The 144,179-nt window shown below is 37.1% G+C and overlaps 2 protein-coding genes across 2 annotated transcripts; one reads left to right on the top strand and one right to left on the bottom strand.

The window, feature by feature from the left end:
• The first annotated feature begins 36,569 nt into the window (after positions 1-36,569).
• Positions 36,570-127,373, top strand: beta-PheRS (phenylalanine--tRNA ligase beta subunit). The gene is made up of 12 exons (XM_081747270.1): positions 36,570-36,727; positions 44,635-44,690; positions 48,767-48,921; positions 51,090-51,162; positions 74,229-74,495; positions 81,851-82,030; positions 87,089-87,264; positions 103,928-104,135; positions 111,914-111,994; positions 115,870-116,080; positions 123,118-123,279; positions 127,157-127,373. The coding sequence occupies exons 1-12, from the start codon at positions 36,670-36,672 to the stop codon at positions 127,306-127,308; spliced, it is 1,779 nt and encodes a 592-aa protein (XP_081603396.1). The 5' UTR covers positions 36,570-36,669; the 3' UTR covers positions 127,309-127,373.
• Positions 127,374-133,224: 5,851 nt separating this feature from the next.
• LOC145676469 (uncharacterized) lies at positions 133,225-133,593 on the bottom strand. The gene has a single exon (XM_081747271.1). The coding sequence runs from the start codon at positions 133,591-133,593 to the stop codon at positions 133,225-133,227; it is 369 nt and encodes a 122-aa protein (XP_081603397.1).
• Positions 133,594-144,179: the final 10,586 nt, after the last annotated feature.

Here is a 144,179-nt window from a genome sequence, read left to right as displayed (position 1 = left end):
CAACGCATTTTCAAAAGCGGGATTAAATAAAATGGACCACTGATATGAGAATTACGAGTCGATACTGTAGGTATAAGGCTACACGGTAATATTTGTCATTTATTTTAGCAGGTGATATTTGTTGAAGCATAAGTTTGCTGAGTTAGTATCACTGGTACTTTCAAGGCCAGATGAGTGGATGGAAGAGTAGTGGGGAGGGTGGTGGAATACGAAGTGCTCCGCAGCGATCTGCGCATCTTGGTTTGAAACTTGTCGAGTTATAGTAGTCTTCGCTTAGGTGGGATTTCACTCCCAGACTCCCAATTTGTTCGGAATACGGCTTCGCACAATATAACAAATGCTTCTACGTGGTACTGTGGCACAATATTTCGCGTTCTCCCTTCTGTGTCTTTCATATAGAATTGGGTTGAGCTAAAACGCTGTCACGAAATTCAAACACCTCACAAACATCTTAGTGAACCCTCACCTCTGTTTTTGCTCTTCTACGTTAAGTGGCAAAAAATGCTCAAATCCATGTTTCATTATTTTAAATGAATAATCAAACTAGCAACTTTCATATATCTAGCCGTAAGTGATCCTGAGATATAGGCATCTTATAATAATAATAATAATAATAATAATAATAATAAGAAGAAGAAGAAGAAGAAGAAGAAGAGGAAGAATACAAAAACGTTGAAATACTTATTAAATTGTTTTAAGTGAGAAGTCCATATACCAAATTCCATGTTTCTAACCTTCAAAGATTCTTAGATATCTTATAATAATTGCCATCCCCGCCCTCTTTTCTTTCCACCTCTTTCCCCATTTTACTAAAGTATCAAAAAATCTTGAAATGTGTGTCAAATTACTTTAAACTTAAGGGATGTGGAGAGATAACCATCTTATTAAAATAATTTCCACCCCTTTCCCCCTTCCTTTCTTTGAATTTATCAAAAATCCTTCCTTTGTGGTACCCTAGATCACAAATCCTATCTACTGTCCGGAATTCAAGTTTCTAGCTTAAGCGGTTTGGTCTGTGCAAAGATCAGGACAACTTCTGTTATATATGATTACAATAACAGCTTGTAGCTTGTATTATTTCCCAAGAAAAGATGAAATGCCATTAAAAGTCACAATGAATGTTTCCGTGTTGAACCTCAAAAGTCACAGTTCTTTGTTGTTGTAGCATCTAGCGAGAGTACCTTTGATCTTTGATGCATGAGGTTCTGTGTTTTGATACCCGGTGAGTGAACATCGAACGCACTACAGTGGTTCAGATCCAACTTTAAACTCTAGTGCTCGTTCTGTAAAGCATTAGTTTTGACGAACGACGTAAATACATATCAATCAATCAACAAACCTGAAAGTCTTATCTCAGATTCAGAGAGCTTTACAGTAAGGAGCGTTGAATATTCTATATTTCTCTTTATTCAAGGTAAAGGTAATTGAAGTTTCAGGTTTTGAATTCCATCCCCACATCTTTTTTTTCTAGGACAATTTTAAAATATAATTTATATATTTTAGTTCACAGAGTGAGCCGTCTTTCCTTCTTCCTACAGCTGTTCGTTCAACGTATGAATCATTCTCTCTCGTTTGCGGCTTATGGTAACCGTCCCAAGGAACTAGGGACAGAAGTATTCACAATTCAAATATGTCTGTATTAAGTACCATTAAGTACCACAAATTTTGATTAGACTCTACTAGGCTTGTTACACAGATTGGATCGGCCGGGAAAAAACAATATTTGTATTTCCGAACGATACATGCTGAAAGTAGAAGACCATTGGGGGGGCGGTCACCCCTCCGCCCCCCACGTGGATCCGCCAGTGGCCACAACCGGAACCTTCTAAACCAGAACTTGTTGCACCCATAAGGTCTGCTGACCGTCCCACTCCACCTGCAAACTCTTTACTTCATCCTGTTACTGTTGAAGATCTGCTCCGATTCCTCACGATTAGTCTACAGAATATTCATCCGTTTCTTCGCACTCACATTCTCAACCAAATCATCCATACAGCTAAAATTCTGTTTAACCTTCAGCTCCATGCAACCTATTCTGGGCCAACCGTTCATTTTCAAATCCAACCTATCGAAGTTTACGTTTAATATGGCAGCTTCCATTTGCAATATTTTTTGTATTTTCGTAATGGCGTATAGCTTCTTATTTATGAACATACGCTCACTATTGACACATCAAGTACTATTCACGCAGTTATTACAGGAGGAACACATCTCAGCCTTCGCACTTAACGAAACTTATCTGGCTCCTTATCTACAGTGTTACATTCCAAAATATAACTTACTACGTCATGATGCTCCGTACGGACCACGTCTATACGGCGGTACAGCTATCGGCATTAGCACCCGTCTACCATACCGCACTGTTACCATGCCTCAAACTTTCAATCTGCCTGAATACAATGTAACTACTCTCTACCTACGGGGTCGCACAGTCACATTTGCCACAATCTATGTTCGGCCAGGAAAGATTCTCAACTATGACTTATTTCGCTTCATTGATACACAATCCCGGCATTATATTATCATGGCAGACTTAAATTTCCATAGTAGAACACAGCGCGACAAACAGCAATTTCTTGATTTTATAAAACTTCCACTACAGGAGAACTTCAAATCTTGCCACAACCTACGAGGCCAGCTAGCAACACAACGCCTGACGTAGTAATAACCTCATCTTCTCTTTCCCCTCTTATTAACATTACTGTACTAGATTCAATCGGCAGCGATCATGTTCCTGTTAAACTAGAACTGCAATGTACAGTGAAGTCGTCAAATCACTTACCAGCTAGAAAAATGTATCTATATCATAAGGCTAATTGGGATCAATACCGATCCACAATAGACGACGCCATTAGCACACTCACTTACTCACTATACCTACCTCGCAGCATAGTCTTGATCATGTCATCACTGACCTTACTACAGCAATTCAAGGAGCAGCGGAACATGCCATTCCGTCTACTCATTAGGGATGCGCTCGAGTCGAGACATGTCTCGAATCTCGACTCGACTCGACTCGAATTCGAGTCGAGATTCGAGTCGAGACACACTTTGTAAAATTCGAGACGAGTCGAGACAAACGTATTTCTCGACTCGAATTTTCGAGTCGAGACACGAGTCGAGTCGAGACGGCTCTTAAAAATCTCGACTCGACTCGAATGTCTCGAAAATCTTTCTATAATTTTTAATATTATTTTGAAGAAAGTATTCACTCAGAAACAGCCTTCAAACCAATTCCAGCTTTTATTCCTTCAGAAAGGTACAGAACGCATAAAATTAATAGTTAATCTTTAAAGATCAAGATTTAATTTTCAGCTCAATTCAGTTAATTAGAACTAATAGTTAATGTCGTTGTATTTGGTTGTACTGCAAATATAATGATAATAATAATAATAATTGATTATCTAGTTTGTATAAAACTATTATCCTTAGTCTAAATCTAGTTTGTATAAAACTATTGCGATAAAGTGAACTTCATAAATTCTCTGAATGAGCAGTTGGTAGTCTATAGTAATTTAGCATAGTTATAATTATTGTGTTTTCGTTCCCATGAACGCAATAGGGTTACGTAACTTCTGGATTATTCGCTTGCAAAACTATTCTGAGGCTTTAATATGTTGCAGCATATCACGAGCTACGGATAATATATAATGTAACATTTGTTCCACATCACATATTATGATACGAGACTATTTTACATAGTATATCTTATCTAATATAAATAAAATAAAGAGTTTGTTTGTGTGTTTGTCTGTCTGTCTGTGTGCGACCTGGGGACCAGACGAGTGGACCGAGAGTTCCCAAAATTTGGTCACGGGTACCTTAGTCCAGGCCCCAGATCAAGACGAAGCGTTTTTTTTTTTAAATTTCGAACCAGGAGGGTCTCGGGGGGGACGTTTACTGGGACCGACCTGGGACCAGACAAGTTGACCGAGAGTTACCAAATTTTGGTCACGGATACCTTGGTCCAGGTCCCAGTCTAAGGCGAAGCGTTTTTGTCAAAATTGGAACCAGGAGGTCTCAGGGGGGCGTTTAGCGAGACATGTAGTAAAAGTAATCCAAATTGATCGACATTAGTGTCAAATCCATAGTTTTCACGGTCGCTGAGATTAATGGTGACACTTCCATCAGCGATGACTTGCAAATTCAGCTACTACTGTATGCGGGCCGGGTGTCAGCGGGTGAGGAATACCGAGACATGTATAAACAGCCCATATTGATTGATACTAGTGTCAAATCCATAGTTTTCGCGGTCACTGAAATGAATGGTGATACTTCCACAGGTGTTGACTTTCAAATACAGCCCCCATGCGAAGAATGGGTATATTAAGCTAGTATTACAATAAATGGACTGCTTGGATGCCAAGAACTAGTACAGATAAGTACCATTCACTTCTATGAATAGGTATTTTTTAAAAGGATTTTTGTAAACACTAAGTTATAAAACAATGAACTACATACAGTAGTTATGGTTTTGGATCCCAACATAAAAGAAATATGGATTGTTCATGAGATATTGAACTTCAACTTTCACTCCTGGAAAATTTCAATTTTGGAGTTAGGCCACTTGGCATCAAAGAAGTTCACTGTAAGATAAATACATTCCGCACATTAGTAACATAGTTGTTCAGGGGCCTTCGATTTCCATCCTCTCAAATGAAAGCTGAACGATTGCTTGATACATGCTGACTATATAGGAGAAATAGTGTATTAAGTTTTCGAGCTTTGGTGCGTATCCGTATTTACACTCTGATATAACTTCACACTCAAATCGAGCTAATTGTTTAATGCATTTCGAAAGCTTTTGTTTTTATGCAGCTCATTAAGGAAAATCTATTTCATAATCGTAACATTTATGTACTAAGAAACTATGAACGTAAAGTGGACTCGACCTAGCCCCGTGGCCGCTGTGACTCAGTGGCACAGCTCTCACCCTTGGTGTGTGAGGACTCTGATTCTGTGTGTGTGTGTGTGAACTCCGCGGCTAGTGTACGCGTCTTTGCCGTGGAAGACTCGGGTTCAATTCCCGACGCGAGCTCATGTAATTCGGATTCCACGTTAATCAGTAGGTCTACATTTCATATATCCTCGCTGCTGAAAGAGACGGTAAAGTCAAAATCAACTCAACAATATATATGTGTGTGTGCTTATGTGAATTTCCTCGTGGCTGTATGGTTAACACATACGCCTTGATTGCGGGAGACTCTGGTTCGATTTACGGTGGAAGCTCATGAAGTTTTTACCGGTATCCCACTTTAAACTGTAGATCCATGCCTCATATAACCATAGATATAATATATATGCCTTTGATACACTTATTTTCCGACTTGGAAGCCATCGAAAATTTCCGGACACAGAGTCCCGTAGACCGAAAATGAGAAACATGGGTACAGAGTAAAACAGCCATAGTAAAAGCTTTTTAGGCTAACTTAATCCTTACATATAATGCAACTAGCTTGGCCAAGTTATAATGGAGGAAATGCTATCATTGCAACACTCTGTGAATAGAAAATGTTCGTCAGGTATTACTATCCCCCCCTCTCCTGCAGAATGAAAACCCTGACTAAAACTCAATATATATATATATATATATATATATATATATATATATATATATATATATATATATATATATATATATATATATATATAAAACTATTTTGTGTAATGTAACAAACAGTGGCGGATAGTATTCATGTTTCCTTGCAGAGGTCCTTACGAAGGTTCGCTTCCATCTTCCTCTCCCCAAGAACTAAGATAAATTAAAAAATTGCTATTACTTGTTAATCTTGTACAGCGGGGGACACTTCTAAATGGTACAGCCATATGGAGATTTACGGCTAAGGTGTACCATTTAGAAGTGTCTCCCGCTGTACAAAGGATGCAATTAAAGTCCCAGTGTAACACCCCTTCACATTTAGATTTTTCCCCTGGAAGAAAACCAGTTATTATTGTTTCTTGATTTCTCAGTCTCACCTACATAAACATACGAATAGAATTACAGGATAGGACATGTTTAGAGTGCTTGCACGTGACATCTAACTATATTTCTCATCAAATGTGTCACAGATGAAAATTTCCGTTTGTACTGCCTCTATTTTCTGGTACATATGTTTCATTTATGTTATGTTGCTAAAATTCGTTAGGAAACAAGTACAGACTGCGCCTGTGTGCCTGACAAAACGTAAATGTACTGGATAATTATTTCTTCACTTTCTTCCAAAAAAAAAAAGTAACCCATCACATGTCGGCTAACAAAAGGAGGTAGCGGACCAAAGATAGCCGTTGTTTACCTAAGGTCGTTACACAGCAGGGGTTTCATTCAGTCAGAGGGAAAAGAAAAAATAATTTAAGGTTTCTACATTTGTTTTGAACTGCAATATACTTCTTCCTTTTATTTTAAGAACCATTTCCTTCTCACTTGTCTGCATCAGAAAAAAATGCAAAAAAATCACTAGAATGTGCCTATTTACCCAAGTACGTACTAGATCACAAGTTCAATAGTAAAATCACTAAATCTAGTATTATACGAATTCATAAATGTGGTATCCCTGGGTTGGAGCGAAAGTAATGGTTGGAGTAAAAACTAGTCCGTATTTCTACTGCGTTCTGTTGTTGAATTCACAGAAATGTTCAAAAATAAATTCAAGAAGTAAAACACGATCCTACAAAAGACTGTTTACTTGCTCACTGGTTTTAGTATTGTGAACTGAAACTCAAGTGCGCAGTCATGTTGAATACTTCTGTCCCTTTCTACTTTACAACTTGAGGTGGGATGAGGGTCAGGATAGATCTAGTGATATACCGCTAAAGGAAGTGCTTCAGTACAAAGTCGGAAGCGGTATGTATTGTTTATACTACTTACAACGTTACCCCCACATAAAATATAAATTCGCCCTTTCTCCCTTCCCTTTTTCGAATACAATGAACCGACTCTTTTGCTGAAGAAAGATGCTAAAAGAAAATTGAAACATCTGTGTCTAAACTTTCTTTGAAGCGCAGTCTTTTGTATTTGTAAGGTTTTGCGAGTGTTTTCGAGATAGCCAAATCTTTTACCATGGACTTTTGCTGCGAACTGACCGTGAGTAAACACCCGATCTCGCTGTGCTCAATTTCTCTCGCACACGTGAAATGGGTTTGTTGTTTCCAAAACAAATAGGAAGTTACCTTGTGCTTTTGCATTTCTGCACGCACACAGGTACCATTGTTGTTTTAATGATCAGAAGAAATATCAAAACCATCCGATATATATGATACGACACAGCTAACAGAGGGAGGCAAAGATAAAAGTAGGCCTATACCAAGTTTTCCGCGTGGTACCATTATGGAGAATAAATATTTGATAAAGTTACGTAGATGCGCTTAAACCTATTCCATCTGTCCTTATAATATTTCTGGTCTCATCAATTTCTCAGGAGAATACGTACAACATATGTCCAAATTCCATATATACTCTTTCTAAACTAATGAGTAAACTCATTAAGAACACCAACTGATATCAATAAACAGGATATTAAACAATACTTTATACTTCTATCATTTGGTACACATCTCTATGAAGCACAGCTTGTTTCTTTTCGAAATAGCTCCTTCGTGTCACAGCTGTGGTTAGTTTTGTTTTGTGTTAGGATGAAAGAGAGAAATGCAACATTTGCTTCGCGGTGAAGTTATATATATTATTAAGATGAGCGGTGATAAGCGAGGTTTAACAAAGAGTGCCTTTCGTATGCACAATTTAACGGGTAGTTGCAGTCCGTGTTGAGAATCGAACCAAAGCTATGTAAGACATGTTAATATTGAGCTCTTTTGTGGTAAAAGTGAACTTCAGAAACACACAAAAGACTTGAAACATCAAGCTAATGTAAAGCAATTGAAAAATAGCCTACCTATCGCTGCATCTTTTCTGTGGCTAGGAACATGCAGTGTGTAGCAACAAGAATCGTGTTAAGGACTTCTTTTTCGAGTCAACATTGAAAGTTTGGCCTTGTTCCCACGGTCTACACATACTGAAGATCACAGTGAAATTTGACTTATAAAAGCAGTGATGATTTTTTTTTTTTTAGAAAAATAGTAAAAATTAGCAATCTATCTCGCGCTAGTACTATAACGACTAGCCCAAAATCAGCTTAGGTTCTGTTGGTTGTATGTAGGATTGTCTAAATCTTTGTGATGTTTGTGAATTATATTGTTTTCATTCTTAGTGGGCGAAAGTGAAAATAAAAATATAACACTAAGGAAAGTGAAAGAAAAGAAGGTACTTAATTTTACAACCTGAAACTTTAGTGAGCTAAAAGAGTAAACACTGATACATTTTTCATATTCATACTACGTCAAATGAGTTATCAAAATTATGTGACTTCCATATATAAAACGGGTATATTTTTTATATAAGGGGTTTCTCAGTCGCCATAAAGTTATACACACCGTCAACCAAGAATTGCCTCGTGAAAGTTTTCCGTATATATTCAGGAGAGATAAAAGGTTGTTGCGAAACGGACAAGAAAAGCATATCGATAAAACTAAAGGGAAAAGAGTCACTGACCAACAGATCTCTTTCAATGCAATATATATTCTGGCTGACAATATGAAAAGACACACCAACGTCATAGAACAGATTGACGGAGGTGAGTTGTCTTTTGTTGTTATTTGACTGATGCTTTGTGGTTCCGGAAGGAACGGAACAAGCCTCTCAAACTGTACATAAGGAAAACAAAGTAAAATGTTCATCTTACTAATGACCCTGAATTTGATCACTAAGCTGTGGGAAAGAATGTTTTTCTTTCCTTTCTTTCGGTTTTGATGTTTTGATGCTTTTAATGTCGCTTTCAACACCGAAGCTTAACCCATATGTGATCCCATTGGAATCGAATCCGTATGCTATACATATGAGAAGCTCTATGTTGACATCGAGTATATATTTAACAATATACCGAATTGTGAAGTCATAAGAAGTATATTCGAGTCGATTTAACTTATTTGAACTCGCATAAAATAATCTAATATTAGTATCTTTGTAGCAACTTGTGAGATATTTATTCAACCTTTAGATGTTTGTCAGTCTTACCCCCATTTTTTCAATATAGTTTAGAAATTGTATTTGTGTGATACTCAGGGAACACAAAATACTACTTAGTAAATAACCAGTGGTTTTGAAATAGTCTTTGTTACTACTTAGTTTATCATCTAAACAAATTAGATGAAGCACTATGGCTCAGTGGTAGAGCGCTTACCTCTGGTGCGTGGGGCTGTGGTTCGATTCCCGGCAAAGTAGTTTTGTAGTGGACAACATCGTGCTCGTGGGTTTTCTCAGGGTACTCCCGTTTCCTCCCACAATTTCATTCCAACAATTCTTCCATCATCATTCACTTACTTTAATCATTATCTCCCTTAGCCTAACAGGTATAATCCTGGGAGGTTAAACTCAAAGATTTCATTTCATTTTTTTAAAAACCAATTAAATCATAATTAAATTGAAGGTTTATTCTTTTAGGATATTGACACCCATGGCCGTAATCAGGCTTGAAGATTTGGTCGGACAGACATAGTTTAGGGTCAGGCTCTTAAGTATTCTTTTAATAAACAATGCTGAACAAACTAGACAATCGTGTTTTAGGATTGTAGAAAATGACCGTGAATAATGTTCAAACACAATTATTATTATATTTATTTCTCTGACTATTGGATCTTTACATTAAAGTGTTAAACAAAAGAGAATAATTGTTTATATAATAGTATTCAAGAGTTTTCTCGTCATGATTAGTTTTGTAAACAATTCAATTACACTTATTTGGTGTTTATTTCTAAATAATAAATCCTAATACAATTTCATAAAGTTGTAATTCTTCTTTAGTTTGTATCACTTTACACAATGACAAATCCAAAAGGTGTGTTGTATCGGTGCAGTACCAGTTTTTCACGTTTTTCAAAATGTTCCAAAACCCAAAGAATAATCTTTAATTTCTGATATTTTAGTCGTCACAAATTACAATTTTATAATGTAGTCAATGTTTATAATTACTGGGCAGTTGGGCGTTTAAACTAATGACATCATAATAAAGTCAAAACCATAATTTCAGGAATTGATTCTGAGTTTAACGTCCCGTTCAGCAGCGAGGCTGTGAGACGTGGACCTACTGATTAACGTGGAATCCGAACCACATGAACTCCCACCGGGAATCAAGCCCAGGTTTCCCACGCCAAAGGCAAGTATGCTAACCGTTAGCCACGAAGGAGCTCCACCATAATTTTAGTGAGCGATAAGAAATATCTCGCCAGTGCTTTTACAATAAATAAAATTTTATAAGTATTAAAGAATAGTGGTAAGAGATTTTATAATAGCTCTTTTATTTATGAGATATGAGTTTTTTGAAAAAAAAAAAAACAACTAAAGAATAGGTTGGGGGAACCACAAAAGACTCGTAAAATAAACTTTCTTATAAATACATACGCACCTTACTCACCTTTTATAATTGCTATGCTTACGTTCTCCATAAAAACAGAAATTCTCTTTTAGTGATACTTTACACAAGATCATGAAGTGGGTTCAAATTTAATTAAAGGCAAAATACAATACAATAATCCACAAATATTGCCTCAAGTGAGTTTAAAGATTTCTAAACACTAGTGCGAAACCGGGCTCTGCCGTTGCGATCGATTTATAGGTCTTGAGACGAAAGTAAGAAGGGACTTACGCGCACACAGTAAGTAAAAACAATTAATATGCCTGTAACTTTCCCCCAAATGGGTGTATCTTAAAACTAACCTCACCATTATTTTTCTAATTAAATTCTAGCCCGAAATTATGTATCATATTACCCTATTCCCATTTTGAAAACTTGACCTTAATTCAAAATGGCGGATTTCAAGATGGCTGCCATCAAGGTCATATCTACCATACGACTTCCCCCCAGGACTTATACAGGGTGCGGCACGTATAACCGGCCCGTAAAGTGAACACATAAAATGAAATGTAATGTATTGAATATGATTAACTACAACACATAAATGAAATGTAATGTATTGAATATGACTACTCACCTTCACAGCTGCCTTCACAGCAGGTGCTGCAAGTGTCCTCCGCCCACTTCAACACACATGTGAGCACGATTGAGGAGATTCATATATACCCTTGTCAGTTCTTGTGTTGGAATGCTATTGGTGACATCCTGGATCCTGGTCTTGAGTTCTTCAATTGTGTGTGGATTTGTTTCGTATACTCTTCCCTTTAACAGTCCCCATAAGTAAAAGTCACTCGTGGACAAATTTGGTGACCGAGGAGGCCACAAGCCTTTGCTGATTGTCCTCTCTGGTGTAAACATCTCATGCACAAGGGACAATGATGCAGCTTATCCCGTACGCTTTTGACTTCAGTCCCCTTAAAACACGTCTGCAACTTCTCTCACTCGCGTGAACCTGTTGACTCAATCTCCTGGTTGACTTTCGAGGACTTCTTGTCATTATCTCCTCCACCTGCATCTTTAATTCAGGTGTGCAGACAGATGGTCATCTGTTCCTGGGAGCATTTTGAACCGATCCTGTACGCCGCCATTTTTCAATCAATTCCTGATTGGTGCTTTTTGCTTTTCACAGAACGTCCTGGAAATTTCTCCCGAAACAAATTCTTTGTTTTCACAATAGATCCAGTGAGAATGAACCCTTCAACAATGGCAACACGCTCGGGTATCGAATACGGCATTATCACACACTGACACTCACGCGGCTTAACACAACGAGGCCTTTTTCTCAACTGGTTTCGACAAGTTTCACTGGCTGCGGCTGCACGTGACTGCTGCAGGTCACGTAAGTCGACCCGACCTCGACACGCCATCTCTTGGTAGGAAGGTAGATTATTTAAGTGTTGCCAAAAACACAATATACCAGAATATTACGACGGGCCGGTTTTACGTGCCGCACCCTGTATGTATCCACATGGTTTTTCTTCACTTTTCTTCATTAACGCTCCGTTTACAAAGGGTAGTAAGGGACTTCTGTAGTAATCTCTAACAACCACATCACAACTCTTAAAAGTTATTTTTTAAAAAATAGAAAACATGCACCATGGCAAAAAATTGTCATCACAAGTAATGATGCATACATGCCTTCTATCAGCAAAAAAAGTTTCATTGAAATTGGAGCCGGACATTTGAGTGATGTCATTTGTGGGATGTGATTGAACGTGACGTCAGAACACATCGCTCCCCTTCCCGGAATTTACGGGAATTAGGTGACCTGAGTGAGCACATGTGGTGCCAGCTCTCTCCAGCGACCTATCAAGGATCATTGCGTGTATGCCAAGACGTGTCGCCGTTTTTATCCATGCCAAAAGTCGATATACTGACAATTAGGTAGGTAGTCATGATGGTCTGGCTGATGTGTGCGTATATTTTAACTCGTATATTTTGTCTCGACTCGAATTTCGAGACGTCTCGACTCGAATTCGAGTCGAGTCGAGACAGAGACTGTCGAGTCGAGACACGAGTCGAGACAGAAACATATTTTCGAGTCGAGACACGAGTCGAGACAACATTTTCTCGAGACGAGTCGAGACAGGCTTAAATCTCGACTCGACTCGACTCGAATGCATCCCTACTACTCATGTACAACCGCATAAACCTATTTTGCCACCAAGATATCTTGGACTAATTTCTGCTTCACGTCGAGCTTATCGTGAATATAGAACCAGCGGCAACTTGGAGGCACTGCGCTTACACCGCCAATATCTCCGAATAACACACAACTACATTGTAGCATACAAGAAAAGACAGTGGATTTTAACGTGTAATACTCTTACTGCAGAAACTTATCCCAGCAAATATTGGCGTAAATTCAACCAACTTACTGGCAAAACGTCTCGTACACCCTATCCACTTATTCACAACCATCAAGCTATTAATAATGACATCGACAAGGCTAATATTTTTGCTACATTTTTCCAAGAAGTCTTCACTCCTCTTTCTGGAGGGCACACACCGCACCGCCTTCAAACTTCGATCAACCGTCACGCCGATCCGACCGCTCCTCATCTACAGCCTTCTGACCACCATACTCTGGAACCTAATAATCCACTTACTCAGGCTACAGACCCAGGTGATATCAGGGCTATTTTAGCAACCAAACGCAGTACGGCACCTGGATTCGACTCCATCACATATGCTCTCATCAAACAAGCACCTCCTTCTTTCATTCTGATTCTAAGCCATATTTATACTTTTATCCTGCGCACTGGCTTCTTTCCACTCGATTGGAAGTATTCTAAAGTTCTTTTATTTCCTAAGCCTAAGAAACCACCATCAGAAGTACAGTCGTATCGCCCGATCCATTTAACAAGTTGTCTCTGCAAATTATTAGAACGTATACTCGTTCGTCGGCTCCACGACCACCTCCTCATGCACAATCTTCTGCCGATCCATCAAGCTGGGTTCCGACCGCGCTTCAGTACACTCGATCAGCTCTTAAGACTCGTCACTGCTATTTATAACCAATACAACAAGGGATTTCCTTCTTGTTTAGTTACGTTTGATTTGGAAAAGGCATTTGATAAGGTCTGGCATCCTGGCTTGATATACAAATTACACAACTATATGCTGCCCATATCTTACATACGATTAATCAATACTTTCTTAACAGGACGTCTTGCATATATTTCTATTAACAACGCTTTATCACACCCCATATTCTTACATTCTGTCGTACCTCAAGGTTCTTCTCTGTCTCCTTTGTTATATCTACTGTACGTTGCTGATCTCAGACTGACTCCTCACGTCCAAGTCTACCAATTCGCCGATGACACAGCATTTCTCACAACAGCTCGCACTATCCACCGTATTAATAGACTCATGCAGCCAGCTATCGACACATTTGTCCGTTGGTGTCAGGTCTGGAGACTCAGTATTAACTCAGCGAAAACACAATCTGTAGTCTTTCTACCACCACGTAGACGATCCAGAGTGTTTCGCAATCTGAATTTATTAAATATTCACGTGGACAACACGCCAGTTCCTTTCACATCATCTCTTACTTACCTTGGGGTGATATTTGACTCAAAGCTTACGTGGACTCCACATCTTAAGAAAATTGTTACTCAAGCTAAGAACAGATTAAATCTACTTAAACGTTTAGTTGGCACCAGCTGGGGTTTACGACCACCTACTGTCCTCCACACTTACAAAGCATTTATGAGGAGTACTTTAACCTATGGCCATACAGCTTGGGCCGCAGCTCCCGACAAATTTTATAAACAATTGTCTATAATGGAGCGGCATGCTTTTAGATTGGCCTATCGAATTCCCTTAACAAGCCCAACCAGACTTCTTTACGAGCTCATAGACTTTCCACCACTGCTCACCCATCTAGAACAGCTTCGCATTCGTTACATCACGAAACGCTTTGATTTACGACACCCCATGCTTCAGGATATACTACGATATGACCGAGACAATGATGTACCGCCACGATACGTCGACACTCCGCTCCAACACTATCTTACACTGTATCACTTGCAAATGGATCCTGCCAATCGAGACCCAGAAGTATTTGCTATATATCATCCACGCCATGTGTCATCTTCCATCTATCCATCATATGCACAGCAATAACCAATTAACATGGGCCTCCTCTGTCTACATCAGTTCCTGAATAGCCCCAGGAACAGAAGATAACAGCATCCGTTCACTAACAGAACCTAGTGTTGTGGCGTCCAGTGCATTCATCCTCATTTTCATCATCATTTGTAAATATTATTTCTTTGAATTGTAATTTCTGTTACTGTTTTTCTCATTTGTTATTATATTCACGCACTTAGCCTTTATGCACTGACAGTTTATTTTCTTGTTTCATATTTCTAATAGCCTCCATGCACATATTACCCTTATGTTGTTATTATTATTAGGATTTTGTGTCACCTGTTTCAATTTATCTCTATTGTATATATATGTTAATTACTTAAAATAATGAATGAATAAAGGAAAACCCCTTAGACCAACCACAATTTCTGTAGCCTCAACATTCCTAATACAACACTTCCCCGAAGAAAGGGCGCAACCCTTTAACCGGGTAGACGACAAAAAAAGCGCTTTTAACATACTTTTCCAGAGGTTTTGCCTCTGAAGCGCCACCTACCTAGAACGGTGACGAATTTTGTAAAAACCTTCCTACTCCTGATCCTGGACTTTTCTCCGCGTTTTTACAGGACACTGTTTATCAGACTTATCTCAGCCAAGGGTGTACAGTGTCACTGCATTAATAGGGGAACTGTCTTACCTGGACTACTATCCAAACGGGTAGTCCAACCTTGCTATCATTACATTACATTACATCTCATCATATCCACATTATCGTATTGTCTCTGTCTCCTGGGCATTAGCCCACCGGATAGATCTCCATATGGCGGACTCTTTCACGAAACCTGGCAAACGAACAAATGGCCGACATCAAAATTTACCTTCTGTTGTTGATGGACCATCCGTTTGTTCCACGAAGGTGGGGCCACGGAAGGGGCCATCAAAATCACAACAAAGCACTTCAGGCTCTCGCCAACGGAGAGACTCTCAAACTTCCGGCACATCCGTTGCATCTTCTGCTTCAGTTCGATCCAGGTCGCCTCAATCCAAGAGTAGCTATGCCGCCAGAGTACAAGACTCACCTCCAAAGAAAAAGCATCACACGGAATACTCTGATAATGACACCATGGATACAGTAAACTCACCAGCAGCTTCTACTCTTCCACCTGCTCCATCAACTTTTTCCATCCTTCTTCGTAACTATGATACCAAGTTCTCAAATGAGAAATTTGTTGCTCTTCAGCTCAGGAAATACCTTCCACGTGCTTCCATCAAGGAAATCGTGCACACAAAAAACGGCTACATCCTTAAAACATCTTATCCTGATCTCTACAATACGATTCGGAACAAGGTTCCTATCGATACCTTCGGGCCACAAGCCGAAATCACACATCTCAACACTTCGACACGAAAGCAGCCCCCTCCACCTCGGAGGCCGTCCCAACTTTCAGTTGTCATCCGCGGAGTCGACCCGTCTTACACGGACGAGGAAGTTCACGATGAACTAAAACTGGATGGTTTCACCATTTCCAAAGTGCTTAGAATCCGCAATGACCGGGGGCCAACCTTCATGGTTCGCATTCTTACCCCCCATCAAGAGACAATAGACGACCTGCTAGCTCATGGAGCTTACATATACAACCGGAAACATAGAGTCGAACCATCACGATCAATGGCACCTTTACCAGTACGTTGCGAACGTTGTCAGGCATTTAACACCCATAGTACAGCTGAGTGTAAAAATGACTTCAAATGTGGCTACTGTGCAGGACCACATTCTACACGCACGCCTATGTACTAATTTGCATCAGCCGGCAAAATGCTCTACATGTCCTGACAACCACCCCACATATAGTTATAAATGTAAAGCGAAACCGGAACCAACGCCGCAACATCCAGAATTGGTTGTCCCATTACGTGTAACGTCCATTACTCCCCCCACCACGCCTACAGTAGATACTCCAGTTACCGTAAATCAACTTCTCACCTTTCTCACCCTTGCACTACAGAATATCCACCCTTTCATCCGTCAACACATTTTACAGCAAATCACACTTGCAGCCAAGGCAACATTTCACATTCACTTCACCGCAACATATTCTGGAACTTCAGTGCATTTTCATGCATCTCCAACAACTCCAACCAGTTAAATTTCATTTCATCATGGCACTTAACTTTCTATATTTGAACATCAGATCCTTTTCAAAGAACAAACTACTGTTTGAAACTCTGTTACTCGAGGAACATATCACAGTTTTTCTCCTCAATGAAACATTTCTAACCAAATCAACTCCATGTCGCCTACCGGGATATACAATTCTCCGCGCTGACAATCTCCTGCCTGCACAGCGAGCTAATGGGGGTGTAGCGGTTGGATTTTCTCCTCATTTGCCTTATCGCCAGTTCTACTGCGCTCTTACTCCGTTACCCGAATACATCATTACCACTGTGTATTTCAAATCTATAATCATTACTGTTGCAACTATCTACATCCGGCCTGGTCATCCCCTTCCACTACAATTTGTACAGCACATTTCAAACACCTATCGCCATTACATCATCATGGCAGATTTCAATATGCATAGTCGCTCCGATCTCGATCGTACCAATTTTGCAGCTTTTATCACCACACACACTACTGGAACTATTCATCAGTTGCCCAAACCTACTCGCCCAGAGTCAAATACCACACCTGACATCGTTATAACATCTAGCAATCTCCTAACCCATAGCATAGCAGCATTGCAGTACTTGATACACTAGGTAGTGATCACGCTCCTGTTAAACTCACCCTAAACTTCCATTCTTCTGCATCATCTCGCTCGCAACTGCCTTCCCGTACCTGTTTTCGATTTGATAAAGCAAACTGGATCAGCTATCGCTCTTACCTCGCTCAACGCACCAAACACCTGTCATCCCCCACTACAGAAGACGATCTATACACCACAGTCGATACACTTACTCAAACCATACAGGAAGCTAGCACTCTCTTCATTCCCACTAGCAAAAATATCCCATATCAACCTCGACTGCCCCCACATTATCTGACTATGATCTCACGCTCTCGTCAACTCTATCGAGATTACATTCACACCAGAAATCCTGAAGCCTTACTCCATCATCAGCGATTGCAAAGAACTGTGCGTAACTACATCCAGGCATATAAACTTCGCTGTTGGGTTAAAACCTGCAATACCCTGTCTACCACCAGTCATCCTACCAAATTCTGGAAAAAGTTTAACGCTTTGTGCGGCAAGTTCACAAAAACACCATACCCAATTCTGATCGGCAATTCTGCTGCTCAAACAGATACGGAGAAGGCAAATGCTTTCGCAGACCATCTGCAGAACATCTTCACCCCACCGCCCCCTGGAACTACACCCCATGTTGCAGACAGTGCTGACACCTCTGCATTCTTGCAACCCAACACCATGCATGAACTCAGTGTAAACCAAGCTATTACTTCATCTATCACTGTTGAAGAGGTCACAGATACTATCAAATGTAAACGAAACACAGCGCCTGGCTTTGATAATATTACCTATCGCCAGATCAGAGAGTGTCCACCTACATTACTCATCCTCATTGCCAACCTCTTTACCTTCGTACTGCGTACAGGTTACTTTCCTCTACCATGGAAAACATCTAAAACTCTTATGTTTCCAAAGCCACATAAACCTCCTCATGAGATCTTCTCTTACAGACCAATCCAGCTCACAAGCACATTTAGCAAAATTCTCGAACGCATTCTCGTTAAACGGCTTCATACTTACCTCAACACCAGAAATATTATTCCTCTCACTCAAGCAGGCTCCCGTCCTTGTTTCTCCATAAACGATCAACTCTTACGTCTCACAAGCCTTATCACTACGCATTATAATAGAGTGAAACCATCATGTTTAGTCTTATTCGATCTCGAGAAAGCTTTCGATAAAGTGTGGCATCTCGGTCTTATTTATAAACTGATCAGGCTCCAACTTCCTCCAACATACATACGACTTATCTTCAACTTCCTCTCAGGTCGTATCACCTATGTTGCCATTAACGAACATTTGTCTCATCCTATCTTCTTACTGTCAGGAGTTCCACAGGGTTCTGCCCTCTCCCCGCTGTTATACATTCTGTTTGTTGCTGACATGCCACGTCTCCCAGAACAAGTCTATTCTTTCCAGTACGCAGATGATACTGCTTTTCTCGCTCTAGGAACATCCATCCAGCATATCAATAAGATGTTACAAACAGCCATCTCTGACTTCTGCCTTTGGTGCCGCCACTGGAAACTCACCATCAATGCTACAAAAACGCAGGCTATCATCTTCATTCCACCAAAGAAAACAAGCAAAGTCCGCAGAAACCGACGTTGCCTATCTCTCCACGTAGACCAGGTTCCTCTGCAAGCTACAAAAGCAGTCACATACTTAGGCATCACGTTTGAAACACACCTCACCTGGATGCAACACCTTAAAACAATTTCAACAAAAGCTTACAATCGTCTCAACCTGCTTAAACGTCTCGCAGGAACCACCTGGGGTCTCAAATCACACACAGTCTTGAACACCTACAAAGTCTTTCTTCGCCCTACTCTCACCTATGGCTTCACAGCTTGGATTGCCGCATCAGAAAAATTCTACCACAAACTTCTTATTCTCGAACGCCATGCCTTCCGAATTGCTTATCGCATCACATTACCTAGCCCAACACGAGAATTATATCAGCGCATTACTTTTCCCGCCCTGCAGTACCATCTCGAATCCCTTCGACTCTCATACATACGCCGCCGATTTCAAATCCAACATCCACTACTTTTCGACACAATGCACTATTTAGCACTACATCCTACACCTACCCGTTATCTTCACACTCTATTATCTCTTTTGTTTACTTTATACCATTACACTCTTCCTCCTGATGATCCCTCACTCTTGCTTCTGAACGATTACGTCACTCATGCTCATTTACCTCTCATTTTTCCATCATTTCATGCACAGTAATATTCTCATACTAACTTGGGTTCATCATGTCTCTCATTATAGCCTAGAGTCCCCCTAGGCAAGAAGATAACTGCATTCGTCCGCTAACATTTTCCTATGTGTTGTCCTGTGATTGCACCTCATCTCATACCTCATCATCATCAATTATATAACTATAATATCACATTACTATCACTTATCTGTTAATCTCCTTATCGTGTTTATTGTATATTATTAGTGGTCCTCATTTAATATTTTGTAAATCATTGTTCATCTACTTTCATACCAGCTATGTATGTATGTTATATGTTAAATATATGTATTTATGTTTATCTCTCCACCTAATGTTAAGGAACGCAAAACTCCTTATGACCATTACTGCTATGAAATAAATAATAAAGCACTTAGACCAACCACCGCCCTAAAAACCAACAATCCTTTCAAATCACTTCCCTAAAAGAGGGCGTAACCCTCTCAGAGGTAGCTAGCTAGCCTTAGCTAGCAATGTAAAAAAAAGCACTTTTAATTACACACACTCACTCAGAGTTCCGAATCGACCATCGATTCACTGGTCTGAGTTCGATTGCTAACGCTCTACGAGCATTCTCTAGTACTTTTTGCTCATTTAAAGAGGATTGTTCTGTTACAGACAATCGACATCCCCTTGCAGTCCGTATTGCTGACTCAAGAGGGAGCCCGTGGCAATAATCATATTCGTCTTCTCATCTATTTTGTGAAGGGCCAGTGCTTGCACTGACCAACATCTCCGCGAGGACGTATGGCTGCCTCAAGTGAGAGCCACAGTGGGCTTCCTCTCAGTACCAGGATCCAGAAGGTTCCACCCGATCGAGGACGCTTTTGAACCTCATTTCATAGTCACTTTCATCCTCTTCGCCGCAGTCTTTTGCGCCCACCTGGATGGCGTCAGATGGCCATCCGGGACTACCACAGCAGCCTCCTGGGCCGTCCCTGAACCCCACGTCGATGGGCAAGGGGCATGACCGACAGCATATCTCTGCTTCTCAGAACAAAAGTAGTGGTAGATCCCGATCACGCACACCGGACAAACATCACACTTCTTCAACTCAGCCACCGCCTAAACGTCATCACACTGTTAGTGAATCAGGGCAGTCTGTTTCATCCATGAACCTCGACGACGCTAATGAATTTCCGACGTTACTGGATTCTTCCAAACCTCGTCTTCATTCATTCTTACTTACCAACTTCGATCCCAAATTTGAGAATACCAAGCTGGCTTTTCAACAACTCATAAAATATCTACCACGCGCCTCTGTCGCTCAAATTGTTCATACACGCAATGGGATAATCTTCAAGTCGTACGATTCATCATTCTTAACCACTGTACGAAACAAATGCAGTTTCGAAATTTTTGGCAAGCATGCTGAAATGAAGCGACTAGAAGCAAAGGCGTTTAAACAGGCGCCACCTCCACGAAGACTCCCGGCTCTTTCAGTTGTCATTAGGGGGGTGGATCCTTCCCTGACAGACAATGAGATTCAGGAAGAACTCACTCAAGAGGGTCACTCTATACTTAAGTGTATACGCATTAAAAACGACTATGGGGTACGAGTTCTCACTAATTCCGAAACCACCATCGATGACTTGCTAACTTATGGCGCCTTCATTTATAAAAGGAAGCATCGCGTCGAGCCATCAAAATCACCTCCGCCTTTACCATTGCGATGCGAGCGCGTCAAGCGTACAATTCCCACCCGACTTCAAAATGTACGCAACCTAGCAAATGTGGATACTGTAGTGGTGCCCACGATACCAAGGCATGCACCAACTTAGCTAAGCCACCTAAATGATCTACATGTCCACAGCAGCATCCGACGTATACTTATCGATTCAAAGCAAAACATACAGCTGAGCCTCTAATCCCGGAACTAACGGTTCCTTTGCGACCTGTTTTACCGCCAACTCAGCAGGCTCTACCACCACCGGCTACCGACGAACCTATTACTCTCCACCAATTACTATCATTTTTCACTATCGCTATGCAAAACATCCATCCTTTTCTTCGCCAACACATTTTCGAAGTGGTCAACCACTCTGCTCGCCTGATCTTTAAATGTCCCTTTCAAGCCACCTACTCTGGTCCACACGTGTATTTTCATGTCACTCCATTCCGCAGAAACTTCCAGCCCTTCTACTTCACCGTAATCATGGGTATTTCGCTCTTATTTGTTAATATTCGATCCGTCGCTACTCAGTATACCCTTTTCGAACAGCTTCACTCAGAAGAATCTATTCAAGCCTTTCTCATTAACGAAACTCACCTCACACCAGCTATGTCTTTTAAAATACCTAGATATACATTACTACGTTGTGATTCTACGGTGCAGCACGCCGAGTAAATGGGGGAGTGGTCGTTGGCTTTCATCCTTCCATTAGTCATCGCCAGTATCACCCTGCCTTACATAACCTACCAAAGCACCCTCTATTTTGACTCCCTTTATGTCACTATAGCCACCATACATGTGCGCCCTGGACACCCAATCCCCCTCCCCTTTTTCAGTATATCTCTAATAACTTTAAATATTATATCAGCATGGCAGATATTAATATTCATAGCCGTTCAGATAACCAGAAACAACGTTTCCTTAACTTCATCACCAGTCATACCACAGGCCATATCTTTGACATACCAAAACCTACCCGGCCTATCACTGAAACCACACCAGACGTAGTGATTTCATCTGTCAACCTTTCACAACGATGTACTCTCGAGGTACTAGATTCCATTGGTAGCGATCATCTACCCATCAAACTTCACATTGATCAGCCACAGCCTCATATTCCTCGAACCATACCAGAATCTAGGCGTGACCCACGGTTTGACCAAGCAAAATGGGAACATTATCGTTCAACAATCACTGCCGATTTAGCCAATCTTGAGCCGCCTACCACAGAAGATGATCTGTATAATTGCATTTCTGATATCACCAACTCTATCCGTCATGCGTCCGAACTTCATATGCCAACTACTGAAATCTTTCGGTACCAACCACGCCTACCACCAAGTTATTTAACTCTTATACACCGCTCCCGCGCATTTTCCTGAGAGTTTCAGCCCACTGGGAACTTGGAAGCTCTGCAACATCATCGCAAACTCCAGCGCACAGTCCGAAACTATTTTAAGGTATATAAACTACGGACCTGGGTAAAGACGTACTTGGCAGAAACTTCGCACCCAACTAAGTACTGGAAACGCTTTAATCTGCTGACGGGCAAGCTTACCAGGACGCCTTATCCATTGCTTATTAATGGATTATCCATTATGCTCCACTACAAACAGATAAAGATAAAGCCAACGCTTTTGCCGACCACCTGCAAACTACATTTACTCCCTTTTCACCAGACTTTCCCCGGAGGCATCCCACGGACATCTTGAACCTATCAGCACCTTACTTACAACCGAGTGAAACTCATAGTCTTCCCGACAATAATCTACTCACCGCTCCTATCTCTACTGACATTATCTCGTCTGTCGTGAATCGCAAGCGTAATACATCTCCTTTGTTTGGATCGGATAACTTATCGCCAAATCATAGAAGCACCTTACTGTCTTCTTCTTCTTCTTTCTTATATCTATACATTTATACTTTGTACCGGCTACTTCCCCTCAGACTGGAAAACATCCTCTACTTTAATGTTTCTAAAACCTAACAAACCTCCAGATTCTGTTGCATCTTACCCACCAATACAGCTAACCTCCGTATTTAGCAAAATTCTCGAGCGCATCATCGTCGCCAGAGTTCATCTCCATCTCTCTACCCATCATTTGCTTCCTGTGCATCAGGCTGGATTTAGACCTAATTTTGATCTAATAATGATCAACTGCTCAGACTCTTAAATCTCATTACATATCATTATAATACTGCTCGATCATCTTGTCTCATCCTTTTCGATCTCGAAAAAGCTTTTGATAAAGTTTGGCATTTAGCTCTTCTGTTCAAACTACACCGCTTCCGACTTCCGCTTTCTTATCTCCGATTCATATTTCACTTTCTTTCTAACCGCTTCTCTTATGTAACCATCAATAGCTCTTTCTCTCATCCGATTTTTATTCACTCTGGTGTACCCCAAGGCTCTGCTCTCTCACCCCTACTATATCTTCTGTTTGTAGCTGACATGCCGGCAATTCCTCTCAATGTGCACACTTTCCAATATGCTGATGACACTGCTTTTCTCTGTACAACCCGAACCATTCAACAGATTAATTCTTCTCTCAGCATAGCGATTGACTCCTTCTTTCGATGGTGCAATAAGTGGCGACTCAACATCAATTCCACTAAGACGCAGGCAATTGTCTTTATTCCACCTCGCAAGCGCTCTCGAGTACAGAAAAATCCGAATCTCCTCAACATCAGTGTCAACGGTACACGAATTCAACGCACTAAACAGGTCACTTACCTCGGTCTCACTATCGACCATCATCTAACTTGGCGGCCACATCTGAAAGAAATCACTCGCAAGGCCTATAATCGTTTAAATCTTCTTAAACGCCTTATTAGTATACATGGAGATTACAGCTTTCTACAGTACTCAATACCTACAAGGTATTTTTGCGCCCTGTCTTAACATATGAACATCCCGCCTGGGTTAGTGCATTACCTTACTTCTACAACAAATTAAAAGTGCTCGAACGACATGCCTTTCGTCTAGCATACCGAATCAAGCTACCGAGTCCAATGCAGGAGTTGTATGACCGCATAACGTTTCCTACCCTACTTCATCACATGGCTCAGATTCATTACTACTCGCTTTCAGCAACGGCATCCTCTACTTGTGGACACGATGCATATCGATCGCAACTACGATCTGGGATATAATTTCGTCACCTGTCCTTTATCTCTGCTCTTCTCCCTTTATTTCAAAACTCTTCCACCTGACCACCCCGACCATTTTGTCGCTTCTGCCTATTCTTCCGACCATCTTCCCCATCATGTTTCACCCACATATACTGCACTGTAAATCCATTATACTAACAGGGCTTCACATGTCTTCGTCACTGTCCAGAGTAGCCCCTGGACAAGAAGATAACCAGCATTCGTCTTTTTAACAAATTGTTTGTGTTTGTCCTGTGAAGTACACCTCACCATCATCTTTTTTTCCTGCTCTAATGATTATGATCACAAGATCATAATGTCCAAATGGATACCGCAATTATGAAATAAAGATGTAATATAATAAAGTGCAACCTGTATAAAAGATATTCCAGATTTCCTCTTCATCCCATAGACCGGCTCCAATCTCCTTTCTGCACCAGTACTTTCACCTCTCACCCCGGATAGAGGGCGTAACCCTCGCAAGGGAGCTAACCTTTGCCTAGCAAAGAAAACGCTTTTAATATACTCTCTCAACAGCTTGACGTACCATACGTCACGAGCTGCATTTTGTACCAAGCCTAGCCTAGCTGGGAAGTGTTAACATGCCATCGAGGACATTGAATAGCATACACTCTCATTAGCATTGACAGTACTTTTCAGTGCTGGAGGGTGAAACCCATTATCATCATTGATCATCTCACATCATTCGGACATCTGTCTTGGATGGTTGTTATTCTCTTCTCATTCTGCTTACATCTAACACGTTGTACTGGCTTCGACCATACCACAGTCTTCAAGATCCGTGGGTGTGTCCCCTCTGAACTCGATGGAGTGCAAGGGACCAAACCCAGAACGGGTGCCAATTCTCAAAAGCGATCAGGTGATACACTACAGTCACAAAGTAAGAAGAAAGAAACTCGAACACGATCTTCTTGCAGTCAAGCATCGGATAGTGACATAGATGATCAAAATATGGACATTACTTCAAACCAACCTCCACCAATTTTCAATTTTCTTCTCACCAATGCTGATACCAAATACTCCAATCCAAAACGTATCCTAATCCAACTGATGAAATACTATCCAAGAGCCCATTATCTGAAATAGTCTTCACTCGAAACGGTATCATCATCAAATCTCCAGACCAAAACTTCGCTCCTACAATCCGAAATAAAGCAGGCTTTCACATTTTTGGCGAAAAGCCAACATTCAAGCTCTCCCATGAACCAGAAAAAAGCAACCACCACCACCTAGACGTCAGCCCATGTTTTCAGTAGTAATAAAAGGCGTTCCACCGGCCTATTCTGACGAAGAAATGCTTGATGAATTACGGCTCGAATGTTATGAAATACATAAATGCATTCGTATCAAGTGTCAGTCAGGCCCCACCTATCTTGTTCGAGTCCTCACAGCATCCAAAGAAACAGTAGACGATCTGCTTCAAAATGGTGTCTGTATCTATCGCAGACGGCACAGAGTAGAACCATCCCGCACTTCACCGCCACTTCCTATCCGCTGCGAACGGTGCCAAACATATGCCTCACACCTAACAAAAAACTTTCCTAATTCACCCCGCTGTGGACATTGGAATGAAGACCACACAACCAACAACTGCCCCAACCTTTAAAAAAAACACCTCTATGTAATACCTGCCATCAACAGCATCCAACCTACAGCTACAAATGCCACCAAAAACCTGCTACACCAACTGACAAACCTGAATTCTCAGTCCCAATCCGCACTACCGATTCCTCTACAACTCCTACCAACTCCTTAAGAGAACCTGCCAGAGTAGATGACTTGCTTCGCTTCACGACGCTCATTCTACAAAATATCCATCCCTTCTTACGCCCTCATATTCTTATGCAGGTCGACCAAATCGCTCAACAATTGTTTGGCCTACAACTTTCTGGCATTTATACAGGTCCACATGCTCACTTTTCCATAACATCTACCAAAACAGATCCAGAATGGTCATCTCTGTAAATACGAAACCCATCCAAAACAACTTTTTTTAATGTTATCAATCACACCATGGCAGTCACCTTCCTCTTCCTTAACATTCGATCTCTTGTCACTCACAAAACAGTTTTTGAACAACTTCTCCTAGAGGAAAAAGTACAGGCTTTTACCCTAAATGAAACTTATCTCAAAGCTACTGATTCTATCCGCATTCCTCAGTTTCAATTACAACGTCATGACTGTCCTAGACCTTATCAACGAGCTAATGGTGGCACAGCAATTGGAACCTATCATACTATTCCTGTGTGTCCTCATACTTTTCCAAAACCACACGATCTCCCAGAGTATTTCATAGTCACACTGTATCTTCGCACAAAAATCATTTCTCTTTGCACCATATATGTCAGACCAGGCCACCCTATTCCCTACGATTTTTTTCAATACATCGACAATACGTTCAGACATTATATAATCATGGCGGACATCAATATTCATAGTCGTCCAGACAGAGAAAAAACATTTTCAAAACTATATTTCTAATATTCTAGCCGTCGACTATCATCATCTCCCATCGCCATCACGCCCAATAAGCAATACCTCACCCAACATAGTTATCAGTACTCCTTCTCTTACTATTCACAATCTCACAAGGAAGGGTCACGCAGTGGCTCCGCTGAGATCCGAACGAGACAATTGTGTTTGCATTTGATATGTTATAATTAGACGAATCCCAAAGTTATACGTGCCACCTGGCGGAATGTCGTGAGTTACAACATATTTTGTAATATAAAAGCTACAAAGCTGGCAGAATAGTTTGAACCGAGTCATTTGTTCGGAAACAGGTGGGTAAATGGAAAACTCGGACAATACGTATTCCATCATTTTCAACGACAAACATTTTTGGGCTAAAAACTTTGTCCCAGGGTCCCCCGCAGGGTCCCAGACGGGGTCCAACTCAAAATTTTCAAATGGCAAGGGGGGTTAAGTGGCAAATCATTTGAAAGCTGTTGTAAAATGAAAGAAAATGCAGCAAGTCTCCTCTCTCTACGACAACCCTGTGCAAAATGGCGACGGGTCAAAATGTAAACAAAAACTTAATTGAAAAGTCCATGGATATCCCTATACATCGGAAACGGCGAGACAAATATGAAAATAGGAAAGGGGGTTGTGGCATTATTTTCAAAGTACAACAATTTGAGTTAAAGCGTCTTGTCCCAGGGTGCCAACAGGGTCACAGGTGGGGTCCAACTAAAAAGTTTTAAATGGCAAAAGAGGTTAAGAAGCTCATCGTTTGCAAGATCTTCTTAAATGAAAGTAGATGGATCAAGTCTTGACTTTCTACGACAACCCTGTGCAAAATTACGGCTGGTCAAAATGTAAACAAAAGCTTAATTGAAAAACTATGGCCACCTTGAATCCAAGATGGCCGCTTAAAACCTATGTCATTCATAGTAGAAATCTAAATCTCTATTTTTCTCTATTATGTATTTAGAAATAATAGGAAGACTAAAGAACAATTGAATTTCGATTCACTTCAACTATTATTTCATTCGGTAACAACAGATATATATTTTGTTCTTAATGCACGTTCGTCACGGTTCTCTGGACATTATTTACTTGAATATAACGAATATGCGATGAACACACACCTCTGATTTCCAACTCATACTGGTAAACAAAAGTTGAATACCTTCGGGTATTTTTATAATTTTTCTCATACGTAGTTCATACAGAAAGAACTTGGTGCACCAGTAGGTTGGGGGCTCTATTGTAACGTATTCGTGATGGTTACATTTGTATGTCATTCGTTGGTTTGATCGCAATACTTCAAGCAATACCAAATATACAAAAAAAAAAAAAATCATTTGCAAGATTGGCGAGTAGTACCAAACATGTGTAAGTCATTTCAGTACATCGAGCTGCGTCAAACTTTGTTGGTTTGGTCACAGTATTCCAAGAAATAACATATTTATATACAAACTCATTTTTCACGCTGGCAGCCACATTGGATTACAGATTATACTCTTTGATATTTTGTGGATATCTACTATTAACCATAAACGTTCGCTTCTTCAACACCAGTGGTGTGAGCTGGATATGAGTTCGATACATAGTGCAGCATTTTGAACTCAGGATGTTGTATTTTTGAACATTTTGCATATTTTAGTCACTTACTAATCAACATTAATGCCAAATTTGTTTTCGTAGCTTAAGCAGTTTGGTACGCTTATCCTTTCGATATAGGTTTGAAGCGGCCCTCTTGGATTCAAGGTGGCAATAGATTTTCAATTAAGATTTTGTTTACATTTTGACCCACCGCAATTTTGGACAGGGTTGTCGTAGAAAGTCGAGATGCGCTCCGTCTTCTTTCACTTAACAACAGCTTTCAAACGATGTCCTACCTCTCTTGCCATTTGAAACTTTTTAGTTGGACCCCACCTGGGACCATGTGGGGACCCTGGGACAAGACGTTTTCACTTTAATCGTTGTACTTTGAAAATAATACCACACATCCTTTCCTGTTTTCACATTTGTCTTACCGTTTCCGATTTATAGGGGTGACCATGGACTTTTCAATTAAGTTTTCGTTTACACTTTGACACATCGCCATTTTGCACAGGGTTGTTGTAGAGAGTCGAGACTTGCTGCATTTTCTTTCATTTTACAACAGCTTTCAAATGATGTGTCACTTAACCCCCCTTGCCATTTGAAAATTTTGAGTTGGACCCCGTCTGGGACCCTGCGGGGGACCCTGGGACAAAGTTTTTAGCCCAAAAATGTTTGTCGTTGAAAATGATGGGATACGTGTTGGCCGAGTTTTCCACTTACTCAACCGTTTCGAACAAATGACTCGGTTCAAACTATTATGCCAGGTAAATTTTTTGTAGTTCTTACATTACAAAATATGTTGTAACTCACGATATTCCGCTCGGTGGCACGTATAACTTTGGGATTGGTCTAATTATAACATATCAAATGCAAACACAATTGTCTCGTTCGGATCTCAGCGGAGCCACTGCGTGACCCTTCCTTGTCAGAATTCTACCACCTTTTGGCAGCGATCATCCCCGATACTCCTTGATCTTATTATCACCACACACCCCAAAACACAACCCCCACCAATTCACTTCTTTGATTACACTCATGCGAACTGGGCTAATTTTCAACCGACCTCACAACTACATTACAAAACCTACAGGAGCCTACTAGTGAAGAAGAACTCTATAACCTTGTGGACCAACTCACAACATCTCTTGACACAGTCACCCAAAACACCATCCCTCTTGGTACACGTCATCCGCACAAACCTCCAATACCTCCACAATATCAGTCTATCGTTGCTGCTTCTAGAAGTTCTTTCCGTGACTTCCAACGTACACGTTATTCTATATCATTAGAACATCATTGTCGCTGGAATCGCATGCTCCACAATTGCTTAGATGCCTATAAACGAAAACGTTGGATCTCAGCCTGCAACAATCTATCCACTACCTTGCACCCTACCAAATTCTGGCAAAAATTTCATCATTTAATTGGCAAAAACCGTCTACTTCATACCCTATCATCTCACATAACAACCCTCTTCAAACCGATACTGACAAAGCAAATGCGTTCGCCTCTTACTTTCAAGACATTTTTACCCCAACCGTACAACTACTTCATCCAACTCTCACCCGCCGTGTGGAACATCTTGCAAACCCGCACGCTCCTCACCTCCAACCCAATCTTCACCACCAACTTACCGCTTCTCTTAACGATCTCATAACTCCTGAAGATATCTCTTCCGCCATCCAATCAAAACAAAACACGGCCCCCGGCTTTGATCATATTACCTATAAACTCATCAAATCATCTCCTCCCATCCTCTTTTCACTTCTCGCAACCATCTACAACTTCATTTTTCGCACCGGATTTTACCCTTCCCAATGGAAAATCTCCAAAACTCTCCTTTTCTTCAAACCAAACAAACCTCCTACTGGACTCTCATCACACAGACCAATCCAACTAACATCAGTCCTTAGCAAAATCTTTGAACGCATTCTAGTCAGCCGTCTGCATACTCATCTTTCCGACCATAATCTCATCCCTCTACATCAATCCGGCTATCGCCCACGTATTAGTATTTCTGACCAGCTTCTACGCCTCACCACTACTATAACAAATCATTATAATACCTCAAAACCATCTTGTCTGTTACTGTTCGATCTGGAGAAGGCTTTTGACAAAGTTTGGCATGCCGGCCTCATCGCAAAACTTCACTCTTTCAATCTTCTTATCTCATACATCCGATGTATACTTTCTTTCCTTTCCAATCGTATGACTTATATTAATATCAACCAATCCCTTTCATATCCGATATTTCTTCACTGTGATGTTCCTCAGGGATCTGTGCTTTCACCTCTTCTATATATTTTAGATGTCGCCGACATGCCCCCTCTCCCACCAAATGTCTCAGTATACCAATACGCAGATGATACCGCTATTCTTGCCACATCTAATACTGTTCAAAACATAAATAGAACATTCCAGCAGGCAATTGACGCCTTTACCTCCTCGTGTTCCAAATGGCGCCTCACCATCAAAACACAAGCTCTTATTTTTCTCCCACCTCGTTGCCGCTCACGAATCCATCGCAACCCTTCACTTCTACACATTCATGTAAACGGCACTTTCATCCGCCCATCATCACAAGTTACCTACCTTGGGATCATTGATTCTAAACTCAGTTGAAACCCCACCTACAAAAGATTCGATCACAGGCAACGAACCGCTTAAACCTCATCCGACGGTTAGTGGGCACAACCTGGGGCTTACATACCGACACCGTCATTACGACCTATAAAGTATTCCTCCGATTGCTCTCACACATGGCCATATCTGATGGATCTCTGTCCCTGATGAACTATATCATAGACTCGGGACCTTTTTCCTGATTGTGTCCTTTCTTCCTAATTATGTCCTGTATTTTATTAAATTTTGTTCCTGAATCGTACATCCTCCGTGTGAGGTTCACGTTTGACAATTTTACGTTTGTAGTACACATGATAGCGAGCTGGTGCATTTACCTATTTGATACGGTTTACGACAACACGAAGTTGTGTTGCATGCAGCGTTGCCAACATGTACGATAATTATCGAATCATACGATAATTTTGAGCCCTGTACGATGTACGATAGCTGGTGTACGATAATTGGTAAATATACGATAATTTAACAACTCCTGGTAAGAAGCAAAGATAATTCTGGAGGTATTGGAAATTCGAAAGAAATTCATTTATTGCGTAAAAAAAAAATACGAATTTTCGAACAAACGAGTATGTGACAAAAACTACTTAAAACATTACAAAGATGACCAACGCCTCGATAAGGTAAATGACGCAGGCAAATTGAAGTTAATCACGTAATAATTTAAAACTTGCATGTTACACTGTTAGCTACATTTTACGTTTATCGTACTTTAAAATCATAAAACCAATTCATCCCTTACACATGTTTATCATTACTAGATAATTGGTTAATCGAATCATTGCAGTTTAATTTACACTTTGAACACTGATACTGTATGAAATGGAACGTACTGTAAGATTGCTCCAAACCACTACTAATATTTGTACTGTAGACACGTAATTCCAACTGTAATCAAACAGTGGAACACGACCACGCATACAGGAAACCGATCAAGAAGGGTAATTACTAGCTACTTAATATAGATAAGTTTTCACAAGTAAACATATAAAGTATTGAAGAAAAATCAATTTTTTTTTCTTTGAAAGACTGCTAAAGAATTAAGCTTTAATCTTGTTTACTATGCAGTTTTTAAATAAAGTTTTAGCTGTAAACGTCCGTGTTACTTTAATCCCAATAATAATAATAATAATAATAATAATAATAATAATAATAATAATAATAATAATAATAATAATAATAATAATAATAATAATAAAAAGCTTGATATTGAGACTGAAAACAAGAGGTACGATAATTTTAGGATAAAAACGATAATTTTAAGTGTTAGGTACGATAATATCTTCTCACCAGGTTGGCAACGTTGGTTGCATGCACGGGTGTAGTGTATATACGAACCTTAGTGAAACAATTGAAAAACTAGCACAACCTCTCTATGATCTTCTCATCTCCATACATGAATAAAAAAAAAAAAAAAAGTTCAAATCTGGACATAGATCATAGTTATCCTTCCGATTTGTATATATAATTTAAAAAAAAAAAATTGTGTTTACTACTTGGTAATGGATAGTATTTTTAGGAAGAGTTTGGTAATAATTCAATGGAATTGTCAGAGTTATTTTACTAAACAATATGCTATAAGACACCTTATTCAAACGTATGAACCAGATATTTTGTTTATCCAAGAGACATGGGGAAAACCCAATATACCAATTCATATTAAAAATTATGTAGTATTAGAACATTTGAGATCAGATGGTTATGGAGGTTTGGCAACCATCATCCATAAGAATATTTCGTTTAAACAGGTAAATTCACAATTTGCTCATACTTATCAGAATGTTCAAATGCATGGTATCGAAATAGCGAACACAACATTTTTAAACTTATATGTACCACCTGATGTTATACCTAATAGTAAATTCTGGTCTGATATTTTTCAACATCAGAATAAGTTTGATTATATCTTAGGAGACACTAATACGCAATCTTCTCTAACCGGTAGTACAAAAATAAATAAAGCTGGAAAAAATTTTAATCAAGCATTACTAACTTCTCCGTACCTATTGTTAAACGATGGAACACCCACTAGAATAACCTTAGAGGGTGTGAGTGTTCCAGATATTTCTTTATGTAAAATTCCTTTATATATTCAAGCTTCATGGAAAGTACATTACGATTCATTTGGCAGTGATCATCTTCCTATAATCATTTATACGCATCCTATATCTGTAAAAAGACATGATCAATTTCTTCAGGATAAGATTCACTATTCTATGGTAAACAGAATTGAAACTAAATTAAACTGGTCAATTTATAATAACATGATATCTAGAAATTTAAATCAGGACAATATAAGAAAGGATAACTTGAATGATCTGAATAACGTAATAATAAAGTCGGTTGCAAATACAAAATCGGAATATCTTACAGACAGGGCTCAGGCTGTTCATAAAAAATATCATAAAAAACAAAATAGCAAACCTATTTGGTGGAATATTGAGGCACAAAAAGCAATCAACATGAGACAAAAAGCTTTTCGGAATTTCTATCAAAATAGAAGCAAGGAAGACTTCCTTCAGTACATAAAAATAAAAGCAAAAACCACTAGAATTCTAAATCAAATTAAAAGGAGTTGTTGGATAAATTTTTGTAATTCACTCACGTACCAAACACCTAAATCTACAATATGGAAATTTTTCAGAAATCAGTTCAATAGATTTAATAAACAACCGAATTCTAATACAATGCTCGAACAACAATGGATAGAAGACTTCCACAGAAATCTTACCCCAGATACGTCTCATACGGATAGATCATTTTTACAAGCATACTTCAATTTATCAACACCATCGGAACTTGAAGAATCTTTTACAAAATTAGAATTACAAATAGCATTAAATAAACAAAAAAAGAATTCTGCCCCGGGCATTGAAGGGATTCATTACTGGCATTATAAAAATTTAACAGAAGAAGGGAAACAAGTATTACTTAATGCATTTAACCTAATTTGGGATACTGGAAACATTCCTAAATTATGGAAAAAATCTTTAGTAATTCCTATCCTAAAATCTAACACACAATGTAACATAGCTAAAAACTATAGACCCATAGCATTATTACCATGCAGTCTTAAAATCTTTGAACAACTTATATTGAATAGACTACAGTGGTTTGTGGAACATAATCAACTTCTGCCAGAAAATATGTCGGGATTTAGAAAAAACAGCTCAACCTATGACGCAATAGCTCCATTAATCTTAGACATTTGGTGTTCCTTTCAACAACAAAAATTTCTAATAGCTATCAGTATTGATTTCAAGAAAGCCTACGACTCTGTTAACTTAGATATATTAATACAAAAACTAGTACGACTAAAAATACCAATAAAATTTACTAGAACGATTCATAACATCCTCTTTGATAGAAAAGTTCATATAAAAATTAATAAATTCATGACTAAGGCAAGAACTACGTCCTTAGGACTTTTACAAGGAAGCAAATTAAGCCCATTATTATTTAATTTATTTATAAGAGACCTAATATATCAATTAAAACAAATAACCAATGTACAAGCATATGCTGATGACGTAATAATTTGGGAAGCGTCTTCAACAGTTGATACGGCGGCAGAAAAATTGAACAAAGCATTGGAGATCCTTCAACAATGGAGCTTCCTAAATGGTTTAGATATCAACTGGTCCAAATCTTCATACATCATTTTTACGAAGAAAAAAATAAAAACAGTTCCAAAATTCAAAATTAAGGACTCTTATCTAAATTACACGAAGCAATTGAAATATTTAGGTCTCAATTTAGATCAACAATTAACATGGAAAGGTCATTTAAAATATTTATTCAATGAATCGCAACTTTATATGAATATAATGAAAAGCTTAAGTGCAAGAAAATGGGGCATAAATCCTGTGATTCTCAATAAAATAATAAATAACACCATAATGGCAAAAATATTATATGGAAGTATATTTTACTCTCAACAATCATCACAATTCTACGACAAAATTCAGCAATCACAATATGATACAGCGAAGATAATTTACTCACAACCGTCATATTGTCCAAAGAATGCACTTTTAGAAATTTCTAATAATATTCCTATTGAAATTCAAATATATAAACTTACTGCGAATTATCTACTTTCAAGAATGGGCAAAAACTCGACTCTATTATTCAAATACTTGGACAAATTAATAATAATAAATACAAAGAAAAACACGCCATATCAAAAAAGACTTCCTTGGATATTTCATGTATATATTGAATACAACCAATATAAGTCAAGTATCTCTAAAGTTCCTTCAATAACTCCATTTATATTTCAGTATAAAGTAAACTTAATTAAAATACCATCAATAATACCGAACTACATACAATTTCACTCAAAAGAGAAATTGCCAAACATACATAAAAACATTTGGAATTATTATAAAGATCAGTTGTCAGATGATTGTACATTCATCTTCACCGATGGATCAAAACAGCAAAATAACCCAGTTGGTGCTGCGGTTATCATTCCTAAGTACAAAATTGAAAAACAATACAAATTACCAAAAAGTACGTCAATATTTGAAGCAGAAGCGTTTGGAATCCGTCAAGCCTTCTTATTAATCAATAAGCTACAGATAAAGAATGCATGCATATGCACCGATGCTTTAAGTGTTATAACAGCCATAAATCATCCTAAATGGTCAACTTGTACATCATGGAATATCATGTTAATTAAATCTAGCTACTTCGCTCTAAAAAACAAGAATTTTCAAATCCATCTATTTTATACCAAGGGTCATGTAGGCATAAAATTTAATGAATTAGTGGATGAATTATCAAGAAAAGCGACTACAACTGGCATTAGATACAACATAAAACTTCCATTTCACAATTTCAAGTATATAGTTAAACAACAACAAAAAAGGAAACTAGACGTATGGAAAAACAAAATTAGACTTGGTCCTGGAAAACACTATTGGGAATTAATGGAGATCAACGATAAACCGTTATACAATATCATAGAAAAATGGACAAGATACAAAACGATACTACTCATCCGAATGTTTCTTCATACAATATTAACTCCTATAAAACTACATCAAATTAAAAAAAAAGAGAATAATCTATGCTGGTGTGAAAAAGATCATGGTTCGATCAATCATTTGATATTTCAGTGCGAACTATTTAATAAAAATAGAAATATTCTTTGTCAACAACTAGTAAAAACTATGCAAACGCTGCCAGTTAACATTAGTATGATTTTATATTCAAAAGATGTTGATATATTAAGCTATCTCATCCAATTCATGATTCAGAACAATCTAAACTTATAAAAAAAAAAAACAGATAAAATAACAATCAAGGAATTCATCAGATATCATCATACAACCCTGCGAACTTAGTCAAGAGAAAATGGATAAAAAAAAAAAAAAAAATCATTTAGTACTCAATTTTAAAATTAAACATCCTACTTAATACTAAATTTTATAATCTCAATTTCAGGATATAGGCAATCAAGGATGCAAGATCTGTGCCTTTAAGGAAAAAAAAAAAAAAAAAAACCTCGTTGGAGGTAGAAGGAAGGATATACGAACCTTGATTGTGGTGTAGTACAGCGCTTAAAGACATACAATGCCAACCATAAATGTGAAGCGAGATTTGCTTTTTCGGGCACTTGGAAGGGAATTCAGTGAGTATTTATTCCACTTGAGTATTAAAGTGTCGCGACCCATAGTTACGAACAATAGACCGTGCAGTTTTACTATACGAATAATAATTTCAGTAGTAGTAGTAGTAGTAGTAGTAGGAACGGGTTAGAATCACCGAAGGTGTTGGTTGGGTTCTATTCTTGACATGAAATGGGCAAGTTAAAGGCTTGCTATAGTTTTTCTGTACATTTTACGATCTGTGGATCCGTATAGTAAAACAGCACTCTATAGACTAAAGGAGACGATAAAATATCAGCGATAATGAAATGGATGGTTAAAAAGAAAGGTTCACTCGAGTAAATGTTTCGGAGTATGTTTAACAGAAGGGGGAACAAAAGCTCGTAAAAAACACAAAATTTACAGGAGAAATGGATGATGCAATTACTTGAGACTTAACGTAACCTAAGCTAACCTAAACTAACGTAATATTAGTAGAATAAGTGAAATCATATCTTTTTTTTTTTTTTTTTTTTTTTTTTTTTTTTTTTGGAAAACTATGCTGGACCTGTACCCTAACATAATATAGCATAAACTAACCAAACCTAACCTAAAGTAACCTAATGTGAACAAAAGTTACCAAAACTGGAGTATGTTTAGTACAAGGGGTCCAGAAGCACGTAAAAAACACAAAATTTACAGAAGAAATGAATGATGCAAGTACTTAGACGTAACATAACGTAACCAAATCTAACCTAAGCTAACCTGAATTAACCTAAACTTACCTAATATTATAGAAATAAACGAGATTCTATCATTTTTTGGAAAATAATGCGGAACATCTACACTAATTTAACATACACTAACCTAACCTAAACTATACTAAACTAACCTAAGCTAGCCCTAAACTAACATAACCTACTCTAAACTAACCGAATGTGAACAGAAATTACCAAAATTGTAACATTTTTTAGAGGAAAGAGCTGGACCCCTTCTGCTAAACATAGGCCCCAAAACTATAACACTTTTTAGATAATAGAGCGGGACCCCTTCTGCTAAACATAGGCCGACGGTTCTTCCTAATAGATAATTTATTGGTAAAATACGATGTGAAACATTTTTCGGGAAGGAATAAGAGTGTGAATATGAATAATTATTGTCAGTGCACAGCATATTGAAATTAATTCTCAAAGTATTAATTAATGATAGTGAAAGTATTGTATGTGCTCTTCCAGTATCCTTGTTTATGCGTATACGGAAGCAGCCTTTCCATACCGCTAGGGCCCCCCCTGCTGCGCTCCTCCCTTGGTCTGTGAAATAGCATTCGTGCTTTTTAGTAGACACCAAGCACAAGTTTGTTCGAGTTTTATACCATACGGTACTTCCACATTGTATTTATACTGAGCACTCCTCAAGTTAATCTGCAAGTAGTAATGGAGTTTTTTAATTAGTGAATGCTCTGCGGAAAGATTAACAAAACTCTAACCCAACCTAAAAATGCAAGAAATGTGTGAAATGTTTTTTTAGAACCATCTGGTAATGCCGTAAAATTCAATACTTTGCATGAAAAGATATGTTTATATGGAATACATTTCTGCAGGCGACCGAATTAAATACGAAGTAATATGGCTGTATTTTAGGTTTACAGTTGTAGAGTTCTTAGTGTAATAATAACAAGAGCTTTACAACGGCTATCATAAGTGGGTGCATATGGAAGATTAGATGCAGTTTTCCTTCAGCGGTATACGATATTTCTGCACAGATTACAGGACCTGTATTTTATGTTCACAAGTGGAACATTATTAGAATGAAACCATAACAGGTGTTGCTGGCAGTCGACTATCCTCATTTACGCTTCTATCCACCATTACTGACGCGCCTGGGAAGTTTCTAGAACACAGGTTCTCCCATATAAGTTAGTAGCTAGTTTTATTCATTTCTGTACCAAAGTTTAATGTTTAATTCACATAGAATTGCCGAGCGACCATCAGCTACTGAAGGTGGGTTAGAGCCCTGGAGTGCACGTGTTTTATGTCTTTATTACAGCTAAATTGGAAGAGGGATCTCTGTTCTAGAATCTCGCTGACGCGCCTACTACCTTCGGATGCACCCCCAAGCTGAGGTGCGGGATTGCTCTGACTCGTTCAATAGCATTCTTGCCTTTTTAGTGTCACTTAGTGCAGGTTGGCTTGTGTTTTTCCATTGTAGTTTTTATTCCACATATCCGGAAGCTGGTTCACTTGAGAATACTGTTCTGCCAAATAGAACATTTATAAGTAAAATACGATGTGAAACATTTTTCATGAAGAAGTAAGTGTGAATTACTATCTGTGCGCTGCATATTGACATGAATTTTAAGTGCAAGTGATTCATTGTAAGTGAAGTGTTCTCTTTCACTATCCTTGTTTATGCGTATACCCCCGTCGCTACGCGCCCGCTTCCTACGGAGGCACACCCTTCTATCGTTTGGCCCCCCTGCTGTGCTCCTGTCTTGATAAAAATCATTTTTGATGATTTTTTTTATTTAAATCGATTATTTGGTTTAAGTAAAATCTTTCTCCTCGTGTAATACAAGTCGCGAACTGAAGAAAAAGCATTACGATTTAGTATTAAATGCCAATTATGCCATTTAAGTGAAAGTATTGGGGTTGAATTTTGAATTAATCCCCAATCGTTAACCTATAACAACCCCAAACAATGTTTCTTAACAATTTTAAATTGTGGCTTTTTGGGGGGATAAATTAGTGACTTCAGTCAAGCATCATCCCCATTTATCTTAGGATCATGGTTCATACCTCATTCTTTTCAGAATAGAACAGCCTTTAAAACGGTAACATACACATTTTCCCTATCATTTCCCTGAAGCGGAAAATTTTGAGAGAAGTCGGCATTTTTTCTGACTTTTTTTCAAATTTTGATCCCCTCTGGACTCCCCTGTGTTAACGCACAGATCTCAAATTCAACTGGGAAAAACTAAGGGTGTACTAAATGTGTGTACACAATCTCAAGCTTCTATCTTGAATAGTAAGGGCGAGAAAAATATTTAACAATGAGCTAAGAACATCCTCACAATACCCCAGATGACCCGGATGTAATATAAAAATTTCTTCAGACATCCCCATTTATCCTAGAATCACGATTTGTACATTATTCTCTTCAGAATAAAACAGTGTTTCAAACGGTACCATTCCAATGTCTCCATCGTGTAGGCTATCTGGGGCTGGAAAATCACGAAAAACGGGATTTTCTGTTAGGAAATATCCCCTTTCTTACTTTTATTCCTCTGTACCGCCTCTCTCTAAAGGCAAAGATCTGAAACAAATCTGAAAAATACTAATGGGTCCAGTGAATGAGTGTCCAAAATTTCAAACTTCTAGATGCAAAAGTAAGCCCGCGAAAAATAATATCCCCAAATACCCCAGATTCCCGTATAAAACAGGATCTCAGGTAACAGTTTCCTCAGGCATCCCTATTTATCCTAAGATCATGGTTCGTATATCATTCTCTTCAGAATAGAACAACAGCCTTTCAAATGTTACCGTTCATATGTCTCCATCTTAGGCGGGAAAATCGCAAAAAAAGCTATTTTTTGTTAAAAGTATCCTTTTTTTTTAATATACATTTTTGCCCCTCTGGACCCCCCTTGTTTTCACGCAGAGATCTGAAATCATCTGAAAAATACTAAGGGTGCACAGAACGAGTGTGTAGAATTTCAGTCTTCTGAATACAAAATGTAGGCCCGCCAAAAAATAATAAAAATAGGCACAACAAAAAATATCTTTTTTAAATTTATGACATCATCACATCCTATGTCTCGACGCAGAGAGGCGTGAAATCATATGTAACGTGCTCTACAATGCCTTCAGTCCTGAAAAACTGAGTAAAGAGCTTTGTTAATACTTTTTTAATCGAATAATGAAGATTTTATCCTATCACCTAAAAATATGTTGTATTTAAAAGGTTAAGCGTTAAGGAAAAAGTATAGCAACGCTTATCAAAGTGACACTTTTTTCCACAAAAGTTACTGATATTTGGCAGGGGCATTGTAACCAGCTTGCGGCATGAAATACATAAATTTTGCCTAAAGTTATATTAAAAAAAAAAAAAAAAAATCCGAGAGGGGATAGGACACTTCTAAATACGCCCTATTATCTGGGAACAAATATATAGACGCGCACACAAAAGAATCTTCGTCTTAAATGTCGATGGTGATTTCCCCGTTGGAATAGTTAACGATTTACAATATAAACCCTATGTTACGAAGAGAAGAAAACAGGATTGCCCTGTTACCCGTTCAAAACGGGATTTTCCCTAATCATCCTATGTATGACACTTGTTTTCACACTATGCTGTACATACTGTACATTTGAGTCTCATTGTATTATGATTATCACCTTCCATAATCGAAATAACAGAACAGACACGGGACTTTTACTTATTTTCACTTTAAATTATTTTGGAATTTGATTTAAATCAACGATTTTTATTTAAAAAATCAAGTGATTTAAATCAATCCACCCTGGTTAGCAGTGATGGAGATCCTCTTTAACATACTCTGCTAAATGAAATACAAACTAACATAACCTGAAAATGTAAGAAATGTGTCAAAATTTGGTAGAATTATTGTCTGCTCGAGTAATGGCCGGAATCCATATTTATACACAAATCGTAAAAGAATTGTAAATTTTTAACAATTACTTCTAGTGGTCCCCTTGAATTTTTTCTATATCATGTAAAATATTTTCATGTCGCCCAGCGGAACCCTGTTAGGGGACAGTAAGAAGAAATTCAGTGCAAGAATTATAATTTTTCATAATTCTTTGTAATTGTGCGCCAAAGGTAAACCACTGCACAAAACACGTAGCATCCATTCACAATATTCAGATGTTATATTATGACTCTAAATATGTATCACTATAAATCTAAATTGTCACACAGTTATTATTTTAAAATAAACATTACTTTGTTTAGTGATTTATCTTCTAGTTCAACTTATAATAGCAAAGCAAATAGATTATGAACCAATTAGTTAACTCACAATGTGTGTTAGGTGACCATTAAAATAATAAAAAAAAAATGCTATCTAACCCAAGTCAAGGCAGATCAAAGCTGATAGCTGGATTACGACGGTGGGTATGCACATAAGCAAAGATAGTGGATATAGGTTGACAATGCCAGTTTTATGCTTTCGTACTTTCTACTAACATACCTCAAGGTTTGCACAACTCAGACACAGACATTGCGAAATTGTAAACTACGTTTTTCTTATTCAGTCCCATGAAAATTAAGCTTTAAAATAGGGATTAACTGCCACAGAGGGAGGCTACGAAATACGTAATTTACAGAGAAACGGTCAGAATCGGTCGAAATGTTAGTATGAGAGTTACAAAAATGATTGTACAGCCATCAGTGTAGGGTGATTATTTTCGAGAGTAACACTGATAAAACTTTGGCCCCATTTCATGAGAGTTTAAATTTGTAAAGTTCACGGAAGAAATGTGTTATATAATGTTTTCATGCTATGCTTAGTTGTGGTCATAGATATGCAGAACTGAAAATAAATAAGCTAATCTCCACCATCTTACTGTTGCAATACATATGAAATAAATTGAGTAGAACTGAACAAAAGTATTAGATACGTATAAAGAATGACAAAATGTATAGATCAACATACTAAATGTGTAGATCAATACCGTGACATAGTGATTATAACACACCTTATGAAAAGATTGTTACATTATGTTCAGTTTTACAGCACGATTAAACGATGTTATTTTTTACATCAAACAAGGTGGCAGTTTCTTGGCTTGAGGAAGAAAATGACGGATGTTATGTACCTTTTACCCCCTCACCTTGTGAATGAAATGAAAATCTGAACTTCGTGCCGCTGTTGTGCCAGGTATAACTAGTTGACGAAAACTTATTTTATTATATAATTGGTAATAATAATCTCCTCCTAGCAGATTGTAATTTCGTAAACCATATTCCTTTTTTACTACCTAATTGAGAATAATTTCCAATTTTCGGACCGGTTATTGATGAAGATTTAGTTATTAAGACGATTTGGGAATCTCGGAAATTGTATGAGTAGTCGTTTGGAAAATTGTGGGCTAGTTACTTGTTTACATTTGTTGGTTCACCCAAGTGGAGATAAATTCGTTTCACTGTTTCAGTGACTTATGCAGCTACATACATTATACGAGCAATGCTCCATACAAGGTTTTAGTCTGATAAATAGGATCACTTTTCTCATCTATACAAGTAGTCACAGAAATACATATATTGTCATAACTGAATTTAATGACAATAGGAGTCTGCCATCCAATATGGTAGCGTACAGTATACCTGTTTGGTGCCTTCTGTTTTCTCTTGTTCTTCTGTTTTATACTATGATCACTATCTAATAGAAATGGAAATTTCAGTTTACATGTTTTTGCTTGTGCGTAGTGTTCAGCATGTACACTACTCCAGAAAACTTAAGCAACTCGAAGGAAGTAGTAGAAAATAAAACGAGAAGATCACTGAACCAAGTATAAGTAATAGAAAGACGGTACAGATGCACAATCCAACATGAAGCACAAGAATTCAGTTAGGATGTACGGAGTGGCCAGAAAATTCAGAACCACAATGCCTAGACATGTAAAACTGGACTGTGCAAGGACATAGGCAGTTAATATGGCATGTGATCACCACGAACAGATACATAGGTACGATATCTGGCCTCCATGCTACAAATCAATGTTGATCAAGTCTTGCGGCAGATGACGCCATTCTTCGATTAGAGCTGTACACAGTTCAGGAAGAGTACGTGGTGGGGATTGCGCTGCGCTATTCACTGCCCAAGAGTATCCCACATGCTCGATGGGATTCAAGTCCGGAGAGTATACAGGCCATGCAATGCGCGTAGTCGTCGCTCTCCAGATACTCAGAAAACAGATAAGCATGGTGTGGGCGGGCATTGTCATCCATAAAGAGGAAGTCCGGACCAAATGCTCCGTGAAAATTGCGCACAAGTGTATGGAGAATTTCATTCCGATACCGGCGTGCCATCAAAGTGTCATGTTCTACAATATGGAAATCCGTTTTCCCGTTCAGCAATGGAGTTTCGATGATAGCGTGTTCCTGGCTCTCTCTACATTAATGTCCAGCCAGAATCAGACGACAGGCTGATTCGAGACTCATCGGAGAACATAATGTGTGCCCACTTGTATTCCCCCAATGCAACATGTTCCTGACACCGTGTAACGCAAACGTTTGTGCTCTCGTTTCAGTGGCACACACAGCACAGGCCTCCTGACATACAGTCCTGTATTGACCCGCCGAGTTTCACGACTAACATGTTGTCCCGTCGTTTGAAACAAATCATTTGCCAATTGAGAGCATGACGTTTGACAGTCACGTCTGGCAGCAGCTGTGAGAAGCCGGTCATCGTTGGTCGACTTCTTCCTCGGATGACCTCCTCCATCCGTCTACTGACTGTATGTCCATTTTGAAAGCGACTTCACAACCTTGACACGACACTTTTGGTCACGATTGAATTCGTGCGTCACATTGACTTGAGATCGGCCTAGTTCCAATCGCCCAATTGTTCGCCCGCAGTCAACTACTGAAATGCCGTCTGCCGGCCGTTGCAAGGTGTCTACGCTTGATATCCCACACTGGAGCCACCAACTGACTGCGTGCAGCCTCGGACACAAGTGGGCTGTTGTGTACGCTTCGTGGCAAAATCTGTTCACCGTGGTTGCGACGGTACTACGCACGCGCTATTGCGGGCCCTCTTCTTGCTTGTGCATCTCTTTGTAAGTGCATGACTCGTACCAGTGTTTAATGGGCCCCACACATCACTAATCCCACGTTTTCTCGGGTTGCTTAAGTTTTGTGGAGTAGTGTATTTTATGGGGTATTGAAAAGAAAGTATTATCAGTATTATTAATTTCTATTACTGTTTCAGCTGATGAAGAGTTTAACGATCTATGCTTCGAGTTTGGATTGGAGTTGGATGATGTTGTAAGTATAAATCACCTAAGCATTTCATTAAAAATTATATACTTTCACTAACTTCATTTCTTACACTCTTACCGAACTAATACCGCACTATCTCAATGAATATTATTGATTTCCTTATTTTCCATATTTCTATTGATATTAATAGTGTATAGTAACAATAAGATTATACACTCAGAATCCGTTATTTTCTTTCAACTATTATGATAATATTGTATAATGTATCTTATATAATGTACATTGTAAATAAGTCATACTTACGAATAATTCATACTTACAAATATGCAAGGTTATGAAGGTTTGCTGTAATACCTTGAAAGTATTATTAATTAGATAGTATAGCGGTGCCAAATTATCACTATCTGTCACTTTATAAGATTATACCTCTTTAATATTCAAATGCATCGCATCAAAATACGCTTTAATTTATTCGAATTAAAATGAAAGCTAAAGAATAGGATTTTGATATTTTATTACAAAACTGAAAATGATGATGAAAGATGAGTTACTAAAATGAGAGACCAAGTTTAATAATAATAATGAGAAATTTGTAATCTGCACATTGACCCGCCTGATTAGGCTAAATTAATGAAGGTTTAACTTCATGTAACTGATGTCTCAGATTAAATAAATTTAAATACAATTGAGCATGCGAAAGCAAGGCTAATGTGTGCGAAATAATTAGAAAACTTGAAATTCCTTTTCCTCAATTTCAGTTTCAAGAGAACATGAATAAGAATTGCCTACTTACATAAATGTTGGAGCAGACAACAGACTTGAAGCTGCCAGGCTTGTAATTTCACTATTACATTAGTCGCGCAAATGAAAGCTTAATAATCTTTCTGAGACGAGACGGGATCCTGGTATCGTATTCTTCGGGACGCATCTCCTCACACCTTGCTCTGTCACTTTCCGTGTCATCTATGCGGTTTGGATAGGCGAAGGACTTTGGCATCTGACGTCCTCGGTTCGTTCCCTGTCGCAGGCACTCTTGGGACTTTACTCCTCGAGACTGGACGGACATCAGTTGCTCATCACTTAACGAGAGGTCGTCTTCTAAATCCGTGCTACTCAACCGCGGGTACGCGAAGGTGCTTCTGAGGGTACATAATACTAAAATAACCATATTTTCAATATTTATTGAATGATCATAGTTGGAGAATTTATTGAATGTTTTGTGCTATTTCACAACTTCCATTTCCAACAACATATTTGTGTGATTTCTCTATATTAACATCAATAGAAACGAAGCACAGGAATTGCTTAAATCCAGAATCAGCTCTGATTCTCCCACTCTCGAAGATTCAACCAAGAATCGAGGAGTTGGCGTCCCGGAAACAAGCTCAGTCACCTCATTAACAGGTTATTTCTAAAGTAAGTTCATTTCGATTTATTTTCTTTTAAACAGCTTCAGGTCTACACGCTTGGATGACGAACTGTTTAGGGGTACGCTGAAAAAAAAAAAAAAAAAAAAAGTTGAATAGCACTGTTCTAAATGACGGTGTCATAGACTAGGAGAAGTATCCGACTACTGATCCCGTAGAAAAGAATGTTCTGCGATGAACTCTGAGGGTGAGCTACAGATTGAATGATAGATCTGTCCGAACTGCACCAAGTGATTCGACAGATCTAACCAAACAAGTCCACTTTCTAATCCTCAGTTTTTATTCCTTTCTGTTTCCGTATTTCTAATATCTGCTTCTTACTTTCACCGCTAAGAGCGTTCGTGCTTTCTTGAACATCCGTGAAATCTGATTGCTTTGCATATGTTCCAGTTTCAGTGAAATGTGATTTTCATAAAATTAAACATTTCTTTTTAAAACTGTAATTTCGCGTATTCTGACCTATTGCACGTTACAATTGTCATATGAGACTTGGGCTTGGTACCAACTCAGTTTTCACTTATTTTACCTTTTTTTAAAAAAATTCTATTCTTAAGATTTTAAAAGTTTTATAATTAAGTTCATATGCATTTTCTTCTTGTTTTGTCTTTATTCAGTCGAAACAATACCTTATGCAGTATTAAGTCTTATATAGTGAGATTTATACATATTTAGAGTGTATAAGAACAAGAAGCGCTGTTTTTTTTTTTTTTTTTTTTTTTTTTTTTTCGATATTTAGATTTTATTTGTTACTCAATATGATGAGTGTTGAAAAAGGACTGTGCATAAGGCACGAGAAGCATAACTTTTCGTCTAAAATTTCAAGTTAAGTTTGTTGTTGAAGTGCAATGAACACTAGTGCAGTTATTGTATATGCTGTGTAGCTTATTTAAGTGTTAATGATAACCAGCTGTTAGTAGGTTATAATAAAAAAACCAAATACAAGTGTTCGAGGTTTCCATTGTTACATTACAGTCCATTACCAGCTAAGTTACTCGCGAAAATTTAAGAATATAAACACATACACATAGTATATACCGTTTCTCATTTTTATGTTATCGGCCATTTTTATTTGTTAGCTTTCCTTAGTGATATGAGAAAATGAAAGTTTGGTTGTAGTGATAAGTCAGCTGCAAAAGAACGTGGAATTCAAGGACATTTAATACAGTTTGAAAATATTACATTTGAAAGCATGTAAAGAAGGAATGAGAGAACCTGTTCAAGGTGAAAATGATTGATAACACTTTCAATGAGAAAGATGAACATTTATTGAGTGAAATAGAATTCCTGTCATTAAAAACCTAGGAACAAAGAAAACGAGTATGTAATATGATTATAAGAATTTAAACAGTCATAAGCATTGTTGCCTAAATCGCACAGCTGAACAAGCATTTTCCCGTTTATTTCATTCCATTCCGATTTCCAGTAAAGTAAAGGCTTTTATTGTGGATACTTACAAAGAACCAGAAATATTTAGACTTATTTAAAGTCTGAATTGTATATTTGACCATACATAGTTACAACGTAGTTCATAGCATTACTTTTATAGTAAAATTTATACAAGTCAGTGAAGTCAAAAGAACAAAAACAGTTCTTAGCTTTATCTATTCAAGCTCTGCTCGTTTTGAGTTGCAGGAACTTTGATAGATATAAAAGGAAAAAAAAAAAAAAAGCTCGTTATAAACAGTGTTTTTGAGCTAGTATCTCGAATTTTGATGTTATAATATAAAGTGAAAATTGTGACAACGTAATGGAGTTCACTTTCGAAGTTCTACAAGCAAAAAGCGTGTTGAAAAACATGGAAAGAACCAGCCTATTCAAACGAACGATTTGTTCAAAATACAGATGTAATAGAACGAATAATTTGCATACTGGAACGAATCATGTGTGCGTAGGAAAACAGAAACCTTATCTGACACTTATGGACGATTAAAATTAATTACGAGAGGAAATCGGAAAATAAGTTTCTCGTCCTTCTCCCCCTCCCCCACACTAGAAGTTTAAAGCAATGGGCAAATATGACATCGCTTTAATGCGAAACCTATCCATATGTCATTTTGGTTACGCACCACCATGATCCTGCAGATAGCGCTATAGCAGTGCTAGCAGAAAATTCGAAAGAGCGACCCATTATATACTCGGCGAATATAATACAATCAATGCTCAACAGTATTGTTAGACATTGATAAAGGTGAAATGTGCTGTTCACATGAAGCAGCCTGGCCTTCTGACGTCGGATATTATTTTGGATGACAGTGCAAGATCACACTCGACAGAGGAACACAAAACCATCTTGTCGCTCTTGGTTAGAAGTGCCTTGTTCATCGTCCCTACCTTGCCTCTAGCGACGTTTATTTTTTTTTTTTTTTTTTCCAGCGCTGAAGAGGGATCTCAGCGGAAGGATTTTTGAAACCAGTGGCGAATTGAAGACAGCCATGAAGGCGTTTTTTTCGTATGCAGGACACACATTTTTTGCAAAAGAGGTTTTTAAAAATTTTATAAAGCTGTATAACATGCGCATTAACAACCATGATTCTTATATGGAAATAAAGATTTTATTCTGTTCTACTTTTAGTAAATTATTATTACTAGTTGTAAGTGTGACTAATCTCCTAATTTGTTACATTGGATGATAAAGCTTTTCAGTTAGCATTAAAATCATGTAAATAATATTTTACATTTTTTTCCTTCCTTCAGACTACAGAGAAACAGATGATTACGAAGGAACAAGGAAAGGAACAGTCAGAGGGTGCTTCAGATGAGGTGCTTTATCGAATCGAAATCCCTGCCAATAGATACGATCTTTTGTGTTTGGAAGGTCTTGTTTTGGGACTACTAGTGTTTCAACAAAAGTAAGTGTACAAAGTTGGTTAAAGAGTTTTATTTATGTCTTGTTTGTTGTGACTAAGTTCGTTAATCATATTAACGAAAATAACCCAGATCAATGCGTATACTTGATAAAACTAACATAACTTCAGAAATATTTTTCCCAGAGAATGTCGGGTGTGGTATCTCACATTGCCTTCTTCACGTCCGTTATTAATACAGTGGTTATGAAACTATGTTGAAAAAAAAAATGAATGGATGTTACAAATAAATTATATTACCAAGGCTTAAACAAATTAATAAATTTACTGAACGTGAAAAGTGTAATGCTAATGAGGTTCTTACGAAGTTTTATCCTTGTTCGAACGTGACTCTTTTACCTCATCTATTCTTGCAATTTTAATTATGTTTTATTCACTTTTTTCGGTATTGCATATGCTAGCTCCATCATAGAACGCATAAATCATGCGTGAGGAGTCCTTTGTGGTTATGCAGTGAGCATCACCATGTTCAGGACTTTTTGCGGGACCCTTCGACCACTTCATTATCGTTTACTTGAGTTTTTCAGCTCGTCTTTGCTAACAGTTCATACATGCAGATTGTTTAATGATCTAATTTTTATTTAACCGCTTTATATGGTGAGACAGAGTTTTCAATTTTGTTCTCTTTGCGTTTCATCAAAGAATCTTTTCGAATGATGATATATTGGAAGATTATTTTAAATTCGTGTTCCTTCTTCTGCATATATCTCTCAGTTTTCTGATACTTCGAGTAATTCGAAATTTAGTTCCGTGAAATTTCCTTTGTTTTGATGTTTGTTAATATTCCAATCGATTTATTGAAAAGTATTATTCACTTATTTATTTTTTAAATACCTGAATGTATTTAATTATGTACATAATTAATATATAATTGTAATGTTATTTGGGACTGATATACTGATCTATCAATAATTTTTTTTGTTCTCCGCTTCGTGGGTATCGATATTTTGCCAATACGGCATGTCGTTTGACTGAAGCATAATTGTGCAAGATGAAAATTTTAGAAACTCGACGAAAATTTTGATTACGCAATCTTGGTAAATAGCATTGGAAGCTTGTAGTTCCCAAAATACGTGTTCAACCCTTTACCTGGATGATAGTGAAAGTTATTTGGTGAATATAGTCCCAGAATAAAAATACATTTTCTATGCTTAGACGGTCTACATCTTAGATTTTCATCTCTTATTATACAAACCTAATGTTAAAGATAGCCGATTCGTATACTGTGTATGGTATAACTTTCATTTCCTCTGGAGCAATCATAATTTCTGGGCAATTATGAGTTCTATAAGGTAGATATTCGTTATTAGACATAGGTATTTGGAAATAGAAGATGGTCTGCTGTCCGATTCAGGGAGTATTTAAATTGTAAATAACTTCCAAATGCTGATCCTTCGTACATATGGATAAGATAAATTCCCTCAAATAATCACAGGATACTAATGTAATAGTCATTCTATCTGGTGTGTATATTACAGATGGGCTTTACGAGAAACTGCTAATATGTTCAAGGGATATTTCATTAATGTGTCTTTTGAAGGTCAAATCGAGTAAGTACTGAATTGGATTGGTTTAGTAGTGTAATACAAGAGCATTCCAGCAGAGAATTCCAGATTTTCTTCCAGAGAGTTGTATCAGGTTGCGGCAAAACAGTTTCCGTTTAGTGCTTTTATACTCTGGTAATGTTATATCAAGATTGCAGGGCGTATACGATGAGCTGGGACTGCGAGCTAACCACAAATCATTATTATATTTTTAAAAGTAAAAAGAAACAGTTTAGAATAATTCTTATAGATGCAGATAAAGCAAGTAAAAGCACGATACATATTACTTTTACTAAATACATAAATCATGAGGTTTTCTGATATAATTTGCGTATTTGTAACGAAGTGTTGCTAGCACTGGTAATTATTTTGATTAATCGGCAGTTTTTCTAAACTTCCTGCTTATTTTTTCTGCTGCATGCAATTGACCACTTCAAATATAACATCAGTAGGAAGAGAAAACATTACTAACTTTTCGGAAGAATTTTAGGGTACCGTACACTTAGCGAGTTTACTATTCTTTCAGTATTAGCAAGATGACAACATTTTTCGCAAATGTAAATGCTACGTTGTACTGTTATTATTAACTAGAACTTATTTACTTTTCAGAATAAGCGCTCCAAGATATAAGGCTGTTCCTGCGTCCGACGGCAACCAACAGAGATTATTAGTTAAGGAAGCAGTATGTATATACTTAATTTTCCTTTGTACGTTATATTGTTTTACTAGATATACAGTATCTACAACAGTTTCATAGATTGTGCTAAACAAAATTTAACCCTAGAAGTAGTACGTGTGTGAAATAACTCTCAAAGTAGACGAAAGTTATAACATTCCTGAAGGTTTCTTAGGTAAATATGATGTGTGTTTTCCTTTGTTTATTGTAGTTCCCGATATGGTACAGGGTAGAGCAGTGAATTGGTGAAAATAAAGTAAAGAAAAGTTGGAGTTCACTATAAAAGAGTGAAGGGATTTTGGTTTGCCGCCAACTATACATCCGACCATTCAGTAACATTGTAGCAGTGGATGGGTGAAGACCGCGCTTTCGCTATTAACCTTGGCGCTAGCTTAGCGCGCTTACCACAATCATTTCAACGTTGTATGTAACTGGCCTATTCTTTCTAACCATGCAATAAGTACATAGATAACCTACTTTAAAGAGAGTGGGCCGCGGTGGCTCAGTGGTAGAGCGTTCACCTCTGGTGCTTGGGGTCCCGGGTTCGATCCCAGCCTCCGCCAAGTGAACTTTGTGGTGGACAAACACCGTGTGCGTGGGTTTTCTCGGGGTTCTCCCGTTTCCTCCCACTTTCTTCATTCCACCACTTCATTCATTACTCATCATCACCGTCTCCTTTAGCCTAACCGGCATAACCGTGGGACGTAAAACTCAAAGATTTCATTTTTTTTAAAGAGAGTGTACCAACAGCTAAGAAAAGAGACAGGAATATGCTAGAAGTCGTTGCTGATCTATACGGCGACATGCTATCTCCCTTGGAATAAGTTCAGGTTTGCACGAAGGATACTATAGTACGATCATCACTATTACTCCTGCAAGATGCACATAATTTAGGCTCTGAGCAGTCAGGATTGTGAGACTCGCAGATGCTTTTATCAGGAAATTCTGAGCCGACAAATGAAGGCAATGACCTAGTGAATACCCTGAGAGTGAGTAATGAAGATCACTTTTGTAAACAGACAAAATTTTCGTTATTGGTGTATCGAGAACACCGAAAGAAAAGCCTCTTTATTCTAAAAGGTGGCGTATGGTGTGCATTGTCTTCATTAGGGGTAATATAACTCTTCTTTTCCCAAAAGAAACTGGTAAAGCAGTGGCTGTTAATTTGCACTGCAGTGACATGTGTTATATCGAAATACTACAGATTTTTTTTTTTTTAACACCTCAACGCAGCCATTTTCCTGATCTTGAAATTGCGTATTCCATCAGGACGGTACTACGAGCCCCACAAGAATCTCTGCACATGTGTTTGAGTGATTTGTTTTCAAACTATGTCATTTTCAGACCTGGGAAATCTCATATGCTTCCTGCTCCCCCGACTTAACCACTTGCGATATTTTCCTTTAGATATACTTGAAGACAAAATTTTTTGTTTGTTTGATTTTAGTTCAGCGTCCCTTTCAGCAGCGAGGATATATGAGACGTGGACCTACTGATTAACTTGGACTCCGAACCACATGAGCTCCCGCCGGGAATCGAACCCGCGTCTCCCACGTCCAAGGCGCGTATGCTAACCGCTTAGCCACGAGGAAGCTCTTGAAGACAAAATTATTTGAGACTAATCTACTAAATACAATCTCAATACTGAAACAGCGAATTAAAATAGATTGGCTGCATTTTTTTTTTTTTTTAATCGGAATAAAATGAAGATTCCGACTTCAATGTCTGCGCTCAATTCGAATCTATCTCAAAGACCTTATTTTTGAAAACTAGGTTATTCAGTGGTCAAATGGAATCCACCTCAAAGACCTTCGATGGACGTAAAACTAAATGACTGTCAATTTAGTTTTCATTTCAACTCGGAAAATAAATAATGTGTCAGTTATTTTCAAGACTTTGAAATATTTCTGTTCCATTGCCGCACCTTAATATGTATATATAAATTTTCAATTCAAATTTACCTTAAGTAATCTACGTTAATGTTGGGTTAAATAACAAGCTAGAGTGTAGGAAATAGTATAATAATATTGTTAGCTTAAACTCTTTATTGAAATTTCCTGAATGAGCCTTTTATTTCATCCTCTGATCAGACATGCTGTGACGGTTATTAAATCACAAGCAGTCTCAGTAATTAAACAAACTAGTTATTCCGCCCCAACCTTCGGCCCTCTGTACATTAACAGAAATAAAGTATCGTCAAATAGCTATACATCAAAATAGGTATAGGGAGTCCAATATACAATGCAACCTGGAGTTTCGGATAGTAAAACTTTTGAACCTGAAGCGATACACAAATAATGGGTATACCAAAATAAAGCTTTGTTCATGCATATATTTCTAAAGTAGCAAGCAACGATTGAAGTACACTAGGAACCACACAGTGTTGCCAGATGTAGCCAAAGGTCTAAATCAATTTTTTTGCAAAACATGTAAATTGAGTCATAACTTATACGTATGGATGTTCTGTTGGTAATTTTCAGTTTGTTTAGTTGAGTAGCTTGGAAACTATCGAGCAGAAAAAAGAATTTTTCATTTCCATCGATAACTAATCGGGTGAGGCCTTTGTAAGGAGGAACTAGGAAAATCGTAGTTTTCATAAATTAACACTCTGAATTGGCAACTTTGCTTATCTTTCAGTGCATCAAAAGGTGTGTTAAGGATCTGTCTACATTATGCAATTCCTGAAAACAATAAAAAAGAAACTTTGAAATTATCATGATAAAACTTTTACTTACATGCACCCGGCAACACTGCTACTACTACGCAATGAGTTATCAGCTCTACAGCAGATGCTGGAAGTGTTCCCTGTTTTGATTCAAACACTGGTTCACGCGTTTCACCATATTGACAGCAACTTTACGAAGAGTAGAACTATTAACATTCTCAATAGCAGTGCGAATGTTGGTTTCCAGGTCTTGTATAGTTCGAGAATTGTTCCTGTATACCTTTTTGCTTTAAGTAGCCCCATAGAAATGAACAGCAATAATTTCAAAGTTTCTTTTTTATTGTTTTCAGGAATTGCATAATGTAGACAGATCCTTAACACACCTTTTGATGCACTGAAAGATAAGCAAAGTTGCCAATTCAGAGTGTTAATTTATGAAAACTACGATTTTCCTAGTTCCTCCTTACAAAGGCCTCACCCGATTAGTTATCGATGGAAATGAAAAATTCTTTTTTCTGCTCGATAGTTTCCAAGCTACTCAACTAAACAAACTGAAAATTAACGACAGGAACATCCATACGTATGAGTTATAACTCAATTTACATGTTTTGCAAAAAAATTGATTTACACCTTCGGCTACATCTGGCAACACTGTGTGGTTCCTAGTGTACTTTAATCGTTGCTTCCCAGTTTTAAAATATATACATGAACAAAGCTTTATTTTGGTATAACCATTATTTGTGTATCGCTTCAGGTTCAAAAGTTTTACTTTCCGAAACTCCGGGTTGCATTGTATATTGGACACCCTTTATTGTTGTAGCGTCCATACACAAAATGAGTGATTGCAATTACAAAACCATATGTATACTAAATATATGGAGTTAAATTGTGTGGGTAAACATGCGGTTACAACAGACATTCATGTTCAGAAGTTACTTTCCTTGTCCTACTTTGATGCAAATGAATTTCATTTTGCAGTGTGAAACCACGGTAGACTTCTAAACTCTGCATATTCAACACTCAAACTTGAAGTAGTACGTCTGTAACTGCTGGTTGCAATAGGGCATTAGAACCAAAGATAGTACCTGTTCCACGGACGCTGAATCCATATCAAAAAGCCATTACTCGCTATCGTACTGTTTTTGTTCTATGGCAAGAAATGTTGAAACCGGAAATAGTTAATCCGAACCACTTCTGGTTTGAATAGAGGGTTAACGGAAGAGATGGAACTTATTATTGGGGCGCTGAATTGATTGCAAGAAACCACTTCTCGATATATCTTAACCGTTCTGATATCTGGAAATCAGTATTGAAACCAAAGTAATAGGAAATCTCAACCACTGTCGATTTTGGTAAAGTATTGCAGGTGGTGATGGTGGTATTCTCTTGAGACGCTGAATCGATTGAAAAAAAAAAAAAAAAAAAAAAAAAAACTGCTGCTCGATATCTCTTACCGTTTTGCCCTGTGGAGATCAGTATCAAAACCAAGAGTTGTAAATTTGAACCACTTCCTATTTCGGTAGAACATTGCAGTTTTTGATGATACGTTCTCTTGAGACGCTGAATCGATTGCGGGAAACCACTTGTCGCTGTCTATGACAATTGTAGTTCTGTGGCGACAAACGTTGAAATCAAAGATGATTGATTTCTACCACTTACTGTTTGAATAGAGGATTAACCTACTTATTCTTGGTACGCTGAATTGATTACAGAAAACCGTACCTCGATATCTCTCACCGTTTTTGATCTGATAGCTGCTGATAGACGGAGGACATAGCCATGCTATAAAACTTCCGACACTTATGCATAGCATTATTTGCAAGTCTTTGATTAAATTGAAACAAGATTTTAAAGTGCAATTTAAATTGTTACAGTGGTTCTAAATTGGCAGATTTCTGCAAAATTTGATACCCGATAGCACAGGTAGCGACATCTATTAGCAAAACTTTATTATTAGGATGAGCGTGACGCACAGTTAGACGTTCGCCGTTTATTGTTGTGATGAAACTTCCCTAGTAAACTCAATACATTATAAAAAATTTACTTGAACTAATATTTACTTATACAACGACCCTTGAAACTATCGTGGCATCGGGAAGTCATCAATTCGTGTCAGGCTTTAATTCAGTTTCTGTTGTACATCAGTCATGAAATAAAATCACGATAAGTCGAATCGCTTGTTTAAATTTAATGGAGGTATTTCTAAAACCAACTGGAAAGGTTTATGTAGACTGGAACTCCAATTGTTTAAATGGCAGATATCAATTGTTGATCCAGATTTGGAAGTATGGAAGAAACTGAGAAACGTTTGTTTCAAATACCACTTTCTAAACTGCCTCTTTATTTTAAAAATGAGTATAAAAATTGACTAGAAAATAAGCTTAGTACTTAGGACACCACTCGTTCATGCCTTGGGATGCGTGGATTTTGTCATAATAATAAATACTATGACGAGTAAATCAGAAAAACTTTATTAAATTGTGAAATTGCTTTGCTTTTGAGTTTAACGTCCCTTTCAGCAGCGGCGCTATATGAGACGGGGCCTACTGATTAACGTGGAATTCGAACCACATGAACTCCTGCCGGGAATCGAACCGGGTCTTTCGCGCCAAAGGCGCGTACGCTAACCGCTTAGCCACGTAGGAGCTCTAAATTGTGAAATGGTTAACTTCGGTATCAGGTCGGAAGATTCTAATCTGACGGGAAGTCATTCTTAAAAAAAAAAAGAATATTGTGTTTTTGTGTGCACGCCCCAGATTTGAAGTGCATACCATACGTGATGATTTGTCACTGCCACGTTCTAACGCACTCCCTTGTTATACAACTTGCCGTAAAGTGATCTCACTTCGCGTACTGCTGCACTAGAAACTGTTCTATCTAGCAATACCAGGGCATTTTCCGTGTATTTCACCAGTCCCCCGTCACATGACACTCTTTCCGCACGCTAACAGAAAACTACATTAGTTACGGGATGACCTAATTTTTCCTTCGTGCAAATAAATCTACAGCGACCCGGAAGTTCCCCGTCACTGAGTCACCTACTTTTTCGTAACTTCGATATCTACGTTACCTCTGCAGCGAAGGGTTCCCTGTTTGATCCCAGTCCATGTGATTTTGTGGTGTATAAAATGGTGTTCGTGGTATTTTCGGGGATTTTTCATATTCTCATTCCACCAATTATTTCATAATCACATATTTCATTAACCATCAGTCTCCTTTAGGCTGAAGGGTATAACGTTAAAAGAAGATTTCGTTTTCAATCTTTTTTTCTTTCTTTTTCCTTGATACCTGAAAATCTTAATGCATGATAGTGCATCGTGTCTTAAATTGGCACTTAAACTCCCCCTGAGTAGTTGTCACAAGATTTGTTTGCATATAAACCTCCACAGCAGCAACACAATACCTCACTGGTCAGCGCTCCGTGATTAACTGAACTGCAAGGACGCCGTGCCTACGTATCATATCTTTCAGACAGTGTTGCTAATTCATAGTCTTATAACTTAGTTTCTCACTGTCACATTGTCTTTCATTCTTTTCTTTTTACAGTGCAATGGAACAGTTTGCATTTAAATTACCTTTGATTTTTATTTATATTAATTATAATCAGGGATGAATTAATCGCTTATATACGTATTTTTTCCTGTTAACATATATAAGCATTCTGTAATTTATTCGTGTATATAAAATATTCAAGATGGTATACATGCGTTACAAAATATGTATGCTGCAATATATTTATGTGATTTTTTTTAATTGCTTATGCTATTCTTTTCCTGTACAACTATTTATAAATTTTTACAATAATAGAACGATTTTAAAAAAAAAAATACATATATATTACATCAAAACATGCGTGAAAATTAGCTCTGATTTACTGATTAGTTCTTAAGAATTTTGTTGACCTATTTTTTGACATTTTAAGTGATTATTCGAAGATTTTGCTCTACTAGAAACCAAAGGATGAACGTAAGCTTTTAAGTTAAGCTAGCAAACCTGCACGTTCTGCGCAAGCGCAGGACACTATTGTTGTCTGAATGATTGAATATGATAAAAAATTAAGTCGGTGATTTTTATATATCTTTCCCCTCTCCCCATGTTACGGGGCACAGCATCGAAAGTATCGTTGTTCATCTCAGCGACCCCAAAAACTATAAGATTCGACACTAATATCGGTCATTTTCGATCATTTTCAAATGTCTCTCCTCCTCCCTTAAGTTACACGTCAAATTGATATGGCAAAAACCATCCCAGATTCGAACTTCATCTAGGTTGATGAAAATTTGATCGAGATCGGTCAGATAGTTGAAAATTTGATCATCTCCTCCTCCCCTACGTTGCATCGTCAAAGTTAAATGATAAAAAATATCCCAGGCCCGAATGTCATGTATGTTGAAAATTTGATGGAGATCGGTTGGGTGAATCAAGAGTTATGTTCTATTTATTTTTATATATTAATCCCCCTCCCCTTCCCCTAGGTTCTACTGTCAAAGTGAAAATATTAAAAAAAGAAAAAGAAACTTTCCAGGCTCGAACGTCATCGATGTTGAAAATTTGATCGAGATCGGTCAGGTGGTTCAAGAGTTATTAAGTTTTATTTATTTTTATATATATTCTTCCCTCCCCACCTCCTACCCTAAGTTCTACCGTCAAAGGAATATGATGAAAACCACCCCAGGTCCGAACTAGTGTTGTAAAATTTCCGGAAATTTTGAACCTGCTGGTAAAAAAAACGTTTTTCCGATTTCTTTCCGGAAAAATTGGGAAAATAATAAAAATCTTTGTATTAGGTTAGTTCCACTAGTAATGAAACAGTTTTTTTTTTTTTTTCAAACGCGTGAAAAATGTAAGTTGAGAAATATCAATATTGTGAATATTTTGAAAAAAGAAACATTCGAAAATAAAACTGTTGTAATTATCTTCAAATTAATAGTGTACACTTATTTTCTTTATGTGCCTTTTCGTCGTTTACTCCTGGTTGTGCATTAATTACAGAACTTTTACAATTGCATACACATATACCATCATGAAGCGTTCCTGTTGCAACAAATAGGGCTCTTGAGTGAAACTGAGTTCTTAATGTGCTCTTTGATCTGATAATTTTTTTTAAATTTTAACCAAATTTCTTCTTAAAAGAAAGAGCAGTAGGCAAATTTCACTAACACTCATGCACTAAGACACAACGGCGCCGACTTTCCAAAATTTCTGTGGTGCGTATCAATGGCGGGACGTGTTAGCATATATCTTTTTAGCGAAGTCCCGATATTTGATAGATTTGTTTTCAGTTAAAATCTTTTATGAACACTGAAATAAAGGGCTATATAGTGATAAAGCAAAATATACCGATACCATAAGGATAAGTTGGGACTTCTCTACCTAGCTCAGTCGGAAACATGGCTAACGCAAGAGAAACGGGTTCAAACCCGGGTCCAAACTAAAAATCTTGTGTGTGTGCACCACCCACAAGATTATTTGTGTGAATGCCGGAGCACCCACGTAGTCAGCGCGCATGCTAAGGCATATACAAATACGTGTTTTATCTATATGTATAAAAATAAAGTGACTATATTTGTAACTTAACAACTCTTGAACCACCAAACTTATCTCGATAAAAATTTACAACATATTTTGTAGATGAGGTTCGGGCCTGAGATGGATTTTACCATTTCTCTTTGAAGGTGCAACTTGGAGAAAGAAAGCGCGGATATATATATATTGAAAATTACCGATCCTAGTGTCGGACCCATAGTTTTCTGGGTTGCTAAGGTGAACAGTGTCATTTCCGACGAAGCTTAAATTCAAATTCAGCACTGTAACTTGGGGGAAGAGTAGGGGGGATATATAAAATGATCAAAAATGACCAATATTAGTGTCGAATCCATAGTTTTCGGGATTGCTGAGATGAACAGTAACACTTTCGATGCTGTTTAAATAAAAATTCAGGCCCGCAACTTACGGGAGGTGGAAGGGTATATATAATGATTGAAAATAGCCGATATCGGTGTCGAATCCATAGGTTTTCGGGGTCGCTGAGGTGAACAGTGACATTTTCGATGCCGTTTAAATCAAAATTTATTCCTTCAAATTCGGGGAAGGGGGAGATAAATAAAAATAATTCAAAATGATCGATGTTAGTGTGAATCCATAATTCTCAGGGCCGCTGAGATAAACAGTGACATTTCCGATGCAGTTTCAATCCAAATTCAACGCCGAAATTTTAAGGTGGGGGAAGATAGTGATATATAAAAAATGATCGAAAATGATTGATAGACTATTATTGTCGAATCCATAGTTTTCGCGGTCGAAGAGATGAACAGTGACACTTCTAATGCCGTTTAAGTCCAAATTCAGCGCCATGAAATGAGGGCAGGGGAGATCGATATTAGTGTTGAATCCATAGTGTTTGGGGTTGCTGTGATGAACAGTAACACTTCCGATGCCGTTTAAATGCAAATTCAGGCCCGCAACTTGGGTAGGAAAAGAGATATAAAAATTACTGAAAATGGCCTATATTAGTGTCAAATCCATAGTTTTCGGGGTCGCTGACATGAGCAGTGATATTTCCGATGCCGTTTAAATCAAAATTCATCCCAGCAACTTGGGGGCGGGAAGATATATAAATATAATCGAAAATTACCGATATTAGTGTGGAATCCATGGTTTTTGGGGTCGCTGAAATGAATAGTAACACTTCCGATGCCGTTTAAATCAAAATTCATCCTCGTAACTTGGGAGCGGGGGAGAGGGGAGAAAGATATATATATATATAAGTGATCGAAAATGACCGATATTAGTGTCTAATCCATGGTTTGAGAGTCGTGAGATGAACATTAACAATTCCAATGCTGTTTAAATCCATATTCAGCGCCGCAGCTTTAAGGAAGGAAAAGGGGTGGATATATAAAAATGATCGAAAATGGCCGATATTAATGTCGAAACCATTGTTTTCGGGGTGGCTAAGATGAACAGTGACACTTCTGATGCCGTTTAAATCCAAATTCAGCCCCTATTATCGTAAGGGGGGAGGGTAACATGTAAAAGTAATTGAAAATGACTAATACTAGTGTCGAATTCATAGTTTTTGGGGTCCCTAAGTTTATTGGTGACTGTTTTGTTGTTCTTAATACCCAAGATGAAACGTATTCTCTCCGTGTGAAGAACAGGTATTCTGCTAGTCTTTAATAATAATGAACGGAAGTTTCACATTTTAAATTGTTTAATATATTTGTCGCTGCTCAAATTTACAGACTTGTGCGGTGTATGTGTGTATATGTAAATAAGATCATGTCTCTTTTAGAGTTGTTCGAAAAATATACAAATAATAAAGAGGGATTTTTATCAGGAATCAGACAACAAAAAAGAAAAATTAAAGGCTGTTGCATTAAATATTTTTCCTGCTAGCGAAATAGGCTATATATATATGCTGCAGACACGTTGCAGCAAATAAGATTAGCATCAGGTGAAGAAATAGTTTTTAAATTACATTTTCCGGGTTTTGCTAATATTTCCGAACAAAAATTTTTTCTAATGGGTTCAAAATTTCCAGACATTTTACACAGCACAAGGAATGTACGTATCTCCATAAAAATATATATTTGATTTTGACATACTGGTAATAACTAAAAGGATTCTGACCCTGTTATTTTAATACTTCCGTGCCATAAAACAGTAACTTTATAAGATTACTTAAGATAATTAAATGCGTCTATATTAATTAATCTAACTAGGATTATATTTTAGTAGCTTTCGTAGCCATAACTCCATTCTATCACGGTGCTAACTTTAAACAAGTGGTGCAAATATATTTGTTGCCATAAAATTTCCCTACTCTAATACAAGAAACATAAGTACTGAATGATCTTAACTGTAAACTAGTAAATATAAAATAGTTTTCATTTTAAAAGCATAATGTAGTAAAATATTCGAAAATTTCAATTTTTCCCAATTTTTCGTTTTTTTCCCAGGGCTTTACAACATTAGTCCGAACCTTGTCTATGTTGATAATTGGATTAAGATCGGTTTGGTGGTTTAAGCGTGATGAAATCACAAAGACTGAGTTATTGTCTTTAATGCTAACATGTCGATGGCCAGCCCCCATTTCAAACAGTAACTTCATTCATTTATGTTGTGGGTCCAGGTAATTGGTAACGTTGCATTTTCATTTAACATTGGGCGCATAAAGAGTGTACAGCCCAAACGGCTTGTCTGATTTGAAAAATTACTTTACTTTAGATTGAAAGCATCATATTTGGAGACGATTTTCTCTCTTACATTTTGTTGTAACTCTGATAATAACAGTTAACCTGTGTCAGGGGACTTTTGAGATACCCTGTATATATATATTTTACTTTATTGATTTTGCAGCGAAATATTTCAAAAGAAAAAATCGACGAATGATTGTGGTGTTTATGCAGTATATATAAAATATTGATGTTCTTCCTATGTAAAAATCGTACTGTCAATATCTTAAATCCCTTCCTCTCCCATATGAGTACTCATGTAGGTTGATATAATAATCTATGTAGTTTTGATCAAGATATCTCTACAGCTGCGTAAGTATTTGTTGTCTTTAGTTTTAACCAGGGTGGATTAATTTAAATCAAGATTTAAAGCACTTGATTTTTTAAATAAAAATAGTTGATTTAAATCAAATTCCAAAATAATTTAAAGTGAAAATAAGTAAAGTCTCGTTTCTGTTCTGTTATTTCGATTATGGAAGATGATAATCATAATACAACGAGACTCAATTGTACGGTATGTACAGCATAGTATGAAAACAAGTGTCATGCAGAGGATGATTAGAGAAAATCCCGTTTTGAACAAGTAACAGGGCAATCCTGTTTTCTTCTCTTCGTAACATAGGGTTTATATTGTAAATCGTTAACTATTCCAACGAGGAAATCACCATGGACACTTAAGACGAAGATTCTTTTGTGTGCGCGTCTATATACAGAGGTTGTTCAGCTTACGTTTGGCCGATTTCGTTCCTTCCCCCTCCCGGGCAGAATGGACTCACCCGACCTGGCTCGTGGCGTCCTGCAGTGTTGTGCAATGGCTTCCTGGAAACGGAGTTTTTTTTTCCGCACGGACGACAATAACGCACTAAACAGGACCATTGTTGTGAGTGTTGTGTTAAATTTGTTTCCAAGTGTGTGGGTTTCCGCTCTGTGACCAAAATGCCGCCCAAACTAAGCCGGTTTTGTAAAGGCTATGTTGCGGCTCTTTATGACGCCCACTTTAATGTTTCTGTCATTAGAAAACAGTGCAAGAAGAATGGTTGCAATATCAGTTTAAGTGGAATAAAAATGTTATTAAAAAGTGCAAGGGCAACGAAGCTCCATCATTTGGATCACCAACGAAGTTGCCTAAGAAGAGGGAATGCACCAAGGTCACTTCCACCATGCAGAGGAAACTTCGCAAAATGGCAATGCAAGAAAATCCACTAACACAGGTGTATGGCTAATCGTCTTGACGTGTCTTTGGGGACTGTGAGCCGGATGTTACACCATCAACTCAAGCTGGAAAAAGTCATGAAAGCTCGCGGCCATTTTCTCACGGATGTCCACCAAAAGGAACGAAAGTGTAACGCCCGGAAGCTGTACGAACGGCATTTGGCAAAACAAAGGTGGATGTACGTCGGAACGCTCGATGAAGCATGGATTTACCTTTCCGACTGCGGCAAACCGAGAGCCATCATGTACTGAGAGAAAGGCGCTAAGAACTTCAGAAGGTGAGTCCGTGTCTGTAAAGAATCCTTCCCAAATGGGTTCATGGTCGTTACTGGTTACTGTTACCGAGGTAAACTGAAGATTCGTAGGGTGGCGAAGAACTGCAAAATAAATTCGCAATATTTTCAGGAGCAGATCATGCGGCCGATCTATGAACATGAGATTCCAACAATGTACGGAAATGACGCCAATCTGGTGCGCATTCACATGGACAAGGCCTCATCACATACCTCACGATCGTCCCTCGCATTCTACAGGGAGATGGAGGAGGCAGGTGGTATACAGGTGATACCTTGCAATGAGGTACGTGTTAAATCTCCAGATGGACTATTGACTATGGACTATTGTGGTCCTATGGATCTATGGACTATTGTGGATTTGGATTGCTGATGCGGGCTTTCGGAAAACGGCGTGTGACAACTGTGGAAGGACTTTGGAAGCTGTGCAAAGGAAATGGGACAAGATTCCCCTCCCAGTTCTTCAGAGAAGTCTATTACAGTGGAAATTACGCTGTCGGGCTATTGTTAGGAACCAAGGGAAACACATGGAGCACTTACGGACCTGGCGCCATGGATTCTTCTAAATTTTTAGGTAAGTTGAAATTGGCCAGTAGACTGAACAACCTCTGTATTTGTTCCCAGATAATAGGGCGTATTTAGAAGTGCCCTTCCCCTCTCCGAAATTTTTTTAGATTTTATAACTGTAGGCAAAATTTATGTATTTCGTGCCGCAAGCTAGTTACAATATCCTTAAAAATATGCCCCTGCCAAATATCAGTAACTTTTGTGGAAAAAAGTGTCACTTTGATAAGCGTTGCTATACTTTTTCCTTAACGCTTAACCTTTTAAATATCACCTATTTTTAGGTGATAGGATAAAATCTTCATTATTCGATTAAAAAAGTATTAATAAAGCTTTTTACTTCGCTTTTTCAGGACTGAAGGCATTGTAGAGCACGTTACATATTCTTTCACGCCTCTCTGCGTCGAGACATAGGATGTGATGATGTCATAAATTTTAAAAAAAGATTTTTTTGTGCCTATTTTTATTATTTTTTGGCGGCCCTACATTTTGTATCCAGAAGACTGAAATTCTGCACACTCTTTCAGTGCACCCTTAGTATTTCTGAGCTGATTTCAGATCTCTGCGTGAAAACAGTGGGGTCTAGAGGGGCAAAAATGTATTTAAAAAAAAAAAAAAAACAAGCTTTCTTCGCGATTTTCCCGCCTAAGATGGAGACATATGAATGGTACCATCTGAAAGGCTGTTCTATTCAGAAGAGAATGGTGTACGAACCATAATCTTAGGATAAATAGGGAAGTCTCAGGAAACTGTTACCTGAGATCCTGTTTTATACGGGAATCTGGGGTATTTGGGGATATTATTTTTCGCGGGCTTACTTTTGCATCTAGAAGTTTGAAATTTTGGACATTCATTTACTGCACCCCTTAGTATTTTTCAGATTTGTTTCAGATTTTTGCCTTTAGAGAGAGGCGGTGCAGAGGGATAAAAAGTAAAAAAGGGAATATTTCTTAACAGAAAATCCCTTTTTTCGTGATTTTCCAGCCTAAGATAGCCTACACGATGGAGACATTTGAATAGTACCGTTTGAAATTGTTTTATTTTGAAGAGGATAATGTACAAATCATGAGTCTAGGATAAATAGGGATGTCTGAGGAAATTTTTATATTACATCCGGGTCATCTGGGGTATTGTGGGAATGTTCTTAGCTCATTGTTAAATATTTTTCCCGCCCTTATTATTCAAGATAGATAGCTTGAAATTTTGTACACTCATTTAGTACACCCTTAGTATTTCCTGGTTGATTTTGAGATCTATGCGTTAACACAGGGGAGTCCAGAGGGAATCAAAATTTGAAAAAAAAAAATCCCGGCTTCTCTCAAAATTTTCCGCTTCAGGGACATGATAGAGAAAATGTGAATGTTACCGTTTTAAAGGCTGTTCTATTCTGAAGAGAATGAGATATGAACCATGATCCTAGGATAAATAGGAATGATGCTTGACTGAAAGTCTATAATTTACCAAAAAAAAAAAAAATAATAATAATAATTTAAAATTGTTAAGAAACATTGTTTGGGATTGATATAGGTTAACGATTGGGGATTCATTCAAAATTCAGCTCCAATACTTTCACTTAAATGGCATAATTGGCATTTAATACTAATTCGTAATGCTTTTTCTTCAGTTCGCGACTTGTATTATACGAGGAGAAAGATTTGATTTAAATAAAAAAAAAATCGATCACCCTGGTTTTAACACTTGGGTTAACAAAGTAAATTATCGCATATATATATCAAGTTAACTTAAAAATTATTTGTGTTTTTGATATTACAGTAAGGTTTTTTTGCTATTTGGCATTACAGATTGATTAATCCGTTCTTCTATGGAACAATCACCACTTGTATCTCGTTTCTCTCTTCTGACCGAAGACCGTAAATGTTACGTTATTCTTATAAGTAGTCGAAGATGATCCTATGTGACCTATAAATGACCGAGAGATGGACACAACAATATTATTTGACTGACATTACAGTACATTCTATAATTCAGTAATTCCTTACAGATAGATCTGACAGTGCCGATGTATCTGAAAGTTCGATCGTTTAAGTTTTCGTCTACTTCGAAGATAAATCAAGGATGTTCCTCTGCAAAGTTCTGAAGATTTGGCACTGTATTACTGTATTTGACAGTTGAATAGTTCGTCTACTATTCCTGTTCTGTTGCAATTGGTACAATTGAAAAAGTAACTTACTTTCAATCTCTACAGAGAGGTGTTACTAGAATGCATAATTTTTTTAGTATTCGCTATCTGCGTTAGCGAAATAGTTCTTTGTGGTTATTGGATATCGTTGGATATTTAAAATCAAGTATTTTGAAATATTATTAAAAAGCAGGTTAATTTTCTTTTTCAGACTGTATGGAAAGAAAGAAAAAAGACATGGTTTTGGTATGTTTTCTATGTAGTTATGTCGAACATTTACAATAGTAGGCCTATTTCATGTTTACACACAATTCCGGTGCACTAGGAGAAACTTAATGCTTGTATTAAGGACATAAAATATGTTAATAGCTTCCGAGTAAATTGATCACCTTCAGCACAATACTTTCTTCTCTTAATTTTTTGTCTAGAAAACTACTGAAATATACCCTTCTGTGCAGGAATTAATGGGTAATGCATAGCATTGTGTTCCTTATTCCTTAGTGTATTGTTTTAAGGTTTTATGTTCTTAATCATGATAGAAATAGCCGTAACAGAAATTTCCTTAAGTTAAATTGAGCATTGTGTGTTACGTACAAACACATGATATCGACTTTGTTAGAGTTTTGTCTGTCAGATCATGTTATTTGCATATTTTATTCGAAGATTCTTTATTGTTATGTGCAACTTAAGTGAAAAAAAAAATATAAATTTTCTTACTCTATACATTCTTAGAGTATGTATAGAGTATGTGCGTAAGCTTAGAATATGTGCGTAAGCTTATATTTCCAATATAAAATGAGTTTAGAGTTATAGCTGACCTTTCAGTAAAGTTATTCTCAGACTTAAAACTCGTAAAAAGGATCAAAAGTTAATTGTCTAAGGGATAGATATCAAGTAGCTTTACAATTTAACTAAATTTACTAACAAGATAGTAGTCTATCAAATATAAAGAAAACCCTAGTCCCTTAAAATATAAAAATATTTTTGTTGCAATAACAAGAAGCGAGAACAAAACAACAAGACAAAATTAACAACACAACAATATATATAATATACACGTATAGTTTTCTCCAAAAGAATCTTACATAATTCTATGGTTTCTAAGTTAAAGGGTAAGAACTCTACGTGAGTGAGTTGAGCTCACTTATATGAATAACGGCGAAAAAAGCAGAAAAATGTAGCTTGTATGAACTCATTAAAAATAGGGCCATAATTGGATGGAAAGTAGTTTTTACATGTTTGAACAAATTATTTATTGTTCGTTTAAGTCCGTACAGGACTTTCCTTCTATCATTTAAGAAGTCCGAAACTTCCTACCACGAGAACAGCTATGCTAGAAGTATCACTTACCGTCTCTGATCATCATTTAGACCAGTCCCTCAAAATCTACATAGGTAATACCACTACCTACATCTTCGCCTTCTTATCATTTAGAGAAGACCCTACAAAAGAGTTAAATTGGTTCGTTGATCGCTTACAACTTACAAATATAAAGAACATGAACATGAACTACATGAAGAGAGTTCTAAGAGCTACTAGAGCATTTTACTTGGTTACAGCCAACCTGAGATCAAACGGGAGATCTGTCTGACAGAAACAGAAGCAGAAAATTTAGAATAAAGGACGCCCCTCGGGAAAGCCCGCGTTCTGGACAGTGAGTAAGGCATCAACCAACATTCTAAATACTTCTTCTCCATGCTATTAGTAAACTAAAATATCTGTCGGGGGAATGTATATGCCGCGGTTTCTATCTTGTACGGAAGACATTTACACGCGAATGTGTAAGAAAGAAAGAAAGGTAAACAAAAAGATAGGAAAGCGCGAGAGAAGAGTTATTTTCTATTTGATAGAGGGACAAGAAAGAAAGAAAAAACCTGGAAACCAGAATAAAAACTTTTGTCGGTCATGCTGCATGCTTAAGTATTTACATGGCAAAACAACATTAGAAGGGTGGGAAATTCCATGTAAATTTGTCTGTAATAATAAATTATTAAATTAATAAACCTATTTGAATATGTTAGATTTATACAAATCTGTGTTGTCTGTAGTGAAGAGGTGTATTGTTAGTTGGAATATCTGTTACCTTTTGAACATGAAATTTATCCGTTACGTTGTCCGTTGTCTGTACTTTTGGTCGTCATCGGTTTGCAGGCTGCAGCTACTTCCTCCCCTGGCTTTTTCCTCCTCTGCTTCTTCTGCGTGATGACTTCCTGTTTGCTCTGACTACTTACTGCTTCAGGTGATGCGGTTGTTTGTTACCCATTTGCTTGATTTTCTGTGCATACGTTGGTTTAGTTATGTGTAGTTTTCCTGTTGTCGTCGTGAGAGCTTTTATTGTTTTGTTAAAAACCTTCCTGGTGGCGATTTGAATGGCCTCCAACATTTTGTGGATTGGAGATGGTTGGTACGAAAGTTACCCATGCTATAATGTTGTTTGTTGCTGCTTCTATTGCTTCTCTGATGTTCTTTTATTGGAGACTGTTGTTTGCTGATGGTTTGTCCGAGTTTTTTCTTGTTCACCGTACTGGCTCTGAAACGGGCCATTAACGTAGTTTGGTGTAGTATTCTCTTCTATTGTCATATTTGTGAATCATTGATGTTTGAAAGTCTTTGGTCTGGAGGGACAGCTACTGCTTTCTATTCTGTAGGTTGTTGTTTTGCAAGTTGCACAGAAGTGTTTGTTGATTGGATTTCCGCAATTTTCTTCATGTGTGTTACGTCACTACACCGGAAGCATAAACGCTGAGGTGTGTATTGGAGGAGTCGATGCCCGTACTGGTAGCAATTCCAGCAGGGCATTGGTCTTGGTTTACGAGAGTACCCACTCTTAAATAGCCACTCAGAAGTAGCAGCAGAAAGATTAGTGGCGATAAGAGCGCCAACTAGCAGTAATTCTTAAACTCAACATACCGTAAAACAACAATTATAAGCTCTTAATCTCAGGGCTCATAGCAAGTCACTTTTTTAACTAAAAGTTACTTTGGGGGGGGGGGGTAAAGTCATTTCTTCGTGTTATTTATGTTTTGCATTGGGGTTGAAGAAGTAAGGAAAGATTTGCAAGATGAACAGAAACAGACCGATGACACAGAAAATGGTGGATAGGAAAAACTCCTCCTTAATAACTTACTTCTTTATGAAGAAGGACTAAGTGTATCTGAAAATACGAAAATCTTGCTACTGCATGTGTTCTTGTTACTACTTTTTATATCATTTTTGTATGAAACTGCATTTTTAGTTAACATTTGTAATTTATTTTAAAAGTTCATACTAAGGGTATAAACATAATCCACATTATTTGCTTTGATTTTATTGTGTTAAAGGAGAATGACATACATTACCTATTTACAGTTTACTTTTCATTGTATGCGGAATGTTAGTAGAAGCCATATTTATGTTCACCAATCATGTGATACCAAGACAAAATTTGTACCAAACCAATTGTACAAGACAAAATTTTATTACCAGTTACTGGTAATCTTAAAGGGAAACCATGGGACTAAGAAACCATGGGTTACAGAGTAGATGTTGCAGAAAATGAAGGAAAAGAAGACGTGGAAACAGATTGATACAGAAGAGGGCAGAAAGAATTACAGAAAGTTAAATAATGAATTACGGAAACAGGCAGAGCGAGGGAAGAGTTTTACAAAAGAAAATGCAAGGACATAGAAAAATTACAAGGAGGTGAAATTATGGAATTTCGGAGAAAACAAGGGAGTATTACGATGACAGTAAAAAATAAGAATGGGAAGGTAGTCGCCGAGAGACATGAGGTCATAGGAAGATGGAAAGAATACTTTGAAGACTTATATGAGAGTAGGGATAGACCGTGTAGCTTAAATGTTGAAGTAGAAAATGATATTCTTCGGGATGAGTTTAAAAAGGCTATATCCTAGATTAGGAATGGAAAGGCAAACGGGATAAATAACATACCAGTTAAATTCACTAAGAATATGGGAGACAAGGGCAATAAAGAATTGTACCGATTATGCAATAAAATACATGAAACAGGAGAGTGGCCAAAAGACTTTCTGAAGACGATCATGATACGGTTGGCTAAGCAATCGAACTCAAAGAGATGTGAGGATTATAAAACTATTAGTCTCATATCTCATGCAGCTAAAATTTTGCCCCGAATACTGAACAGAAGGTTATATGGACGAACAAATGAAGAAGTTGAAGAGGAGCAGTTCGGGTGCAGAAGAGGTAAGGGCACAAGAGATGTTGGATTATTAAGGACGATCGCTGAAAGATTTATAGAAAAAGGGGAAGAGATGTATTTTGTATTTATTGATCTAGAAAAGGCTTGCCGTGGTGATTAGAACGAAGAGGTCTGTGTCAAATATAAAAGTGGGAGGGGAGAAAATAGAACAAATGAATAGTTTTCGATATCTGGGTAATATTCTTAGTAATGACATGAACTGCGAACGTGAAATAAAAGCAAGCATAGGAATGGCGAAAGAAGTCTTTAGAAGGAAGAAAAGTGTTTTGTGGGACCTTGAGTAAGAAGTTGAAAAAAAGACACATAAAGTGCTTCGTGTGGAGTATTTTACTGTATGGGGCGGAAACGTGGACATTACATAAAAGTGATGAAAGACGACTGGAAACCTTCAAAATGTGGGTGTGGAGAAGAATGGAAAGAATTAGTTGGGTCGAGCGGAAAGCGAATGAGAGGGTGTTAGAAATGGTGGGGAAGAAAAGAACACTTTTAGATATTGTTAAGAAGAGGAAGAGAAACTGGTTGGAACATTGCCTAAGAAGAGATTGTATCATGAGGGACGTGTGGTGGCGGGAAAGAGAGGGAGGGGGCGAAGGAGACTACAATTAATGGATAATATAAAAACAGAAAAATCATACGTAAAGACGAAGAGGTTAGCGGAGGACCGTGGAGCATGGAAGCTTCTCTGCTGCTGCAAGTGACCTGTCAGTAAGGACAGAATACTATGATGAATGGTAATCTAGATGCTATGTATTAATTACATTACTTTAATTTTGTATTATTCGACATAATAAAAATATAGAAATTTGGCCTTACCCATAAGCGCCCGAAGGGGGGGGGGAAGAGGGGCTCGTTCCCCTCCTGGCTAACGAATAGAACATAAATTTCTTAAGATTTTCTTAATACAAATAAAAAAAATTACCAAACGTAATATAGCAACCAGAGAGATGGCTTCTCTACAAAATTTTCTTCGGGGGTCCATGGCCGTACCCCATCCAGATCAAAGTTAAAATACAAAACCGTGCAAGGTATGAAATTAATAATGAACCTTTAAACACAAAAAATCCACTTTTTTATTAGCTGACAAACTTAAGTAAAATAATTTTAAATCTTAACATGTTAAAACACTACGTATTTGAGCTATGATCCAGCCGGCTCTATTTTGGTTTTTAAAAAATGTAAAACTCAGTTTTGCCCAAGTTTAACATCAAGGTTTCAAGTTACTTTTTGATGAGATTTTGGTCACTTTTTCAGGTGCTTTTGGACACTTTTCAACTATTTAGAAGAGACCAGACCACTATGAGCCTTGTAATCTCTATAACCTAATAATTCAGACACACATTAAGTGTTTCATTCGTTTAGTGATTTTAACTTTCAGAGCTTTTCTTTTTCTTTTTAATATATAGTGATGAATTTCTATAAACAAAATGTTCAAAACAATAATATTTTCTCTTCATTAGGACTACTATAGGAATTACCTATTACTTTTCCACTACTTCAATGTAACTATTATATCTTTGCTCTAGCGCTAATTACAGAGTCAAGCAATTGGCATACACTTATTATGCTTGAGACTTCAATATGTTCAGGCAATAGTTATGAGCACAAATGCATATATAAAAAAGGGTTTGACATGAAAATGCCTTAGACACAAACCTTCCTTATACCAGAGGTGCAGTACTTGGTATGAATCGTAGAAGTATTATTGAATTCCAAACTATTGTTAATATTGATCTGAATACAAAGGATGATAGCTGGGCTTGCTGGCTTAATTGTAGAACGCTTACTTCTTGAGCGCTAAACCTGAACTATACTTAGAATGCGCGATCGAGATTAACGTTGAGAGTGCTGTGTGTCAGATTGTATCATTTAATCGTTATTAATCAGCGAAGCATAATTACATATATTTAAGTGTAAAATAATAATAATAGTTCGACAATTGTAATATTACGATTTTCAGGTGCTGTAAAGATTTTCTTTAAGCAAGTTTTAATGTACGAGGCGTATCCGTAAATTAAACTTACAACCCTAGTAGACGGACAGATATTTTTTTTTTTTTATGTAACTAGGCTATACTGGCTTTCATTGTCAGCTTTCTGGTTCCCTCTCGCGGCTGTTCCTCATTGCTATGTGGAGGCTAGTATGAGTAACATGTGTTACGATGCCTGCACTAATTTAGGATCCCGCCAAATGTAAAATGCATTCCGTTATACTTTGTGTTTGAAAAAAAAAAAAAAAAAAAGTAAGGGCCCAGCGGATGTTGACGGAGGATTTGTACTCGCTTATGGAAACTTAATTCAACAACATGTAACGAAGTGGTTTCATGAATTCTCGGGAGGAGGAATAGATCAAGAACGCAGTTGCAATGTAATCCCTGCAGCAGGTGACAAAATTCTAGTAGGATATAGAAACTAGTACTCCGACTAATAATGGCGGCAATTACTTTGAGAAAAATATCCCTATATCACTAAATACGTTGTAGTAAACATTGTGTCAAGTACACATTTTTTGAATGAATTTTAGCCGTTGTAATATTACTTCCCGAACAGTGGCTAGAATTCATTCATACAGTCGTGTTATATACGGTAAATTAAGGAAATAACCTTTTTTATATCATACCAGTTACTATATGGGTGCGAATTTATTGATATACAGAGTGAATAAATGCATAACTGCACCGAGAATTGTATCTGGCTCTCCACTGTACCGTTTCGATGGATTAACTACAGGGTGTCCGAGAAGTCCTTCCCTGATTACAGAAATTGATAACTCAGGCTAGAAATAAGATAGAAATATGAAACTGGTGTTGAATTGTTTACAAACTATAAAAGTTTTTGTCTGTGTTAGGTTTGTTCTGTTTTACCAAGTCTTAATTTTTTTTTGTTTTAGGTTTGTAGTAAGAAAGTAAGAAGCCCTGGGCGATGGATTGGTCGTGATGGACCAACAGCTTGGCCTCCACGCTCTCCTGACATAACCCCATTAGACTTCTTTTTATGAAGTTATGTCAAGGATGAGGTCTACCGAACACGTGTACCAGATCTTGAAACCCTGCAGCAACGAATAACCACAGTCGTTGCATCGATCCCTCCAGTGATGTTGGCTAATGTGTGGATGGAAATTGAATATCGCCTAGATGTGCTACGTGCTACCAAGGGTGTTCATGTGGAAGTGTACTGATGTGACCAAAACTTTTATAGTTTGTAAACAATTCAACACCAGTTTCATATTTTTATCTTATTTCTAGGCTGAGTTATCAATTTCTGTAATCAGGGAAGGACTTCTCGGACACCCTGTATTACGCTATCCAGTCTGCTTAATTTATTTAAAGAATACTTTGCGATGTCCGGGTTCGATTCTTAGTGGGGACACTCAGTCGACAATGTGTAAAAGATATTTCAGGACAGCTGAGTGAAATTTTCTTGAGTTTTCTTCATTTATACGAAGAAGATGTCGAGATAATATCGAACATAATACCCTCAGGCCGCCTATTTCCTTCTCCGATTTCTCGTATAGTGTGATCGCCGGAGAATTCGGAAAGCCCAGAAATCTAATTCCTAAACCTAAGCAACAACCTAGTTCTAATTGTCGACTGAAGGCCATGTTACTGAAAAGAAAATAACAGTATATTCCCTATTAATTTAAAATACTCTAGTGTGCATTCTTAGACAATGTTTGTGAGTTTTACTCATAGTCGTTTAAGCGTTATTTATGTAAAAGTAAAATAAAAAATAATTTATTTTTACAGACCAAAAGAATTCGGCCATTTGCAGTAGCAGCAGTGTTGCGTAACATTACATTCGATCAAGATATTTATAATAGCTTCATTGACCTTCAAGAGAAGTTGCACCAAAATATTTGTAGAAAAAGGTCATTAGTTGCTATTGGTACTCACGATCTTGACACTATCCAAGGACCATTTACATACGATGCAAAACCACCTAATGAAATTAAATTTCAACCACTTAATCAAGCCAAAGAATATACAGGAAGTGAAATTATGGAGTTGTATTCTGTAAGTATCGTGATAAATATTCTCCCTGTAATTTATGACTGCACGTTCGCTGCCTTAGATAACTTAAAGTAATATATCTCCCGTCATTTGCTGAATAAAATTTATTTATTCATTTATTATTACTATTATTATTGTTGTCAATTCGTTAAAAAAATTGTAAGTATTGTACTTAAAAAGTTAACAACCTTTCAGAATTCTGAAATATTTGACATCAGAAATTAGCTAACTTAAGAAGTGAGGTATAAATAACTCACCTAATAAATATATAAAAACGTAAGTTAATGTGAAAACGGAAGCTTCGTCATAGTCAGTGATATTCAGCGCAACGTTGCCACTATAAATGGTATTTTAAAATGGAAATTCAATCTTTCAGCCAATCTCCTTCATTTAGCACTAGAATCTAATATGTGAGATATATAAATATAATTTAAATGAATAGTTTTGTAAGTATAATGCTATTCAAAAGAAAGTATTCTTCAGACATGCATTAAATATGTGCTAGGGATGTGCTAACATCGCATAATTTGTGAAGTCAAAGCTTTCCATGACGGCTGTCGTTAAAGGCAACAAGATTGGTTGCCGAAATTCTACAAAATATAATAGTCCTTTTAGGATTCCAAGTCATATTACAGGTGAGTATTAGTTATTTTAAAATTAGTTTACCATCACGTATTAGACTAATTATGTTCATGTGTGAAACATCTAATAAAATAGAAAGAAAATGCTGAAAAATTTTATGTACTTGTTTATCAGAAGGACGTTACTCGTAGTACTTGTTACATAGATTCTCTAAGAATTGCTATATCCCATGTTGACGTAATGCCTTATTTGCTTTTTCCAGCATTCTTAATTTCTTTTAAATTTCTTTAATGTTTATTGCTGTAGATAATGCGGCAAGATCATTTTTCTAGTTCTCCAATATCTGCTGTACAGAGGAATTAAAAAATTGTATTTATATTTTTATGTTCATATAACGTTCAATAATATCACAGTTTATATCCTTACGCACTACATTCTGTGAAAGAAAATTCAACAAATCATGTGTCAGTAATATTCTTTATTTTTCGAATAGTACAAGTTGTAGGTATCCATACATTTATATACATATTAGAACCAGTATGAGTGACCGACTGCACAAAGCATGCTTTAAGAAATTTATTAAATACTAGTTGGATGCGAATGAAATATCCGAATCCAATTGCATAATTTCCAAAAACCAAACAACATAAACTACAATACTTGGTTAATCAAAGTAGTCACCGTCTGCAACCAGACAGTTCTGCCATCACTCAGCCAACGATTGGATTCCGTGGCGAAAGAAATCTAGAGTCTCCGATACTAAGATATGCTTAGCCGTATGTTGCGGTTACTGATCATCAGGGAAGATGTTCCCGCTCAAGAAGTGCTCAAAATGCCGGAAGAAATGGTAGTCTGTGGGGCAGACATCAGCAGATGAGGTGGATGAGGAAGGGTCTCATACTCCAATCATGCATATCTTTTAAAATTATTTGGATGCTTGCAGATGAAGTTGCTGTGTATTTCAGAAAGGTCGGGACTCTAACGATCTCCAGTGATAGTTTAACTCCACCGTAGATCATCATACCAGAAGCAGTATCATTTAGGTGTTTTGAAAATCATCTTGGACTTTGATCAAGATCCAACCATTGTTCTGGCCAATTGATTACACGATTTCATAGCAGATCCAATTTTCATCACGAGTGACAATCTGATATTCCTATTATTCTTTACACTCAGAGAACTGCACTTCTCCAGACGGCGATTTTTGTTGGTCGGTGTCAGCTCATGTGGCACTCATGAGTCTTAACTTCTTCATCTTACCAATGTTCCGGAGCCGCCGATAACAGTGGCATGGTGTATCCCTATCTTGGACAAGGAACTTAGAAGTAAGGTGTGACAGAATTATCAAGCGAGAGTTGAAACGAACAAAGGAAGGATCAGTTTACCCAGGTCTGTCTCCTAAGTAGGTTATGTTGAGAGGACTTCGCTTAGAAGAACTGGAAAGAGAGGAAGACAAGGTAGTGATACTGAGTGACCTATATGCACAAGTTGAAAGGGAAGGAACAAGGATGAAAAGAATAATGGGACAATTTGAATACATAAAACTAAATAGTGAGAGGGAAAATTCAGTGGAGTTCTGTGATAGGCATTGACTAATGATTGAGAGAAGAGTAATAAGAAAATAACATATGGATGAGGTAAGAGAGAGTGAAGTCATTACTTGACATATAATAGTAGCAAACAAAATGAGAAGGTAGTTAATGAACATGACGGTTATTCCATTGAAAGATTTCGGAGAAGACCACAGTAGCGAAGATAGGAGAGAGAAGGGAAGAGAAATGGAAGAAGTTAAAGATGTGGAAAGACAGAGAAAACAAACAAAATGAAAGTGAAATGACCAGAAGAGATAGATGTAGACTGGAAGAACTTCGGAGAGACAGTGGTGAAATTTGCAGAGATAGGCGGAAGAACACCAGTGTTAAAAACCCAAGTGGTGAAATGAATCGGAGGAAACAGGTGGTAAGAAGAAAGAGGGATGGAAAAAATGGATGAGGACTTGAAGAGCAGATGACAAGGAAAGATAATGAGCAACATAGTAGTTCAAGGGGAGAAAATGAATGCTGGGAGGAGATAGAATAAAAGATGTAGCAAGGAACAGGAAACTTGCACGTTGGTGAAAAACAAATTGTGGCGTCGACAACCCGTAAGGGGTCGAGTTCAAGCGAAACCACCGGTAGGACTTTTCGGATAACATTCTGATCTTAATAAGGCTACTCCTATCCTTGCGTAAAAGGCAAAAGCTCGTCAAATAGTCGCTTCCTCAATCTCACAAAATATTAAGAGGTTCCTGAGACAGTGCTAAGGCAATAAACACAATCAATACGAATAAATAATTGTTTTCTGGATCACACCGATGGCAGTGGTCTGAACACGGAACGGTGTGATTTATGATAGTAAGGTCTGAGGCTACGACCTCGGCGAGAGAGCGGTTGTTCAATCTAAGAGTGGCGCAATGAATCATTAATCCGACAGAGGTTATATCACAAGATTACAAAGGATACTTAGCATTTAATTGTCCGCCGTGTTGTCAAATTATACCCATGTATAGTTAGTTAAATACCTAATAATATCTATAATTAAGATGGGGCCACACGAGTGGCGATAAAAAACACATCCAGGTTTTGTACATCAAAAGAAGGGAGTTCAAACACATCCCGCTACCAATGATTTCATCAAGAGGGGCGGACGAAATAATAAAGTAAGAGTGCGCCTCGTTAACATTGAGAGAGTTCAAGCAAATGGGCACTTACAGCTAGAGAATAGTTGAACGACCAAACAATTAGAACCAATGATCATTTAACTCAATTAATTTACTAGGGCTTAAAGAATATTCATTTACGTATTAAGCCAATTGAGGAAGCGACTCCCCTTGGTCAAAGGAATTATTGCATTACAAATAACATATTGAAAAATCGCAAGGATCAGAGAATAACGAACACATGATTTACACTAAGAGGCACTTTCCTACCACAGCCCTCTTACACTATTCACTGGCGACACACAACACTACTGCAAATCGAATTACACAAGTTAGTCACAGGTGACGTAATTAGCTCACTCACTACAATAATCTCTTGAAGTTGGAAAACTAGGAGCGATAGTTGATAGCCCGAGCGGATTGGCTGAAAGAGGTTAGTTCTTATCTGTAGGTGGATGCAGGAGAGAGGTCAGCAACAGGTGTCTCAGCCGAGACAGGGTATTGACGTACCTGGCCCAATGGCAGTCCCTCTACGGGGGACGAGAGTCCCCAGGAGCCAACAGGACTACAACCTAGACTACTTGTAGATTCACTCTCGCGACGATCCACCGTAAGGTGACTTACCACTTAGTTTGCAGTGTGTGGTCCGAGTGGAGGCGTCTCTTTAGACTTAAGGAGAGATTGGGATTTTCTATCGGTCTGTTATAGTAATAAAAGATGAAAGTATTACGAGTGTGTTGCGGTTGATTTATTATCAAAGAGTTCAGTTTCTTTACAGACCATAATAGAAAACATTAGAAGGATCACTATTAAATCACTAATTAAGATTACAGTTTAAGGGATGACAGATTTCGACAGATCCATGATTGTTCGGAAGTGTGCATTTCCGAAATATAGTCGACATCAACAATGGTTCCATGAAAGTAGGGCGAACGAATATTTTAGTCTATAGAAGAATTCCGATAGTGAGTAAGTGTATGACAGCCCTCTGGGTGAGCTAATAAAAGTACTTACTTCAGTCCAACCACAATTAGAATTCGATGTATGACGGGTGGTGTGGTGCACGCCTGATTGACACAGCACTTTTGAGTCGTTAGTTCTTCACTATACACTACACTAAGTCCAGGAGAGTTGGAAGTATCGCTAAAGTATCTTACGGTCACTCTGCAAGAAGTGCAGAGGACTGCCTCCCCACGAGGGGAGCTAGAGCACGGACTACGTGCTCATCGCGTCGTTCGGAGGTAATGAACCTCAAGAGAGCTCATTCCCGAGGTTTTATGTCTCGGGCTTGGGTGTGTCAATCTTACACCAGATTGTGCAACAATTAGAAAAATTTCTTTAGAAGCTGATTGGATGTGGATGATGTAAGGGTTTGGACCACTTGGTGAACTCTGATTGGCTTAAGGTGATCTCATACTACTTATGATAGGCGCGCGACGATTCTGATGACTATAAGCTTCCAAAATGCACACACCTTCACAATGGTAACATTTCGGTAAAAAAAAAAAAAAAAAGAAAGAAAAAAAATACAGACATGGGTTCCAACTAAAACCAGCTAAGATTACACAACATTATACAAGAAAAAGGGGTGACACAAGTCTATACAAGTGCTTGGTTCAAAGGCCAGTCTAGCAGCTGCGAAAGTATGAAGTCAGCGCTAAATATAGAATTTGGATTACTATCAGGAGTAAGATTCTAAGAGGGTTTGGTAACATTAATGTCAGACTGATGATTCAACGTAAAACAGAGAAGTTATTTCAAAAAGGGGGAAAAGAGAGAAAAGAATCTTATCATCTCATAGTTGGTCGTAAGACTTAAGGAGGGTGTCTGTAACGGAAGTCAGTCAGACATCTCTGAATATCTATCTTCTTTACAAGATGTTTAAGAAATAAAGTTATTCCACTGGATTAGTAAATGAAGTAGTTTGAGAATAAGTCGGGGCGATACTCACATAACAATTTATTTAAACAAATTCGTGTAATGTATGTAGGGGAGAACTTGTCGTGGATGTACAGGGTGTTTGCAAAACCGCAAAAAGTTTGATCGAAATTTTAGCCACGACAAAAGGAAAACCAGTAGCAGAAAGAACAGTGAAAACAGAAGGAGTTTTGATAACGCAGAAATGCCAAAGAGTGATAGAAGGAATATTTCGACTCGCTACTGACTGCAAAAGTCAGGAGGTAAGTAGGAAAGAAGAGATAGCAAGCAAGAGATGGGCACAGAAGAGGAAGATCCAGTAATTTGGAAATAAGTGGAAATAAGTAGAAATAAGTGGCATTAAGAGAAATGAAATTGAGGAAAGCGGCAGAGATAGATTAAGTAGACGCAGAAATGAGAAAGGCAGCAGGATATAGGGGAGTGTTGTGGTTATATATAATATTGATAGCTCCATGGAAAAAGAAGAGAGTACCAGGAAACTGGAGGAGAGGATTCATAATATCGATATTTAAAAAAGGATGCTGATAGAAGTGTAATAACTAGAGAGGCATCAAGAGACCGCAGGTATTGAAGATATTTGAAAGAGGCCTGAAGAATAAACTGAGGACAAAGACCGAAGGATTGATAAAAGAAGAGCAAGATGAATTTAGAAAAGGAAGGATCACAAGGGACTTAATTTTCGTAGTAAAGCAATAGATAAAGAAAAAGTGAGAATATGGAAATAAAATTATTCTAATATTCATAGATTTAGAAAAGCAATACGAGAAAGTGTCCAGAAATGCTGTGTGGTAAGCAATGAAAAGGAAGAAGGGTTGTAGCAGAAAGATAACTGTGGTGTTGAAAGCAGTGTACGAAGATAGGAGAGATCTTCGTGAGTGTACAAAAAGTAAAGATTGACTGCTTTGTAGTAAGAACGGGACTCAGGCAAGGAAAGGTGCTGTCTCTCCTACTCTTTATAATGATTACGGACGAAATATGGAACGTGTAGAAAAAAGTGGGGGAAGAAAAGATAGAACATAGCTATAAATGGATGGCACGATGTTAACTGAAGAAAGAAAAGAGGAAGATTGCATTAGTTGAATACTAAACTGGAAGAATGAGACCTCATAAGTCGGAGTAAAAACAAAGTAATGGTGATAAGCAGGAAGAAGAAGGAAGCAGAGGAGATAAAAATAAAGTTTGGAGATGATAAATTAAGAGTCATGAGTATAACTACCTAGGAAATGTAATATACATAGAAGGAAAAATAGACTGAATGGAAAATACAGTAGGCTCAGGAGCTGTACCAAGAAGTAAAAGGCATGATATGGAAAAAGGAGATACCGAAACAGTGCAAGAAGATGGGGTATTCGAAGCACGTACATACAACTTGGAGACCTTGACAACGGCAGGAAGAGAGAAAACGAGATATGGACAATAGAAATGAAATTTCTGAGAGGAATGGAAGGAAATGCAAGAAAAGAGTGAGAAATGATAAAATATGAGAGAAGGTGGGAGCAGAAAGTGTAGAACTGATTAGGAGGGAGAAAATAAGAGGGTTCGGTCACGTGAAAAGAAAGATACAGCAAAGGATAGCAAGGAAAATTAGAAACCAAAGACGAGGGAAGAAAACCGAGAGAAAGATCAAGAAAAATATAGGCTCAAAAAGAGAAAAAAGACAAAAAAGGAGCAAAAATGCAAAATTTGTTTAGGGATGAAATGTGAAGAAAAAAAGGAGAAAAGGCTCTCATGTTTGATCCGAGCGACAGCCGGAAATAATAATGATTATCATGGTGATGATCAATTATTATTATTATTATTATTATTATATTATTTGGCCTTTAGTTCTGAAAGAGAGAAGTGAAATTGATATATTAAAATAAGCCATTAAAATAAGCCATTAAAATAAGCTATTACTTGTAACAGAACAATTTTATCTGTCAAAATATACTTATTTTCCTAAGTCTTCTGTACTTTTTTCTGTCTTTCTTTCTTATGCAAATACCATGGTAAGTAGAGAAAAATATAACTCAGTGATTCCTACATATCACAACATCATAATATCAATAGGATGTAATAAGAATGTAAAAATGCAAGCCTTATGAATAAATAATAATGGTCGTTAATGTTCCTCTTATTATAACTGGTTTTCTTATTACAGACACATTCTCAACTTAAACAGTATTTGCCTATAATCAAAGATAGTCCAGTGTATCCAATAATATACGACAGTAATGGTGTTGTATTGTCAATGCCTCCTATTATAAATGGAGATCATACCAAAATAAATCTGAAGACTAAAAACGTATTCATCGAATGTACTGCCACAGATTTAGTGAAGGTAAGATTTAAATTACAATTTTTTTCAGCTGTGTGAGCACTGTCAGAAATTGAATTATAGTGCGTAAGGCGTTAGAATATAAACAATAAATAAATCGAAACATTATTGAAGTACCAGTAGTATTGAACATTTGGCGGTGGCTCGGTAGTAGAGCGCTTACCTCTGGTGTATGGGATCTTTGGTTCGATCTCCGGCCAGGTAAGTTTGTTTTGAACAACATTGTGTCTGTGGGTTTTCTCCGGGTACTCTCGTTTCCGTTCACATTCTCATTCACTGCCTTAATAGTCTGTTTCCCATAGCCTAAAGGGCTTAATTGTGGGATGTTAAACTGAAAGATTTCATTTCATTTTGAGTTCTATCAATGTAGAAAGCTAAGTAGAAGATTTTCTTGGCAGATTTGTGAGATGCAGATATTAAAGCTGCCGAAGTGGTCATGTGTTTGTCTTTTAAGGACATCTGGAGTGTTTAGTAATCCAGTTAATATATAGGAGTCTGAGAGGTTTAGTTCAAAGTTTTGTACTTGATTTTATGTTTTACTCATTGGGTTCATAGACTAAGAGAACAAGGCTTCTTCGAGAATCTAACTCTGAAACATAGAGCAAAAGCATCTATGCTAGTTATTCGGAAGCTTCACAGAAAGAGAAACTAGTTGTAAGTTTTTGTGGTGAAACAGTGTAAGGAACAATTTCAAACTTTTTTTTTCTCTCTCTCTCTTTTGGATGAAGGACATAGTGAGTGAAGAAACTGAGAATTTTGAGTTTGACATCACATGGCTGATTTTTCGTATATACATATTTTAATCATAGGGATGCATTGGTCACATAATATAGTCTGAAAGATAGATATCGGGGAAAAGGATAATGGAACGGACGTATCCTCGATGATGAATGCATGTAACAAAAAGTATTTTAGATAGGAAGTAAGAAATCTTAGTTAATTACTGCACAGTTTTCATAGTCTGAGTCAACATCTAATAATGTTATAATCTATGTAAATATAATATTCATAGTATTGTCATGTGTTAATTATTGTGTTCGCTGTTAATAAGTTGAAAAAGAGCTCCATGAATGAGCTCGAAAATACCAAACTACTAAATAATTGTTTTGGCGACTAATATTCGGTTTCCCTTTTTTAATTATCGTAATATCTTTCCTCTCACGTACACTCAATATTAATGATCTAATAATGTGTCAATGTGGATATGAATAAATTTATTTTATTTTTATTACCTCAACCGCTCTTTTTATCAATTTCATATGTCATTATCTCTAATCAGAATACTCTTACGGCAAAACAGATGACAATTTTACGCTTATGGTAAAACTAATACAATTTGATATATCCCGGGACCACTTACTATTTAAAAATTTCGATCACGCTTCAAAAGAAAACAATCATGATTATACCCGTCAGCAGTATGTATCAACTAGCGCTCTCATATATGTGATTTTTTTCAACCAAAAAGGTATTTTCTCATTGAAATACCATTTATATGTTCTCTCTATTTCAACTTGAGTTTTGTCTTTTAATGCTATTTGTAGCAGCTCTAATTTTGGATGTGAAGTTTTTCGTAGATATTCTGTGTATATTTCGATCTTCTTCAACAATTTCTTTTAAGTGGTCTGTAAAAATTAGAGCACCATGAAGGAAGTGTACTGCACTACATTTTTTCTGCTCTAAGCGAAGAACTTTATTATTCCTTATCATTTCAAATCTGTGCCTATGATAAGGAACCCTCCATATGCTGATAAGTTGTACATGAACAAACTGACAAATCGCTACCGCTGCAACTTTAGGGCGTGTTTAATTTGAATGTCATTCCATTTACTAGAGTTTCGTCTCTTGATTATAGTGTCACGAAATTTTCCTTATGACTACTAATACTGGTAGGAATTGTTATTTTCACTTGCAAAATGGAAGATAATTTCCCTGGATACCTCTACCCTTTCGAGCTTTAGGTTTACGAATCTTTCAGCTTTTACGTTAGTTAATTTGCACATATCTTGATTGGGGCACCAAGGCGTTCTCGGCAAATACTTCGAGTTCCCTCGTTGGTATACGTTCCCTTTGGCGCAAGAGACCTGGGTTCGATCCCTTGTGAGAGCTCAGTGCTGAAACGAATGTTCAACTCCAAGCCAACCAACAATTGGGAAATGTCCAGAGACTCCCACGCTTTACCCTGATATGCGGCTGCTCCCCAAGAATTAGGTCATGAATGATCAGGGATTTCCAGATCGCTTCTGGTTTTCGTACACGGTAATATGCTTTTTTGTTATTATTATTATTATTATTATTATTATTATTATTATTATTATTATTATTATTATTATTATTATTATACAGTGCGGAGAAGCAGAGGCGTGTAAATGTTAATCATATCCTGATGGATCTCCTGCGAAAACTTGTACTAGAGAAACGAAAATTTCATCACAGTTCTGATTTGTTCGTAACTCTCACTTTCTGGGCAGACACGTTACCTTTATGGAATTCAAAACCACAAAGGCTTCGATTCAAATTTTAGTGTATACATACAAGGATATATAGTTACAAGACATATTATCTCACTTAAAAGAATGTAGAAAAAATTTAGACATCAACAGTTTCTTATAAACAGTTATTTATATTAAAAATGAACAAAAAGAATTGGATCAAGAAGAAAGCTGGTCCCCATTATGAATTAAGGGAATCTGTAGATAGTAAGTGATAATTTATATAAAATTGTTAACTACGGATGTTAGGATGATGTAAGATGGTAGACATTTTGTTTGTAGTTTTTTGTTACTCGTTTGCAACCAAACTAACATCTCTATTTTATCTATTAAAAGTATACCTACTGCGCTTTTACAAAATCGACCCTATCTGTTTATTTGCGCTTGTTTAGATCAACACTTCTATGCAGTAATCTTCCTCTTACCTGTGATAAATTTGTTTACAGTAAGATATGAATACGAATAGGAAATAATCTCAAGTTTTCTCAATATATAAGATCCAAAGTAAAGATTTTAGCGCCGTTTTTTTTTTAAATAAAAAATCAGGAAACATCAGACAGCAGTGGAAATCTAATGTTGACTGTTCTTATCCATTTGCTTGTATCTGGAGATTAAATAGAATCAATTCCGTAAAGGTTAAAGTGAGAAAATACGTCTATCTTCTGACAGCATATGAAAAAATTAATCCGGAGGGGAATTTAAATTTACGAAGTACATTATAATACGAAGAACGTGGGGAACGGTGCAGTTAAAACAGTAATAACATGAATGCCGTAAATCTATTATTAACGATTCTGATGATATTAACTTTGAATACTTTCACGTAACATAAGAAATAAATAAGGAAATATAGTAAATTAATGAAACAAAATTTATAATTCGCTATACTGAATCTCGTTATCCTGCTAAATTGCTTACTCCCGAGGAACTTCTTTATTGCTTCAAACTAGTAAAAATCGCTTGGAGCGAAGTTCAAATTATAAGAGATATGGGACATTAACTCCCAGCCGAGTCCTTTCAAGATGCAGTTCATGAAATTGGCATTATGTATAGCGTTCATTGTTTTGCAGAGACGAAATGCGTTTAGTGAACAAACCACTTTTTAAGTACGTCTCTCGGAATGCAATATTAGAGATCACTCACTGTATATAAATTACATCACAGGATGATAAATCCTTATGCATGTTCACGGGAACGATTGAGTGGGTTCCGATCCACCTCATCCCAGATGATGATGTACCGGTATGTGATCTCTTCGTTTAAACCATTTGCATATTCAGATATTTACCACGGCTGAGAGTTTGATTACTGCACTGTCTTTGAAGACTTCTGTAATTTTCACTTTCACTAGCTCTTACATTTTTTTCAGAAGAAATTCCATCACTGTTTCGCGTTCGCACTCATAGGCTCGTGCATGTTCTCCATAGTGCATTCATTTTGTTTCATCATGCGTTAATAGTAGACACTTTACTCTTTTACTATGACTAAGGCATTCGCTAGATCTATGTGTGTGCTCATGAGACAAAATGTTACATTTGACTTGAATCTTCCTGGTATCTGAGTGCTATACGTAGTATGATGTAAACTCTCTTCTCTTTGTAGAATGATTGTTCTTGAGGACGGAAATAAATGTTAAAATTGTTAATATTAGTTGTTTATAATGAGGTTTAAAATTTCGAGCCGCCTTTAAATCGCTGCAGTAGGACGCAGGCTTCTTGCATACGGTCATTATGTGGAATCATGGGTGCATCTCACGACAAACTTCATCCATCTTAAAATAGGTGCTATGGTGGGAATTGTTTTATATAACTAAATTATGCAGTGAATATTACATTCGAAACACATTGTAAATAATAATTTTACTTTATATATCTCATTATAAAATTTTATGAATCGAATTAGATGTTACGAACATTTAGTATAATGGGAGAAGGAGTTATTGCTGTTTGTACTAATTGCATCTTCTGTTGATGGACAGTAGCAATATTAAAATATATATATCGAAATAAAAAATAACTCTACACAAAAATCAATCTAATTCAATGGTATTACATTTTAAAAGAATACTGATGTAATAATACATACGTACTTCAGGTGCCAGTTCATATATATATATATATATATATATTTTTTTTTTTTTTTTTTTAAAAAAGGTTGATTTATTTGGACTTTCTTACAATTTTCTGTTTCAGGCAAATTCACTATAATGAATGCGAGAAGACGAGTGTTTGTTGGTAGTGCATGAATAAAGAAGCAAAAAATTATATTCATGTTGTCAGCTTCGTAATTGTGTTAGTTTTTATTCAAAAAATAAGACTTCAGATGCTGGAAAGTTGTGGGAAACAATTAATCGATTTGAGCAGTATAGAAACACCGAACCAATAACTAAATAGCAATATTTACACTAACTGAAAAATTCCTTAATTTCATTATTTTTCAAATTAGATTGTATTTTTTATTTATTTATTTATTTATTTACATTCCCTGTATATTTGCTATGTTACAGAAATAAGCATTCAACTTGTCACAGAGTGGTAGTTTACATTGTAATTGTTTCTTTATTTTGCAGGCGAAAGTTGTACTTGATACTCTAGTTTGCATGTTCAGCCAATATTGTAAAGACAAGTATTGCGTGGAATATTGTGAAGTTGTATACCCTGACAGCACAACTCAAATATTACCAGAACTGAAATATAGAGAGGAGGTTGTGTCAGCGAAACGAGTGAATGCTAATATTGGTATCAGGTAAATATATGTATATCTAACTCATATATTACAATGTTCCAATTAAAAAAAAATCTCGCGTATCTATTGTTCTGTATCAACATTACTTACAATTTCAGGACTTCTTGACGTGTCACATTAGCAGTTACAAAGCATGAGGTAGGAAATTTCAGGTGTCACAGAAGGTTAATTAATGAGAAAAGTAAATTACTCCTACATTGTGACCTTACTCTTTGTTGCAGTGCTGTACAAATTATTTCAAAGCAGAGAATTGCAAAGAATAAGGTCACAAGATAGGAGATGTTTTCCTTCTATAACACCTAAATTGCTTAACCCTTCCTTTTAACTGTCCTTTGAATATAATAGTCAAAAAGTGACTGAAATTATGAACAACTTACAATTAATATAGAACACTGTGCAGATAATGCGTTAAGGTATCTGTTTGGCGCATGCTGTTAAATTTAAGAAAATGATGCTTACCTCTTGCGGAGTCAAAACAGTTTTATTGAACTGTTCATCTTCCTCAGTTGACGGATCTTCGTGCAAAAAGTTTGTCACGTCTCTGATACGTATGTCATTACCTTCATTTCAGTTACGGGTTACAGTCAGTAACCTGCTGTTAACCTGCCCGGTCAAGTTTTGTATATTCGTTTCCTTCTTTCCTTCCTTTTTTTCTTTCTTCTTTCCTCCTTTTCTCAGAATTCCAACTGATTTTGCTTGAGTTGAGAATATAATAATGGTAAATTTCCAACCAAATATTTTATAGAAGGCAATGCGAGATAATAAAAGGAACAGAATTTAAAACATGAGCACTGTTTATAGAACAATGACCGACTCGTGATAATGCGCAAAATCTGGCACATTGCCAGATCCAGAAGTGTAGAATTTGTAAATGAAATGTTTGCTATGTGGCGTATTTCATCAAACCCAAGAATCCAGAATTAATTTTGATCAGAGAAAATCTGAACAAACAAACAAGCTTACGTAGTCAACAATATACTTGTTAACTACAGAGCTCCTCCGTGGCTAAGCAGTTAGCGTACGCACCTTTGGCGCGGGAGACCCGGGTTCGATTCCCGGCGGGAGCTCATGTGGTTCGGATTCCACGTTAATCAGTAGGTCCACGTCTCATATAGCCTCGCTGCTGAAAGGGACGCTAAACTGAAATTCAACTCAACTCAACTCATTGTTAACTACAATTTTCTTACTTATTTGTACACACAGAAAAAAAAGAAAGAAAAAAACAACACTTCCTTACAGTGGAAATTATTGTAAAATTTAAATAATGAGTACCAGTTTTACAAATGAGATGGTAACATGAAAACTCTACGCCAAACATTTCAAGATTTTAATACTTACCAAAGTCTGCGCGTTCATAATTGGACCCGACAACATTGAGCTGTGGTGCGCATTATCAGCATTCTGTGGTTGTCTGTCATACTTTTAAAAAATCAGCTTTTTAACTAACCCATTTGAGCTCATATGAGTTTTTCGTACTCTTAAGTTTCTTCGAGGCAGAAATCTTAAAATGTGATTTATACTTTGTATATGAAGACAATATCTGGTTATCATTTCCAACTATTTTCTATTCATTAGTAGATAAAGAGTTGTTCAACATTTTCTGTTTTTCTTTTCTAGTTGTTGAAGTAGTAGTCTAGTCAGTGACACTGACTTGTGTGGTAGTGTTCAGAATTTATTTATTTATTTATGTATTGAATTGTGTCCCTTTTTTGTTTAGTACCTATGATATATAAGACATGAACCTATAGTTCAAAGTGGAATTTGAACCACCGTAATTCTTTCAAATTTTAGTGTGCTTCCACCGGGAATCGGATCCGGAACTACGTGTGCCAAAGGCACACAGGCCATTAGGTCAGCGAAGAGAACCATTCAGCGTTTGAATATGTAGGGAGTCAGTATATTTTTTGTAAAAAAAAAAAAAAAAAAAAAAAAAAAAAAAAAAAAAAAAAAAAAGTTTATTCTTCACCTTGCTCCGAAGTCAATAAATTTACACTTTCCATGGCTGAAGACCAAACTGTGTTCTGAAATAAAAACAGTCAAGTTGTTTCCGTTTGATAACGTAGTGAAATCTGTTTATATTGACCCTTTAGTTCCATTGAAAAGTGGCCAACGTAAATATATTTTGAAGCAATATCTACGTATAGATGATAACACGGATTTTTAATATATATGTTAGTGCATGCAGCTTCGGCTTAAGAGTCCCGGGGAGAGCTCGCTTATGTGGTTCTGATTCCGTTTAAGCTATAGGTGCGTGTCACATATAGCCTATAGCCATTCGCACTGTATGATTCAAATGTTGTAATTTTTCAACATGCTTGTTACCTGCAAAACAGTACGACACATTTTATATTCTTGTCTCCTTTTTACGTACGGTAATATAAATAGTAAGTTTCTGCAAAACCGGAATTCCCATGCAGTTTAGCCTAGGGTTGCCATTCGTCCCGGAAAAACCGGGACCGTCACGGAATCGAGATCTGCGTCCCGGCGTCCCGAAAATATTTCTCAGAACGCTTAAATGTCCCGGATTTCAGGGAAGAAGAAAGGAAAGGAATATTATAGTTTGCTTTTTCCACAGGATTAGGTATATAATTATTCTCATTAACTACTGAGTATGGCAATTCAAAAGTTAAAGATCTTTTCGTGTATCAAGAATGTTCAAATTCGGTCGAACAGTTTTTGCATGATACTGTTAAATTTGAATTTCTAAATCTTCTCAGTCACGTGCCTCTTGTTCCCGCGCTAAAATTAATACCTACCTATATATCGGTCCAAATCGATAATTTCTACATTTCAGGCCGCTATGTTCTCCAAGTTTTATTATTACCCTTTGTACAGATTATTGTAAAATGCAAAAATGCGTTTGTTTGTTTGTTGAATTTCAATATATCTTTCTAATCTCGAGGCTATGTAAGACGTGGATGTACAGTTCAAGGTGGAATCCGAACCACTGTAATCCGTTCAATATGCTCTCCCACCTGGAATTAACCCGGGACCCCTGCACCAAAGACATACCCAGTAGGCACAAGACAAGCGGGGAGAACTGATGTAAAGTTGCGATGTTACTTCTAATATAAACGAAAGCTATATATTACTTTCTTCTCTATTTGTTTCAAACTAAAGAAAAACATTTTTCATTCATTCAGTATATTCAGAATTTCATGATGGTTTTAGAATAATCTTAGTATTCATTAAATGTTGTACATAGTAGTGCGTATTTTAATATGTAAAAGAAAATCTCTAAATAAATAAATAAGTAAATAAAAAATTCTCAGTCAATGTAATACAGTTCGCATTAAGTAAGTGCCCTTTTTCGTTAACTGAATTGGTAAGTTTGTGGTATTTAAATACGTATTCTTTGCGTATTATAACTTTACTTTTGAAAGAGCATTCATCAGAAACTGTTAATACGTGACCTAATATACATTGTATTTGATATTTTTAACCTGTAAGAAATGCATTGCATTTTGTTCTGATTTTTCGTGTCATTTCACAGTATTCCAGTGTTAAACCTTACTTTACGTTCTTTTTCATGTGCATATTTAGTTTTGAAATGATGACCTAGTATACAGTATTCCTTACCTCAGATCATTTAAAATTATATTTTGGAAAACTGAATTGTGAAAGAACAATTTTAATTATCAATTGAATAATATATATATATATATCTATTTTAGTTGTAATCTTGTAACGTACCGGTTTCCCGGTAACGATACATTGATTATTTTGTTGCCTATTCTATTGTCTGGCGGCCCCCGTATAGTTAAACTCACTCTTGTTTGTTCTATAACATTGTTGGCACTCGTATAGTTAATCTGTGCAGTGTTGGTATAGTACATGGATTAGTTTGTTGTTGGCGCTATTGTTTTGGTAGCACCCATATAGTTAATCTGTCACTTTTGATATAGTTAATGTTATAATAATGATATTTTGTTAGGTTGATTCTTCATTAATTTTCCCTTTAACTATGTTTGTTTTATATGCAACTGATAGATTATTTTTGTTTGGGTGAAACTAAACAAGCTAATTTTGTCACTTTTGTAACTTCCCATATAACATTATTACCTTGAAACTACGGAACATTAGCCAATTATATTAAAGTTAAATATTAGAATAACGTAAATTATTAATCGGGAGAAACAGTATACATTCAAAACAATATTTTGAAATTAAAATGAATTCGTTCCGAGACGAAGTGAGTTGGTACTATCGTCCTTGAGATTAGTGACGTACTTTGTAGAAGAAGAAGAAAAAAATTATAAACAACAGATTACCGGTGGCGGATCCTCCTGTAATTTGAAAGTCAACGTAGAAAATTTTCACTTTTGGACTTTAACCTTATCGAAAAAGTTTTCAGATCAAACCTTGATATTATAGGATTTAGTGTGGAACAGGAGGATCAATAAAAATTTAGTAAAATGCATTTTAGGATGCCACCCAATAAAGATTTGGTGTAATCCGCCATTTTGTGGAACAGGAATAATATAGCGGCTGAAATCCAGTTATAAAGGGAATCGACAGCCGAGCTTGTGAACTTTCGGAGGTGGAAGCCCTTGGTACCTGAAACCTAGTCACTGTTTTTAAGAGAATTTGCTGCCATTCAGGTAACATAATTTAATAGCTTTATTCGTCCAAGATTGAAGCTGCCAACTTAAGATGGCGCCTCGTAGGCTACAACCATAACATTACCATAGCAACCCACTAGTATGAACATTAACTGTTATGATAAAACCAGTTCGATTAAATATGGAAAGGTTTTGCATTACGATGTATAGTTAAATCAGTGTTGCGTCACGCATCTTACGCATTTCCTGTACATCTCTCCACTAGAATGAAATTTAATAATACTTGATTATAATAGTAGTCTGTCAACTTCAATCAAAATTTGTTTCTTTGTCCGTATTATCATTAGCCATGATCACTGTGAATGATATTACCGTTACATCTCGGAAACAGCTTTCATCACGTAAATATCTAGGTCAACAGTGGCCTTACGTGTTTATTTAAAGGGGAGTTCAGTTTGGTTTGTTGCTCTTCATGTATTAAGACTGACTCATTATTTAGATTAGGTTGATTAATGGTGCTGATCTAAATATAAATAATTATTACTGTGAAAAGCAAGTTGTGATAAACATTTGCAAATGCGTTCTCTCGATATCAAATATTTTCTCTCTTGGATTTTTTTTTAGTTGCATGTCATTTGTAGATAGTTCATAACTCATCATCACGAAGTAGTTGTAGTGTATTTTAGTGTATGGCTGGATTAGTATATGCTCCTGCTCCTGCTTTGAAATGAATTAATAAAGATGGCAAGCAGTTTGTAGGCCTAGCTATGCGTACCGCCAATACACTTCCTGCATACCTGGCTAGTGGTTAGGTTTGGTGGGATTCACTCATTGTTCTGAGACGCATATTAAAATCATTATAAAGTTATTGGATCGGATCAGCCCATATCAATTTTATGACGTACATGTATATGTAATATGTTCAGTCAGTCTTAGTAATGTTCCGTAGATGGCTACTTATCATATTATAACCAACAAAACTCCAATATGTGTGATCTAGCTAAGGAAATGAAAGTAAAAATATTGTAGTGTTTCTAAATTTATTAAGTCTTTGGAATACAACTGAGTGATGCATTCAAATCATGAAAATATGATCTTGTATAGACTGAAGTCGGTGATACGATCATAGTTGATTTCTGCTGAAGCTATTATGAGTTCTCGTTGTATTTTTGGTTTGTAGCATTAATATTGTCTGGAACAATAAAGGTAATTTGTTTAAATTAACCTTATTTATCAATACATAACTAATATATATTTACAAATACAAAACTATAAAAAAAATAAGATAAAGGATTTCTTCACAGATCTTACTGCTGGTGTACAATTCTAGAAAGGACCTGGGTTAAATAACTATCGATATATTTTTTTTATTTCCTTTTTCGGTTTTTCTTTATGCAAATTAAATTGTAAATATTTGAAACAGTGAGTTTAACAGTCAAGGACTTTCACGAGTTTTATTTCTCCGTCCATAGATGGAGTTAGCATCGCAGTCGGTCTTGCCTCCGCTCGCAAAAATGTGTGTGAAAATGTTTGTTGTTTAATTCGATGTTGCCATCTCAATAATGAAAAAGTGTTAAATACAGTCAAATCAGTTGACAAATAATGAACATAAAGAACATAATTGTTTTATATAGCTATACACAATTCTTTTGTATATTTATACGTGTATGTTTGTGTGTATTGGTAAAATAAGTCATAGTTTTCGTCTAATAATAAGAAAACAGTCTATAACATGTCATGAAATCTCAAACACCCTCCAATCGCCCCTTTTTGTTCCAAGCCTCGTTTAGAAAGGAAAACGCCTGTGGGGGCGTTAAGCCATTGTTAAGAACCAGTGACCGAAATAATGAAAATATTTTCAAGATTCTCATCATTATTCGGACCCCCTTGAAGTCTCAGAAAAAGGAAAAAAAGTATTGAAAGTTTGTGATAAATGGGAATTTCTTGTTTTATCTTCATTCTTGTACATTTTCAGAATACGAAATACCAGTAAATTAAATACATTTAATAAATACCTGCAGAGAAAAGGAAGAAATGAAATGATTACTTGTCCTGTATTGCTTGGTACATAATGTGTTTCTATGGAGTATCTGATACGTTTTATTATTATTATTATTATTATTATTACCAATGAGCGCAATATCGCGCTAATACACTTAGGTTATTTTTATTTTTGTAAGTAACCCTTTAACTTCTTCCTTCTGTTCCCAATATTTATATATTTTCAACCCATCAAGTCTTTTCTTCTGTTACGAAATAAAATACTAAAGTATTTAAAAACAGATTTTGTTCGATTTAGAGATGGAAATTGTACAGTAATTTGGCTGTCCGCAGATGTACATCCAAACCCGATTACCGTACGGAAAAGTGCGATAATTTTAAATCTTGAGCTCTTATTCCTCAATATAGTTTTAAAAACTATTACTGTTTGTAATAAAACAGTAATACTACTTTTTAAAGAAGGAAAACGTTCCGTTTAGCTGATTTTGAGAAAACAAGAAAACACTACTCAGCCGAGTAACGAAGTTTAAAATGTCGGGGGAAACCTGAGGTAAGGGTCGCTCGCCACCCCCAATGGCACAAGCACCAGTGCTGCAAAAGTTCAAGTCTGTACATAATAACACTAAAGTAACCCTAAGTAGCAGTGTTACAACTCACCGCTGGCCTATCCCTCAGGAATCTGTCCTGGATCCGTCCCTGATCGAGACTTACACTGTCGTCTCGAGTCGAAAATATGTCATATAAAAAGAAAAGGCATGAAAAATGTCATCTTACAGCCTTTTGCGTCGATTTCCTTATAACTCGGGGGAGGCCCGCCCTAGTGTGCTAATTCACGAGGGGATGCCAGGGATTTCTCCTCTGAGAAATCTTTATCCCCCTGCAAGAGAAAATTTTAATCCCAGACAGGGATAACTTTTCCCCTCTCTTACGTGTGTGATGGCTGGGTGCGTATATAAGTGAAATTCATCTGCCCTGGGAAAAATATTCAATTCGCACACTGACCCGTCCAGTTATCCAAATTTTATATAACGTAGTGAAGAATATTTTTTTTGCGAAATAAAGTATTGAGGAATCTACTTACATAGTCGTCAACAGGCCCGCAACTACGGCGAGGGTTAGGGGGCCTGGTTCCTTCCTAAATTTTTTTAGCCCCTCAAACCACAATGCATCCGTATGATATTGATACAGAGACCTAGAATTGTTACGATTGCCCCCCTAGCATATTTATGTCCCCCAAACTTCAGTGGCTGGTTGCGGGCCTGGTCAACAAGGTTTTCACAGGTATTACGTAATTTAACAAATCTATATAATGCAAAATAAATTTACTACTAAATCATGCTCAATTTTAAAATAAGCCAACATCATTTAGTTGCAAGAACATAAAATGTTGCATTAGCCGTTACCCAGCTTTATCAAACTTGGTTCTTTTCTGTTCGAACTCACAATGAAAGTTTGCACAAGATATTTCACACGAATTTGATCTTATACGGGTGTACTTATGCACATGATACCTAGGTAGAATCCCACAGCGTTCAGGCGCCTTGCGAAATTCATTTATTAGAAAAAAAAAACTAAAATTAGGAAATGCTAGTGTGAACATTACATGGATCTATATTTTCGTCCTTCTGCACTTCCAGGAAAAGGGAGATGCAGATATTACACATGAGTATACGGTAATTTATAAAATATTGTATTGTCACCAGACATATGTGAGTGAAAAATTAAAAAAAAAAAAGTTATAGATCTAGATAGTATAGAAGTGGCCATGTGGACAGGCAACAAAGAACGAAAGTGATTTTTTAAAAAACAGGGCCTAGGAATTTTATCCACATACCATTTCACTTGATCATATTTCCCTCAAAAATTATTCATGTAATTATCTTTCAATTATTTCTGAAAGGGTTTTGACCTCGCTTTCAAAAGGGCAAATTTGTCCTAGATTGATTCCAATATTTTTTCTATAATCTTTCCCAAAGATCACAAACTGACATCTGTACTATGTTATTTTGCGGAAATGGTAAGCTGACAAGTGACAACTACCCTTTCCAGGAATTCGCAGAATGAAAAGAAAGAAAAAAAAAGAAAGAGGGAGAGAGATGAGAAAAGGTTTGGGTTGTACTGCTGTTTATTAGTCACCTGATTGGAACAACTTCAGCGAGGCAGAGAACTAAACTTGCCGCTCGACTCGGGCGGAAAGGAAAAACTAAGATTTATTCATCACTTTCAGTATAGTAGCGAATGAACGTTAGGCTACAATTTGGTTTTCCCCAAATCATTAATCCCTTCATCAACATTGAAGATCTTTTTCCTGTTTTCGTCAAAATACTACGAATTTTCTCACACTAGTGACACTTGTAGTACATTATTTATTTTAACCACATGAACTCATTTTATTTACAGATACTTTATCAAAATGAGATAGTAGATTTTATCACTCGCCATAGGTTAACATATACAATACATCTAATTTTAAACGCACACGCACAATATGATGGTGTCTGATTGGTTTGTGTGCATGTGTCTGGATAAATATAGAACAAAAAAAAAAAAAGACTATATTTACGGATTCAAGTTTCCCTTCAATGTTAGTGAACATAGTCTTGCTCATGAATGGAATATCTAAAATGCTGAGGAATTCTTCTAGGTGAGAGTAACCACTTCCAATAGATACTGTGGCTCAAACTGCTGACGTATTAACAGTTGACACTTTCGTTTTTGAGTCCAATTTCTCAGTAGAATGGCTAACTTCCCGGTTGCATGCTCGACATTTGAAGTACAAATAACTAACAAGTCCTAGTCGCCGTTCTTTTATAAAGTCAAATTTACCGCCAGTGCATATTCTTCTATAGTTATCTTGAAGTGTTAATGCCCATTGAAGAAAATGTTCCAAGTTAACAATTCGATAGCCGCTTCGGACGCCATTTCGTGTCACATTTCCACGCTCAGTCTCAAATATGAAAGTTTCAGAATCAAAGAAGAAACAAGTGAGTATCGTTCCACAGTGTGAAACTACGGTAGACTTCCAAACTATACAAATTACATAGTAAAACTGGAAATAGTAGAGACCGGAAGTAGTTGATTTCTACCACTTCCGGTTTAAATAGAAGATTGTTGAAGGAGATTGTACCTATTCTTGGAACGATGAATCGATTCTCAGAAACCTCTTGTCGATACCTCTTACCGTTTTTGAGTTATGACAAATACTGTTGAAACCGGAAGTGGCCGATTTGTATAGCTTCCGGTTTAACTTAAGATTGGTGAAGGAGATAGGATATATTCTTAGGATGCTGAATCGATTTCTGAAAACTGCTTGTCGATAACTCTTACAGTTTTGTCAATGAAAATCAATATTGAAACCGGAAGTAGTAGTGAATTTCTACCACTTCCGGTTTTAGTGGAAATACAGAAGTCGAAGTGTTTTGTTTCCTTCACACCTTGAATCGATTTCTGAGAACCGTTTGACGCTAGCTATTATCGTTTCTGGGTTATGACTATTACTGTTGAAACAGGAAGTGGTAAAAATCGACCTTTTCCGGTTTAAGTAGGAGGTTGTTGAAGGAGATGGAATCTGTTCATGGGATGCTGAATTGATTCCCGAAAACCACTTGTCGATAGATTTTACCGCTTTAATTGTATGACAATAAACTGAAACCGGAATGTAATAGTGAATATGTACCACTTTCGGTTCTAGTAGAAATGCAGAAGGGGAAGTGGTTTGCTTCCTTGAGACCCTGAATCAATTTCCGAAAACCATTTGTCGATAGCTGTTACGGTACCGTTTTATGAGTTATGAATTAAAACCGCAAATTGCCGATTTCTACCACTTCTGGTAAGTAGGAGGTTTCTGAAGGAGATGGAATCTATTCTTAGGATGCTGGAACGACCGCTTGTCGATAGCTCTTACCGTTTTTGCTGTGATACCTGTTGACAGACAGACAGATAGACAGACGGACGGACACAGCCGTTCTAAAGAACTTCAATTTCTTATGCATAGCATAGAGACATCATTGTGATACAATGATAGCTACGTGATATATATAGAGACGTGCAGATGAACGGGGGTCTATGGGTTCATACACACCCCTCCCAGAAAATTCTGAGCAAATGAAAAAAATACTCCTATAGAAAAATAAATAGCAAATTCCACATTTCAGAAGTTGGAAAAGTCGGATCTCACTGAGAAATGAATTTTTTCTTCTATCATACCACTTTTGTGATGCAATTATCATCAGAGCTGGTAATTGCGCGTCTTTTTTTTTTTTTTTTTTTTTTTTTTTTTTTTTTTTTTTTTTTTGCGAATCACGTTTTCGGACGTTCAAAATGCTCAGCAATTACATTTTTTTAGTTTCTACCACGAACGTAGCCAGAGTTCTGATTTGGGTGGGGGGCATATATACTAAACTAGTAGTATAAATAGCATATTTGGAAGGCAAGTCAAGATTTGGACCCCGTGCTCCCCCTAGCTACATCCTTGGTTTCTACACAACTTTTTTCCGCTAGAAAGTACCCAAGTGAATTAAATAGCTGCATAAATTGCTTGCTATAGTACAACATGTAAATAAATTTTAGAAAAAAAATCATTCAAGTCATACCCTACGATGCGGGGGCTTGCGAATATGATTCCCGATGTGAACACTTGGTCGACGTTGAAAAAAAAAAAAAAATGGTGGATCAAGACGACTAAAACTATAAACCAGATGAGAGGGTAGAGATGCATGCTAACATGGAGAATACACTCATTTGTAGCTACAATATATGAAATGCACTACTTCTCGTAGTGACTCTGGCATTTTTACCATGCCTTGAAAAAGAAAGCGACCCGCGGCTGAGTCAATACTTAGAAACAATTTTGGCGGCACAAGAATGAGGAAAACCAGTCCGGCAGGAGGGGGAGTAGAAATGACATGCCAATTCCAATGTGAAAACCCTCTGTGCAGCACAAATGAAAAAAAAAAGGTCTTATCAGATTCCCTCGTTTGCTTGCTTGCTTCTCAATTCTTGGAATTCTAACCCGAAGCTAGTCAGTCACGTGATGTGCAAAGCAGAGAAATTCTTGGTTCATCTGCTTGCCCAGGATGTACTCATTACTGATAGATGAGACTTATTATTATTATTATTATTATTATTATTATTATTATTATTATTATTATTATTAATTATTATTATTATTATTATTATTCAAACTAATGAAATAAGGGGCGGAACAACTTCACACTTACAGGTCTGATTTTGAGATTTTTCTCCTCAAATCGTTAGTTTAGGTTAATTGCTAAAATTATTATTTTCGAAAGAATTCTTTTATACTAGAAATAAATTAGGGAGAGGAGGGATAGTGTGAAGTTTTCCATCCATGAACAATATCCATATAGTTATACTGCATTATATAACTAGTCGCTCGTCAGTTTACGCAGTTCTGAAGCTGCCTATCTCAGTTTTGCAAAAGTAAATATTTTATTTGACAAATATGTTTGAGGACCAACTGGCATGTAATTATAATCGTACTTCTCTTTAATCAACATCATATTCGTATACATCGCTCTTTGTCATGATATGTATCATCTTCATAATTAATTCCACATAATATCTAGTCCATTAACATTAAATTATTATTATATTGTGCTAAAGATCAAACAAAATGACACGCACAAATTTTATACGTACCATGGAATATTTCAGAACGAAAATGATTCTCACATGTGAATATTATTATATTATTTAATCGTCAACATTATTTATATCTTGCTTACTGTCCGATCCTAATTGACAAATATTATACCTACGTAAACCAAGATTTCGAAGATAGACCTCCCTGGTATGGCTTACGGTTCACGGGTATCCTTGCGAGCCACTGTTCTTAGCACTCTAATTTATTTAAATAACTTATAGTACACTGGTACCCTTATTTGGTTCGCAGTGAGAGAGTATTAAATTTAGTACAATATTCCGTCCCAGTCTAAATAGTGAGTCAATATATTACAGATTGTATATAGAAACTGGTAGGTACTGAGAACAGATGCTAAACAACGAAAACAAAACATAATTAAAAACCAGAGACAAAAATAATGTAAATATACATTAAATAATAAGTAAAACGAATATAAAGAGTTATCTACTAACACATTCCAGTAACACGAAGCTTATATATATATATATATATATATATATATATAATCTTATTTTTCATCATGCTGTCTTAAATCTTCAGCGATTCCTTGTTCTTGATAACATGGAGAAGAATCATCAACAGAAACAACAATTTCAGTTTTGCGACGTTTAGCGGCGGCTCGAGCAGATTTTGAGCGCTCATTTCGTTTTCTGGTTTTTGATAAAGGTCGTTTACTAGCCATTATGTATTTGCAGTATATCAGCTCACGCCTGATTGGTAACACCTTCAACTCGTTAGCTACACTGCGAAATAGGTGATAGTAGGACCTTGTAGTTGTAGAACATCCCGTCGAAAATGCGAGTGGCGCTAGCGTACAGATGTTCCTTTTAAAATGTTAACACTTTGCGCATTTATTCTCGAAATACATAAAGTACGTTGGTAATACATGATGAAGTATAATATCGAGAAGAAGAAGACATTTCAGTGTTTAGAACGATATATAAATGTTGAAGATCGCTGGCCTCTTTCGACAAATATAAGTAATCAAAAAACGGATTTGCGCTGTGGTGTGCAGTTTAGTTGCATTTTTTCATTCCAATATCTAGTTCTTAAGGTAATTAAAAACAAATCAAGCTTCAAGAGAAATTTAATACCATTTCATTCTAATCAATAATAATCAGGGAATAACATATTCAAGTTTCGGAACGAAATTTTTATTAATTATTGCACTAAATTGGAACAAATTTTAATTAATTATTAATTAATTATATAAGCGCATATTGATTATATCAACATAAAATTAATCATTACTACTATTAAATATATTGTTATAGTGTTATATACTCAGATCATTTCGATAAATTGCGTTCTTTAGTAATTCTGAGTAGAGTGCCAACGCCCTTAAGTAACTGGAAACAATAAGGTGTGTCAAAAAGTGACTATCTGATTCCGGTATTTTTTTTTCTCTTTCATGGACGGAAAGTAAGCGTTTTTTTTATTTATTTATTCCTTCTGATATCGTGATTAATCATAAATAAATAAATCTTCTTCTTTCTCCTATCTGTAAGAAGGAGAGGTACGTTTCAATCTTAACGGAAAATTCGTAATATATTTTTTAAGAAATAAGTTACATTCGTAGGGAGTACGTTGTTAGTACATTGTGGGTTAATACACTTAATATCTTAAATAAAGTCATTTTGTTAGTCTTTTTGAGGCATAAGAGAGTAGAAAGATCAGATACCAGGATGCCTAAATTTCTGTTTTACTACGATGTCAAAAATCTATTGGTTTTCTTGTGTACACCAAATTATTGAGTTGGGCTATTCTCGACAGATTGACAAAGCATTCGCTTATAGATAGTGGGATACAGTATTCCTTCCAGGTAGGAAATGGAGGGCTAACATAAATTACATAGCACTCTTGTGCAGGGCACGTTCTGTAGCAAATCATGTAACAGTGAAGTTCCCTGAGCCTACCGTTCAACAAAATTTTCCGGAAGAAAGACGGATGGGATCTAACAATTTCCGTAAGTGGCATCATTTCACAGAGCATAGATCTCAAGTACAAGTATAAGGGTCTAGTTCTCATCAATAATTCTATATGCATATTCCCGGGTTCGATCCTTGTTAGGAATGTGTGTTGGTTCCACGTGAAACTTCAAAGAATTAGCTGAACACGGCGTGTACATATGACTAAGAGTCAAGATTGTTCCTTACATCCAAGGATTACGCAGCGTGAAGGAATGCAGTATTTTGATGCACGATCTGATTTGCAGTATTTTGCGAATGGAAGTGAGAGAAACTTGGAGACAAATGTACATGATTTCCATATATGAATCAATTCGAGGTCTCTCTTTAAAATTCATTTAACATAGAATGTAGTGGATACATTCTTTCCCTGTACGTTTAAAGTGATACATTCCTTTTCCGTAAGATTTCTGTGGTGTCTCGTGTGCTCGAATCATGGAGTTTCAGTGTGACTTGTCACGCCATTAGATCATATCGTTCCTTAAAGTAGATATTTTAAAGCCTCAGTTTGTACGACGTAATGTTCAAGTGCTACTTACGTAGTGTGTGACCCTTATTCACTGAAAGAGAAAGAAAAAACAGGCCGTTTTTGTAACAATTTCTAATAATTACAAAGCCACAAATGAGTTATAAATGGTAACTTAACTAGATTTGTGATAGTTTCGCGTTTTCACTGACAGCAAAACCTGGCAAATCTAAATCAAACAGAATTTCTAAGATTGATCTAAAATTGTCAAAAAATAAAGAACAGTTCTTCCCTTTCAAAATATGGCATAGATATGATATATGTTATGAGTTTGAGTTTATCCAAGATTGGTACTAACTTGTACAGATCTGTAACCTTGTGTTCGCATTCATAGAGGCACTAATTTTTATGCATTATCTTTTCATGATTTTTATTTATTTATTTTTAACATGTTTTGTATGCATTTCTCGTTGTATTGTACACCATTCCATTCATGGTGTTGTAAGACGAAAAGCATTATTCAGATGTTACTAAATTATTTTTCTTGTAACTTTGAAAATGCTGTCTATGTAATATTGCTAACACTCATTTAGTGTGTGACGTTTTATTACCATCAGCTGTTGCGGCTTTAATTCTCTACTAAAATTTGCCATGTGAATATAGCTCCTGGGATTTTATTGGGAATATCACTGTGGCTCATTCTGTTATTAATTAGCTTTTTTGAGAAAATGTAGTTTGACGTCTTAAGTGTGTCAGTAACATTCATGTTCATACAATGCATGTCTTCTGCAGCACTCGTCATTCACACCTTTGTAAATTCGTATTCGCCTTAACAGTGGTTCCCAAACTTGGGGGGGGGGGGGGGAGCTACTGACAGAAATAACGTAAATTCGTATACGAATGTTGCATCAAAGAAGCGTTAAATTAAATACTGTAGAAACTTTATATGACTATTGAGTAAGAACTGTAGTTCCAGTAACAACATAGCTGATAAAGAATAATACTGCACTACAATGATATGCGGAGGTTTTGCTGGAAATATATATAAATTGCTGAGAAGAAACTATTCTTCTTATTATTATTATTTGTTGTTGTTATTATTATTATTATTATTATTATTATTATTATTATTATTATTATTATTATTATTATTATTATTATTATTATTATTATTATTATTATTATTATTGAGGTGTCCGTTCTTCTCACGGGAAGAATTAGTTTATCGAAAATATTTGAACTCCTTCCACCCTTAGGATATACACTTCAGGATATGCACGTCAGTCCGTAAGATATTTTATGTTTGGCATAAATGTTAGAACCCAGTACCCATTTAGGATACACTTTTTAATCAAAATGACATAATAAGAATCCAGCTTGAGGTAGGCACTAACTATGTTTCAAACTTCATTTCGGACAGGTCAGACTTTTTCCCGTGATACGATCATAAACAACAGATAACGTAGATTTTCTACATTTTATTCGACCACCCTTCATATCTTCTCAGCTCTTGGATGATGGGGCTGAGCTGAACTTGTATTTAAATGGCATCAGAAGTGTCATAGCAATCTCACTGACCTAAAAAATTATGGATTGGACACTAATGTCGATCGTTTTCGATTATTTTTACGTGTCACTCCCTTCTCACCCACTCGTAGGAGCTAGGAGTGTCTTACAAGGCATTGAGTGTCACAATTCATGTTAGCAACTCCGAAAACTATTGATTCAGTACTAGTATCCAAATTGTTTTCTATCATTTTTACACATACATACATAAATACATATATCTATCTATCTATCTATAGTCGCAAAAGGAGTCAAACCAACGAGCGCCAAGGAAGGGAATGGGGGAGCATGAAATATGCCGGGTTTACGAAGAGGGGCCAGGTAAACAAGGTTGGGAACCACTGATATATAAACTAATATTTTGAAATAGACGGAACAAATAGATTCCACAATTTTTTAATTATAAATTTGTACTTATACACCATAATTATTTCAGTGAACCACCGGAGAACATAGCACATCTTCTTACCAAAATGTGTTTAAAATCTGAGGTTACGGAGACAGGGAACGATATCAAAGTAGAAGTTCCTCCAACAAGGCATGACATTATACATGCATGTGATATATACGAGGATGTAGCAATAGCATACGGATACAATAATATTATGAAAACTATCCCTACTACCAATACAATTGCTGAACAGGTAAGATAATTATATTGACTCATTGAAGTAAATCATCTACTGCTAAATTTGACAAAGATAAATTTATGAGTTCAAAAAACTTTCATTACGTGGTATCTGTAGAAGAGTAAAAGTTATAACAGTATTATTTTCCGTATATATAATAAATATTCCATATTTATCTTTCTCAGTTTTAAGTACTTATCAACTCGAAACTAGAAAAATGATTTCTAAAAGTTTATTACACGTATATTTGACACAGAGAGAAAAATAAGCTATGTGAATTGTATAATTGAATCTTAATGAATATATTGTTAAGCAATAATTCCTGCCCGGTAAACACCACCTTTACGAAGAAACTCGTGTGTCGGGTAGGAGGATTGCGTGCTACAGTGAAATTTAGAGCTACGACGGCCGTAGTTCACTACTAGGAGGACCACCCCTATCAAATTAGTGTAAATGGAGTAGCAAGACGAAGTGTGTTCTGGGAGAAGGTACCACTTCTCCAGTAGCTAAGTTGACGTAAGTCATAGTGATTGGTACGGCAATTTGGACATCAGTCCCAGGCATGGTCAGAGTTACTTTATGGGCTGGATACTGCTGGGTGGAAGACAACGTGAAACCATCACTTTTTTCCTAGCTTGCTGACAGCAGAAAGAAAACATATGTATAATGGTCTTTCGCAGGTCAAAATATAGTTCCGGAGGTAAAATATTCCCCCATTCAGATCCCTGGGAGGGGGATAGCTTAGGAAAGACTATAGGACGAGAACGTAACAATATGGGGAAGATGGATAGGAAAATAAAGACATACAAGAGCAAAAGGGACATAGAACGTACGTGCCATGTTGTAGGAAAGGAAATTAGAAAATCTTGGAGGAAATGAAACGAAATAATCTAATTTTGGTAGGAATTTGTGAAGTTATAGGGAAACGTAATAATGTGTTTAACAGTGAAGGATATAGAATGTTTTACTCAGGTAATGGAAAGGGCGGTCATAGTGGTGTAGGGATAACTGTTGGTAAACTCTTAAATGAGAAGGTAGTGAAAGTAGAACTTGTTGATAAGATGTTAAGATTTAAAGGAAAATAGAAGGATCTAGTAGTGATACAGACATATACACCGACGACTTCACATATAATTGAAGTAGAGGAAAATTATGAGAAAAAATAGAAGAAATTATAGACAGGGAGAGGAGGGGTGCATGTGTAATTGTAATAGGAGATTTCAGTGCAGTTTTGGGAGAAAAACAGGAAGGTAGTGTCATAGACAAATATGGTTTAGGCGAAAGAAATGAAAGGGAAGAGGGACTGGTGAATTTCTGTAGACATAATTCACTAGTAATTGGGAACACGTGGTTCAATCAGCACAAGAAGATATACATGGAACTCCCCAATAGACGAGCAGGGGCAGGGCAGACTATATTATGATCCAGGACAGGTATCAAGGTATCTTTGATCATAACCTTGTGCTGGCCGAAGCGGATATTGAGCTGAAAAATGTATGCAGAAGAAAAGTGGGCAACGAGATGTTGAATACAGAAAAGTTGAAAAACGAGGGCATAATAAATCTTTTCGTTGAAAAATTCGAAGAAAAATACTCAAACGAGGAAAAGATAGTGCAGGTAGTAACGTGCGGTTGGAGCATAAAATCTTTCCATACAGCAGGCTGCAGAAGTAGTAGATTTCCGCGAACACAAAACGGCTAAGAAACTATGAGTTACAGAACAGGTGTTTCAGAAGATGAGGAAAAGGAAGACGTGAGAACATATTGATACAAAAGAGGGCAGAAAGATGCAGAGTTAAAACAGCGAGCTGCGAAGGGAAACAAACTGAGCAAGGAAAGTGTTTTATAAAAAATGCGAGGACATAGAAGAATTGGAAAGAGTTAGTAAATATGCGGAAACGTACAAGGAGTTGAAATCGATGGAACTTCGGAGAAAACAAAGATGTGTTACGATGGCAGTACAAAGTGAGAATTGAAAGGTAGTCAGCGAGAGAAATGAAGACTTAGGAAGATGGAAAGGATATGTTGAGGTCTTATTTGAGCGTAGGGATAGACTGTGTGACCTAGATGTTGAAGTAGAAAATGAAGTACATGAGGATGACAAAGGGTTTAATATTCGTCGAGATGAGTTTGAAAAAGCTATATCCGTGGTTAGGAATGGAAAGGCAAGTGGGATAGACAATATGCCAATTGAATTCATTAAGAATATGAGAAAGAAGGGCAAGAAATACATGAAACTGAAAGAGTTTCCAAAAAGCTTCCTGAAGACGATCATGATACCGATGGCTAAGAAATCGAACCCAGAGAAATGTGAGGATTCACTGGTCAGCATTTTGAAGAAAAAAAAAAGTTCCGGTTGTTGACAAACTAATAGGTGATCCTAAATGATTTTTTTGCGCTGATTACAGAAATGACACCATTTACGCCTATCACGTCAGGTTTTCTTACAATTTGCAATCTTTATTTCGAACACTACCATCTCTTCAATATACGTATAAAGTATTATATAATTTCGGAAGGCACGAATAATACTGCAGAACAATTCAATAAAACAATTTAAACAAATAAATTAGATTGCTTTGGTTACACTAAACAATGCTATAAACACATAATACTATTATAAACCTTATTTCCTACGGTATAGTGTTGAATACACTTACTTGCGCTGGTTCTCAAGTTCATTGAGAAGCCACTTATTCCGTTTTAAATGCACGCCTCTGTGTTTTCCTACAACTTCTGTCGTAACTGTTACGATCCCTCATCATCATCCAACAATAGTCTGCCAACATTGTGATATTCTATCTGCTCTCCACTTCAGAAATATCTTTTAAAATCTTTCCCCTTGCTCTTCGCTGACCTCACGAAGATTGGCAGGAAAAAGGTCGAAAATGTATCTTGAGGTTCATGTTACACGCAAGTGCGCGAAAATGGGTCAACATATCTTCTACAATTGTTACATAGTCAGGGTATTTCTTGTTTCCGAGAAAGTTACCTACAACATTTTTGAAACTTAACCAGGCGTTCTTTGTGTCATCTACTAACAGCTTTCTAATTTGCGGCTCTGTAAAAATACCTTCCGAAAGTTTTGTTACACTCAGTGATGGAAAAGTTTTAGCTATATATTGAAAACACTTCCCATTCTTGTCCACAGCTTTCACAAATTGCTTCATAAGCCCCAGTTTCAGATGAAGTGGTGAAAGTAGCACTTTATTGTGATCAATTAGTGGAATGTATATTACACTTTTCTTCCCGGAAGACAAATCACAGCGCTGAGGCCACTCTCACATTCCAGTGCTTGTCTCTGGCCCTGCTATCCCATTCGCATAAAAAGCATGGGTATTTTGTATATCCTGGCTGCATTCCTATTAGAAGACCTATGACTTTCAAGTTCCCGCAAACAGACCAACCGTGTTCTTCGTATTTTAACTTAGAAAGTATTAATTTCAAGATATTGTACGTTTCTTTGCATGTAAGAGAGTATGCTACAGGAACTGATCCAAGTTTGTTTCCATTATGCAGAAGAACTCCTTTTAGGCTGGATTTCGAAGCATCTATAAAGAGTCTCCAATCGGATGCGTTTAGAAGAAGCACCCAATGCATCCACAACAGCTGGAATGTTGTTGCAGAACACTAACCCGTCTTCTTCAGAGAAATAAGGAAGAAGATCTCTCTCTCTCTCTCGATGTCTATACCATGAGTAATGTGTCCCACTGGCCAAAGGGTTTTCCGAACGAAGTCTAGACCCAAGAACTTCTGCACTCTCCTTTGGTAGATTTAAATCTCGAACAACATCATTAAGTTCTGATTGTGTAAACGGCTGCGGAATCGTGCTAGGATAATTGCTATCATCGTCGCATGCAACATCTGCTTCACTACTACTAGATGATAAAACATCCATAGAGGCTGGTGGATTGGGAATCGGTAGATTTTCATCATGAGGAACGGGCCGAATTGCTGAAGCTATGTTATTCGGATACAGAATACACTTCTTGTTCTTTGCATTGCATCCTTTAACATTTATTGCACAGAAATAACAGTCATCATGATGGTTTCGAGGCTTCCACCACACCATAGGTATTCCCAACTGCATTCCTTTCTTTTTACCTTTTGCCCAGGATCTCAGTGTCTCTACAAACACATTCTGCACACACTGAGGTGCTCACGATTTATCTTGATCGCCTAATTTGATACCAAAATAAGCCAAGTACACTTTCTTTATGGAACTTGTAATAGGGAGTCCCTGTTTGAGCACAGTGTAACTGCCACACACAACAGAAAATATCAGGGTCATTCAAACATTTACGCGATGTCATTTTCTAAGAATTGAGTCACTGCACTAACCAGGAAGACACAACACTATCAAAATAAGTACCAGCACATTAAAATATTTTTAAATAGCTAACTTGATTCACCGCAAGTTCTCCAAGAAGACACAGCATTGCTGAAATAAGTATATTAAAACATATTTGTTAACTAGTTTAAGTCATTACACATTAACTAGAACAACACAACACTGGCAAAATAAACACAATAGGAACTTCTTTTCAAATTTAGCTAGCTTCAGTCAATGCCCATCAACCAGAAACACCAAACACTGCTCAAATAAGTACTTTTTATTTTTTTCAGCCCATCAAAGATCAACACAGCACTCAAAACAACACAGCATTCGCAAAACAACTACATCCACCACGATAACTCATATAAAACAACGCGTTTTCAATACTACTATGGATATTTATAAGCAGGGTTGGCAAAAACCATGGTTTTATTGAAAAAAACAAAAAAACATTTTTTTAACCATGTTTTTTTTTTTTTTTTGGTTTAAATAATTTACTCTATGTATTTATATTAGATATGGACAGAAGTTAGTTTGTTTCTCCTTGGTGTTATCATGCAACAACAAAGGTATGCTGGAAGGGGTGGCATAAGCTTAAAGCGGAATCCAAACCGCTTCTCGGCTTCATCCAAGAAAAATTGTCCATTTCGACACGAAATCGGGACTAATTGGTCATAAATGCGATTGCCGACTCACTCACGAAGGACTCCTGATAAAAATACGTTGTACTGATCTTTACATAGGCCTACTTGTTAATATAATTGTCAAGAGTCATTTCAGAAGGACAAAAAGATAAACAGTTACACAAGTAAAAACATTATACTAGAATTATATATAAATCGGAAAACTCCCGCCTTAGCCATTGGGAAAATCCTGTTATTACTTTAAATGTATTTGTATATAAAATTTTAAGGTCAACGTATCATAATCACTACGCTAAAACTGAGGTATTAAATTACAAATTTGGTATATAGATATCATTCAATAAAATTAGAACAAAGTCAAATCCAAGCTGATGTTGGAAGCTGCGTAGACAGTTGATAAATTTTGCCAATTTCTATAAATATAGTTGAGCAACCTTGGCTTCTTTATAAAACAACAGGCATTCAGGCAACTAGAAATATATAATTTGGTTTCGTTTCGTGTGTTTAGGCTTAACATCCTTGTGAAATACCAAGGTTATTACGGAAAAGACTTTCGCTTTAAAGGGACACCTCGAATCGCTACTTGGTTTACACTTGAAAGATGGGTTGTGGTTCGACCGAGAATTGAACACGGGACCCCTTGATTAAAAGGTGAAAAGTACATAAACGTAATGCAAATGGTTTCATATGTGAAGACGTCACCATGAAGTTCACACGATTTAAAGCATTTTTCGTTCTTTTTTTGTTTGGTTTAAACCAGCCAACCATGTTTATAAGTAAATAGGTGTATTAATACCCAAAGTCAAAGTAATTCAACAACAGCATGTCAACACAATACAAAATAAGTGTTTTTATTTTTATTCACATTCAGTTGCAAAATAAAAGATTTGTAACGTAAAAGTTCATGTATTTTGTACATATTTACATGGCGCCATCTATTGACAACATCTGAAACAACACTTTCTTCTCTTAAATTAAGGAAAGTAATATACTGTAGTTTTGTGCAAAAACTGTACGTGATAGAAACAAACAGTCTTCATTTTCGGAGTGAGCATGTCAAAATTATTAAGAAACCGCTATTACCTTCGAGACAACCGAACCCATGCTGACCAATGTAATCTCATATCCCATGCAGCAAAAATTTTGCTTCGAATTCTGAAGAGAAGATTATATGAAAGAACAAACGAGTTAAGGGGGAACAGTTGAGGGGAGATAAGGGCACAAGAGATGCAATTGAGTTATTAAAGGTGGTCGATGAAAGGTTTGTAGAAAAAGGGAGAAGGTATATATGGCATTTATTGATTTAGAAAAGGCCTCTCCTTGCGTGAATTGCTAATTGTTATTGGAAGTTCTAACGAAGGTTGAGTTGGAATGGAAAAATCGAAGACTCATAAACTTATATATGAACCAACAAGTGTTCGAATAGGGGAGGAAATGACAAAAGAGTGCTCTCGCCAACAATATTTAATATCTATCTAGAAGAGATAGTGAAAAAGAGCCTACTTAATTAAGACGGCATTTCAGTAGGAGGTAAAATGATTAGATGTTTGCAGATATGGCACTTGTTGCGGAATCTGAAGAGAGAATCAGTAAGATGGTAGAGAACTTGAGGAAAGACTGTGGAGAATATGGGATGAAAATAAATGTTAGAAAGACAAAAGCCATGGTAATTGGAACGAAGCAATCAGTGTTAAATATAGAACTAGGAGAGGAGAAAATAGAACAAGTGAATAGCTGTTGATACCTGAGTAGTATTATTATTGATTATATAAAATGCGAACGTGAAATAAAAGCAAGGATAAGAATGTCGAAAGAAGCCTTTAGCAGAAAAAAAGTACTATTTTGTGGGACCTTGAATAAAGAGTCGAGGAAAAGACTCGTAAAATGTTTCGTGTGGAGTATTGAATTGTGTGGGTCAGAAACATGGACATTATTCAAAAATGATGAAAAACGACTGGAAGCTTTCTAATTCTGGGTGTGGAGAAGAATGGAGAGAATTAGCTGGGGGTAAGTGGAAAAGGAGTGAAAGGGTATAAATAGTGGGGAAGAAAAGTACAATTTTTGATATTATTAAGGAGAGAAAGAGAATCTGGTTGAGACATCGGGTACGAAGTTAATGTATCCTGAGGGATGTGCTAAAGGGTATGATGCCAGGAAAGAGAGCGAGGGGGAGACTATAATTAATGGACAATATGAAAACAGAAAAACCGTACATGAAGACGAAGAGGTTAGCTGAAGACCGTGGAGCATGGAAGCTTAAGTATGATTGTGCAAATGTAGTTGTATTCAAATGTGAAATTAACGAAACTCACTAACAGTGACCGGATGTTAAGTTTTTGAATACGAAAGTAGATTACAATTTTCGACATGCCAAGCATCTAAACAGAAATCATAAATGACCTGGTAATCATACTACATATTTGTGGATTTCATATTTTGACATAAAATAAGAATAATACTGATATTAAATTTAGTAAATTCCAATCGAATTAACGAAAATTTTCGTCGTGATCAAAAGGTGAGATAGATACATTTAGAATAGATTAAATTAAAATGCTCTATAAGTGAGATTTTAGGAAATTATACGGCGAAAATCTAAATGTTTCCACAATTTAGCAGAAGAACTTCCATTTCCACCCTAAAATATATCTCCGTTAACCAAGTGCGAAATGTCTATATCTCATCTTCTCTTCTTGAAAGGTGAAACGTGTTAGTTAATTTCGTACATATATTTTATATGTATTACGACCAGTGATAATGCACTATTACTATACAAATAGTAGTATTACTATATAATTCTTTGTTTTATTACAGTTCCCTTTGAACAAACTGTCTGATCAGTTACGACAAGAGTTAGCACAAGCAGGTTTCACGGAGGCTCTTACCTTCTCATTGGTAAGTAAGTACTTAACTCATAGCATTTATTCACATTCTGATTTCAAAGAGCTTCAAAGTTTATTTTAATTGATTAGGTTCTTAAGAAGGTAAACTAGTTACATTGATCATTCGTGTTGTTTGAAAATAATTGAACTTGCTATAAACATCTAAAATAACTTAAATCGTCAACATTACTTACTTCATGTTACATCTATGAGGACTTCCAATAATATTAAAATATCATGAAACCGTTACTAACTTGTTATATACATCTGTAATATTTAACTTGATATAATTTCGAGAGCTGCCAGTATAGACTTGGTTGTAAAATGTAAAATAAAATGTCTTGTAACTATTCTAAATATGTATACATTTTTTCCGCTTAAATAGTTGCTTGTTTTTTTGCGCGTTTTTGTTGAACAAGTGTAAATGGAGTGATTTAATATTCGGTTTAGTGTTAGAAAAGGACAGACCTGAAGGTAACAATATAAACTCTTCGATTCGTCTATTCATAGAAGTTTCATAGAAGAAGATAAAGTGAGGCAGATTTCGAAATTTGTGTCAGGTTAATTAATGGGAAGGTATAAAACAGATTAGTAGAAGTTTTATTTTAACAAAATGTACTAGATGCTTTCCTTATTACATTAAAATATAACATTTATCGTCTCATGTAAAAGTAAATCTCTGTTCATAGTAAATTTGTAATGGTGTATTAAAGCTAAAGTTTGACCGAAAATAATAAAATTTTCTGTAAATTTATACTTTACACTCCAGTGTGGTCTGGTAATCTTCTCAGTTGTTAAGTTTTAAGTAGCGTTGCAATATCCAGATTGAGTAGAAGGTAAGGAGTCGATTTTCGGTCTTTAAATATATTTCCATTTGCTTAATGTGATTTAGAGGTTAATTCACTGAAACTCAATTGGCATGAAAATCGAACTCAGGATCAGTAGGTTTAGTTGAGTATGCTACTGCTTAGGCTTTTTGTCACTGTTAAGGTTGTTAATTTTACCAATAAATTAAAAAGATACTAGCCCTGCTCTTCCGTATCCTGTTATATGTAAGTTCAAACAAATATATTAAATGTCAAATCTTCGCAGACAACTTTCAGCATTGTCAAGAATGGGTAAGAAAAGGCTTTAGTGGAGATACGATGTATGAGAATTAAGTAGGAAAAAAAAAAAAGGAAATTTGGAAACTATTTACACTAATGAACGGAAACTTCCCGAGGCTACAAGTACACAAATCTTAGCATCTAGGAAAGGAAGTTTGCCGTGAAGGTACAGAAAGCACCCAATATATGCAAATTCGGCCCATTCAAATAAAACAAAACTTAACATTTGGAAGGATGTATTATACATTGGGAAGAGAAATGGTTACAAAATAGACACTTTAAAAAATAATTAACATCAGGTTAAAACATCGCTCAAAACAAACAATACTAGCAGAATACCCGTACGGGAAGAATAAGTTTCATTTTGGACATAATTTATGTCCAAAATGAAACTTATTCTTCCCGTACGGGTATTCTGCTAGTATTGTTTGTTTTGAGAACTGAATTTATATTTATTAAAGAACTGAATTTATATTTAAACGGCATCGGAAGTGTCACTGTTCGTTTCAGCGACACCGAGAACCATGGATTCGACACTAATATCCGTCATTTACGATCATTTTTATATATCTCCTCCCTTTCCTCCCCAAGTTGCGGGGCTGAATTTCAATTTAAACTGCATCAAAACTGTCCTGTTCATCTCAACGACTCCGAAAACTATGAATTCAGCACTAGTATCTGTGATTGTCGATCATTTTTATAGATCTCCCCCAACCGCTTTCCAAGGTGCAGGGCTGACTTTGTGGATTTAAACAGTATCGGAAGTGTCACCGTCCATCTCAGCGACTCAGGAAACTATGGATTTGACACTAATATCGGTCATTTTCGATCATCTTTAAATATCCCCCTCCCTCTCCCCTAAGTTGCACCGTCAAAGGGAAATGATAAAAACCATTCCAGGCCCGAACCTTGGGGGCGCGGTGCCTCAGTGGTAGAGCGTTCACCTCTGGTGCTTGGGGCCCCTGGTTCGATCCCAGCTCGCGCCAAGTGAACTCTGTGGTGGACAAACACCGTGCTCGTGGGTTTTCTCGAGGTTCTCCCGTTTCCTCCCATGTTCTTCATTCCACCATTTCATTCATTTCTCATCATCACCGTCTCCTTTAACCTAACCGACATAACTGTAGGATGTAAAACTGAAAGATTTCATTTCATTTCTTTTTCCAGGTCCGAACATCATCTATGTAGCAAATTTGATCAAGATAGGTCTTATGGTTCAAGCGGTACGAAGTCACAAACATAGCGGCTTTCATTTTTATATGTAGTATATAGACTAGCTTTTGAATAGGTGGGGCCCCGCTTCCAGACCCCCGCGTTTCCTCGACCTAAGGCCTCGCATCTCTTAAACTCACAATTCTACCGAATTTCAAATTTCTTTTCCTATTTCACCTACCTAAAAGTTAAGATTTTGTATCCCAAGAAAACGTCCGTTTGAATAAGATGGGAAATTTCTTCATCCTCTTTTAAACTTCCTAAAAATTAAAAGTATTCACTTTTGACAATTTTCCTTGGGTTAGTACCGGAAGGCCACAATCACACCAAATTTCTCATTCTACTTACCCGAAGTGCCTAAACAGTTTGGGGTTAGATGATGTTCCATATAAATAAAATGTTAAAGATTTTTCAGTTCCCCATAAAACCACTCTAAAGTTGGATTTTTTTATTTTTAGTGATTTTGTTAAATAATCCTATAGAAAATGTACAAGCATACCAAATTTCAAGTTTTTTTTTTTTTTTTTTTCTAATTCCAAGTACATAAAACATAAGATTATAGGTTTAAAAAAGCCAATTTAAATATTATAGAGAATTTCTTCATCCCCCTTTAGACCCCCTAAAAATTAAAGATATTCACTTTTGGCAATTTTCCTGTGGGTTAGTCTTGAAAAGCTACAATCATGCCAAATTGAATAATTGTATCCCTATATGAAGTACCCAATAATTTTGGGGTGTAGAAGGTGTTCCATATAAATAATATGGGAAAGATTTTTCACCCATAAAACCACTAAAGTTGGAAATGTTTATTTTTGGCTATTTACTTAGGTAACGCTAACGAACACGTACAAGCGTACCGAATTTCAAGTTTATTATTATTATTATTACATAAAATTTTGAGCAAGATATTCTTAATGCTACATTAGTGCCCCCAAAGAATATAGGGAAAAACTAAACACATTATAAACGTTTCTTCACTAATTCACTGGATTTCGTATGTGCTTATGAAATTTCAAATTTGATGAAAGCATAGCCAAAAGGAATACACACGCTGAACTGAAAGAATATATTTGTGATGCCTAATATAATTATGCTCAACATCGGGCCTTCCAAGAAAGGTACAAAGCATAATGTCGACGAAGTGAAACTCATCAATAAATCTTCATCATTCATTGGAAGACAAGCATGTAGCATAACTGACACCTTCATTGTCGCTACTAATAACAAAAGAAGCAAGACAGAGATTTGTGTAGCCTTGGGGAGCTTTGTTCATTAGTGTAGGTAGATTTATTATTTATTTATTTAGATTGTTATTTCCTGTTTAATCAGTTAACATACATTCTATCCCTAACCTTTTCTTATCTATATCTCCACAATGCTGTTAGATGTCAGCGAAAATTCGACGTTTAATATGTTTGAATTTAAATACATCATCATACAGAAAAGCAAAGTGGTACCTTTCGAGATTATTTAAATGATTGCTCTTTAAGTGGCTTGCATTATAATAACTAATATTAGTTGCTTACAGTAAATGGTTGTTGTATGTCATAAGCACTTAAAAAAGAAATCTTAGTGTTGCAGAGCTGATATAGCCGATAAGCTTAGGAAGAAGATTGAAGATATACCTGCTGTTCATATTGCAAATCCAAAAACTCAGGAATTCCAGGTCGCAAGGACAACACTTATTCCAGGTTTATTGAAAACTATTGCAGCTAATAAGAAAATGCGGTTACCACTGAAATTGTTTGAAGTGTCTGATGTTGTTCTACGAGAACCCAGTAAAGGTTTGTATATTTTGTAATCGCGAGATAAGAATCAAAGGAAAATTAAATTTTATTGGGTTGGTATGATTGAAATTTTCAACTGATGTGTCTCTTTCAAAGGCCAAGAAAATGAAAATTTGCAATATTTAGTTAGTTAAAGTAGTTTCTGGCTGCAGCCACGTATCTGTGCAATCGCTGAGCCCTCATAGCAGAAGATGCCGCGATTTGCGATGTGATCGCAGAAAATTTGCCGCGCCTGTGCAGAAAAAATTACCAAAGGAAAAAGGAAAGCCAGCAGAAAAGTATAAAAACATGCCTGCTATGCGTAGGTGTCTTAAATGCACGGCCAACTCGCATAAATATATTTTGAACTGTTTTCTACGACGTGTAAAGCGTATTTTTAACGATCACAAGTTGTTTCTTCTGCAGGTTTTTTTTTTTTTTTTTTTTTTTTTTCCTTCAAAATTCCTGCAGAAAATTTTTGACTTACAAGCTCATCGCAGAAAGACGATGAAAGTTCTGCCATCGGCCGTTGAGCCAACGATAGAGTTCAATGACGAAAGAATCCTGTAGTCTGCGATGCGAGGAAGTCTTCAACCGCATGCTGCACTACCGGGTCATCGGAAATCAATTCTTGTCAAGAAGTGATCGAAATGTAGGAAGTGATTAATGGTAGTCGGTGGAACAGAATAATACAGTGGATCAGTGGATGAGGAAAGATTTCATGCTGCAAAATGATGAATCTTCACCACCCTTTGAGCGATATATGGGTGTGCATTTTGATGCATCGTGAAGAGACCCTGTCTATTGACCATTGCTGGATTGTGGCTGAGAAGTTTGCGGTATATTTCGTAGTTTAGCACTGTAACGATCCACAGTGATGATTTCTTCTAGGCGGAGAAAGACATGATGATCGCCCTCGTCATACTAGTAACTTTGGAAATCTTTCTGAACGTTAATCACAATCCAAACACTGTCCTGGCTGTTTATAATTGTTACAGTAGACTAAGTTTTCGTACAGATACAGAAAACCTTCCTGGTTGTTCTGTACACTCAAAGAATTTCACAGCTTCAGAGGTGATTTTTGTTGGCCAATGTAGGATCCATGAGCTGCAATGTTATCATCTTACCAATTGCATGGGCCACCAAACAACAGGGGTATGAAGTTCTCTAAACTCGTCTGTAGTTGCACGAATACTTTCCCGAGGGTTGCCTCCATAGTATTTCTGAGAAGCTTATTACAACATGCTGTTCAGTGCTGTCTCCGGCATGAAATTTCACAAACCAACGGCATATGGTTGATTACCACTATTGGTGCAAATTCACTGTTCATGTTTTTCGTGCTTAGATGTGTAGAATGTCTCAATTTTAACTCGTACAGGAAAATCACACGCAATTGTATGTTCTCTCATAATGCACTTTCGCACGATCCTGTTCAATAACATACTAGTTTCTGACGACTGAACAACCCAGTCTGCTTTGCAAACACGTATAGAGTATGTGACGACTTACGCGTGACATGGATCCCTCCATTGATTATGTTACATAGGTTGGTTTCCCATTAGACGTAAAATAAGATATTTCAATCGCACCAACCCAATATTCCAGTTATGCGTATCAGTGGACATTTTTGTATGTTTAATAAATTCAATAAGCTTCATTATTTGATATATTATGCTAGAATGTCACAGAACACCACCACCCATTGCTGCAGAAGGCCACACACAAAACAGCAGGTAATCTACATCTCCATCGGACATATGTATCGTGTAAAACCAGAGTGAACCAAACACCAGAGTGTTCATCATGGAGAAAATTAAGGTTAAAGTTGGCATTATATTGAAAAATCCTGGACATGATTTTATTAGTTTCTTTTCCGAACTTGCTTTACAAAAGAACCAAAAATGTGTACATAAAGTATTTGAATGAAAAAAACAAGTTTTATGACATGAAAAATATATCGGAAAAGTAGTTAGTTCAGTTTGGCATTATACTAACATACGATTTTGTACATAGTGCACTCAACTATGTATTATAACACTGGAAAATAGTTTTAGAAAATGTTTCAAACCTTAACAATGCAACAACGGAAACCCTTTATACCATATCATGAAATTCATGATCATTGTCGAAACCATGATTATGGTAATATTCAAGTTCATGATTTTCAGCACGACAATCTTCTACTGATTGCAGATTCTGGTAAAATGGGTGGTGAACTGGTGGAACAAACTGTAGGAGATAAAGATCTTCTTTGCTGCACTTATGGAATGGCCAGAAGGATACAAAGATGATAAATGATCTTTTGGTCGTTCTTTCACATTTCTGTTAAAGTTGACTGAATCATATTCGTCCATATTGAAAGATGTCTTGTAATACTTTATTCCAGGATTATACTTCTCAACTTTTATTCCCTTTATCTTCAACCATGAAACTTTGCACTTATTCGAATTCACTTTCCTGTAGAGTGTCTGCCTGCCAAGCAGCACTAGGTGGCGTGCGTGCAAACGAATCCTGCTACGAGAGGCCATCCTGACCGAAGTGTTCCCTGAGTTTCCTCAGTCCCACCAGGCGAATGTTGGAATGGTACCTTCTGTAAGGCCAAAACTGCTGCCTTTTCACATCCTTCCCCTTCCCTCTCTTAGCCTGAGCATTAGTTGCCTACTGGCCGTAAATAACAATTCAAATCAAAATACAATGAATTCCTCTTTTACCAATAAGACAAAAATGAAGTAAAATATTGAAAACAAATTGTTAATAATATGAACTGACATAAATGTCTGTCTGGGAACCGCATTTTGATTAAAAACACCAGAGGATCAGATTAGGGGGAACCAGAGAGAACCTCATATCTGATTCATTACAAATGTTTAATTTATTCGCTTCTACAAAAATAACAAGAAAATACTGGGTCGTTTTGTTCTGTGTTAAGAACAAGCATATTGCGAAGCATTCGGCTGTTTTGGCAACTTGGAAACGCTGGAATCATAGCCCAGCGAAATGTGAGAACCGGAAACAGAACGGCCCGATAGATACATTATAGTTTCATAGTGAACTATCTCCAAACTAATATAGAGAACATTATCATGCCATAGTAAACTATCTCCAAAATTAATGCATAGAGTCATTGCGTGCATGTGTTTACCAAAAGTACTTTCACTGTCATGTAGCTACTCATCATCTCTAGCATTTGGCGAATTTTTATGCCTCAAATTCTTCATTTACAGATTATTTGGACAATTTTCCTTTAGTTCACTATGGCACAATTCTGTTCTTAACATATAGCGACTGGAAAGCAACAATGTAGTAATATTACATATTACTTTTAAGAAAGTAGTAAGTAACAGTTTTCCTTACCTTCGTCAGTGCTAGGAGCATATTCCGATCCACTAACACTAATATCACTCGTGTCTTCTTGAAATTCCATGTTATTACAGCTAGGTTTCTTGGCCCTTAGTTCACGATTGCTTCTGCTGGCAGCCATGTTCTACGTCTCTTAGTTCAGTGTGGCACAAATAAATACAGGTTATTTTCGAATGGTGATATTTTCGTTACCTGATGTCGCTATCTTACACACTCTTCCGGTGGTTCTCTCTGCCTCTACAAAATTGAACCATACCTACACTACCCAAATAATACTAAATCCGCAAATCGGCGGAAAGTGGAGTTGGTTCACTCTGGCTTTACACGATACATATATTACAAGAATTTCTGTGCACTTGTGTTGTGCTTTACCCAGGACACATCTTAGAACATCATGCACTAACCTATCACTATCAGCTGCACTAACTAACGTTCGGATACAGGGCATCCACCTGATGATCGATGTTTCCTCACAACGACGTTTGCCAAAGGTGATGGATTGCGTACATTAACCCCTGCAGTTTGACTATACCTGTGTTATGAGTATAAAGGTACACTCATGTGCAAAATGATTGTCGCATATATATAACTGTCTTCTTGTAAGAATATAATTTGATAATGATTTTGCAGGGTACTTTTAATACTGATGCTATGTGTATAATCTGGAAATGTACCTAGGTATATTTGTGGTAAATTTCATAGGAAAAGAATCGTAAATACGAAAATTAGAATGAGTAAAACAAAATGTTGCTAAATGAACAAGAAAGTTTTATTTTCGTTTTATTGCTCTTTAAGAAACACCGGGCGAATTTATCAAATTATATTCCTACAACAACATATTTATAGACATGCGACAATAATTTTGGACATGAGTGTACGTCCTCCCTTACTTTCATTGAGGTCTAGGTCCAAAGCTACACGTTTGCGAACATACATGTGCTTTGACTTTTTTCTTTTGTTTCCTTTGAGGAACGTGTCCCCGAAGTTTTGGGCAGGTGTTTCAGATAGAACGACCAGTGCTTATTAATCGCAATAGAAAATATCAGAGGGTACATCGAATCGAGCGTTCTGCTTGATGTACAAGGATTCTTATCGTGGTCCTTGGGGATATCTCCGAAAATTTTAAGTGGGAAAATCTAGATTAATGATAAGATAAACAACTTTTGTAGGAAAAAGAATCTTGTGTGGGGGCTCCGTTTCCGAAATGGGCACTATTTAACTACGTGTTCTGAACGAATCTCCTCGATTGTCACCGTCATATATTCCGTAAAGCAAAGTGAGGATGAATTTTGTCACAGTAGTGCAAATGGCGTGTGATGTTACAGCAAGGTTATATCCTCTTTGATGTAGTTTTTAAGGACATATGTGCATTTCTATAATTAAACTTCGTAAATGTCATACTATAGATAACATTCTGTAAGACTGTATAGATAAGCAGAGGAGTGCAGCAGCAAGGATACTTAGCGTGAAGCATCTCACAGTTGGCCGAACTTGTTCGCTCAGCTGATGTTGAATGTCTTTTAGGCACTTCATCAATCCAGTACAGTACAGAAACAACTTTTCCTATAATAGTTGTTTGTTTTCTGTGATCTTATCGGATGACGTACAGCGTTATTGAAAACTAGCTGAAATACCCATTCTTCGCATGGGGGCTGTATTTGGAAGTCAGCGCTTGTGGGGGTATCATCATTCATCTCAGCGACCGCGAAAACTATGGATTTGACACAAATATCGGTCATTTTGGATTATTTTTACATGTCTCGGTAACTCCTCCTCTCCCCCCACCCACCCGTAGGTGATCCCCGGCCCGGATACAATGATAGCTGAATTTGAAAGTTATCGCAAATTGAAATATCACCATTGATCTCAGCGACCGCGAGAACTGTGGATTTGACACTAATATCGGTGATTTTGGATTATTTTTACATGTCTCGGTAATCCCCCGGTGACCCCCGACCCGCAGCCGAATGGAGTGAATTTGGAAGTTAATGCGATCGGAGTTTCACCATTGATCTCAGCGACCGCGAAAACTATGAATTCGACAATAATATCGGTCATTTTCTACTACTTTTACATGTCCCGGTAACCCCCCTTCTCCCGAGACCCCCCCTGGTTCGAAATTTTAAAAAGCACTTCGTCTTGGTGTGGGGCGTGGACCAATGTACCCGTGACCCAAATTTGGTAACTCTCGGTCCACTCATCTGGTCCCCAGGCCACACACACTCAAATAAACTATTTTATTTATATTAGATGTTCAAATAACTGTCTAGGGTCCATGTGGGGCAAGCAGAACGCTCCTTCAATGTGACCGCTAACATTTTCCTAAATCATTTTTTGATTTATTCTTTTTATCTCTAGTGGTTTCTGAAAGAACTGTATATTTGTTTGATTATGCAAGAGCTTAAAGTTAAATGGTGCCCATATAGACAAGGAACTTTTCCCTAAAAAAGTTGTTCATTTTTTCATGATCTTTTCAATGATGTACTAGATGGTATGCCTTCGCATTTAAAATTTTCGGGTAATTTCGCATAACCACATGATAGAGAGCTTTGTGGGACAAGCAGAACACTTCAATCAATGAGCCCTTTGACATTTTCTTATTCTTACTTTCCATTTCAGCCTTTTATCTCCAGCTATTTGTGATTTATGTATAAGCACTGTTGTTTTATCTAAAATACCAAGTTTATCTTTTTTTATTTCTTCGTAGCCCCTCCCTTCTAATGAAGCATTTAGCGAAATGTATTATAGTGTTTACAGTACTTCTGAGTAATTTCATCGAAACGTTTTCAAAATTCTTAAAAGACGTGGAGTCGCTGAGAGGTCAGGAAATACGGTCGTTGAGTAATTTCCGGTTCAGGCCTTTTGAAACTTCCTTTGTACAGCAAGCGGTATGGTCATGCATTATATTTCAGCAGTGGTCAGGTATATAGCTTCCTAGGTCAGTGTTCAATTGAGGAAGTAAACAGGACAGAAGATAAGAATAATAATCTACACTCTTTCATTTATATGATCAGTTACTATTTTAAAAGTATGTACTGTTCTTTCTGCGCTACTGTTGTTCTCAGTTTAGTCTTAAACATATACACACTATAATGCTGTTTCACATCATCTTACTGACGTTTGCGGCTATAGCAACCACAGTCAAGAAACAGAGGCAACAACCTATCTGTGATTATTGTCGGTTACCCATCGGTTGTTAGATACAAAAAGAAGAAATTTCTCGTTATGAAAGATGTCTCATAATAGTGTTGCATACAGTTACCGATATGTCTAGATGTTTCATAAGGAGTTTCGAAGTAGGTTTTAATTCAGTTTTTCATGATGCAAATGAACATAGTTCTTTGTAGATCAGTGATAAATATTTTCGAATCAGTTTGTCCGGTAGTTACTGACTTAATAGCGTGTAAGATATGTAAACCATTTTTACTTATAACTATAGTAAAAAGTGTCTCAAGATAGGGAGCTTCGTCAAACCAATCGAAAAATTTCTGATCTGAGAAAAACAGTATCTAATTGCTGCTATATATTGGTATCTCGTGTAAATTTTCATGTGTAAAAACGCCTAACAAGCACAGTCAAGTACGTAGTGATTAATGTTTGAATTTGCAATATATGCTATTTATTTTGCGGTTTATTTCTTGTATTTAATATTATTTGTTCCATAAAAAAAAAAAATCCTTTCTTTTTCTCTTCAGACGTTGGTGCAAGGAACGAAAGGCATCTTTGTGCAATAAATTATAATAAAACTTCTGGCTTTGAAATAGTGCATGGACTTCTGGATCGAGTGATGCAGCTTCTGGAAATTTCACCTAGTGCAAATAAAGATAATCGTGGATATTTCCTGAGAGAAGCAGATGGTATGTTCACCAAAACAAACCAGTGGCGTATATTGGTTTGATGTCTTGGGCTACTACTAATCTATACAACACCTGTATAATAATAATAATAATAATAAATATTTATAATTTAGTTTCCGCATTAATATAAGTCTTCAAAATAAGAAAAAAAGCTTAAAATACACTTTCCTTTTATCAGGTAGATAAATATGATTTGTTCTTCACTAGGAAGATTTATATTATCTCATTAGTATTACGGAAAGACGATCGTACATTTCTACCTTCATTTGCTGCATGAAATGACCCTACATTTTGCTTTGGATATGTAGTAACTCTACTCACCAGAATAAATACAAAATGTGCGTGTAATAAAGAATGCTGAAGTAGGTGCGCCGGAGCTTGCTGCAATGGAAACTGCGATGCCGTGTGATAGTCCAATGGAGGTCCAGTAGAACATGCCCGGTGATGGCGGTACGGTATCTCTTAAGATGTGTACGCGTCAAAAATGGTCAGATATAAAGCGAACAATCTTCAGTATCACCAGTCTTTCCCATTCTATGCCTAAGCTTCACAGTAACTGATCGAGTCACCGTCTGGCGAGCGGTATTGTTGTGCCCCGCGACTTCTATAGCAACCCAACGATTTTGTTCAGAAAGGTAGTGGATCACCATACCGTACTTGCAATCTATGCAAAATTTCAAGAGGTTTCACTTTCAGAAGATATTCATTGTTCACCCGAGAGTGCAGCGTTGCATGCATTGATAACAAAGTAATCTAACCTTCAATAATACACTAATATCTCTGGTATGGTTGAAACGTTTTACTATTAGTTATGCAACCACTCATAACAACCCTACAATTCTCCATACTGTATCTTTGATTCCGTTTCCACTATCAACATGGCACACACGAATTGTACTTTAATATTAAATACTCTTTTCAACTCATTTTGACTGATCTTATTTCCAAACATAGCGGGAATTCACTAAGTCCTATGGGAAATCCCTTGCTGAATTGTTCTGGAGGTTTGATTTTGTTGGATACTACGTCTATAACTTGCTGCGTGCAATTCCACTCCGACTGTGTCAACATTATTCGTCTTTGTGTATCGCTTGTCGAAGTTCCGTGCCACGCTCATAATTTGTGATCGACGCCGTTTTCTAGTTTTTCCTATTTTTTTATGTCTACTTTCAATTCCCAAACGCTGTCATAGGAATTACGGGACACCCGATATATATATATATATATATAATATTATGAAAATCACTAGTGTGTTACTTATGGCAAGACATCATCAAAAGGAAAATGGTGAACAACAACCAAGCCTAGGCGAGAGGGTTGCCGGATATTGAAGAGTATTGTCACAAAGTAAAATAGAGCTAATACTACACAACTGACTCTTGAACTCATAACATCTGGCACAGCTTGCCAAATCTCAACGTTCACGAATTACGATTTTGAAACCTCTAACCAGCTCCAGCCCGGTGACACAAGAAAGATTGTGTCAAAAACAAGTCATAGATCGTCGATGATTGGAAGACAGTAATGTGGTCTGATAAATCATCTTCCTTCTTCTTTCCAACAACAATCAATGTTTATATATGGCAGACATCCAAAGAGGTTTAGACTTCAGACTGCGTACTTCCTACCATTAAACATGGGACATGGCTGAATGCTGATTTGGGTCACAGTTTCATGGTGTGTCGTTAGTCCCATTGTTAGTCTGAAAGTTCGAATTAGTGACAGTATGTATGAGAATATTGACAGTGATTATGCAAACATCTTAGATAATCAGGTGCGTCCTATTGTATAGATTTCGTTCCATTACAACGATGCGGTCATCTAAGATGACTGTACACTGATAAGTGAAGACAAACCTGTTGAGACCTGGCGTAAGGAACATTAGAGTGAAGTTTAACATTTCCGCTGCTTCACAGTCTCCTGACTTCAACATTATGGAACACTTGTATTTTCAGAGTACTTCATTAAAGTATTTCCATTATTTTGATAACTAAATGCATGCGTAAAATTTGTCAGTTTATATAATTCCGAACATAAATTTGTTCAGAGGTTGTTCAACCTACGTTTGGCCGATTTCGTTCCTTCCCCCTCCCGGGCAGAATGGACTCACCCGACCTGGCTCGTGGCATCCTGCAGTGTTGTGCAGTGACTTCCTGGGAACGGAGTTGTTCTGAGTGTCGTGTTAAATTTGTTTCCAAGTGTGTGAGTTTCCGCTCTGTGACCAAAATGCCGCCCAAACTAAGCCGGTTTTGGGAAGGCTATGTTGCGGCTCTTTATGACGCCCACTTTAGTGTTTCTGTCATTAGAAAACAGTGCAAAAAGAATGGTTGCAACATCAGTTTAAGTGGAATAAAAAATGTTATTAAAAAGTACAAGGGCAACGAAGCTCCACCATTTGGATCACCAACGAAGTTGCCTAGGAAGCGGGAATGCACCAAGGCCACCTCCATCATGCAGAGGAAACTTCGCAAAATGGCAATGCAAGAAAATCCGCCAACACAAAAGTGTATGGCTTATCATCTTGACGTCTTTGGGGACTGTGAGCCGGACGTTACACCATCAACTCAAGCTGGAAAAAGTCATGAAAGCTCGCGGCCATCTTCTAACTGATGCCCACCAAAAGGAACGAAAGTGTAACGCCCGGAAGCTGTACGAACGGCATTTGGCAAAACAAAGGTAAATGTACGTCGGAACGCTCGATGAAGCATGGATTTACCTTTCCGACTGCGGCAAATCGAGAGCCATCATGTACCGAGAGAAAGGCGCCAAGAACTTCAGAACGTGAGTCCGTGTCTGTAAAGAATCCTTTCCAAATGGGTTCATGGTCGTTACTGGTTACTGTTACCGACGTAAACTGAAGATTCGTAGGGTGGCGAAAAACTGCAAAATAAATTGGCAGTATTTTCAGGAGCAGATCATGCGGCCGATCTACAAGCATGAGATTCCAACAATGTACGGAAATGACGCCAATGTGGTGCGCATTCACATGAACAAGGTCTCATCACATACCTCACGATCGTCCCTCGCATTCTACAGGGAGATGGAGGAGGCAAGTGGTATACAGGTGATACCTTTCAATGAGGTACGTGTTAAATCTCCAGATGCAAGTTCTATTGACTATTGTTTATTTGGATTGCTGAAGCGGGCTTTGGGAAAACGGCGTGTGACAACTGTGGAAGAACTTTGGAAAGCTGTGCAAAGGGAATGGGACAAGATTCCCCTCCCAGTTCTTCAGAGAAGCGTATTACAGTGGAAATTACGCTGTCGGGCTATTGTTAGGAACCAAGGGAAACACATGGAATACTTTCGGACCTGGTGCCATGGATTCTTCTAAATTTTTAGGTAAGTCGAAATTGGCCAAATGTAGATTGAACAACCTCTGTAGTACTTACATACTACTTAATGGAATAGTAAGTATTTTCAAGGTGTTGCTCATAGATAAATTTTTCGTGCTTGAAGGCATAGTGGTTCAGTCATCTGTAATCCGTTGTCATGTTGGTTTCGTAGCAGTTGAGAATAATCTACGTGCGGTTTCTCGGAATTTTCACGTTTCTCTTCACTTTATCGTAGTTTCAGAACTTACTCATCATATTCGTTAATTCATATTTACAGTACAATTTACCAAACATCACAGTGGTTTTGGATACTTACTACGGACAGTGGTGAAACTTTTAGAAGTAACTTAATATGTTCTTTTTCTTTTTTTCTGAATAACTTTTTAATTGCGTAAAGATTGGATGTTCAGTAGCGAACATAGTTAGATATTGTTCTTTAGAAAAATAAATGAGTATAGTTTATCTATTACGTTTTCCTGTTTTAGTTGAATAGGAATATTATGTTTTCTGAAAATTATGCTAATAAAAAATTTTACTTTCAGATCCTACATTTTTCCCAGGCCGTTGTGCGGAAATAGTAGTAAATGGAAATGTGATTGGCGTGCTAGGAGTTCTTCATCCTGAAGTGATTACGAAGTTTGAATTGTCTCTTCCTTGTGCTTGTTTTGAAATAAGTATTGAGCCGTTCGTTTGACAGTCAATATACAATATGTGATTTGGTAACGTGTACATTAATGGAATAAAAACTCTTGATAAAGACTTTTTTTTTTTTTTTAATAGTAGTTCATTACTGTAGTAATTTATTATAATGGGTTAGCCTGAAAGCAATTTTCTTTGAGCATAACTAAATCTGCCAAGTTTTAGTACTTTTGTAACTTAAGCGGAATGATTTTTTTAAAAGAAAAGTATTATTATCTAGATCTCACGAAAGTTTTAACGGTAGCTCCATAGTAACTTAATTTTCGTAAAAAGTTCGACAATTATGTTCGTGTTTCTACCTTAGAGTTTCAGATTGAAATTATTTAATATTTGAAAAAAGTCAGCAAGATATGAAAGAGAAATACAAATATATCATCAGTAAAAGAAGTATAAAGTTCATCTTTTCCTACACTTAAGAGAAATATTTCCACATCTGTTTTACGCTCGTACCACCTACTTAACATTTACCTTTCGACAACCAACGAACTTCGGTATGGAAAAATAGTTTTATGTTCAGTACTGAGGCCGTCATACAAAGCCTCAAAGCAACGAGTGTTCAGAACACTTGACTTAACAAAATTAACAGTTTTAATAGCCAATGATAATGCCTGCTTCAGGTTTTCTGGTAACATCTTTGCATCTAAGGCTTGCCTCTGAATTAAGCAGTGCTAGCCAACAATAGTAAGATTTCTGTCCTTTCCCAGCTTCTGTAAATGCAGACCACGAATCTAACATTGCTGAAGCTCCATTAGTACATATTCCTACAACTCTGTCCCAAGACAAATCATTTTTAACACAAAAATTACTGATAGCAGAAAAGACACCAGAACCTTTGAATGATGTCTTCAACGTTTTTGAAAACTAACCATTCCATTAACCGTTCTTCCATTAACCTCTTTTCATTTAGGAACCACCAGTACACTATTAAATTAAAACATTGAGATATATCCGTGGAATCATCACAGTGCAGGGTAAACTATGGAGATTGTTTTACCTCTTCAGCTATCTTATCTTTTAAATCTAAGACCATTTCATTAAATTATCGTAAAATATTGTCTGAAAGCGATATTTTGTCAATCTTATCGGGTTTTCTTCCCCAAGTACTATTTTGGTTTCCTCAGTGGCGTGGCGTGATACTTTCAGAATTGTTACCGGTTGTTGATATTACAAGTATCTCTAGTTTTTCAATATCAGAAAATCTAGTACTTTTTTTTCTTTTAGCGTATCAATCATTTCAGACTATAGGCATTGGCAACGATTTTTTAGGGGGGGGGAGTCAAATTCCACTTCATTTACCTTGATCTTTTTGAAAAGTGTGGCTCTTCAGGTTCTTCAATTATTTACTAAATATAATCGAAACCGTGTCTCAATGATCTTAGATATTCTTCAAAGTCAGCTTTTTTTTTCTGCAAAAACTTACATCATGAATTTCCTTCTCTAAGATATTGAACAAGATTTCTTATCTTGATCCTATAACATAAAACAGGTCAAGTAAAAAAATTGAAGTCAAAACTTTAAAGGGTTTGGTAGAATTTTGCTGCACTAACTCTGGTTTGAGAATCTCATTCGTCGATGTTTTTGTCATGGATTTAAAGAGTCCTAACAGTTCATCTTTAAAGCTATACAGCACATCATTTATCCTACTTCTATAGTTCCACCTTGTGTTTGAGGCTGTTGGAATACTTTTATTGACTACACAGGTCGGTAGCCAGCCCAAAAATGTAGGGGGGCCGGCTGAAGTTAGGGGGGCCCATCCAACCTTATTATAGTTCATTTCCAAGCCTACCTTGAAAATTTTAGAGGGGGTAGCAAAAATCTACGAGGACCGGCTCCCCTAAACCCCCCTGGATACGGGCCTGTGACTACACAGTCCAAAGCATTTGTTCTTTTTGAAGACTTCGAGAATAAAGAAGCAAGTTACGACATAGTTTTAGAAAAAACTTACACCCTTTTGCATAGTCAACGGACTTTTCTAACTCTAATGGGCATGACAATGAAAAAATAGACTTTTGTACAAGTATATCTTTGTTTAACAAGAGGTTGCTGCTTCCTACCTCACCAACCATAACCGAAGCTCCATCGTATGTTTGAGCAACAAGTTTTCCGTATTGAAAACTAGTCAGACTGTCAAACACAATTTGGGACAGTCAAACTACGGTATGATGAAGACGATTGCACCGTTCTCTTTCAACACATCGAACTGCATCAAAGTGCAAATTCAACTAGTACGCTAGAGGCTAAAGCTGGAAATTTGCTGAATCGAAAGTATTCTATATAGTGAGGCAGTTTAGCTAGGATATTTCAACATATTGTGCACTTTTTGATAAAAGCACCAAATTTGGCACAGAGCTATACATATGTAAGATGAACAAATTTGGATGTGGAGGCATCGGCCAACTGACCCCTGACGGCCGTGGTGGCCATTTTCTAAAATGGCTGTCATTGGACACCCGAAAGACAACAGAAGTTAGATAAAGTTTGTTGCTGAAGATTTTAATAGATACTTTGAAGAAAAGTATGCCAGATAATTTGTAAGTTATATACACAGTTAGTTCATAATTTTACATTTCAGAGCATTCCCCGTCCCAAGCACACAGTGGTGTGCATTCCGGACTGGCCTTCTTGCGCTTGCACATTTTCATGCAGTCTTTGCATTTGCGAGAGGCGAGCTCCCAGCAGATCTTGGATGCTTCAGGTAGCGTTGTCCATAGAGGTTCATACACGCCGCTGGTCTTGATCAAACCCCAGTCGGTTGGTGATGGCAGTGTTGGTGCAGGAACCATGGCCTGATCCCAGACATGTAAGCCTTGATATACTGCTCTTCGGACGTGCTGCTCTTGTCGGTGGGATCAGCTGGACGTTGTTTTTTCTTTGCAAACAGTTTGCGACGTGCCTTGTCAATGTCCGTTTCTGTGCTTGTTCTGTCATAAAGCAGTATGATGAACCTTTCAATTATATGTATGGCGTCTTCATTAATACGATCTGGTGCAGTGGAAAGAAGAGTGAGCGTCTGCGTGAGCTCAGGTAGCACTGTCCACACTGCCCATGCTGCCCTCTTTCCACGTCCGGCGAAGCAGGAGACCGTGTCGCAGCCCGTCAAAGCATGAAACATCGGTAGTGCCTAAGCTTTTTCAGGACCCAGAGCTCGAGCAATTTCATGGGCTGTCAAACAGCGGAACGTCTTCCCCGAGTCGAAGGATACCCACACTTCAGTTTCTTCATTCAAGGTGCGTGCCAGAGCCATCGCCAGGATAACAGTATCAGTGTCAACTGTGCAGATGAGGATCTTATTGTGACCATTGTGAGCAGCGTGGGCGGCATACAACATAATACGGGTATCGGCCTCCTCGTGGTTGCAAGGTGCCAGGGCTGAAGTATCCAAAAGCGCTGACTTTCTTAAGACATCATCTCCTTTAGTGATGAGCAGCTCCTTATCTTCAAGCTGGAATGAGTCGTAGAGGATGTCAGAGAGGAAGATGAACAGCTCTGTCTTGTTTTCGTAGATACTGAGGAAGCTGGCCCAGTTCCTGGGTATAGTTGAATTACCCGCCACTCGTTTTTTCATCCCTTTACCCGCTAAACTCTTGCTGCACCTTTCAACGAGTTTCTTATGTAGCGGTCCCACACCAGGTCCAGTCGCGTGGCTTGATGAAATTTTGAGAGTATGTGAGGCACAAAAACTTGCTGAGCATATTCTTTGAAGGTTTTTTTTTTCGTAGCAGGCTTTAGCAACTGGGTGATGACTGCTCCATCTAGGACAATCCAGCTTGTTGGAGGAACCTCAAACATAGGTTGACTGAAGTCTTCTAGACAACTGAGAAGATCACTTTTTACACCAAACCGGATGCCACCGCCGTCCGATAGTGCAGGAGGGAAAGCTTGGTTTTCATGTTTGAAGAATTCCTCTATATTTCCATCCCGGTTCTGGCATCCAATATATAGACGAGAGAAGAGGTTCACGTCGTTTCTGAGGGATTTCATTTGCTGTTTGCCCTTCGCTTGAGATTTTGTTGTAGGCTGACCAAATATTTTAATATTGTTTCTTTTGATAGGATCATGTATGGATTTCGTTCTCTCCACCAGGCGTTCTCTGACATATTTGTCAAACTGCACCTGTCGCACTTTATATGCATGACGGAGGTCGTCTACAGCTCGACATGGCGCGATCTCCTTGGTGTTGAGTACCAACAGATCTTGACTATCCTCTTCAAATGGATTCCCATAGTCTTCCATCACTTTGATTATTGACTGTACATCTTTAAGGAAAGCAGTTTGCATACTCGATGTCTGGTCATGATGCTTTGTGTCTTTTGAACGTTCTTGGTTAGAGTCCTGGAACTCTTCGATGAGCCTGGCAACCTCTCGTCCTGCCACCATCCACCGTCGCATTGCGCTGGGATTGTCAGTCAGACCTACTGCACCCCCATCTCCTTTTATGGCTGCAATGTTCTGTTCGTGGGCCTGATCGATAGAGACTGTGGAATTGTGGACTGTGAAATTCCCTCCGAAGGATTCATCGGCGATCTCAGGGTGTTTAGTCGGCAGTTCCACTATGTCTCGCAGATGCACAGGAATCCAGCGCGCGTAGTTGGTGTGATCCTTGGTATGGAACCACACTGCTAGTTCTTTGAGGGCATCGACGTACATAGCAAACGATGCTTGGCGCAGAGAGCGCACGTACACTAAGATCGTCAGTTCCAATTCCAGTACAGTTGCCCAATAGTGGAACTGGGGGCAAGTCTCCACCTTTTGATGGCACTACTCTGCGAACTCAAGCTGCTTGGTGCTGGCGTCACGCAACTGGTCAATGTAGTGGTTGTATGCGTTCTGCTGCAGGGTAAAGAGGGCTGCTCCTGTTACTTAATGCGCTCTCCTGGTTCGAGTGACATGGGATGCCCGCAGGAAATAATCCGCAGTCCCGGCACTGGTGATCTCTGCTTCAAGCAATGCTTGCACCCATCCGCTATCTCGCAACAAGCCACCAATGGTCTTCAGCGCTGCCATCTCGATCTGAAGACCTCCGAAGAGGATGACGAACTTCTCTTCACCGTACACCTGTGGCCACTTCCATTGGATTTGCTTTGCCAGTGCAAAAAGCGGTTGGTAGAATGTGAGCACTGGAATCTGACCAGGGTTAAGATGTTCCACTGCGTTCCTGACGACATCCATGGAGTGCTTGATCATAGCGACGGTATGGGCACTCTCCAGGAAGAATGGGAGTAGTGAGGTGGGGCATGTAGCCCGACTTGTGTTACTGGACTGTAGACTTGAGTGGTATGCAGCCCATGAAGTGTTTTCTAATGGAAAACTTTCTTTTACGGCTAATTGGGTGTGCTCTAGCCAAAGATACTCTGTTTCAATATGTTGCTTGAGGCCGCTGCTGCCTCTCAGGGATGTCACGTTGGTGACCGGTACTTTGTGTTCTTGATGCTGCTGTTGACGGATGGAACGTCTGTATAGTATTGTGGCAAACGGTCAACTGATTTGAGGCCTCTTTCGTCCGACCCTCCGAGGATACTGATACAGCGGTCAACACCGGCTCCATGGAAGGCAGGATGTTGCACCAGCGAAATAGCAGTCCCATGAAATGACTGTTTTGATGTCGTAGAACTTGGATTATGGTCGATGTTGTCTGCTGCGGCTGTGGTGAAGACTTTGGCTCTCATCTTGGGAGGGCAGACTACTTGCTTCTGATGGTAGAGGAGGCAGGCCCTGTTCTCCAACTGTGCGGAGAGGGACAGGACTCGGTCGTAGGAAATAGAAATTCCCGTGTGTGATAGCTTGTCGACTAGCTCCCTTTTACGAGTGTGTGCATGTAGCGTGAGTCCGATATAAATGGGAAGTGACGTCTCCTGCGTGGTGGCGTACCGGACTGGTCGAGACGTACTGCCTATGTCGGCTCTTCGGTGCTTCACACAATGAATTTGAGGAGTTGGCTGATAGACAGTGCCGCTTGTGTAGTACTTTTTCTAAGGTCTTTGATACTTGATCCTTCCAAGATCATAGTGACTAGGGCAAGCAACACGGATGGCATGGAGTCCTGTTGACATTCTGGAGGAAATTCGTTGAACACATTGTCATCTCCGAAGATGTGGCGTCGTACAATTTGGGCAGCGCGCGCCAGATGGACAGCATCAGTATCTGTATCCAGTTCACAAGCCTTTGCCAAGGCATCGCCGAGGTCTTCATTAAATGCAAGCAGGATATCGCGACCCTGATGCTGTACACACATGTTAGGAAGGTAAGCAAGCAGTCTCTGTTTAAGACGGGTCGTGCGCATTCTGCCTTCATACTTGATTCCCAACATTTGTTCTATCCGCGAAACATATAACTGGGCCAGGTCTGCAAGTTTGAAAACCGGAGCCGTCTCGCCTTTCGATAAAACTTCTTCAAGAAACACGACCAGTTCTGCCACGCCCAGCTATTGCTTGTTGATCATATGAACTTTACGAGACATTTCCGTAATCTTCCGAACGCGGTTGTACAAATTCACGAGACAATTGCGGTGGTACTTCGCATCCTGTGCAATCATGTACCCAGCGTTGAGTTTCGTCTGTGGTCAAGGTCTTTGAACCTTTTGAGATATCCTGCGAGAATGCTGTAGCTGCTCCCCTTGTCTTTACGTGTATTCCTGGATGGATATGTTAGCGACTCTTGCGTTACTTCTTGACATATGAAGCATAATGACCAGTCTGTCTCTGTTCTTGCTATTCGGCCGGAGGTAGAATGTACTGTTTCTGCTTCTTCACCACGAGGCTTCACGAGTTTTGAAGACCTTTGACATTGTTCTGGAAACAGAGAAGGAAGAATGAGTAAATGTGTAAATTAGTATTAAAAAGCAGCATATTTCGAAATTTCAAAGCTAGTTCAAATTAGTGATTGTTTATAATAGTCCGGCAGTTTAGCTGGATGTTTCAACATATTATGCACTTTCTGATAAAAGCACCAAAATTTACACTCCGGTAATATCGTATCTCAAGTGACACACCGGGAAAGATTTTATAATTTTCCCAAAATTGTGGTTGTATCTGTAGTTATACAATGAGAATGAAAGAGTTAAGTATTACTGTTGTAGATGTTGCGCATACATATACAAGGTCGGATCCAAGTGGGGGCTAGGAGTCTATAGCCCCCTTTACGCTCAGGTTTACACTGGATAAAATGGGCTTCAATTCAACTTTACACTGGATAAAACGGCAAATTATGGTTTAGCCCCTCCCTTGATCGTATCCTGGATTCCCCACTATATATATATATATATATATATATATATATATATATATTACAAGACGGCATGTTTTTATTGAAAACATTCACTAAAACATTCAGCAACAAACTTTATCTAATTTCTGTTGTCTTTCGGGTGTCCACTGGCGGCCATTTTGGAAAATGGCTACCACGGCCGCCAAGGGCCAGTTGGCCGATGGCTCCACATCCAAATTTTTTCATATTATATCTGTCTACCTGTGTGCAAAATTTGGTGCTTTTATCAAAAAGTGCACAATAGGTTAGCTAACCCGCAGTACTAATACTAAATTAAGAACAAAATATTTCCAACTTAAATAGCATAAATCCTAAATAATAATAATAATAAATATTCGAATTAGAAGGAGCGCCGGGAAACATGTACTTCTCTCTAATTATCATTACTATGAAATTGTATACTATTAAGACAATGAAAGAACTTTACGAATACGGAAATTACAGCTAAGTTTCCATACTTGGATTAGGAAGCAAACGAAACAGTATAGTTGAATCACACTGCCAGCTCGATCCTCTTAGCGAGAGGAGAACGAGTAGAATAAACATGCTGATGATATTCTAGATTCTCCTTGTTTTGCCAGGGAACGTTCCTATTTTTTTCTGTTCAACTCAGCCGAACGGTAACATAAGGGCCATTCCGAACGTCCAAATACGAGCGCGCAGGATGCTTGTGGCTGGCACGCTGAAAGGTACTTCTGGAGTGAATGACTGCTATCGGGGTTCGCGTTACCTCTGAAATCTGCGGTACCAACAACAGTGTGTTCCTATTTGGCGCTGGCAGTGTAAATGCGGCATAAGCCGTCCGAACTTTTAAAAAAAAAAAAAAAAGAAAAAAAAAGAAAGAAAGAAAAGGAAAATATGTAAACATCTTCCCATGTTGATGAAATTTAGAGACATGAAAACAACGAAAACTTTCATATTTTTACCGTTACAGCCGGTAACAGCGGTAATATGCACTACACGTCCCTGGTTGCCCTCAAGTACGCAAGTCTCTCACCAATAGTATGAGATTATTTATCTTTATGACTATGAGAAGAGAAAGTTCATATAATGTTTCCATTATCTTCTCATTTTGCTTGTGAAAGGTTCTAGAGGAATCTAACTTTATAAGCTATAGCGAGTTTCTTTTCGCAATAAAAAATTCTTTAAACTTGTCTTTGAGGGCTGGACGTACTGTTGACAAAACGTCTTTCCAATCGGAAGGGGCGGAGAGCATCATTATTAAGGAAAGCATAAAAACACTGAAATATATCCGTACAATCATCACAGTGCAGGCAAACAATGGAGATTGTTTTACCTCTTCAATCACCTGCGCAACAAACATGCACAGCGTGCGAATATCTTAATTGAAAATAAAGAAATAGATTACGTGAAATGAACCAAGCTCTTAGGCAATTGGATGGATAAAAATCTCTTCTGGGAATGTAAATATAACTAAACTTAATAAGAAATTAAATCAAATTTATTTCGCAATTAAAGTACTTGAAAACGTGTTAAAATATTGTATTTTAAGAACAATTTACTTTGGATCATTCAAAACGAATTTAACATTATGACATTATATTTTGGGGTAATGCGTATAAAGCCAAAGTGATTTTTACAATACAGAAACGAATAGTAAGAGAAATGGCAACTGCTAAACCAAGAGCTCACTGCAAACCAATGTACAGGGTGTTTCAAAACAATACCTACAACGTTTGGGAGGTGATTCCTGACACCAAAATAAGACACAAAGTATAGATCAACCTGGGTGCACAAATGCTTCCTTTCGGAGTTATAGGCTGTCGAAAACATAAAGAAATGAATTTTAAAGGTCCATAGCTCCAAAATTATGGGACCTACCATAGTCGCGTCAAGACTTCACTTAGGAACTAGTATGTGATCTATCCAAATATCCATGTTTCAGAATCCTAAGGAACTCGCGCAACATTTTTTATAGAATGAGTTTGGCTACAGGGATATAATTTGAAGTACTCTCCAACTACCTCTATAAAAAATGTGGAGGTATCGCAGGATTCTGTAACTTGTATTTTTGGATAGCGCACATATTGGTTCGTAAGTGGAGTCTTGACCCGACTACGATAGGTCCCATAGTTTTGGAGATAAAAACCTTTAGACTTCAATTTTTCATGTTTTCGGCAGCCTATAACTCGGAAAGTAAGCATTTGTGCACCCAGGTTGGTCTATGCTTTTTGTCTTATTTTGGTGTCAGGAATCACCTCCCAAACGTTGTCGTTGTTGTTTTGAAACACTCTGTGTATATATATATATATAAAATATGTATTCCAATACTGCAGATATATAGTTTACGTTATGTTTATTACTCAGAAGCACAATAGCGACACTGATGAAACAAGAAGGAAAGCCTGTTATCAATCTATCACTAATCAGTTTCAAAATACGTAATGCGAGCTTTTCATACATTAATTGTTACCAACAGTGCCAAAAATAAATACTGAATATTGTTCTGCTCTCTTTCGTCATTACCCGTTTTAAAACTGTTAACAATTAAGATTAGTTTGTTTTCATTCCTAAAAGGGTTCTCGGTGTGCTTGAAAGTATTAAAAAACAACAAAACAAAAAAAATTGAAAGTAATATCTAAACAATTCATAACTAATTTACAAGGAGTCAAGAGGGTATACTAAATTGCGATTTTTGTTATTATTTAACTTAGAAATATTATAAATATTATAAGCAACAAAGAGGCGTTCGTACAAACGCAAAATAACTTTCTAGTAAGAACTGTGGTTTCATAAAAAAAAAACAGCTATTATTATTATTATTATTATTATTATTATTATTATTATTATTATTATTATTATTATTGACTTCAAAATTCAAAGCTGTATCTGAGGTCGCAGAAGTCAGCCAAAACCCACGTATGATACACCTCGATACACCTCGGCGTCATGGTGCCTTGCTCAAGCTCCACTAGGCACATGGATGCTCACGTGAATGTTCCCCAGAGCTTAATTAAGCCGCCGCCAGTTTGTCTCCGACCCGCAGTACAGGTGTCAAGGAGTTATTCTCTTGCAACACGACGGATTCGCACCCTCCCATCGTCATGATGAAGTTATAGGGATTCATCAGACAATGCAACGCTCTACCACTGCGCCAAGGTCCAGTGGCGATAGTCACGTGTTCGTTTCAGTAGTAGTTGCCGATGTTGTTTTGTGAACATTCGCACATGGATGGGTCGTCGGTTGCGGAGGCCCATCGTTGGGAGTGTTCGGTGCACTGTGTGTTCAGACACACTTGTACTTTCCCCAGCATTAAAGCCTGATGTTTGTTCCGCCACAGTTCGCTGCCTGTCCTGTTTTACCAGTCTGCCCAGCCTACAACGTCCGACATCTGTAATAAGGTAGGGGGCGCCCAATGATATTTGATAGTACTTCTTTACCTGTAAAAACTTGAACGGCCCGGTAAGTTTGTGTAGGGTAATTAACAAGCACATAGTACACACCACCCGTTTAGGGAAACTTTGATAAATAAAGCATTTCTATAGTTCATACAGGATATTTTGGTGCTTAAGAATGGTACTCTGATTTGAGAAGAGTTTCTTTAAGTTAACTGTCATAAAATAACAGACCAACTTTTCAGTCCGGAGTGAAGTCGCCTACTTATAGCTTTCATAAAACCATAACTTGTAACCGATTTTCTTTAACGCAGCTAAGTTGTGCTTTAATCATGAGAGAGCAGAACATGTGTTTTCTTACATCATACTCCCTCAACTCTTAAAGACAATTTCATTAATCAGAAAGCTGTCTGTCCTAAAGTCCTAAACATGGAATGGTCTATAAACAGACTCTCCATCAAAAAGGCTAATTCTGTTACTTATAAGATTGAGTTGGTTGAATATAAGAAAATTCCTCTCACCAGAGAAGTGAAGCGCCTTCAGCAGAAACTTCGTTTGAGGTTAAGTTTCTACAAAAACAGTCGTCAAGTTCTCGCGCCGAAAACTGAGTCCAGTATTCTTTAAGTTCGCACTCAGTTGAATGCAGTCAGACTGCGGTTCTAAAAAAAGTATTTGAACCTCGTAAACAAGGACCCTCCTTGCTCACGTTTCAAATAAGGCTCTTACTCTAAAATCCCTACTACTTGCTCCATTACTATGGAAACCAGGTATTGCTAGCAATCTTAAATAAACGTGGAAATGTCAGTATCCATAAACAGACACTGTCTCCCGTGAAAATGTTAGATGTTCCCTGCTAAGAAATAACATAAGAGTAATCTATTTCTCTATCTGGGGATTGATTTACCTAACCTTAACAAGTCGAACTGACTCAAAATAGTTCTTAATTCCAGTCATACACTCAGAAATAACTTATTTCAACAGATATACTGCCTGCTTCAAAGCTTGTCATAAAGAATACTGCTCCAACTTGAGATTATATGTCTGATATATAACAGAGAATCAATCTTTAAGGAAAAGCTTTAAGTCAGGGTTGCCACACTTGAGACAATCAATGATGCCAAACACGGGCCTGAATTAGGATAGATTTTTCTAAATTATGCCAGATTCTTTACTTATCTTTCCACACTAATTTTAAAGACCAGCCACCATTTACTTTCATTAAGAGGAGCTAACTGTATTCATGTACTTGTATTAAAGAATTAACATGACTCTTACACAAACGATAAAAATGAATTAGTAAATGGCACATAATAGGTATACATTCAATTTTAGTTTAAAGATCTTTGAATGTGCCTTAAATTTATATTTGTAAGTTTTAAGTTTATATCCGTATCAAACACCCAGTTTATGATGGATCTACTGCATAAAGTAGGATCCCAAAAAAGGTCATTGGAATTTGTACCATCCTTCAGTCGAATCAGGAACTGAAACATAAAGAGTGACATTTTCTTTTTAAAGATAGTTTATTAAGCTGAGTATTGTGAAAATTTATGTTAGTACCTAGGTAGAACTACTAACATTATACAAGGCGCAATTCTATAACTTTATGCACACATTACCAAATATTGAACCTTCTTGTATCCATATGGTTAGCGTACGCGTCTTTGTTGCGGGAGACCTTTGGCGTGGGAGGTCCGGGTTCGATTCCCGGCGGGAGCTCATGTGGTTCGGATTCCACGTTAATCAGTAGGTCCACGTCTCATATAGCCTCGCTGCTGAACGGGACGTTAAACTCAACTCAATTTGTTGCGGGAGACCCAGGTTTGATTTCCGGTAGGAACCCCTGTGGTTCTGATCCCACGTTAATTTGTAAGTTCACGTCTCATATAGCCTCGATGCTAAAACGCATACTAAACTCTAATCGAATACTAAACACAAGTATTTAAAGAAAAATGATGACGCACCAAGATGACGTAGATTTGGCTATCAAATCCATCTTGTGTTTTCAGTTATTTTCCAGTAGTATTTTTTCTAGACATCCTTTCAGAAGACAGTGATGCACATTTCGTAACTACGAATTCCTTTCCGAAGTTATGAAATTTTCCGATTAGACGCAAAATTTCCCACCCACTAAGATAGATACCGTAAATTTACAGTATCAAGCAATAAATAAGTTTGAAAAATATCGCTTTAGAGGGGCTATGACGTACAGTTGAATTCATTCTCGGTGTATGAAAGCCATTATAAATAATTATGCATGATAAGATCACAAACAAAATTTAAAAATATTAGGTGCACTTTCTTTTAACAAACATTATATTTTCTTTTATGGTGTGGAAGGGGATATTAAGTTCGGCAAAAAGAAAAAAATATATTGGCCTTAACACGATTCTTGTGTTGCTGTGCACCGCATGTTCCTTGCCACAAAAGATGCAGTACATTTTGCAATTCCTTTACATTAGCTTGATGTTTCAAGTCTTTTGTGTGTTTCTGAAGTTCACTTTTACCACAAAAGAGCTCAATGTTAACAGGTCTTACATAGATTTGCTTTGATTCTCAACATGGACTGCAACTACACGTTATAGACCCGAAAGCTACCCTTTGTTAAACCTCGCTTATTATCGCTCATCTTAATAATATATATAAGTTCACCGAGAAGCAAATGTTGCATTTCTTCCTTTCATCCTAGCACGAAACAAAACTAAACACAGCTGTGACACGAAGGAGCCATTTCGAAAAGAAGTAAGCTATACTTATGTGGAAAACAACTTCATAGAGATGTGCACCAAATGATAGAAGTATGAACTATTGTTACCACGCGGAAAACTTGGTCTATTATAATCTTTGCCTCCCTCTGTTCGCTCTTTCGTATCATGCGTATCGGATAGTTTTGATATTTCTTCTGATCATTAAAACATAGCAATGATACCTGTGTGCGGGGAAAATACCCAAAAGCACCAGATAACTGTCTTTCCATTTGTTTTGGAAACAACAAACCCATTTCACGTGTGCGAAAGAAAATGAGCAGAGCGAGATCATGTGTTTAGTCACGGTCAGTTCGCAGCAGGAGTCCATGGTTAAACATTTGACTCGCTATCTCTTCATATCGATGTGAAAACATAGTCGCAAAACCTTACAAATACAAAAGACTGCACTTCAAAGAAAGTTTTAAGACACAGATAGTTCAATTTTCTCTTAGCATCTTTCTTCAGCAAAAAGTCGATTCATTGTATTCGAATAAGGGAAGGGGAGAAAGGGTGAATTTATATTTTACAGGGAAGTAACATTGTAAGTAACATAAACAATACATACCGCTTCCGACACTGCACTGAAGCATTTCTTTCATCGGTATATCACTAGATCTATTCTGACCCTCATCTCACCTCAAGTTGTAAAATAAAAAGTGACAGAAGTATCCAAGATAACTGCGCACCACTTGAGTTTCAGTTCACAATAATAAAACTAGTGGGCAAGTAAACAGTCTTTTGAGCTAAAGAAAACGGTGATGTTGAGAATGAATGAAATGGTGGAATGAAGTAAGTGGAAGGAAACTAAAGAACCACAAGAAAGTCCACACACACGGTGTTTCTATGCCACAAAGCCCACTTGGCACCAGCTGGGATCGAATCAGACTCTTCACACACCAAGGGTGAAAGCTGTGCCACTGAGTCACAGCGGCCCCGGGGCTAGGTCGAGTCCACTTTACCTTTATAGTTTCTTAGTACATAAATGTTACGATTATGAAATACATTTTTCTTAATGAGCTGCATAAAAACAAAAGCCTTCGAAATGCATTAAATAATTAGCGCGATTTGACTGTGAACTTAATAGTTTCTGTAAATTTTAAACTGATTACAAAATGAACCCGTAATTTTATTAGGTGAATATAAAATATACTCCCAGCACCAAACAAAACTATTTGGAATTGTCATGAAAAGAAAGAAAGAAAAAACAAATAGCGTTGCAAAAAGATTAGTAAGTATGTGAAATACATTTCAGACGTGAATTTCGGAAAATAAAAATTACTAAACCCATTTCTCCTTCAGCAGTGCGCAGAATCAATGTCTAGCAAACGAACACCTCCATGATAACAGAGAGAAGTCGGTGTTAAGTCAATAAAAAAAGAAAGCTAAATAAATTCATATTAAAAGTTATATCAGTGTGTAAATACGGAGACGCACCAAAGCTCGAAAACTGAATACACTATTACTCCTATGTATCAAGCAATCGTTCAGCTGTCATTTGAGAGGATGGAAATCCCAGGCTCCTGAACAACTATGTTACTAGAGTAAAATGAGGAGTGTATTTATTTTACAGTGAACTGCTTTGATGCCAAGTGGCCTAACTCCAAAATTGAAATTTTCCAGGAGTGAAAGTTGAAGTTCAATATCTCATGGACAATCCATGTTTATTTTATGTTGGGAACCAAAACCGTAACTACTGTAGTAGTTTATTGTTTTATGATTTAGTGTTTACAAAAATTCTTTTAAAAATACCTATCTATAGAAGTGAAAGGTACACTCATATCCAAAATTATTGTCGCATGTCTATAAATATGTTGTTGTAGGAATATAAATTGATAACGAATTCGCCCGGTATTTCTTACAATGTTAGTATGTGTATAATCTGCAAAGACATTTATGGGGCAAATTTCATGTCAAAAGAGCAGTAAATAAGAACAATGTAACGAAAATAAAATTTTCTTGTCCATTTAGCAACATTTTGTTTAACACATTCTAATTTTTGTACGTATAATTCTTTTCCTACGAAATTTACCACAAATATACATTTCCCTATTATACATATAGTATCAGTTTTAAAAGTACTCTGCAAAATCATTATCAAATTATATTCTTACAAGTAGACAGTTATAGATGTGCGACAATCATTTTGGACATGAGTGTACCTATCTCTACTAGTTCTTGGCATCCAAGCAGTCCATTTATTGTAATATACCATGTAAAATAGTCTCGTATCATAATATGAGATGTACAGTACAACAAATGTTACATTATATATTATGGACATTGCAGAAATTAGAAAAGAAATATTTGGAGAGCTTCCAAATGTGGTGTTGGAGGAAGATGGAGAAAATAAAATGGACAGAGAGAGCAAAAAACGGAGATGTTTTAAAACGGATAGGAGAGCAGAGGGCGCTTCTGGCCACCATTCTTCGTAGAAAGGCCAATTGAATTGGACACATCTTGCGAAGAAATTGTCTTCTTAACACCGCGATAGATGGAAAGGAAGCGAGGAATATGAAGAAGAACACAGTTGATCTAAGATTTGAAAGATAGGAGAAAATATTGGGAGTGATCGCCAGCTGAAGATCGACAAAATTGGAAGAAACATTTTCAGGCCAAAATCTAAAATTGAATTTAAAAAAAAAAAAAAAACCTCATTAGTCCCAGGACCTGCTGAAAGGCAGAATACATAATAATAATAAATTATTATTATTATTATTTGTAACTCGTGATATACTGCAACACATTAAAGCCTCAAAATAGTTAGGAAAGAGAATAATCCAGAAGTTATGTAGTCCTATTGCGTTCATGGGAACGAAAACACAATAATTATAACTGTGCTAAATTACTATTGACTGCCAATTGTTCATTCAGAGAATTTATGAAGTTCACTTTATCGCAATAGTTTTATACAAACTACATATAGGCTACGGATAATAGCTTTATACAAAGTAGATAATCAATTATTATTATTATATTTGAAGTACAATCAATATCACGACATTAGTTTTAATTAACTGAATTGAGCTGAAAAGTAAATCTTGATCTCGAAAGATTAACTATTAGGTTTATGCGTTCTATAATTTTCTAAAGTAATAAATGCTGCAATTGGTTTCAAGGCTGTTTCTGAGTGAATACTTTCTTCAAAATAATATTAAAAATTATAGAAAGATTTTCGAGACATTCGAGTCGAGTCGAGATTTTCACGAGCAGTCTCGACTCGAAAAATCGAGTCGAGAAATACGTTTGTCTCGAATTTTACAACGTGTGTCTCGACTCGAATTCGAGTCGAGATTCGAGACATGTCTCGACTCGAGCGCATCCCTATTCAAAATGGTCGCTGAAAATGCTTCCCCATTCAGATACAAAGCACAGTGTTCCAACTGAGTGTTACAAACTAATATCCAGTGAACTATGCATCAAATAAGAAATATGTTAAGAGTCAATGTATATACATGTATGATTTGAATCACTCCAAAGTAATACCCCTAATGCCATATTTA

Source organism: Thermobia domestica, unplaced genomic scaffold, assembly GCF_964235325.1.
Source record: "Thermobia domestica unplaced genomic scaffold, izTheDome1.hap1.1 HAP1_SCAFFOLD_153, whole genome shotgun sequence".
NCBI lineage: Eukaryota > Metazoa > Arthropoda > Insecta > Zygentoma > Lepismatidae > Thermobia > Thermobia domestica.
Note: the sequence above shows the minus strand (reverse complement) of the source record. Positions and strands in the feature narration are given on the sequence as shown.

Excerpts from the sequence above, each read along its gene's own strand:
- LOC145676469 (XM_081747271.1), bottom strand. The coding sequence starts at position 133,593 with ATGCGCACGACCCGTCTTAAACAGAGACTGCTTGCTTACCTTCCTAAC.
- beta-PheRS (XM_081747270.1), top strand. The coding sequence starts at position 36,670 with ATGCCAACCATAAATGTGAAGCGAGATTTGCTTTTTCGGGCACTTGGA. Across the intron at positions 74,496-81,850 it reads AAATTATGGAGTTGTATTCT|ACACATTCTCAACTTAAACA; the intron begins GTAAGTATCGTG and ends TTCTTATTACAG. Across the intron at positions 87,265-103,927 it reads AATGCTAATATTGGTATCAG|TGAACCACCGGAGAACATAG; the intron begins GTAAATATATGT and ends TAATTATTTCAG.